Genomic DNA, 144,179 nt, shown 5'->3' on the forward strand with positions numbered 1-144,179 from the left:
AAAAATCGTAAATCTTTTTCGCTGCAGCGAACTTGACATCACACAAGGCGCTCTCGTCAAAAAATGCATTGTTTACATTGGACGTCTTACAAAAATATGTCACTGCGAAGTTACAAACCAAAGGCTTACTTGTCCCTGATCATCGAAACACCAAAGGATATAGCAGCAACGACACTACTCTGTACTTCGATAAGACGGGGGATGGTACGTTTCTTTGCTCAGTGACATCACATGACATAATTTTGGGTGTGATGTCATAAATTTAACCTCACCTATGTGTTGACTTTGATTGGATGATTCCAACATTTCTAGATACGAACTTCATTACGAAAAATACATTAGAGGTTGATTGTGGCGAATTAATCAAATCATTTATGGCGCAAACCCATAGGCAACGCTACAGTCGGGCAAAAAGTGGTATTATGACAGAACAACTGTGTTGCATAATCAGGTAATTTGGTCGTTTTACTCGGCGGTTTTTAACAGACTCAAAATTTAATTACTTCTATCTTTTGCTGTGAGTGGGCAAAACGACAGTGCTCAATTGTCAATTTGTCTCTGTCGTGTTTTGAAAAGTTCATACATTACGTTAGCAATCATAAATGCTTTAACCACAAACTGTTTTATTATTACGCAACTAAACAGGACTTAATAGGTCGAAACAGCGGCCATCTGTCTGCGTGCCCTGTTTAATTGCAAAACTATGTTAAACCAATAAGAGCTACAGACAGGTGTACACATTGTTTCGACCTATCTCAGAAACCAGTTGCCGTATCCAGCTACTTTTTCGCCAAAAATGTTTTTCCGTGTCATATGCACTTTAATTACTTGTTTGGAACCCCTAGGAGTGCTTCCGGAGTAAGGGTTTCAGAACTATGCTCTCACTGCACCACACGGATGTTTTTAAATAAATGCAAAAATTTCACAATTTAGGTTTATCAAACACTACTACCATCTTGCTTGTAAGCCAAATGTGCAGTTTCTAATAACCATGGATTGCTTTTTATACAAGTAACATCAGTACTTCGTTCTTTTTTAAAAAAAAAAAATGATTATCAACCTATATTCGCCGTTATGGGTTTGCATATTCTCAAACACGTATACACAACCCCATGCATTTCAACTGCCTCTTCGTCTCGGTTCAAAAATTGTTCCGGCATCATCCAAATCCTCAAAACAGGGCATGACAACTCTTTATCCCTATATGCTCAGACTTGCAGTCAGCAGCATGCTGGCAGTTGCCAGTTACAGCGTTGCGACTTGATCTACGTCACATTTTTGTCGCTTTTGTTCGATTGCGTTCACAACGGTTCAAACGCAACTTTGCTTACTTGTAGTTTCAGTTACTTTTTTCCGACAAACAAAAATAAATTATAGTTAGTTTGCTATATCAACCAAACTACAGCAACCAGTGTTACGCAATCAAGCGCGCGGTTTAATCTGAACTAAATCACGGCTTTGTTGTAAGTTCGGCCCAAACCATGTCGTGATTTATATTTGCGGGGTAGTGTAACACAGCAAAAAACGTACAGCATTGGCCAGAAGACATGAATATAATACAAATTGCGAAATTAAACGAAGAAACATTTGACTTTTATATATTGACATATTGTTGTTATAATAGACACATGCTGTTACAGACTACTTAACCTGCTTAGAATGTAATTCATCATTTGAAATATCTAAATTAATCACTTGGTGATTCTGGTTTCGATTTAGATAAATATTTATCGCTGTTACAGAAATGCAACTGAACAAAATCAAAGCGGCACCGACAAGACTGAAAACTGCTGGTTTAAAACCACGGAATAAGTAATCTAAAATGAATGCAAATACAACTTGACTGGAGTGAACAATAGTAACCGGACCGGCAGTTTCGTATTTTAATGCAAGCACTGAAAATATGCCAAAGAATACAGAGGCACAAGAAAACATTGCCATGATAAAAATATCATATAAGCAAGGACATACGAATCCGCTTGTGATCACCATGGACACAAAACCAAGCGTCATTCCAGATATAGATGTATAAAAAAGAAATTCTGTAAAATGAACTTCGGCGCTCAATTTTCGCACTCCCACAGCTGTCAAACTCGCGAGCAATGCAGAAATTGCCGCCAAGATGATTCCCGAGGTTCTGTTGCTTCCTTCACTGGAAAGTTCGGTCTCTTGTCCGAATAGAAACGTTGGTCTTGACACGAACACTAACCCGACCAATGACACGACAGAGAAAAAGATCCCGGAAAGTCTGATTTGTTCTGTGAAAAATAAGCGTTGAATTTTTTCTGATGCTTTTACGTAAAGTATCAAGATGAATGAACAGTGTTTAGCAAAATTTTGGCCACATTACTAAATTTGAATGTTACCTTTCAAAAATATACATGCCGCGAATCCAACCAAAACCACGTTAACTGAGAATATGGCTGTAGCGTCACCTAGTGGCAACATGGTAACACTAAAGAAAAAGGTTGTCATACTGAAAGTACTAACTAACACTGTCATAAATAGAATTAGACTTGTTTGTCTTTTCCTTTCGGCAAAAAGTGTTTTTCTTTTGGTGTAAAAAGGTAAGGTTACCAAGTATTGAAATGCAAATCGAAACAATAAAGCTTCACCAGCTCCTGCGTTTTGCAGGTATTTAATTGTGAGACCAGATGTCGCGTACATAGCAGCAGAGAAAAAAGCGTAAGTTAAACCCAGCATAGGTAAACATTTGTTCCGACACTTCATAAGCTTTTCCGCATTTCTGTCATCGTCCATCTCTTCCTTCGGTCAACGAAACGTAACGAATGGATATGGAAGTTGCGACTTGGATGCAGTTAGGTTCACAATTTATCCGTTTCTAAACAACAAGGTTTAAAAACAAAGCCTAACAAACAAAAAAGCAGTCAAATCGAAGTAAAGTCCTTCTAAAAATAATCAAACCTAGGTTTTATTAAACTGACGTCATCCATACGTCGAAGCTTTACCAGAGTGTTGCAGGTGCAAATCACTCCTTGTCATAAGTTTGCACCAGGTAAAGTTAAACTGTAATGAATGAGTCTATTGCCTTAACAATGACTTATTCTAACTTTCTCTCTTTTGAAAAAGTTTTTTTTTTAGCAAGGTAAAATTGTTGCTGTTGCACTTTAAGCTATATACCTCACTCAAAAAATTTTTAACCTGTGGGACCATTCGCACTTGTGCCGATATGAAAATCTATAATGCGAATGGATAACATTGTGCGGTGACAATCGCCCGATAAATATTCTTTCTAGCTTAAGACTTTTTGATATTTGGTTACCTAAACACCCAAAAAATTATCTAGCACAACGGTAGAACATTACATACACCAGAGTTTTTTTTGCAGTGTAAGCCGCATTTCACAATTTTATTTGTGCGTGCCACAATTATTTTGGTACCATATGTCACATACACCTTGAGAACTGTACAAATTTTTTTTTTCAGTCTACTGGAACGTGCAACTCTCATCATGCTTTTCAAAATAAAAAAAAACTGTTACGTTCCGTTACTCAAATGCTATGTTTCCATGACCACTGAACGATTAGGCGCAAAATCGCGCCCGCGTTTCGTGGCCGGGCAGGCGTATGCATGTTGTGGTAAATGCGAAAAGCTTTCTTGCTGTGTATCAGACCTAAGAAGCTTCAAATAGAGAGTCCCGTGGCCGATTAAATACATTTAAAACCAAGTTTAAAATATGTGCACACATTACAGATTCCATCATAATTATACCCAGTGTTTTAAAGCAACAAATCTGATATTGTCAATTCGTTAGTTTTGTGGAATAGCAGCAGTGAACACTAACATATGTTTTATATTTGTACATTGCTAATTGGGAGTTCTGTCGAAGCACTTTATGCACAATAATAAAGTAAAGTTTCAGTGATTGCTATCCACTTTCCTGTGTCTGCATAAGCTTTAGTTATTTACTGGCCTAGCAACCTAATACAATGCCGATGGCACAAAATATTATCAAAATGTATAAATGCTCAGAAGTGAAACATACGGTGCTTCGTGAAGAATAAAATTTTAATAAGCCTTTCTTCAAATACAACTTGGATTCGAAACTTTCTGGCCAGTAGATCCATGGTAATTAATATCCACAACATCGGCAAAAGATTTACATCAAACATAATTAGTTAAACATTTTAAAACTGTGCCCTTTCTAATTTTATCTGCTGCCTGTTGCATTGCATATCTACCACATTCAGTTTTGTTGCACTTTTGCAAATGGCAAATCACATTTTTTCTCTCCTTTCTCCCTTCGCCAACGCCATTCGTAGAAAAACTCACATCGCCTCTAGACCCTCACACTTGCAGCATCAGCAAAACCAAAATCGTTCGAGCCTAACCTAGGCAATCAGACAACGACCGATCGACAGTTCCAGCCCAGAGCAGAACTTCGTTTTGCTACGCGTCACAGTAATGCCTCTGAAAAGTGGCCATGAAAATTTAGTAAAAGACAAAGTTTTTGCAATAATATTAATGAATGGATATTGTGTAATAATTTGAAAAATGGTTATTGTTATGCGCAGTTAATTGTTTTCAATCATGATGTCACTCCTAATGTTTCGGCAATATAATATATGTAACCGAAATTAGTGCAACTCGGTAAACGCCCAGGCTACCCTATTGACGGCCTACCGCAAAGACCTGAACTTTTGTATTGATAAGAACAGAAGATAATACGTATAATAAAGGATAAAATCGATTACAGCGTTTGTTTTACCGCTTATATACAACAGTACAGCACTTCATCTATCGTCCACAGCGCTATCATGCATACAAGCAATGGAGTCAACAATATTTTCAATAATCTGCAACCAGGGCTGCTGTTTCGACCTATTAGGTCTTACAGCAACTTTGGTGAAAATAGCTTGAAAACCAAGCAGGAATTTCGCTTTGTGGTCACTGTACATTCGTCATCAAAAAGCAGCCATATGAAACATATGCACTTGACTGTACTTTTGTTTAGTCGCATTTCTTTTGCATTTAAGATTGCGTTTGCATTGCTTCTTTCTTTTCCACAAATGTTTTCATTTTCAAGTTAAAATTCTTTGATGTTATTTTAATGTTAAAATTCCAGATATTTCAATATTTTAAACAGAGAACATTAGGTTAAAATCACACACACAAAAGAAACAAATTAGTTTCAAAAATCAGCCGAGTTTATTAAATAACATTCTCGAAGTAATTGCAGTGGAACCAAAACCGAGCGTCATTCCAGATATGGATGTATAAAAAAGAAATTCTGTAAAATGAACTTCGGCGCTCAATTTTCGCACTCCAAAGCTGTCAAACTCGCGAGCAAAGCAGAAATTGCCGCCAAGATAATTCCCGAGGTTCTGTTGCTTCCTTCACTGGAAAGTTCGGTCTCTTGTCCGAATAGAAACGTTGATCTTGACACGAACACTAACCCGACCAATGACACGACAGAGAAAAAGATCCCGGAAAGTCTGATTTGTTCTGTGGAAAATATGCGTTGAATTTTTCCGGTTGCTTTTGCGTAAATCAAGTACTAACTGAAACATAAATGTCTGAAATAACATCCGTTTGGTGGAGCTAGAGGACTATTTGAAATAACATCCGTTTGGTGAAGCTAGAGGACTATTTGAAATAACATCCGTGTGATGGTGCCAGAGAACCTTTGCACCCACTTTTTTCGACAATTTTTTTAATTATAGTTAGTTTACTGTGTAACTATTTTTTAATTTAAATTTACCTGATCATATGGACTTTAATGCTATTATAATATATCGACAACACGTTCACTTGTAAGCGAACCTAAATTGCATTTATGTGACGTAAGCTACAACTATGCGACCCTTACAGTATTTCTCTCAACTTAAAGCATTGGTCCACCATAGCGTTTGAAGCCTTTATATAGGGGAGAACGGGGATAGCTCGGACGGTTTTTGGCAAATTGCTCATATTTTTTTAAAATTATGAACCACATTCTTAAATTTTATTTTGTTGTAACAAGTAAAGTATTACTAAAAAAACAAAAGGTTTTTCGTTCATTTTACCTCACTAAAAATGTTTATTCAGCCCAATTTTTAAACAGGTCTTAAATGTCCGAAGTCACCCCGGTACCGGGGTAACACCGTACATGACTGGGGATATTTCAGACAGCAAGTTTTAACAGACGTTTTTTATTTACTTAACAAATAACTGAAATCAAACTTGGCGCAATATCAGCATTGGGGCATAAGCGCATAAAATACCATTCAAGCTTTCAGGAATCAGGGCGTGGCCACTTATCATTGCGACCCTTCCACACGTTCATGCTTTGGGTAACTCGTGTACTTTTAACGGCAGCACGGATATCATAGTTTTTCGGGTGAACAAACGATTTTTTTTATCTTTGGGCTTTTTTTTCCTGCCTAAATTCAACCATGTCATCCAGCCTCTGTTTATTCTCTTCTATGACCTGATATTTTTTCATAAAACTCAAAGAGTGTTGTCTTCTCGCGATTTCTTGCCATGATGTCCGAAGTATCCCCGACCACGTGACGATATAGAAATTAATAAACTATGGCCGTATTTATAAAGTGCGTGCCACAATTATTTTGGTACCAAATGTCACATACACCTTGAGAACTGTACAAATTGTTTTTTTTTCAGTCTACTGGAACGTGCAACTCTCATCATGCTTTTCAAAATAAAAAAAACTGTTACGTTCCGTTACTCAAATGCCATGTTTCCATGACCACTGAACGATTAGGCGCAAAACCGCGCCCGCGTTTCGTGGCCGGGCAGGCGTATGCATGTTGTGGTAAATGCGAAAAGCTTTCTTGCTGTGCATTGGACCTAAGAAGCTTCAAATAGAGAGTCCCGTGGCACATTAAATACATTTAAAACCAAGTTTAAAATATGTGCACACATTACAGATTCCATCATAATTATACCCAGTGTTTTAAAGCAACAAATCTGATATTGTCAATTCGTTAGTTTTATGGAATAGCAGCAGTGAACACTAACATATGTTTTATATTTGTATATTGCTAATTGGGAGTTCTGTCGAAGCACTTTATGCACAATAATAAAGTAAAGTTTCAGTGATTGCTATCCACTTTCCTGTGTCTGCATAAGCTTTAGTTATTTACTGGCCTAGCAACATAACACAATGCCGAATGCACAAAATATTATCAAAATGTATAAATGCTCAGAAGTGAAACATACGGTGCTTCGTGAAGAATAAAATTTTAATAAGCCTTTCTTCAAATACAACTTGGATTCGAAACTTTCTGGCCAGTAGATCCATGGTAATTAATATCCACAACATCGGCAAAAGATTTACATCAAAAATAATTATTTAAACATTTCAAAACTGTGCCCTTTCTAATTTTATCTGCTGCCTGTTGCATTGCATATCTACCACATTCAGTTTTGTTGCATTTTTGCAAATTGCAAATCACATTTTTTCTCCCCTTTCTCCCTTCGCAGACCACAATAGCACCAACGCCATTCGTAGACAAACTCGCATCGCCTCTAGACCTTCACACTTGCAGCATCAGCAAAACCAAAATCGTTCGAGCCTAACCTAAGCAATCAGACAACGACCGATCGACAGTTCCAGCCCAGTGCAGAGCTTCGTTTTGCTACGTCACAGCAATGCGCCTGAAAAGTGGCCATGAAAATTTAGTAAAAGACAAAGTTTTTACAATAATATTAATGAATAATGGTTATTGGGTAATAATTTGAAAAATGGATATTGTTATGCGCATTTAATTGTTTTCAATCATGATGTCACTCCTGATCTTTTGGCAATATAATATATGTAACCGAAATTAATGCAACTCGTGTGGTGGAGCTAAGGACTATTTGAAATAACATCCGTGTGGTGGAGCTAGAGGACTATTTGAAATAACATCCGTGTGGTGGAGCTAGAGGACTATTTGAAATAACATCCGTGTGGTGGAGCTAAAGGACTATTTGAAATAACATCCGTGTGGTGGAGCTAAAGGACTATTTGAAATAACATCCGTGTGGTGGAGCTAAAGGACTATTTGAAATAACATCCGTGTGGTGGAGCTAGAGGACTATTTGAAATAACATCCGTGTGGTGGAGCTAAAGGACTATTTGAAATAACATCCGTGTGGTGGAGCTAAAGGACTATTTGAAATAACATCCGTGTGGTGGAGCTAGAGGACTATTTGAAATAACATCCGTGTGGTGGAGCTAGAGGACTATTTGAAATAACATCCGTGTGGTGGAGCTAAAGGACTATTTGAAATAACATCCGTGTGGTGGAGCTAAAGGACTATTTGAAATAACATCCGTGTGGTGGAGCTAGAGGACTATTTGAAATAACATCCGTGTGGTGGAGCTAGAGGACTATTTGAAATAACATCCGTGTGGTGGAGCTAGAGGACTATTTGAAATAACATCCGTGTGGTGGAGCTAGAGGACTATTTGAAATAACATCCGTGTGGTGGAGCTAGAGGACTATTTGAAATAACATCCGTGTGGTGGAGCTAAAGGACTATTTGAAATAACATCCGTGTGGTGGAGCTAGAGGACTATTTGAAATAACATCCGTGTGGTGGAGCTAGAGGACTATTTGAAATAACATCCGTGTGGTGGAGCTAGAGGACTATTTGAAATAACATCCGTGTGGTGGAGCTAGAGGACTATTTGAAATAACATCCGTGTGGTGGAGCTAGAGGACTATTTGAAATAACATCCGTGTGGTGGAGCTAGAGGACTATTTGAAATAACATCCGTGTGGTGGAGCTAGAGGACTATTTGAAATAACATCCGTGTGGTGGAGCTAGAGGACTATTTGAAATAACATCCGTGTGGTGGAGCTAAAGGACTATTTGAAATAACATCCGTGTGGTGGAGCTAGAGGACTAGTTGAAATAACATCCGTGTGGTGGAGCTAAAGGACTATTTCAAATAACATCCGTGTGGTGGAGCTAAAGGACTATTTGAAACAACATCCGTGTGGTGGAGCTAGAGGACTATTTGAAATAACATCCGTGTGGTGGAGCTAAAGGACTATTTGAAATAACATCCGTGTGGTGGAGCTAAAGGACTATTTAAAATAACATCCGTATGATGGAGTATTTTTTAATTTAAATTTACCTGATCATATGCACTTTAATGCTATTATAATATATCGACAACACTTCGCTTGTAAGCGAACCTAAATTGCATTCATGTGACGTAAGCTACAACTATGCGACCCTTACAGTATTTCTCTCAAATTAAAGCATTGATCCACCATAGCCTTTGAAGCCGTCACATAATATCAGTCCGACTCCAAATAAGGCGCAACAAAAATAGGCACGAAATTTTTCTCTGTTTCTTACCAGGTTAAATATGTGTAGATCTATTGACAAAGTATTTGCCAGCTAACCTATCTCACAGCATACAAAACATCTCACTGATTTACTAAAAATCCGCAATGTTTTATTCGTGCAGTATACAGAATTTTTTAAAGCCTCAGTATTTATGTGGTTATCAGGTTGTTAACAACAATTGCCGTCTACAACCCGTTGACCTTGGCTGTGCCAACTAGTGAATCCCTAACTAAAAAGCGAGATAACTGACGAAGGCGTCAGAAAGATAGGGTGTAAATGTAAGAGTGTAGAAAGCAGTTTCAAATGACCAGGTTTAAACAATAAAGGTTTTGAATTATGACAAGCCGAATTCCCTACACCTTTAACCAAAACCATATCAAACATTTTGAGAAAATGGTCCTTGACAGCTAAGTTTTTGCCACTTATTATCATAACCTGACAGTTAAAAAACATTTCTCAATAAATAGACTGCAAAAAATGTATGTAATGTGTATACAAGAATGACTACGTATTTTAACTATATTTTAACTGTAATAAACTGCAAACACGTCTCTAATGAGAATGTGTGAGATACGTATAACGAGAATACATCCGTGAAATGGTTCATTATATTTTCAAACATACTAAATGTTTTCCAAATGTTAACACGACTGTACGATGTAATACATTATTTACACAACGCTGGTACATTTCTAACCCATCTGTATCTCAATCCAGTCTGGTGTACGATTGACATCATAACGGAAAGAAACCTCTCCAGGCTACAGCAGGTGAAATTGCATTTTGACAGGGATTTATTTTCTGAAAAATCATGAATTTGTACAACCATCAACAAAAAAATGAAGAACCCTAACAAAAAAAATAAACAAAAATCCAGGCTTGCTAAGCTACGGCAAAGTGTCGTGTGTGACGGGTAATTTACAGCAACCAATGTTACGCAATCACGCGCCGCCCATTACCCCTAATTTAAACTGGTTCACACTGAATAATTTTTGCAAAATCTTTGATAAAATCACGGCTTTGTTGGAAGTCCGGCCCAAACCACGTCGTGATTCATATTTGCGGGGTTGGAAAGTTGGAAAGTTGGAAACCTCAACATCAACATATGACTTTCGAACAAGGAAAAACAATTTTATTTCACCAAACAACAACAATTATTATTGAAAAGACAAGTGTTATGACAACAATAAATGTAACACAACAAAAAACGTACAGCATTGGCTAAAAGACATGAAGATAATACAAATTGCGAAATTAAACGAAGAAACATTTGACTTTTATATACTGACATATTGTTGTTATAATAGACACATGCTGTTACAGACTACTCAACCTGCTTTGAATGTAATTCATCATTTGAAATATCTAAATTAATTACTTGGTGATTCTGGTTTCGATTTAGATAAATATTTATCGCTGTTACAGAAATGCAACTGAACAAAATCAAAGCGGCACCGACAAGACTGAAAACTGCTGGTTTAAAACCACGGAATAAGTAATCTAAAATGAATGCAAATAAAACTTGACTGGAGTGAACAATAGTAACCGGACCGGCAGTTTCGTATTTAAATGCAAGCACTGAAAATATGCCAAACAATACAGAGGCACAAGAAAACATTGCTATGACAAAAATATCATATAAGCAGGGACATACGAATCCGCTTGTGATCACCATGGAAACAAAACCGAGCGTCATTCCAGATATGGATGTATAAAAAAGAAATTCTGTAAAATGAACTTCGGCGCTAACTTTTCGCACTCCCACAGCTGCTAAACTCGCGAGCAAAGCAGAAATCGCCGCCAAGACAATTCCCCACGTTCTGTTGCTTTCTTCACTGGAAAGTTCGGTCTCTTGTCCGAATAGAAACGTTGGTCTTGACACGAACACTAACCCGACCAATGACACGACAGAGAAAAAGATCCCTGAAAGTCTGATTTGTTCTGTGGAAAATAGGCATTGAATTTTTTCTGTTGCTCTTACGAAAGTATTAAGATAAATAAACAGTGTTTAGCAAAATTTTGGCCACTTTGGTAATTTTGAATGTTACCTTTCAAAAATATACATGCCGCGAATCCAACCAAAACGACGTTAACCGAGAATATGGCTGTAGCGTCACCTAGTGGCAACATGGTAACACTAAAGAAAAAGGTTGTCATACTGAAAGTACTAACTAACACTGTCATAAATAGAATTAGACTTGTTTGTCTTTTCCTTTCGGCAAAAAGTGTTTTTCTTTTTGTGTAAAAAGGTAAGGTTACCAAGTATTGAAATGCAAATCGAAACAATAATGCTTCACCAGCTCCTGCGTTTTGCAGGTATTTAATTGTGAGACCAGATGTCGCGTACAAAGCAGCAGAGAAAAAAGCGTAAGTTAAACCCAGCATAGGTAAACATTTGTTCCGACACTTCACAAGCTTTTCCGCATTTCTGTCATCGTCCATCTCTTCCTTCGGTCAACGAAACGTAACGAATGGATATGGAAGTTACGACTTGGATGCAGTTAGGTTCACAATTTATCCGTTTCTAAACAACAAGGTTTAAAAACAAAGCCTAACAAACAAAAAAGCAGTCAAATCGAAGTAAAGTCCTTCTAAAAATAATCAAACCTAGGTTTTATTAAACTGACGCCATCCATACGTCGAAGCTTTACCAGAGTATTGCCGGTGCAAATCACTCATTGACATAAGTTTGCACAAGGTAAGGTTAAACTGTAATCTATTGCCTTAGCAATGACTTTTTTTTCAACTTTCTCTCATTGGAAAAAGATTTTTTTGGAGCAAGTTAAAATTGTTGCTGTTGCACCTTAAGATATGTAACTCACTCAAAAAAATTGTGAGTAAATCTTTTGTGCATTTGGTTTGCCAACATAAACTATACAATTTGGCTTCAGTTCAAAACGTAAAATATCTCTTAAGAGGAGAACGTTTCTGTTCTATGAAGAAATAATTGATGTTGTTCCGAAAATTAATCGTATTTTTTTCTCAAACACACTGTTAAAATATGTTAGCACCCATTTACTTATAAACACTGTATTTATTGCTGTAATAGAAGTTTGCTTAACCGTGTACTGTTCGCTTTAGACTGCACGTTGTTGGCTAGCACTGCTTCTAATGCACCAAGAAACACAAGCTCAAAATGCCTACAAATGTTTCCATCACCCTTGCCAGCATGTATGTCCTTCAGTTGTTGTGTAAATTTACAACATCGACGGAATAACTGCTGAGCAAATCTTCAAAGAGAAATGTAAACATTGGCTGGAACAAACTTTAACTGAAATCACTCAGGCGTGTAATCCCTGTCGTAAGTGCACACTAGACGTCCGTTCCAATGTTGCAGGGCAAATCCATAAATTATCATGCATTTATATAGATTAGTGCGAAAACTTGTGGCAATTGTTTTCTCGACCGGAGACACACAAAATACTCCCCTATGTTCGATTGTCTCGATATTCTTACTTTAAACTTTTGTTTCCTTAATATGAACAGAATAGCCAATACAGTGCTGGAAAACTTCATGTAAACGTTTCGATTGTTTCTACAACCATTATCAATAGGAAACTTTTGTTTCCATCTTCAAATACAAAAATTAGTTTTGATATCAACACCTACACAGTTAGCGAAATTATAGAAAAGAAAATGCCAGATTTGAAGATACAAGAACATAAAAAATTTTCATTGCTACATTATTGTCAAGCTATCAAGACTTGACTGAAATAAGAAACAAAGAAAAAGTTATCCATTAAGGAAATGACAACCGTTTAATCCGAACACACCACACTGGATAAGTGCACGTGAAAAATAAAATGTATTTTATTTCAGTACAAGATTCGGGTCCGTTAAGTTTCGCCAAAAGAAACAGTTTAATTGTCTCTGTGTTAAGTGCGTGACGTAACTGATGACACCACATAAAGATTTGGGAAATGATGTCATCTCGTTGGCTTGAATTTGATTATTTCATAATGTAAGCTAACATGTTTGTCAACGGAATACGGAATAAACTAATTTTACATTTTTACGAACTATCACCTCGATGTTCTTTGATCAATGTTTTTGCTGCAATGTAATCTTGACTTGTGTCTGTTGCATTATATTCTCCGTGATGAAATCACCTTCACACGTGCTCCTAATCCGATAACCCCCAATGTTTTATGCCTGCCCGCATGTCATATCACGTCTCGTGTTTATTGTTCAGTATGATTGGCTTTGAATAGGCATGCATTAAATGAGAAACAGTTTAAGGTGATAATGTTCATAGTCGGATTATCAAGTAAACTTTCTAAACTTCGAGGCTTGGGAACTTTTGTGAAATGGTTTTCGAATCCTTAGGGCAATCATTACATTTGTAGGGAAATCATAAGCATTCACGTAAGTACAACTTCATATGACTATTTTAAACATTCGATGCAAAAACTTAGTTTGTATGTGACGTCACAACCAATTTGGTACCGGCTGTACCTTTCATCTACCGCAGTGGTTCCCAACCTTTTGTGGTTGGTGACCCCCTATATTGATTTAAACTAACTTGCGACCCCCACCATTTTTTTTCCCAACAGCAATATCAATTATTGGCAATCACTTTGCTCCATAAGACGGCTGACTTGCAACTTCATAGCCACGTTTGAAATCCGTGGTTGAGTATTTGACAACGCTAAAATCTGAAAACTACCTCCCAAGTCAAATCTCTGACGTTTCAAACCGGCTTCATGACGTTTGAAGAATTCCTAATCGTTTTTTCACGTGTTGGGGGTGCATGGTGTGTAAATGGCGGTTTAATTTAGACGGCTTGATTCAGCACTGCACCACGTTGCACAAGACACACGGAGGCTTTTCAGTGCAAGTGCAGATTATGCGGGTAAATCCAAACTTCAAATATTCTTCAACATATTTACGCTTCTTCTCCATGACCAGAGTTAAAGAAAAACACTGCACCTTGATATCTCACTGCTACTTACAACTGAACGCCCTAAACTGCTTTTTGATACTTTCATTGTTGATGACAATAATTGCTGTGATGTTTCAATGACAATGCCTGTGCACAATGTTAGTGGCACATAGCCTACTGCTTATCGTCCCTGACAAGACAAAGCGATAGGAGGCCCAACTAGTTGTAGCCTACCGGTATGTGTTGTAACAAGTTATGAAAACATCACATATATGTCGCGACCCACAGATAGCCTTCCCGCGACCCCCTTAGGGGTCGCGACCCCCAGGTTGGGAACCACTGATCTACCGTGTCCATATGAATGTTGGACGAATCTTATATTCAACTACACGCAAAAACAAAATAACGGATAGGAAAACTTATTGGATATTTCCAACATATAATTTTGCTCCATACATGACAAAAAACTTTTATTGGATATATGTCTTACCAATAAAAAACACAACCAATAAAGAACAACAATCGTTTGCAGAACAACTCTTCACTTACAATTTTCTAATTTGCCCTTGAACTTTCCAGCGAGCATTCCGCCAATTCACATGGGCTATAGTCATTTGTGCTTAGCTGTTTTAACTGAGCATAGAACTTTGAAATTAATTTCGTTAAACTAACCGTCAGCGCGATAAACGATTGGGTGTCCTTTGTGCATCCGTTTGTCTTTTGTGACTGTTAGGACTGTTTATAACTGATCCATAACCTGAACTGAGCGATTGCCCGAAAGTAACCTTTTTCTCGGCAAACCTTGATCGCTTGTTTTCGACCAGAAGCTCATCGGTGGCGATCGCTTCTTTCCGATAAGTTTCGATCTTTGTGCGAAGCCTTCCCACCTCCCTTTTGTTGTTATATCCCCACACGGCCAGGAAAAAGGATGAGAGCAGACCGACGCATGAAACGCAAGCCAAAACACCGATCAGCACAATTCTAAGCAATGGAGACACCTGTTGGATGCCCTCACAACCGTCCCGTGGTCCGCTTGTGTCAGGGACTGGGGTAATGTTGCTCATATAGCTTGATCCACCTTTGACCAGCAGTGTCACAGTACGAACATGATCACCGTTTCGGTTTACCGCTACACAGTGATATTCACCCGCGTCGTCAATACGAGCAAAACGAATGCGCAAGGTGTTGCTTGGCAACTCATGCCGGACTCTGGTCGTCAGCGGCTTCACAAATGAACCTGACAATGAACACAAGAATTGGTAATGAGACTTATTACTGTTAAGAATGATGCGTTTATAGAAAAATTTTCACACTATTCGAACATACACAAGTAGCTACGCTGAATTTTTCTTTGTCTATAGTTATCTTTTGAGTGTTATCAAACATACTTTTGTTACAGTAATACAGGTCGATCTTATTTCCATACACACACAAGTGATATTCCCAAACATGCATGATCTTCATAGAAATAATTTAGCCTATTGCCGTCGTTAGTTTCTGTTGGTCGAAATTAATATTACTGATTTTAATCGCAGTCTGGCGCTGTTCGTTTGCTTCTGTTTATGAACTGTGTATAAGCTGCAGACAGATGGCCAATGTTTCGACCTAAAAGGTCTCATCAGTGCAGCTGGTGTGACTATCAGACGACTTTGCTGTTTTCTCCGTAAGGTTGCACCTAGTTTGGTGCCCAACGGATGACGGTGATTGTATAGTCACCACAAAGTGAAAGTCTTTGCTTGGCCGTTTGGTCAGCAAAGTCGTCTGATAGTCACACCAGCTGCACTGATGAGACCTTTTAGGTCGAAACATTGGCCATCTGTCTGCAGCTTACACAATTCATATTATTGGCTCCACTTTGCTTCTGTTTATGAGTTTGCTGAAGTTGCTGACACTTAAATGACAGATCCGTCGGTCCACTCCTACCTGCACAAGCTGATTCCTGTAGTCAGTTCATGACATTTTCTCTTGTCACATACAAGTGGTCATCAATAGTTTAAGTAGTTACAACAAAAGCGTAAAACTCTTGCTCGTTTACCAATGGGGGTGTACCACGTAATTGTGGGATTAGGACTCCCGGTGGCGACGCACGGAAGCTCAATCTCATCTCCAACCATCACCTCAGTAACATTGTTTTCAATAAAGGTGTCAATGTTAGGGAGTGAGCAATTGTCAACACGCCAGTTTGCAAACTTTTTCAGTGCGAAACCCTGTTTTCATAAAATGAATCAACAAATTAGTAAAAGGGACGTGAGGAAGGTAAATGACCTTTAAACTAGAATTACGATGTTTTTTTCTTAATTTGTTTAACTTTGTAAAGGTAACGTTTGTAAAATTACGTTAGATTCAATTTTTCTCAGACTTATACTAACTTACTGTTCGCAAAATATATATTTTAGTGTCACACTGAAAAAAAACTTAAGGATTGAGACTCCAGGTATAAACGTACTTGTGCAATAAATGGTGTCGAACAAAATCCGGCCCTTTTCCCTAAGGCTTTGCCGAGTTTGGATACAACCCACTGCAACCTGCAGTCGCACGACCAATTATTTCCCACCAACGAAAGATTCACAAAACTTGAAAGACTTGAGGGAAATGAATTTCTAGACAGAGTTTTCAACCTGCACATCACAACCATTTCATTTTAAAATTGACTCTTAAATCTTTACTAATTAGGATTCATCTGCGTTATTAGCACAACTACTTCAAACATAAGGTTCACAGGCATTGTAGCCACTTTTCCCGACAAGTCGGAGCGAGATATGAAATAAGCTCAGTGGTTTCACGGGGTATATTGTGGCCAAGGTACACAGGTGCGCAAGCGCATAACTTTGTCAGGCGACCTTGACATACGTAGAGGATCTCCACCACCGTAATCAGACAACGCAAAAGTAATTCCATGCTTTCGCCCCACTGCGCAGGCCCTTTATATTTGGTATTACTTCTGCGTTACTTCAAACATATTGTTTTTTAGTTATCGTTTCATCACGTGTTATGATTATTTCGTTCGCAGTATTACAACTTATGTTTTTCCTATTTAATTGACTCTGAGGTTTTCATAAAACCAAGCACGTAAGCCAAGAAATTGTAGGTCAACTAGGATTAAAATGCATTATTGATGAATTAGTCACTATCTACTGCGGAGAAGATGCTTCCGGTGTAATTTAGGTGTCGGTATTAAAAATACAGCAATCAACCTCCACTTGAAAATGATTCCGTTGTTCTATTTCTGCTCATACACTAATGTCAGAATTACGCCAATTGTTCGCCTAACTTATTGTGCTAATTCGGAGTGATTTAAAATGATTTGTTTCAAAAATGCCCAGTGTACCTGTTATTAGAAAGGTCCAGAGACGTAAGATTGGGGTTACCACGCAATGCCAAGTTCATTATCTTCATTAGGGCGTTATTTGATAAATCCATTTCGATTAGCTTTCTCAGATTGGCAAATGAACTTCTGCCCAAAACCTGGAAAAGTAAACGACATAAAAACTAAATGGATGCAAATACTTTTGAAGCTAGCGATGTTTTGAGAAACTAAAACATAAAGCAACCAAGATAGAGATCTTACTTCGATTCGATTGTTGGAAAAGTCGAGACTTCTGAGGTTGTACAAGTTTCTAATTGCCAATTCAGGAATTTCGGTGAGGTTGCATGACGTCATACGCAGTGTTTGAAGTGAGAGGGAAAGTCCCTCAAAAGCGGATGGTGAAACCCCGAATGACGTCATACTACTGAATTGGTCAATGATAAGACTGGTGATCCTCTGATTCAGTCTGTTGGACAAAATGTTTGAACTTTATTATATAACTATACAGCCAAAGAAAAAAAGTATCTTTTTAGTTAGCAACAAGTTTATTAACTTATGTGTAGATTTTTGTGCGTGTAGTGTTGGTTTTAATATTTATACGCCCAGAAACTGATGATGCTCAGATAAGCGGGTTTTTTTTTATATATACACCTGCTCGCATATAGAGACTTGTTGCTTCCGAATACATACCAATTGCAGTAATTAGCTGTCGTATAGAAAAAGCTAATGCCTAACCGAGGGCCTGATTTGCATAGCATTAATGAGCAAGCATATTCAGCATAAGTTTTTATTTAACAAGTTGCCTTACAACAAAATAAATTTGACTATTTGCAACCTTATTAAGGAAAACAACTAGGCTACAAATTACTTGAGATTGATTGCTGCTTACTTGAATGCGCCAGGTTCAATATTCGTAACGAAGCGAAACTGTCGTAATTCCAGGACATCTAACTTCACGAGAGACTTAAGTGCCTCAGTTGGAAGACGGGTCAAGTTGCATCCAGACAATCGAAGTACTTGTAGTTCCCCCAAGCCCACAAATGCACTAAATAAAAGTAAGTATGGTTTATTTGGGAAGAACTGGAAACAAATGAAATAAACACAATGCATTTCATCACTTATTTCGAGCTAGCTAAAAAGGACAAAATTATTTGTTGTAAATTTGCAATATTTCAAACTGTCAGAATAATAAACGTTTTATCAGGGCATATTTACATTTATGTTATTAACAGCTTTTGAAAACGGTGCAAAGTGTTTTGATTTACGTGTAGAGTAAAAAGGGAAATATCGATTCATTGAAAGGCTGGGAACACCGCTTACGTCACTCGACACAACTTTTAGGCCGCGGTTTGTACTATCTGCGACATCCTAATGTGCTGTTATAGATAGCATCTTAAACTTCGTTAAATCGGTGGTTAAATAAGTTGGATGTGACGTATATGCTGGATCATGTCTTGAAAGGGAACGGAAGCGAAGCCATGCAAAGTCCAGCGCAAAAAAAACATAAAAAAACAATTTTTTGGATCATCCATCTGCGTAACTATTTTTTTAAGCAACTTTATAAATGGCTTATATTTACTTTTAACTTAATTGTCCATATAACGTCCCAAACAGTGTTTAAAAGAGCACTGCTTGTATTGTTTACTTACGACGGGGAGACGTATAGAAGGGGGTTTTTCCTAAGATCCAGTTCCCGAAGTAATCTCAAGGACTGGAAGTTGTAATTCATCAACACCACAAGTCTGTTTGAGGCAAGATTTAGCTTTACTATATTGGGTAAGTTTTTCCCAAAAGCATCTGATTCCAGAACACGGAGTCGATTTCTACTGAGATCCACGACACGTAAGTCCGCAAAGTTTCTGAAAAGCAACAATAAAGAAAAATGTTACGTATTCATAGTAGGGTTTTAAATATTAAGATTTTTTAAAAAAAAACATAACCATCACCTCGCATGAAGTAAACACAACATATTTTAATGCTTTGGTCAACTATCTAACCCTTAAATATCGAAATAACAAGGTTTTTTGAAAGTGTGATTCATCGGGCTTATTATATATCAATAACTATTGCTGTTGAACCAGCATGCAAGTCGCACATACAGAGACAATTAACGTCGAGTGGCACAGACAGATAGAAATATAGCTAAAGAATTTTGTTCGTAAATATTACGAAAACTTACTGAAAGGTTCCTGTCTCAATGTTGTTCACTCGGTTTTTCGAAATATCAAAGTTAACAAGTTTGTCCAAACCGTCCAGATGTGATGGTCGTAATGACACGTTTTCAATTACCCAATTTTTCCTGAGGGATAAATTTTTTGTGTCTTTTGGGATGATTAGTGGCAAGACATCATCTATCTCTTGATCCAAACCCGTGCAGATGACATTGTATTGCGCCGAATCGCAAGTGCACTGCGAGCCTTGGTTCATATCACAAGAGTTGGTGCGTTTAGCCGACGCCAGTAATCCAGCCAATAGAAAGACGTGGCGAACGGGCAACACCATTGCAGGTCAAATTGATTAAATTACTTCTTCCCGCAATGCTAAGTTAACACCTGCGAAAAATCTTTTGACATCAGTCCAAACTATTACACTTTGTGGACATATCGCCGAACAGTTGAGCAGCCTCATCAATATTTCACGTTGACAAATCGATAAACTTGAAGCGAGAAGTTCTTTAGATCGCAAAACAACTTTGACAAACTCTATCTCTTACAAATGACGCTTCTTCGTGTACTGCATAAGCAATATTGACATGCCACAATTGGCGCAGCGTTGCAATATTACCTGAAGGAATTCGATTATGGTGGCAATCTTGTTTTGTGCCCACTGGAGAGCTAATTGGTTCCAAATGCACTGCTGCCCACATTGCACACTGCGCTGTTTGGAAAGAATTATTCGAACTAATCGGATTTGTATAATCAGATTGCGTTTTTGTTATTGTTTTATTTTCTGTATGTCTGTATACCTCAGGGTTTTAGGTTATCTGATTAATAAGCGAGCATTTGTGTGATCTCTCTACGCAGTAATTGCTTGAGGGTGATTAAGCGGTTTGTCACTAAAAAGAAGAAAGCGAATCTATTTTTCCGATTCAAGATAATTGCCAAAAAATATTTGTCAATGAAGCAAACGCGCAGTTATAATTGTGACGAAGACCAAACTACAAAATAAGCACATAAACTTGGGCTTACTTTGCGACATCGCGGTTACAGTTTTGTCCCTCCAGACTTGCTCTTGCGGTAACCTTTTTGGCCACATGCGAAGTAACTTATCATAACTGCATTCTTTACCTTTAGATGTAACTGTTTTCTTCTGGCCGAACTGTCAATGGAAATTAAATGCATTGCCTACAAAAATACAAAATCGCTGCAAATATACCCCACGACTGCTGGGTTTTCATTTAAGTTTTGTTTCTGTTGTACATCCGGCACATATACTGATGTAACTTGTCTGATGTTAATAGGCAACTTGATACAGCTTACTTTGTACTCTTTTATTGCACGTAGCACGTTGCCTCTTTTAAGACAGCTTATGTTCCACATCTCCATTCGTATAGTTAAGTATGGACACAAGTGGGATTTTTCATGGAGTGAGTTTAATCCAACTGACTGCAATCACTTGAGGATTGGATTTGCTTCCGGATTAAATAATCTATCCTAAATGATTTTATCGCATGTTGGATACCAGTTAATTTGCAACTGCAACTAATTTTTTTACTATAGTGGTTTTATTAAATTATTGAAACTGCTGCACAAAGGTGTAACGTCTCAGTAAGTTTTCTCTTTCTTCAAATGTTTTATGTCAGTTGTTAACACCCAGCATACTGGAGTAGACACATTTAATCTCCATGTCTTTAAGCAAGTGAACGATCGTGCAGGAAATTGACCGACATTCAATATTTATACTAATCCACTATGAGAGTGTTCCCTACGGCGGGTGGGGTGACAGAGACTTTCACAACGATTATCACCTTGAACCGTTTAAAAACATTTACCAAAGAAGGCATTGTTCTGATTCGAAATGAAAACTTCGATCACAGAATAAGTTGAAAACAAATGGAATATTTAGTGAAACAAATTTCGACAAAATGTTTTAAATTACGTTGCAATAAGCAGAAAAAAAATGGTATGTCTCGGCCTACACGCACAGTTAATTTTCGGAAACGAATCTTACATTAAAATCCAATTACAAAGCAAAAGACGTCACAAATCGAAGAAAATACTATTTTGACGACAAACTATAGAATTTACAAAACGCAATTTTTTTAGTTTGCTTTGACTGACTGCACTGAACAGCAACCAACCCTACCTGAAGCAAAAGGGATCAATCAACGTTAATTGCGGCGCGCTTTAAGATTTCGTCAGTTTTATATCCAGGCAGACGCATGAAAAATTTATGTTCACGCTTATGCTATTAACGCCTGAAACAAAATGCGACGACGCCGCGAACCACAACACTTTTCCTGGATTTGAGTAAATTCAATACGATGGGAAACAGAGACAAACATTTATTACGTCGATAAACTTCTACATTATCATGCATTAGGGCTTCTGCCTTTAAACGTAAAACTTTCTTCGCGTTATTTAGGTTGGCTGATTTAAATGCCAATAAATGTTATAAAGTGACCAATTTAAGCTAAATCTCTTATAGCAGTAGCTTTTTTTCAATTTGGTTATGCACCATGATCGTTAGGCAAACTAATTTTTTTCATTCTCTGACCAAAAAAATTAATACCCATTTATCAATAAATATCCAAACGCCATAACATTCTAACAACTACTTACAACCTTTTTATCCTGTCTATATCTTTTATATAACAACTCAATGTCACTCACAAGTTCTTCAGTTCATTCACAAGGCCTTTTTCTTGTCTAAAACTTTTTTCTATGCGAAAACTCTGATGCGCCTTTCTACCAAACTCTTGCGAGACATAACGGGTTTCTGTACCGCCAAGTGTTATGTAACTGTCTCTTAAATATTAATATTCCTCTAGAGTTGGGAAACATTATAGGATTAGGGAGATGGGTTGAGGGCCAAGCATCCCGACCATATGGAGTTTGTCACGCACATGGGAGCAAAGCAACAAACGCTAGGAAAGGAAGATCCTCCCAACATGAATCGACCCGAACATTCGTCTGCGTCACTGACAGAACACCTCACGCGAAAGCGGATTAAGAGAATTTTCAGACGCGGTGAGACATGTGACGTCAGTGGATCTGTTGGGTAGTTTTTATAATTTCAACAAAGAGTTGCCTCACCACAGTACGAAAAGAAAAACTGATCCAAATCGATCACTAAGCTGCAACGGTGAACATTATTTTTTCCAAACTTAGTTTATAATTTTCTTAATTCTTGAAGTGTTTGCCAAAAACTATTTTCCCAATTCTTTACACTGGCCCTACGACAGGCTGATGAATTATTGCCAACGTCAAAACGGGGTCCATGAACACCATTACCCGCGCTTTGGAAAGGGGGGATTTCTACCGCAAAGACTCCCCCTAAACGAATCATAAATCTTTAAAGAAGTATCACGGGCAGAATTTTCCTCCTTAGGGTCTTTCTTAGCAACTGAATGTCGTACTGTTGTTTAATCTCACCCCACGTTAAATACGAACGATTCCAGGTGGAAGTAGTAAATATGAAATGGCATAGGCAACCTACATATTTCACTGAACACAATATTACTACGAAACATCTAAAAAATGGCACACGTAAAACACGTTAGTTCGTTTCATGCCGTTGAATGCAAATAGTTTTGGAACAAATTTCATAAATAAGTTGCATTACATTGTGTGACAAGAAGTTGTGCATTTCTCTACACTGGAACAGTTGTTCGTTGGGTAGGTCATTATTTTTGACGAAAACGACTCATAAAGCGCTGCAACAAATAAGATTGCCAGTGACCGATTAAGCTTTTGAAATAAATAGCAATTTTGTGGAGCACAATATAATTGCGAAAAAAAACACCAAACATGCAAATCCTACCATTACATTAATTCACCTTCAGAATTTGGTAAAATATCAAAAATTACTGGCTTACAGCCTGTTCTTTTGGGTTGAAATAAACGATTTGTTGTAGATTCTACTGGACATGGTGGTTTCTAATTTAAGGACTGCATCGCTCCAGGAACCGTGGGTAGAGACAAACATCCCGGATGTGATATTGGTCACAGAGCCACGTTAGCAGTCTTTCCAATCCAAGTCCATAACCTCCATGTGGACAAGTGCCAAACTTACGCTAGTAAAAAAAAAACAACTAAGTAAGTCTGGGACTTTTCATCCGTGACATCGTTGTAACTCTGACACGTAATTTTTCGGTCGTATGTCAAAAAAAAAAAATTTGTGATCCAATAAAAAGTTACAAAACTTTGTTCCTGAATTTTGATGTTTTCAGACTATTAAATGCAAATTTTCAAACTAGCTATGGAACGTACCTGGTCTGTGTACCAATAGTACTTCGAAGGATCAACGCCTTCTACTTTGTAAGCTTCCATCAACTCAACATGATCGTCCATCCTCATCGAACCACCAACTATTTCACCAACGTTCGGCATTAACACATCCACCTTTAACATACAACAGCAATAAAATGACGCCACGTACAAGATTAGCATAATTTATAAATTAGTGGATAATCAAGGTGAGCCGGTAAATTGAGTGAATCTACTTTTTCCATCGGGGTAAAAGTTTGTACAAAATAAAATAAATTCTGCCGTACGCTTTCCAGTCTCTGGTTTCTTAAACTTCTGTAGTTTTAACCACTACTCGCATTCTCAGGTGATTTTTGTCGCACCTGATGGAGCGAGCAGCACCTGGCGGAAGCGCGTGTTATAAAAAATTTTTGATAAAAACCGGTCAGTCACAAAAATTGCACTAAAAGAAACTATAGCAGTTAATAAAGATTAACTTTTATCTTGAAGCAAAATAAAAGACAAAAAGAACACAATAAGAGAAATTATTCTGTGTTTTTGACGTTTTACCGATTCTGTCAATCGTCGATCATCCGCACACTTCTGCATGTAAAACGATTTAATTTGGGCTGGAAATCGACATAACAGGATCGGTTCGTTAATTTTGTCGGTCATACGCCGTTCCGGCATCTCAGGAATATCCTCTCCGAATTCATAAAACGTACCTAAAATTACAATGCTGTTGAACCAAATGTCAACACTAAACTAAAATGATGTTTGGCATTCTTACCATCCTCTTTCCTGATGTCGTTTTCACGCAAATAAACAATCGCTTCAGAATAATCCATTCTTCTGAAAGGGCGTTTGGGTGGCACAAAGTTCTGTAAAATTTTTGAAATAATTTCACATTATGTTTCACAGTTTACGTTAAGAGCTTAAGGTTCAAGTGTTTACAAAAAAACACAGATTGGTAAACACCATAATAAGAAAAAAATTATTTGTAATTAAACTTCTATGGCTAAAACATTATCTTGATCTATTCATCATAATTTCACAAGTGCTTGTGAAGGAATATTGCACAAACATACTGGATTGAGATCTTTAATCAGTTCTCCAGCTGGGGACTTAAGGACTTTGTCCACAACATCTGCAATCAAATCTTCAAGTCTGTCCAGCAGGTCTTCAAAGCTGATAAATGGGCATTCAGCCTCAACATGAGTGTATCTAGAATTATCAATAACAAATATTGTTGAAAAATTCCAATTCCTGTGGACTGCCAACCTTTTCCAAGGTATGGATATTCAGAAAAAAAAATGTGCAGTGGCGGATCTATTAAAAAATAGGAGGTGGGTGTAGGGTTTCCGTAACTAATGAATGAAGCTGTTGGATGGGGTTAACAAATTTTTGGACATTTACCATGGAAATTCAGCTTCAAAAAAACAGGTAGCGCATTACAGTAGTTTAGCGAAATATCGAACAACTGCAGCGAAACGCAAAACTTTTTAGTTGCTTCTGTGCATGTGCGCTTGTCCAGTTTAACAAAAATGACGCAAAAACAAACCCTATGTTGCGAAACAATGCGATGGTATCTGTATCCCTGACGAGTGTCAAGTATTGCGGTGGGATCGTTTTAAAACTGTGCCCACTTAAAACAAATCTGTAATGGTCTAGGACGATCTTAAACCACTAAACATGGATATTTCAATAGTAGATAAATATTTGCGAAATATATTAAAAACACGAAATACAAATCTTATAGCGAGCAGCTTCTGTATTTTGTAGCAGAAATGAATAAACTTATAAGGTCGTGCAAAAACGGAATTGTTAACCAACGGCACTACAAACGATTGTGTCACAAGCGGTCATCCCCACGTGAATGCAGCGCGCGCGACCGATAAACAAAGACGAACACTTGGTCGTAGTGTTTGTTCCTGCGCAGCAAGAAATCAACCGCACTTTCACACCCCACAAAACAATGTGCTAAAACGCTGAGGGGGGTGTTCTGACACCATAACACGCTCCCCCGTATATCCGTCATAATGTGCAATAAACTTGCAGTATAATTGTTTTGTATATTGTTTTTTGTTTTATTTCACATACTCAGCCAAATGTCTTCTTGTTCTGCTTTGTTCAGCCCTGTACGACTCAGCCAGACAAAAAACATCACCCATAGAAGGCAAACACGTTTCCAAATAAAGCTGAGATGACTGTGTTAAATATGCTTGCTCCCCAAAGAAGTCAAATTTGAAGAGTGTGGAACCACCTTCACACTGTGTCTGCACCAAACATGGAGGTGTAACCTGCACATAATTTGTTTAACAGTCAGTTGTGTTGAAAGAAAATAAACCTGAAACTCTATACTCAAGAAAGAACATGTACGTTAATGTGGAAGAACTTGCGGAACAAATGGTTTGTAATCTCGTTGTTAAACAAAAACCTGTTTATGGAAATATGCTACAATTTAAATGTTTGGTTCTCAACCGGGGGTCCATATGGCAACCACTAAATACTCATGCTAAGTGATTAGTAAACCGATATTTTCCAAAAGCTTCCAGTGCATTTTTACAAGATAACAAAACATTCACTGCAAACTCAATCTTTGGATATTTTCACTGGGCCAAAAGATGTCCCAACCACAACTTCATTTTAAAACATAAACCAACCTCATAGTAACCACGCTCAAAATAATGATCTCTGAAGGCTTGCATGAGGTATGAACGAACTCTCAGAATCTTTGAAGTTTTTTCCCCACGAATTACCAGATGACGGTTGTCTAACTTGACGTCAACGTCAGCATCCTGTCACAATTATTACCAATGCATAAAAGTTTACAACAAAATATATCCTTTTTGTATATAATTTAAGAAATGTCATGTAATATTCATATAGCAATATTTACCAACAAGAGAAAATGTCATGTAATGACCACAGGAATCAGCCCGAGCGGTCGATGTTGACTAACAGATCTGACTTTGTACATATCAGTACTCTCTAGGAACTTAAAAGCAAGTACCTGGTGATCAGCGTCAGTGTATGTCAATAAGCGAAATTAATATTTTTGTCTTAATGAAAGATCACATACACTGACGCTGACTATCTGTTACTCTTTTTTGAGTTCCCAGAATACAGTTTTTAACTAATATTAAGTTGTAATTTTTAGTTTTGCAAAGCAGGCTTGTTAAAACACAAGTTTACCTGGTTAAGAACATTTTCAATTCCACCAGGTGGTGCCAAACCCACGAGTTCCCAATAATCGCATATTAGCTCATGACCTCCAGGTGCCTGTAAATGACAGTTACTCATTGTATTTTACTAGAAACAATTTCTAGCAAAATTTTGACAGATCAGTATCTAATTATAAACTGTATATGATTATAATCATTTGAGTCAAATGCATTATGGTTAAAAAATATCTAGTGGACTGGAAAATTAATTTTGTATGTATAGGTCATACCGATTTTCCTTCTGGCACTTTGGTAATAGTTCCATATAATGTTACTGTGCTTTCAGGACTGAGTACAAGGGCATTGTATGTCTGACAAAGTTTATCACTAAGCAGAGCTTGTAGGTATCCTGTTCCATCACGTAACACAATAAATAAAAGAGTTTTTCCTGCAACAGATTGACATTTTATTTGAGGAGAACACCACAAACAGTGAAAATTTGCATGTTTTGTAGATTTTTACCTTGTCGTCTAAGGCGATGGACCCAACCAGATACTTTTACTCTTGCACCTCTATGAGCTTCACCCTCAAATATTCTAATCTAAACAGTAATTGAGAAGTATTACAAAAAAAAACAGTAAAACCAACAAATGTATCCAAAGGTAACTTAACATTGATAGTTGGTTTACAGTTTTCCAATCTTATGGAAACAATATAATTTATCATCATGTACATTTTTACAACAAACTGTCTAAAATGAGATTTTTTACATAACAACCTTCGGTGCTTTTGGAAGGGTTTTATCTTCAGATATGGTTATTTGCTTCGCTTCCTCCAAGTTTTTCTCCCGCCTTTCTGCATCTTCCTGTTCTTTTACCTGAAAAAAAAAGTATAGTTTAATTCTAAAGTCAATACATAGGATAATGAAACAACTAACCAACTAAAAATTGTTTACACAAAAAATAGCCCCCTATTTAGAGGTGGACAAGCTAAATCACATCATGCATTACCACACTGCACAATTTCGGAGAACATGTATAAAAGCACCTTCCTTGCTTGGCGTTTTCTCTGTTCAGCACCGAACAATTTCACTTGCTTTTTTAATTGTGCTTTGGCAATAGACTCATACACCTAAAAGCAAAATAACTAACATTAGTTTACGGTTCAAACTTATGAACAAATCATTTCATTGGTATTATGTAATAACAAAACCAACAAATATGAAAAAAATGTGGAAATCAGTAAAATGTGCATTTTTATCGACAAATATTCACATAAAATACCTTGTCCTCGGATTTTGCATCTACATATATTTGTGGAAACGGCTCTTTACCATAGGCCAACATAGCAGCCATGACAGTTTTGTATGGTTTTGCCTCTGTTCCATCTCCAGTCTCATCACACCCCAACTTTTCACTAGTGTATAGATCACCTTGTGGAAAGATTTAAAAAACGTTTTTGTGAACCATTTCACATGATTCTGAAACAACTTAAAAATCGTAATCATAAATATTGTCGTATCCTACAAAACATAAATATAAACCTAGTTACACTACATTTTTCTTTATACGTATTATTTCACAACTGATTTTCTTAAATAGACCCAAATTATATTTTTATTGTGTCATACAGAACATCGGATTGTTGAGAACTACGTCTAATTCCATACCAATCGTCAAATCTTTTAACTCTTGTTGCACATCACCTTCTGCCATTTCTTGTGATCTTGTGATAAGCGAGATATTAAATTCTTTTAGGATCACTTCGCCAATCTTCCTTGTGGTGAAAATAGAAACCAAAATTTTGCCACACACTATAACTACTCAACCGTAGTGACGGCGAATTGCGTCATGCAACAACATGGTAACTATTTTACCAAAACGAATGACTTCAAAAGTTTTGTAAATGCCAAAATCCCAATCGTAATATTTAACAATGCATGCCAAAAATTAATTCTCATGACTTGTTCCTGGAAAAAATAAAAAGTCCAACTGCATTTAAATTTCATGGTTCCGACTTCAACAATGGGCCTGACGTCACAATGCCGCAGGTAATAAAACGCATGTAGCGCAGCGCAAAAACTGAAAAAAAAACGTTTTGGCTGCAGCGAACACAGTGTATATTAATATGAAAAATGCAGAAAAGCAAAAATTTTCGAAGTATATCAGTACCAAGCACCAAAAATGAAAATTTACGTTTCGGCAAAGAAAAACATCTGAAATTAACGGCAACTGGCGCGTCTGGCAGCTACTTAGCTTTGGAAAATAACAGTAGACCGACACAAGTTTATCTGCAATGTTTTTTGTCAGTGCATACAACTAATGTGATCAATGAATAAAAAACTGTATCAATTTAAAACCAAAGGCCCCTGGCAGGACCAAAGAGACGCTAGTCGACAATTCATTTTTTCGTCGACAAACGCACATAACTCTGCCGTTGCTTGTGGGATTTCGATATTTTTTTGGCAAGATGCATAGATTGCCACAAAATTTATGAAAATGCAAATTAACAATTTCGAACGATTTTTCTAACAGATAATAATAAGCATTTTCATAAATCAGCTATAACTTTTTTTCATCGATCGACAGAAAAGTTAATTCAACCACCGTTGGAAAGCCCTTCAAAATTCTTTTACAGCGATACCTAACTTTTGCGCGATTTCGTGGGGGAAATATGTTTACTGACCGATTATTAAATATGACCGTCATAACAAGATTCAGTCTTTTACTTATAACTTTGGCTACAGTTAGACGGAAAAGACAATTTTACCACCATTGCAAAGATTACGCAATTACCTTATTAACGATACCAAACTTGTCTTCCCATTCGCGGGGCTATATGTTTACCAGCCGAATATTTTCATAACCACGGCCCCCCAAAAAACAGTTTTCGATCATAACTTTTTTTCTATGCACAACTTTTTTTCTTTCTATAGGTACCAAACTTGTCTTCTCATTCGAGGCGGAAATACCTATGAAAAAAGTTATTGCTAATTTATGAAAATGCATATTAATATGCGTTTCAAAGTTCGTTCAAATTAAAAAAATTTTTTACTTTTTTTGTGGACGGATCGCTTTGCGTACAACTAAAAAGATTAAATTTCGCAAATAAGTATCATTTGCAGAATTCTAAACAGACCTAGTAAATTAGGAAAACACATTTATTATTTGGTTTAGTGTCTTTTGTTTTGTATGCTTTGATTTTCCCTGAGAACTAAAGCGCACACCAAAGCTACGTAACAGCCAGACCCGCTGGTTGTCGTTAATTCCAGACGTTTTTCTTTGTCTAAATGCAAATTTTCGTTCTTGCTGCTTGGCGCTTATATTCTTAAACAATTTCAGCATTGTCCAAACGTGAAGTTTTCCCAAAAAATGGAAATTACCGTTGCGCTACGGGCGTTTTATTTTATTGAACCCCTATCAATATCAATGCATGTTCAGCCGATTATAGTACCTGCAGCATTGTGACGTCAGGCCCATTTCTGACAGATGTCGGAGCCATGAAATTTAGATGCAAACTCTTTTCCAAAAACCAAGAGTTTACTGTAAGCCATAGCGGTATTAAAAATCTTCAGAGCGGAGTTAAATATTGGAAGATTTTACGCCGGGTAAAAACTGTATTCGACGTGGTAACATGTAAGGCTTCATTGTACAGGTATTTACACTTCTAACGGTGTAAGAGTAATGGTCATGCTATCCTTTTACTTTATGTAAGACTTTTATTGTCGTGGCCGCGAACCTGTGAAAAACATTACCACTATTAAAGTGTAATTTTTGTATGACGGCTTCGTTTGGCAGACATGCAGTCCAGTGGAAATGCTAAACAAGGTATGTTTTCACGGAGATGGACTTGTTACTGGCCATGGTATTGTGACTGATTTATGACAATAGCAATTCATGTTAACATCTAACACTGCATCTGAAGAAATCAATTTTAATTAGGAGTGTGGTGGTAATTTTATAGGTGCCGAATCTCTTGAGGATGTGGAAATTACATACCTTTTCTGTATCTATATGTCGAATGAGTAACTATTTCATGTTAACACTCACTTATTCAAATCAATTATATTTCCGCTCTGAATAGCTCCGACAGCAGTGCATAAAAGTTACCTATAAAATATAATAAATGTATATCGCCAACGCATGTATCTCTCCCACTATGCACGCGCGCTGGGAAACCCTTGTCTCAAAGTCTAGTTCTGCATAAGTTACGTGATTTACCGTTCAAACCGCAGTGTTGACGGTTTTCTATTATGTTTAATGTAATTCTTATCGTTTTGACAATACACTGCTATCTTTTATGAGACCCATTAAAGCTATTTGCCGGCTTGGGACGTTATCCCCACAAGCCCTTAACAAACTGTTTGTCCGAAGCAGACAGTTAAGAGAGACATTTAGGCCTTTGGCCTCCCATAGACTCATTGCACGTGCGCCATCAGGACCATTGCTAGTAGGCAACTAACCAATTACTGCAGATTGCACATTTGTTTGGTGTATGTGTTGTATTTTATCGGCCGTTGAAACCATCCAAAACGTAAACATCAATTTTAACCACAGTAGGGTGCATTGTGTATTTAGTGTCGCAATGAAACCTACGACGTATTTATCTATATTAACATGTTGCACAAACTGCCAAGGCGTATGCGGTGTATGGCAAGGGATGACAAATTGGTGAGATAGTTCTTTTTTGTTAATTTGTCGAAAGAGCACAATTTTCTTCAATGAGGAAAATTATGTTGCAGAAGAAAAGAAAAGCAACTCTTGCTGGTTGCCAGCACAAGGAAGGGGTGCAAGTGGAGAGCAAGAGAGTTGCCATTAAGAGAAAAGGGAGGGGACAGGGAAAGAAGGGTAGGGAAGGTGGGGAAGAGGGGGTGTAGAGCCGAACACGATTGGTAAATAAGAAGAAGGTGTTAGTAAGCAAAGAAGAGTAAATGGAGTTTGAATTATTAGAGCAGCATACATTGCAACAAGCAACGTGTGCAATGAAGAGTGGAAGAGAAATGTGGATAGAGAAGAGAAGCATGCAAAGTCAGGAAAGACGCGCGTGGAGAGAGCAGGGGATAGAGCATGGGGTATAGTGCAAGGGAAGCAGCAGAAGCTTTGCAGAAGGAAAGGAAGATGAGCAAAGGGAAGAACAAAAAAATGCCAAACTGTGATGGCTGTATATGATGAGGGGTTGGTAGGAAGGAGGAAGGGATGAATATAAGGAGGAAGTGAATAAAGAAGAAAGAGAAGAAGATTACTTATGTGCACAAGGCAAGAGACAGAGAGCAAGGAAGCAAGCAAACTTGTGATAGAGCTGAAAAGAGTTAGTTGGCACGGGAGACTGCGAGCAGGGGGAGTTTTGAAAGGGAAAAAGCGAAAAGCAAGAAAGTATGAATACGAGCAAGTAGAAGTCGGGGAAGGGGTCAAGAAAAGAGAGGGAAGGAAAAAGGAAAGAAGAAAGGCCTGAACCGCAATACACCTATGGCAGTTGTGTAAAAAACATAACACTTTTTGCTAATAGGGGTACATACGTAAACCAGATGCGTTCGCACGAGAGTCGCAACTAAAGTTACGAATGCAACATCATCGCACTTAAAACACATCTGGCTTTCCTTATACAGTTACATGTGAACATAAATGAAAATCAAACAACCAGTTTGAAAAAGCACCAGTAAAAGTAAGAGCACCAGTAGATACAGTTATAGTTCAATTGAAATTTTAGTTTGTTTCTGGAGGCCAAATGCGACTTTTCCAATTAATGATTATGGAACACATTGCGTTTCGTGGCAAGCGCACTCGTTAACAAAATCATACACAAGACTGTAAGTTGTTCCATCAGTACAGGTGAGATCGGCGCTTAGTTGGTCGCTGTGTGAAGCTTTGCAACACCGACACACAGAATCGTACACCCCGGTATTCCTACACGAATCAGAAGTTTAGAGTTCATTTAAATTCACTGCAGCATATCATATACACCTATATATCTTTAACCTATGCTTTCTTCAGAAAAAAATGCTGTCATACGCAAATAGTATAATTTATATGTTGACAGCTTCTAAACCACAAATGAATTATTGGTGCTATAACAAGTGGAAAAAATAGTTAGAAACAATATAGTCGAGTAAAACATGTAAGTTGCAATAGTTAATATCAACGTACACATTGTATTCCGATGTAGTAGTACATGCCCCGTCGCAAATGGGAACATTAATTTGCTCCGTTGAGGTGCAATTCACTCCGGGTTTGTCAGGGTTCTCAATTTCCACCCAGTCATGGTGATCAGTTGCAAAACATGCCTTGCCTTAAATGGAGTAAATGGTTTTATTTACAGCAGTGCGAAAAAAAGATGTATCGAAACCATTTTGACAGCGACTTACATTCCTTGCAGCATCCTTCAGTTGATGTAGTTGGGACAAGTTGGCCGCCGGACTAGAAAAACAAGAAATTTTTTACATTGTTTTTAAAACTTCCATAGAAATTGTGAAAAGTAAACACATAATATTTGTTTTCTATATTTGTAGTTAGTTGAAATTTTTAGAACCCACGTAAGCAAAAGGGTGGTGTTGTATGAATCTGGTTTGGGCCGGGACCGAATTTAATGTTTGACCAACAAAATATAAACTGTTTAAAAGGTACAGCCACAAACTCGTTAATCTGTCGACAATTTATTTTGGTAAGAACAGCTGAGCCCATTCTTACTTATTCGCATGCTTTACTGCTATGTCGCGTCAGTAAACTTCAAAATAATATATTTTTTTTGCGCCCTATTCTCAAGGCAAAAATGCATAGCAACTTACCAGTAGACACTCGGTTTCATTCAGGGGTTCGCAATTATATTTGGTTGTTTTATTGACAAAAGGGCATCCTAATCCAACACGCACGCACTCTTCTGCTGTGCAGTGATCATTACTGTCAATCCAACTTGAACCAACCTTGAAGAATAATTAATCAGGTCAAGGCTTACTATCGAATTTATATTAACGATTAAAAAAGTGTATTTACCGGGTAAGGAATTCCGTCCACAGCGCATGTTTCACACTGACAGTAGTAAGTCGGGCAGCATTCATCCCACGAATTGTTTCTGACTCGTTTAAATCCCACAGAGCAGGTGAAGTTCATAAATTCACACTCGGAATGCAGGGTATGCGCATCCTTGCATTGACATTCATATCTGTTCAGAGTATACTCTGTTACAACATGTCAAAATTCCATGCTTTCTTTATGAAGGAATTTAATGCCGTTTCTTGTAATATCTACCAACGTAAAATACTTACATGGGGCAACAAAAGTTTGTGGTCGGATCCATTGCACCAGTCTTGACCGCTTCTTCATTATCGCCACACGAGGGCACTGTACAGCACGATTCACCCCGGCAAACTTTCTTCGACTCTGGGCAACATTCGCTGTTTGGATTTTCTTCTTCCGTTTTCAGTACAATCACTTCGCAAGTATGGAGATCACCAAGTGCTGGCTCCGTGTGTTCGCGGCAAGGTTGGCACTGACACGCGTACAATGGACAGCACAGGTGACTCGTAGGAAGTTTCACTTTTTCGTATCCAAATTCACAGGTTAAGTTGGCCGTCGGGCACTGGTTTAAAACCTCTTCATTGCAAATAATTTTGACTTGGGGACAACAGATTTGATTTGGATTTTCCTCCAAAGTGTAATTTCGAACTGTTTCATACCACTCCAAAACTCGACCGGTTTCCGGACCCAAGTAGTCGGACCCGCAAAAAGCGCATTCGCAAGAGTAGTTTGCACAACACTCGTTGGGATCTAAGTGGGCGACCGGCAAGAAGAATAAGTTGCATACAGGTGGCGCAGGACATGTTACGTAGTCCAACTCAAAATCGTGGGTACAGACGCCAGCACTGTGGAAACGCTCAATACAGCGTAAAGAAATGCATGGGTTGTGTGTTTCAATTGTAGCGCCGATTGGATAGGAATCACTGTTATATATACAATGTGGGAGTACATCATTTACGACGTAACAACTGTCTTCACCACGTTGTTCGGTGCAGCGGTGACGTTGACAAAGATTAGAACTGTTCAGCCATGTTTCATGAAGTTTGAACGTGGATCCGTTCTGGTGGCAGACGTTGCAAATACATTCCTCGCGCTTGCAGCATCCCAAGTTTCCGGTGCAGTTATACAAGGCATCAATGCTGTCATTGTGTATTACTTTTACGAAGTCGTTGCCACAAAAAAGCTCCGGACAGCTGCCGGGAAGACAAAGAAGTTCTTCTATTGCACAACATCCGTTATCATCATGCCGCGTTACTGCAGTCTCGAATTGGCAAGCTGTGAGATTGGTTGTAGGACAAGGTGATCGTACACACGTGTAGGCGTGACACGTCGAGTCGCAGTCGCCAATATTTGGAGGTGCCGGCAATGGGCTCAATTCGAAGCAAGGTCCGCAATCTGGCTCTGGTGGACAAAGTGATTCGTCCTGCGAACAAGATGCACTGAGAACACAACCGCACGAGTCTCTTTCTGTAACAGTAGCTTTGCATCCAGGTTTATTGGTGCAGTTCATTGCGGCGTTAACCGGGCAATCCAGCGTGTCTGGGCAGCGACAGTATTTTGTCGGACATTCTGTGTCCGTGTAACTGACGATTTCCGAACCCACGCAGGTAATGTTGGTATTTTCATGCGGGCATTCACATTCGTACTCGTGGCAGCAATTACCCGTTGCTGAAGATTTCAATACGAGAGATTTCGGCGGATTACACTCTGGTATGTTTCCACAGAGTTCTTTGTAGCATTCGCAGTGATAAGCGCCGCAGCATCCGTGGTCCGTTAAGTTTCTTTGTATTCTGAACGGGCTCGTACACTGAATGTTGTACTGGGCGCAATCGATTGAGTTATCCGCATTTGGACTGCATACTATTCTGTATATCGGACAGCAATCATCAAATGTGTGAAGAACAATTTCTTGACCTGGTTTAAGCAATGCCTCTTGTTGTTCACGGGTTTCGTAACCTGGGTAGCACTCGCCGCTGCAAACGCACTCGTACGTCGGACAGCAGAAGCTGGTATTCGGATTCATTATGTTCGATTCTTGTGCGACTTTGTAATCCCCGCATTCCGGCACAACACAACATGGATTGTTTTCTTTGCACACAACCTCCTTTTCCGTACAGCACAAGTAGTTTGGATTTTTTCCAATCGGAACCTCGATGATTTCCTGGCACTCGGATACCATCGAAGGGTCAATAGGGGGCGCCACGCAGCACTCGCGGCAACGGCACTCATGACTTGGGCAACATGGATGGGTGCTATTACCTTCTATGAGGTATTGACCCACTGGGCAAGTCATGTTGTAGCCGGGACATTGATGAAGAGCACTCTCATCACATATGATTTTCACCAGAGGGCAACAGTATTGGTTTTCGTTTTCCTCTAGAGTCATTTTAACCACGATCTCATACCATTCAAGCTCACGTGACGGTCCTGGCCCAGGGTAGTTTTGTCCACAATCGTTGCAGATGCATTTGTAAGTTGGACAACATTCTCCAGGTGGATATGTTGACTCTGGAATGAAAAACTCGCCGCAGAAGGGTGGTCCAGGACAGTTGACGGTTTGAGGCACAAAAGTTGTAGTACATGTTGCTTCTGTTATCTCCTGCTGACAAAACAACGAAGTACAAGGATTTCCAGTATGCACATACGCGCCCGGAGGGTATAATTTATCTTCATATGTGCATTCTGGAGGTTGAGTATTAACAGTGAAGCAACCATCTAAACCGACTGTAGTGGAACAAACGTGCAAAACGCATGGATCTTCGGCGTCTTGCCAAATTGCGCCAAGAGCTCGTATTTGCCCGTTGTCGTCGAAGCAAGAGCTGCATTCACACTCGAGGATGGGGCAGCAATTAAGTGGAGGCGAGCACGAGTACTCCTCGGTTGTGTCGTAATAATTTCCGTAAAATCGCGTTGTGTACCCAGAGTTGCAGCTGGTGGGAGGGCACGTGCCTGGCTTGCACGTTTTTGTGTAGGTCGGGCAACAATCCACGTACGTTGTGCTCACTTGTTCAAGACTGCAAATCTGTGGCTCTGATGAAGGTGGGCAGGACTTTCGTTGACAAGTGTAGTTTGTACAAGTTGCTTGACAGTCTCCAACCCCTGGCAGTAACCCCGAGTCAATCGGTTCAAGACAGGCTCCGCAGTCGGGTTCAGGAGGACACAGGGAGGGATCATTTACACAAGTTGTGTTGACAACACAATCGCAAGCATCTCTTTCTATAACCTCGACGCGACAGCCGGGGTTTGAAGAGCAGTTTGTAACATCAGGATTCACCGGACATTCTAAAGATTCTGGGCATCTGCAGTACTTTGTTGGACAAACAGAGCTGGTTTCGAACCGACCCTCGGGTGGTTCGCACACTAAGGTTTCGTTAGCATCTGGTGGACAAACACATCCGTAGACTTGACAACATGTCCCAATAGTTCCGGTCAAGTTGTATTCTTTGGGAGGCTCACAAGATGGTTTAGCGGGGCACTGTGATTCATCACACACACAGTGATATGCCGGGCAGCAGCCAATGTCAGATTTGTTGCGTTGTGGTTTATATCCAGTCTCGCACGTGAGGTTATATGGCGCACATGTTAAACTCGACTCCACGTCCTCTTTGCAAACCGGTTCGTATTCCGGACAGCATTCATGACTAGACTCGATGTACGAAACTTCTTCTCCAAGTCGAAGTCTGGCTTCTACTTCCTCGTACGACTCGTAATAACTTCCGCAACAGCTTGTGTCATTCATGCAAACCACCTTGGTCGCCGGACAACATTCCTGGAGGGGATTTTCTTCCAGAGTTTTGTTAAATATTAAATGACACGCGTGATCAGCCACATCATTGATTATCTTCGGACACAGCTTGCACACGCAAATAAATTTAGGACAGCATTCCTCGATACCATTTATGCGCAGTCTCTCTTTCCCTGGACCGCAAGTGAGATTCCACTGTTCGCACACATGCTGCAACACCTCGTTTCCCGCGCATTGAAACTGCGAACGCGGGCAGCAAATCTGATTCGGATTCTGATTAAGTGTCTCGTTCACTTCCACTTCGTACGAGTTCATGTCACGTCCAGGTTCGCCCGCATAATCCGAGCCACACGGTTTACAAATACACGTATGCTGAGCACAACACACACCCTCCAATTGCTCTGTGTGTAAGGTGTGGAATATGTCGCAGTTTGGAGGCGGGGGACAAACTTCCCGACTGTTGACGGAAAATGTGTGACACTCGTTGTCAAAGTAGCTAAGTTTGCATTCTTTTGACATACACGGTTCGTTTTCAAAGGGCAACTTGGTTCCGACTGTTAGCATAATAAGAGTGCCATTTGGAGCGTAAATGTTGCAAAACGGCTTGCGCTCAATGACCTGAAAGCAATTGCCAGTTTTATTCCCAGTGCACATCATCACGTTGCAGCTTACTTCGGGCTCTGTCCATTCTTGGCCCACTTGGAACTGCTGGCCGTTGTAAATGCAAACATCGCAAATGCATTCCTCTTTCGGGCAGCACCTCAGACCTGGGGTACAATCGCCCTCATCATCCCAGTAAACACCATGTAGCTCTGCTTTGTGATAACCGTTTTGACATTCCACGTACGGACATTTAGCAGTGTTGCATATAACATCATACGCGACACAACAAGGGTCAGTTATGTTGGGAACAACTGAATTCCAAAGGCAAAGAGGTGGCAGTTCTGCGTTTGACGGACACTCATCTTTTTCGCACTTGTAAGAGGGACAACTGGTGTTACATTTATCAATAACTAACGTCGTACCAGATTCTTGAGGTGAATAGCAAGGAGGGCAATCTGGTGGACCGTCACATGGCGATGGATCAGCGACGCAAGATGCGCTCACAACACAATCACACTCATCTCGCTCGTCGGCCACAGCGCGGCACCCCGGTTGGCTGGTGCAGTTGATGGTTGGTTCTGTTGAGCAAATATCTGGACACCTGCAGTAATTGGCGGGACAGATTGTTGAAGTGGAAGCTTTCACCTTCGGCAGTGTACAAACAAGGTCCGCCGTTGTGTCAGGGGGGCAAGAACAATCATAAACGCGACAACAATCGTCTTCTCCCTTTTCGCTTGTAAGTTCCTTGGGTGCTGGACAGGGTGGCGCCGAATCGCACAAAGCTTCGTCACAAACACAATGGTACGCAGGACAACAACCTTCATTGGAATCATTTCGTACTCGTTTGAAACCTGTATTGCAAGAAAACTCGGGGCAATTGGGGTTGGCAGTTGTGTTACAAATTGCCTTGTAGCCTTGGCAGCATTCCGAAACAGGTTCGGCCAAACTCACAACTTCTCCAGGTTTCAGTTCCGCTTCTATCTGCTCTCTGCTCACATAACCTGAACCACACGATGGACAGGTGCAGTTCACCTTGGGGCAGCAAACGTAGTCGAGATTATCTGCAGGAGAAACCATTGTGTTGACGACTCTAGGACTTGTGCACACGCTTGAAATTGCCTTGTACTCGGTGCAGTGATCAAGTACATCTTCTCCGGGATAGCAAACACAGTTCTTCAAGCAACCTGTGTCATCTGTTTCAGGTTCGGGTTTTTGACCGGGAAGTGTACACGTACCATCAGCTGAAGGTTTGTTAACAGGCAACTCGTATTCGGGCGGATATTGGGTCGGATCGCAAATACACGTGTATATCGGACAACAGGGATTCGTTGTGTTATCCCTCCTGTCGAGTTTCTGATATTGTGGACAACTTTCCGGTCTTGGTGTACACGACACATTAACACACGTACACTCAAATGTGGCACAACATACATCTTCATGTGATTCACCCGTGGGAATTGGTGGAGGCCAGTTGGTTTCCAAGGTCATCCATATACAAGTAATAGGCTCTGGACACACAACCTGATCGCACTCGCATTTGTATTCGGGACAGCACTCGCTTGCGTCATTCGTGCGATTTTTTATAAAATCTGAATCGTAACATTCGTAATCGTACCACATCGGACACTCGACTTGGAGCTCAGATGGAGGTTTGCACTCGCATTTTTTCATTGGACAGCACTCGTCGTCATCGTTCTCCGCATAATACGTGATCTCTCTGTGGTACTGAGGGCAGGGTAAGGTTGGTTGTGTATATGACGGACAACTGAGAGGTTGGCATTGGTACACACTGCAGTCAGCATCACATTCGTATTCGCCGGGCACAGTAGAAACTGCAACGCGGGTTTGACACTTCGTGCAAGTAGGTGGTATCGGACAGAGATCAGGATTAGGTTCACAAATCCACTCCAGTGGACATACGCATAACCCTGAAGATGTTTTGGTGATGTTCACTTTGCATCCAGGCATAGACGTGCAGTTGGCACCCAGCTCGGGACAATCGCACACACACGAAGCCTTTGGACACTCGCCCGATGTGTTTTCAATTTTCTCATATTCGTTTGTACACACGGGTATGGTGACGTTCGGGCAAACGCAGGTCATTTCGGGACAACATAAAGAAGGGTCGTTTGTGTATTTTGGAATCTTTTCGCCGGTGCACGATTCTGTGTGGCACGGATTCCTGTTGTACGTCACTTCAGCGTCGTGACATAGAGGATTTTGTGAGGGATCGTATTCAGGGCAGTTATACACACCACAACCGTCCTGGGACGGAACGCTGCTGCCCGCAGAGATAGGTTCGTTGTTTATTGGGTTAATGCACTTCGGGGTGCACTCTAAAACAAAACAAGGTATTTTTTTACCTGGGAAAACGAGCTAGGGGCAAATCTTCTAGATGAGAATATTTTATTACTATTGTGAAGAAAATAAGTGTGACTGCCTACAATTAGTTTTTAAACTAAGTTTGTTGCCAACCTTAATTCATCCTTGATTGCAATATTTTTAGTTCATTGTGGAAAAGAACAATCTTTATTTAATATCACAATTTCTTGGTTTAAAATAATGCTTGAGAATATTTCGAAAGCTGTATGCCATCATTCAACTAACGTAAAACGTTTTAGGCTCATTTAAAAGATCAATAGCTGTAAGCAATAACAGAAAACAAACGACAGATATTTACCACAAACATCAGTGTAATTGTCGCATCCACAATCATCTACCCCGTCAGGTACTGGGGAAAAGTTTTCACCCTCCTCGCATGGGGGCGCTGGAGGGCACGAACAACCTAGTAAAAATATTCCTTAAAAACTAAACCAAAGTGGAAGGATTTTGAAGATTTTAATGTGCTTACATTCTTCTTTAACACACTCCTTGCTTGCCGAATTTCGATACACGTAACCCTCTGGACAAGTGCAGCCCATCACATACGACTGGTTGCATGGCGTTAACTGCATGACAAACAAATAACTTTTACAGCAATACAGGAATATTTTTAACCTCTATACCAATTCGTACCTTAATTAGGGTTACCAAACCGTGCTTATTTCCGATATTTGTTCTTTTTTGCAAGAGCAATTAGTGCTGTTTTTCTACGTGCTTATGTTGATAAATGTGGATTCATAGTGACATAGTGCAGTATAATATTCGTCTTGAGACGCGCCAGGATGGCTAAAAAGGCTCGAAAAATGCTCATGATTTTGAGGCAATAGCGTACAATGTAACCGGACGATCACAATTTTTATCAATTCTGGCATCAAAAAGTAGCGTGCCTATTTTTTTTGTCTGGACTGGTGATGACCTTAACCAAACTACGTTTCGTGTACATGTGCATATAGGGGTTGTTCAATTACAAAAATTACCCTACTGAGAGCGAACGCTTATCATACCGAGATTCCATTAATATCGTCGCAGCTCTTCTCAGCTTCGCAGGCCTCAATGCAAGATTCGTAAACTTCGCCTTCTTCACATGAACCTTGGTCTAAAAAGTTAGCAGAATTTCCATCTGACTTCTTATCATAAGTATTAAATATTTACCTTCCCCGCAATTGAGTTCTTGCTGATATTCGCCACAGTGTCCTGACGTCACACATGTCAAAATGTGCTGTTGTAAGTATTGGGATGTGCACACGTTACACTGCGATCTGACTGCATCGATGTTTTCGTTCTCTCCGAAACACTGAGTCTCGTTGCACTGACGTTGAAGTTCCACGAGATCCACGTCATCATGACAGTTTGCTAAACAAAACCGATGCTTTGGACAGAAACTTGACTACACCAGCCATAGAATTTTATACGTCGTTAGAATTAGGTAATCAAGTGCGAATTTTGAATGTTTAAATTACTCACCAAACACAGTGTTTGACAATGCGTCGCAAGGGTTAGTGAGACCAAAATCATCACAGTTCTTGCAAACAACACACGGACTGATCTGTTTACATCTCTCCTCCTGACAGGTATCACCTGTGCCACACGGAGGTAAACACTGATCGTCCTCCAAGAACTCAGATGTTTCGATTGGGGCAACGGTCAAACATTCGTCACCAGTATTGCCGCCGTTCTCACAGTTACCTGGTAAAAAATCAGTAGTTTTCCTTGTTTGTGTTCATGACGAAGTAAGATTAATGTAAATTTTGATGATATTTCCAGTAAATTGTAAACATTTTATTCACCAAAACATATTGTTTACAATTTTAGTAACGCAGTCGCCAGTCTTTACTGCAAACGATTTGTGTTGTTTGCCAATTTCACTTACCACAAACACCCGTGGTTCCATTGCTTTCAGCACCAAGTGATAATCGGACACTGAACGATCCGACAGCCATGGCGGTTAAACCGATCATGGGGTTGTGATATTCTAGTTCAAATCCATTCTTTTCGTTGGGTGGTGTATATTTGAGCTCAATGTGGGAAACATAGGTAACGTTCAAACGTAGAACTTCCATTTTACGAATAGTTACATCAGTGTCTTGGTAAGTAAGGTGAAGATATTCAATGCCGTCAATGGTAATCTACAACGCAAAAGGAAGCGGTTTCAGCATAATTGCGGTTTACGGCTTTCCAAATACATACCTTTCCCGAAGAGGGATATATGACAAAGTTGTGGTCAAGCAGACGAATGGAAACACTTTTATAGCACATCTGGTTTGCAACAAAGACCGAACCGTATATATCAGTACAAAAGCCTTGATCGACAGAAACCTGATAATCATCTCCGTTCACTTCCTAGAAAATACCAAAACGGTTCCAAAGAAGCTCAAGCAAATCGAATCGAATAATGCTAACCTTCACCAAAAGATAAGTACAATTGCCGGTGAAATTGAACTGTTGGGAACAAGAAAATCCCGATGATGTAGATGATCCAAGATCAACACACTTACCTAAAACGATGAAAAGTTTAATAAGTATGCGACACAAGCGGAGTTCCAATCAAAATACATTGACACTTGTAGCTCTGACAACATCCGTCAAAACTTGTGGGAACCTTTTCCTGATCTTCACCACATGTAACATTGCTACACACTCGAGGAACTGCAAGAAAAAAAATTTCAACACGGAACAAAAGGTTCGCAAAAATGCAGACAAAACCATACCACACTTGTTTACGATCCCACAACAAATATCATCATAGTCAAACACTTCTTCTCCACAATCGCCACAATCAATATTAGGACAAGTGTATGTTGGTTCATATTCTATAGATGGACAATTGGACAGATTTCGACTGACAACCACAATCTCTTGACAGTCCGGATCGTTAGGATCAGGAAGGGTATCTCCCACCTTCACAAATTAACAATAAAGAGTTATGACAACACTAAAGATAACCCGAAACTTATCACCACTTGACCCATACCTCATACTGAATACCGTCGATCGTATAATATTTGCATTCTGAAAAACATTAAGTGTAAAACTGGGAAATGTGTTGAGAATGAAATGGATGTCTTACCGCATCTGTAAGTATGACAGCAACTGCTGCCAACTGGATCGTATTCGTGGCGAAAGTCATTGACGCCATTAGGACAATCCGGTGGACCCGCACACTGGCCAATATTTCGTGAAATTGTTGTGAAGCAGTTATCGTCTGGATTCGGTTGACACGTATACTCCATGCACCCATCAGTCCAAGTCTCACCAACCTAAATTTAACGCACTTTCTTGTAAACTGGCGACATAACAAGTGATTTCAAACCTTACCTGATATGTTGTATCTCCAACAACACACCCCGAACATACTATAATACCAAAACAAGAAATAATTGAAAGAAACAATACACTTGAATTTGATAAACGATTTACTCACCGCATCTTCCTGTGAAAATTGTACATCCGCAATCATCGGTCTGATTAGTTTCAGGAATAAAGTTGGTGTTTATATCACTGCATGGAGGTGTATCGTCACAGCAACCTAATTAAACAAAACCATTTGACCTCGACCTTGTCGAAACGGTTTCATCTTTAGTAAAATACATACATTCTTCCTTCACACATTCACTTTCACTTGAAGTTTTTAAAACGTAACCCTGAGGACATTCGCATTTGGAAACAATATTTGTTTCACATCCTTCAGCCTGTCGAAGATATGAGTCTGGTTTAAGGTATCATCTGCAGGAAATGATAACAACTAACTATCTCATACCGATTGTGGCGCCGTAGGAGGATTGTAAATATAGGAGGGATAATGTTCAAAGAAGGAAGCGTGCCATGCAGGAGTGCTGGAAGCAACAACGTGATCACACGTTTTCTCACAACTATCCACACAAACTTGATAAACTTGATCACCAGGACAGGATCCAGTTTCTAACATTAATTTAAACAGTCGTGATTGACAATTCTGTTACGATGCACAATAAAATATTCATGTACCAGTGTCGCAATTAAAAACGGAATCATAATCTTCACAATATCCTTCGTTTTCACAATATGAAACATGTTGTTGAATAAAGTTGGACGTGCAAATGGTACATTGAGCTTCGATGGCCGACAGATCGTCTGCATCGGTGTAACATTGCTCCTCGTAACATTGAATTTCTAATTGACTGACATCGATCCCTTGATGACATTGGGCTGGAATCAATTTAAATGGTTGTATTACGCACACATACAGTTTCGGTGTTGTCGTACTAAAGTCTTGTAACACTTACCAAATGCAGCATTACTCAATTCCAAACATGGGTCATTAAATCCAAAACTCGTGCAGTTTTTGCAAACAACGCAAGGTACGATGTTTTTGCAAGACTCCTGCTGGCAAGAGTCGCCTGTACCGCAAGGTGGCGCACATGTAGAGTCTGTAACAAATTCTTGTTGGTCGACTGGTGGAATATCTGGACATTCACCGTCGCTATTTCCATCCCCGTTGCAGTTTCCTGTGTGAAATTTGTCACAATGCAATAACCCAATCACTATAAGAAAACCTTTTCAAATCACTTAAACCTACCGCATAAACCTGATGTTCCATTTTCGGTGTGACTCGAATACTGATAGATGTCAAAACTTCCTGTTGCATTGGGATTTGTCGCAACTTCCGGGTTTCGATATTCCACCAATAAACCGAACGGTGATATATCCAACGTTATATGTGTGGCATACGCAATGGAACCGTGGTTAATTACACTTCGTTCTAACTTCAAACCGCCTTGATCATATCCGGTAATAACGACGTCATTAAGTTCGACCTACATCATCACAATTTAGTAAGAAGAACAAAAGAGATACTGACGTATCCAAATAATACAGATAAACAAACCTGGCTGGTGGTTGGAAATATTTCAAACATGAAACTGTAATATCTAACAGATACACTTTCCAAACAAAGTTGGTTGGCAGTAAATTGTCTTGCTGGATATAATTCAGTGCAGAAGCCCTGCTTGGCAGTCACTTCGTAATCGTCACTGTCCACTGGCTAAAAATTAAATAACAATTACTTTAAATGAACCGAGGATGGTTTTGTTATATAGTGACAAAAACATAATTCATTTCTAAACACTCCGTATTTTGTAACAATAGAAAAAGAACATATTCTGCAACATGCAAACTATCAATGTAAAAAACTTTAAAACTAACAACATAAACAAAAGAAGCTTTTGCCAAACAAGTAATCCATGCGTTTAAACCACTTGAAATCATTTTGGTAAGTTAAATAATAGATTTGGAAATAACAAAATCATATTTGTAGAAAACTCACCTTTGTTACAAGGTAGGTACAATTTCCTGTAAAGTCCAAGGCTTGTTTGCATTGAAATATTTCGGGATTTCCAGTTCCGAGGCCACTACATTTGCCTTCAATAAAGTTGTCAAACGTAAAAAACATATAAACAAATAATTTCTTCCTCAAGTTCACTTACATCTACATTCGTACTCTTCACAACAAGTCGAATTTGATTTCAAAACCCTTTCCTGATCATCGCCGCATGTTATGTTTGAACACGTCTTGGGGACTGCAACAAAATATACAAACTGTATCAGGCGACAAAATTCATGAAACACAAAGTAAAAAGCACGAAAGTCTGTTAAGGACCTATATAGGTATTAAATGGGGCAAATTCTGTTTTCAAGGCCCTCTGCAATAATGCACCTGGTGACTGTTCCACTTGTTTCCCAACAACCGTTGATGGGTCTTGTGACTTACATAGGGACCTAATATTCTTCAAGGTTAAAAAAAAAATTGCTGCTCCTGGATGAAACTGTACAGAGCAAGGACTTTTTACGCCTCCTGGAAGATCATATCACTAACAGGGGGGGTCATAACCAGCCCTGGAGGGTTGCTTAGGTACTTTTTCAGCAGCTAACTTTGATGCCATTGCATAGAGAAGAGTTGGGACTTACACAAAAACGGAAATGAGTGGGCAGTTAAACGATTCAATTTTCTGCAAAATTAGGTTTCATTTTTTGTTGCTTGTTTTACCAAAATACTGAGTAACCAGGGTGGCAAATGGCCCCAGGGGGGCGGCTAAACCATTTTTTCACACACTAATTTTCATCAAAATTTGTAGATATGGGATCAATCTTTCAAAAAATCAAAAATGATTGGACACTTAAACGATTCATTTTTTCACAAATACAGCCTGAATTTTTTGCTCCATTTTCACCATAATTTTCAGCAGCACCCACCATCAAGTAACTACCTCATTAAAATAGCCCAAAACCCCACTAAAACTGCCCCAAACATCCTAAAATTCGCCATGACAACAGCACGCACATGTGCGCTCATTCAACCGTAAATTTAACTTAATTGCGTCACTGCTTTGCTTGCTGATGCATGACTTTGCATTGTGACACAGGTCTACACGTTGGGCATTTCCCAGCACCAAAACTAATTTTCATAGAAATACCAATATGCGTCCTTCAGAAATATCATAAAACAGCAAAAATGATTCATTTTCTATTTTGACTTACCACACTTGTTTACGATCCCACAACAAATATCATCATAGTCAAACACTTCGTCTCCACAAACGCCACAATCAATATTAGGACAAGTGTATGTTGGTTCATATTCTATAGATGGACAATTGGACAGATTTCGACTGACAACCACAATCTCTTGACAGTCCGGATCGTTAGGATCAGGAAGGGTATCTCCCACCTTCACAAATTAACAATAAAGAGTTATGACAACACTAAAGATAACCCGAAACTTATCACCACTTGACCCATACCTCATACTGAATACCGTCGATCGTATAATATTTGCATTCTGAAAAACATTAAGTGTAAAACTGGGAAATGTGTTGAGAATGAAATGGTTGTCTTACCGCATCTGTAAGTATGACAGCAACTGCTGCCAACTGGATCGTATTCGTGGCGAAAGTCATTGACGCCATTAGGACAATCCGGTGGACCCGCACACTGGCCAATATTTCGTGAAATTGTTGTGAAGCAGTTATCGTCTGGATTCGGTTGACACGTATACTCCATGCACCCATCAGTCCAAGTCTCACCAACCTAAATTTAACGCACTTTCTTGTAAACTGGCGACATAACAAGTGATTTCAAACCTTACCTGATATGTTGTATCTCCAACAACACACCCCGAACATACTATAATACCAAAACAAGAAATAATTGAAAGAAACAATACACTTGAATTTGATAAACGATTTACTCACCGCATCTTCCTGTGAAAATTGTACATCCGCAATCATCGGTCTGATTAGTTTCAGGAATAAAGTTGGTGTTTATATCACTGCATGGAGGTGTATCGTCACAGCAACCTAATTAAACAAAACCATTTGACCTCGACCTTGTCGAAACGGTTTCATCTTTAGTAAAATACATACATTCTTCCTTCACACATTCACTCTCACTTGAAGTTTTCAAAACGTAACCCTGAGGACATTCGCATTTGGAAACAATATTTGTTTCACATCCTTCAGCCTGTCGAAGATATGAGTCTGGTTTAAGGTATCATCTGCAGGAAATGATAACAACTAACTATCTCATACCGATTGTGGCGCCGTAGGAGGATTGTAAGTATAGGAGGGATAATGTTCAAAGAAGGAAGCGTGCCATGCAGGAGTGCTGGAAGCAACAACGTGATCACACGTTTTCTCACAACTATCCACACAAACTTGATAAACTTGATCACCAGGACAGGATCCAGTTTCTAAAATTAATTTAAACAGTCGTGATTGACAATTCTGTTACGATGCACAATAAAATATTCATGTACCAGTGTCGCAATTAAAAACGGAATCATAATCTTCACAATATCCTTCGTTTTCACAATATGAAACATGTTGTTGAATAAAGTTGGACGTGCAAATGGTACATTGAGCTTCGATGGCCGACAGATCGTCTGCATCGGTGTAACATTGCTCCTCGTAACATTGAATTTCTAATTGACTGACATCGATCCCTTGATGACATTGGGCTGGAATCAATTTAATATGGTTGTATTACGCACACATACAGTTTCGGTGTTGTCGTACTAAAGTCTTGTAACACTTACCAAAAGCAGCATTACTCAATTCCAAACATGGGTCATTAAATCCAAAACTCGTGCAGTTTTTGCAAACAACGCAAGGTACGATGTTTTTGCAAGACTCCTGCTGGCAAGAGTCGCCTGTACCGCAAGGTGGCGCACATGTAGAGTCTGTAACAAATTCTTGTTGGTCGACTGGTGGAATATCTGGACATTCACCGTCGCTATTTCCATCCCCGTTGCAGTTTCCTGTGTGAAATTTGTCACAATGCAATAACCCAATCACTATAAGAAAACCTTTTCAAATCACTTAAACCTACCGCATAAACCTGATGTTCCATTTTCGGTGTGACTCGAATACTGATAGATGTCAAAACTTCCTGTTGCATTGGGATTTGTCGCAACTTCCGGGTTTCGATATTCCACCAATAAACCGAACGGTGATATATCCAACGTTATATGTGTGGCATACGCAATGGAACCGTGGTTAATTACACTTCGTTCTAACTTCAAACCGCCTTGATCATATCCGGTAATAACGACGTCATTAAGTTCGACCTACATCATCACAATTTAGTAAGAAGAACAAAAGAGATACTGACGTATCCAAATAATACAGATAAACAAACCTGGCTGGTGATTGGAAATATTTCAAACATGAAACTGTAATATCTAACAGATACACTTTCCAAACAAAGTTGGTTGGCAGTAAATTGTCTTGCTGGATATAATTCAGTGCAGAAGCCCTGCTTGGCAGTCACTTCGTAATCGTCACTGTCCACTGGCTAAAAATTAAATAACAATTACTTTAAATGAACCGAGGATGGTTTTGTTATATAGTGACAAAAACATAATTCATTTCTAAACACTCCGTATTTTGTAACAATAGAAAAAGAACATATTCTGCAACATGCAAACTATCAATGTAAAAAACTTTAAAACTAACAACATAAACAAAAGAAGCTTTTGCCAAACAAGTAATCCATGCGTTTAAACCACTTGAAATCATTTTGGTAAGTTAAATAATAGATTTGGAAATAACAAAACCATATTTGTAGAAAACTCACCTTTGTTACAAGGTAGGTACAATTTCCTGTAAAGTCCAAGGCTTGTTTGCATTGAAATATTTCGGGATTTCCAGTTCCGAGGCCACTACATTTGCCTTCAATAAAGTTGTCAAACGTAAAAAACATATAAACAAATAATTTCTTCCTCAAGTTCACTTACATCTACATTCGTACTCTTCACAACAAGTCGAATTTGATTTCAAAACCCTTTCCTGATCATCGCCGCATGTTATGTTTGAACACGTCTTGGGGACTGCAACAAAATATACAAACTGTATCAGGCGACAAAATTCATGAAACACAAAGTAAAAAGCACGAAAGTCTGTTAAGGACCTATATAGGTATTAAATGGGGCAAATTCTGTTTTCAAGGCCCTCTGCAATAATGCACCTGGTGACTGTTCCACTTGTTTCCCAACAACCGTTGATGGGTCTTGTGACTTACATAGGGACCTAATATTCTTCAAGGTTAAAAAAAAATGCTGCTCCTGGATGAAACTGTACAGAGCAAGGACTTTTTACGATTCCTGGAAGATCATATCACTAACAGGGGGGGGGTCATAACCAGCCCTGGAGGGTTGCTTAGGTACTTTTTCAGCAGCTAACTTTGATGCCATTGCATAGAGAAGAGTTGGGACTTACACAAAAACGGAAATGAGTGGGCAGTTAAACGATTCAATTTTCTGCAAAATTAGGTTTCATTTTTTGTTGCTTGTTTTACCAAAATACTGAGTAACCAGGGTGGCAAATGGCCCCAGGGGGGCGGCTAAACCATTTTTTCACACACTAATTTTCATCAAAATTTGTAGATATGGGATCAATCTTTCAAAAAATCAAAAATGATTGGACACTTAAACGATTCATTTTTTCACAAATACAGCCTGAATTTTTTGCTCCATTTTCACCATAATTTTCAGCAGCACCCACCATCAAGTAACTACCTCATTAAAATAGCCGAAACCCCACTAAAACTGCCCCAAACATCCTAAAATTCGCCATGACAACAGCACGCACATGTGCGCTCATTCAACCGTAAATTTAACTTAATTGCGTCACTGCTTTGCTTGCTGATGCATGACTTTGCATTGTGACACAGGTCTACACGTTGGGCATTTCCCAGCACCAAAACTAATTTTCATAGAAATACCAATATGCGTCCTTCAGAAATATCATAAAACAGCAAATATGATTCATTTTCTATTTTGACTTACCACACTTGTTTACGATCCCACAACAAATATCATCATAGTCAAACACTTCTTCTCCACAAACGCCACAATCAATATTAGGACAAGTGTATGTTGGTTCATATTCTATAGATGGACAATTGGACAGATTTCGACTGACAACCACAATCTCTTGACAGTCCGGATCGTTAGGATCAGGAAGGGTATCTCCCACCTTCACAAATTAACAATAAAGAGTTATGACAACACTAAAGATAACCCGAAACTTATCACCACTTGACCCATACCTCATACTGAACACCGTCGATCGTATAATATTTGCATTCTGAAAAACATTAAGTGTAAAACTGGGAAATGTGTTGAGAATGAAATGGTTGTCTTACCGCATCTGTAAGTATGACAGCAACTGCTGCCAACTGGATCGTATTCGTGGCGAAAGTCATTGACGCCATTAGGACAATCCGGTGGACCCGCACACTGGCCAATATTTCGTGAAATTGTTGTGAAGCAGTTATCGTCTGGATTCGGTTGACACGTATACTCCATGCACCCATCAGTCCAAGTCTCACCAACCTAAATTTAACGCACTTTCTTGTAAACTGGCGACATAACAAGTGATTTCAAACCTTACCTGATATGTTGTATCTCCAACAACACACCCCGAACATACTATAATACCAAAACAAGAAATAATTGAAAGAAACAATACACTTGAGTTTGATAAACGATTTACTCACCGCATCTTCCTGTGAAAATTGTACATCCGCAATCATCGGTCTGATTAGTTTCAGGAATAAAGTTGGTGTTTATATCACTGCATGGAGGTGTATCGTCACAGCAACCTAATTAAACAAAACCATTTGACCTCGACCTTGTCGAAACGGTTTCATCTTTAGTAAAATACATACATTCTTCCTTCACACATTCACTTTCACTTGAAGTTTTCAAAACGTAACCCTGAGGACATTCGCATTTGGAAACAATATTTGTTTCACATCCTTCAGCCTGTCGAAGATATAAGTCTGGTTTAAGGTATCATCTGCAGGAAATGATAACAACTAACTATCTCATACCGATTGTGGCGCCGTAGGAGGATTGTAAGTATAGGAGGGATAATGTTCAAGGAAGGAAGCGTGCCATGCAGGAGTGCTGGAAGCAACAACGTGATCACACGTTTTCTCACAACTATCCACACAAACTTGATAAACTTGATCACCAGGACAGGATCCAGTTTCTAAAATTAATTTAAACAGTCGTGATTGACAATTCTGTTACGATGCACAATAAAATATTCATGTACCAGTGTCGCAATTAAAAACGGAATCATAATCTTCACAATATCCTTCGTTTTCACAATATGAAACATGTTGTTGAATAAAGTTGGACGTGCAAATGGTACATTGAGCTTCGATGGCCGACAGATCGTCTGCATCGGTGTAACATTGCTCCTCGTAACATTGAAGTTCTAATTGACTGACATCGATCCCTTGATGACATTGGGCTGGAATCAATTTAATATGGTTGTATTACGCACACATACAGTTTCGGTGTTGTCGTACTAAAGTCTTGTAACACTTACCAAAAGCAGCATTACTCAATTCCAAACATGGGTCATTAAATCCAAAACTCGTGCAGTTTTTGCAAACAACGCAAGGTACGATGTTTTTGCAAGACTCCTGCTGGCAAGAGTCGCCTGTACCGCAAGGTGGCGCACATGTAGAGTCTGTAACAAATTCTTGTTGGTCGACTGGTGGAATATCTGGACATTCACCGTCGCTATTTCCATCCCCGTTGCAGTTTCCTGTGTGAAATTTGTCACAATGCAATAACCCAATCACTATAAGAAAACCTTTTAAAATCACTTAAACCTACCGCATAAACCTGATGTTCCATTTTCGGTGTGACTCGAATACTGATAGATGTCAAAACTTCCTGTTGCATTGGGATTTGTCGCAACTTCCGGGTTTCGATATTCCACCAATAAACCGAACGGTGATATATCCAACGTTATATGTGTGGCATACGCAATGGAACCGTGGTTAATTACACTTCGTTCTAACTTCAAACCGCCTTGATCGTATCCGGTAATAACGACGTCATTAAGTTCGACCTACATCATCACAATTTAGTAAGAAGAACAAAAGAGATACTGACGTATCCAAATAATACAGATAAACAAACCTGGCTGGTGATTGGAAATATTTCAAACATGAAACTGTAATATCTAACAGATACACTTTCCAAACAAAGTTGGTTGGCAGTAAATTGTCTTGCTGGATATAATTCAGTGCAGAAGCCCTGCTTGGCAGTCACTTCGTAATCGTCACTGTCCACTGGCTAAAAATTAAATAACAATTACTTTAAATGAACCGAGGATGGTTTTGTTATTTAGTGACAAAAACATAATTGATTTCTAAACACTCCGTATTTTGTAACAATAGAAAAAGAACATATTCTGCAACATGCAAACTATCAATGTAAAAAACTTTAAAACTAACAACATAAACAAAAGAAGGTTTTGCCAAACAAGTAATCCATGCGTTTAAACCACTTGAAATCATTTTGGTAAGTTAAATAATAGATTTGGAAATAACAAAATCATATTTGTAGAAAACTCACCTTTGTTACAAGGTAGGTACAATTTCCTGTAAAGTCCAAGGCTTGTTTGCATTGAAATATTTCGGGATTTCCAGTTCCGAGGCCACTACATTTGCCTTCAATAAAGTTGTCAAACGTAAAAAACATATAAACAAATAATTTCTTCCTCAAGTTCACTTACATCTACATTCGTACTCTTCACAACAAGTCGAATTTGATTTCAAAACCCTTTCCTGATCATCGCCGCATGTTATGTTTGAACACGTCTTGGGGACTGCAACAAAATATACAAACTGTATCAGGCGACAAAATTCATGAAACACAAAGTAAAAAGCACGAAAGTCTGTTAAGGACCTATATAGGTATTAAATGGGGCAAATTCTGTTTTCAAGGCCCTCTGCAATAATGCACCTGGTGACTGTTCCACTTGTTTCCCAACAACCGTTGATGGGTCTTGTGACTTACATAGGGACCTAATATTCTTCAAGGTTAAAAAAAAAATGCTGCTCCTGGATGAAACTGTACAGAGCAAGGACTTTTTACGCCTCCTGGAAGATCATATCACTAACAGGGGGGGGGGGGGGGGGGTCATAACCAGCCCTGGAGGGTTGCTTAGGTACTTTTTCAGCAGCTAACTTTGATGCCATTGCATAGAGAAGAGTTGGGACTTACACAAAAACGGAAATGAGTGGGCAGTTAAACGATTCAATTTTCTGCAAAATTAGGTTTCATTTTTTGTTGCTTGTTTTACCAAAATACTGAGTAACCAGGGTGGCAAATGGCCCCAGGGGGGCGGCTAAACCATTTTTTCACACACTAATTTTCATCAAAATTTGTAGATATGGGATCAATCTTTCAAAAAATCAAAAATGATTGGACACTTAAACGATTCATTTTTTCACAAATACAGCCTGAATTTTTTGCTCCATTTTCACCATAATTTTCAGCAGCACCCACCATCAAGTAACTACCTCATTAAAATAGCCGAAACCCCACTAAAACTGCCCCAAACATCCTAAAATTCGCCATGACAACAGCACGCACATGTGCGCTCATTCAACCGTAAATTTAACTTAATTGCGTCACTGCTTTGCTTGCTGATGCATGACTTTGCATTGTGACACAGGTCTACACGTTGGGCATTTCCCAGCACCAAAACTAATTTTCATAGAAATACCAATATGCGTCCTTCAGAAATATCATAAAACAGCAAATATGATTCATTTTCTATTTTGACTTACCACACTTGTTTACGATCCCACAACAAATATCATCATAGTCAAACACTTCTTCTCCACAAACGCCACAATCAATATTAGGACAAGTGTATGTTGGTTCATATTCTATAGATGGACAATTGGACAGATTTCGACTGACAACCACAATCTCTTGACAGTCCGGATCGTTAGGATCAGGAAGGGTATCTCCCACCTTCACAAATTAACAATAAAGAGTTATGACAACACTAAAGATAACCCGAAACTTATCACCACTTGACCCATACCTCATACTGAACACCGTCGATCGTATAATATTTGCATTCTGAAAAACATTAAGTGTAAAACTGGGAAATGTGTTGAGAATGAAATGGTTGTCTTACCGCATCTGTAAGTATGACAGCAACTGCTGCCAACTGGATCGTATTCGTGGCGAAAGTCATTGACGCCATTAGGACAATCCGGTGGACCCGCACACTGGCCAATATTTCGTGAAATTGTTGTGAAGCAGTTATCGTCTGGATTCGGTTGACACGTATACTCCATGCACCCATCAGTCCAAGTCTCACCAACCTAAATTTAACGCACTTTCTTGTAAACTGGCGACATAACAAGTGATTTCAAACCTTACCTGATATGTTGTATCTCCAACAACACACCCCGAACATACTATAATACCAAAACAAGAAATAATTGAAAGAAACAATACACTTGAGTTTGATAAACGATTTACTCACCGCATCTTCCTGTGAAAATTGTACATCCGCAATCATCGGTCTGATTAGTTTCAGGAATAAAGTTGGTGTTTATATCACTGCATGGAGGTGTATCGTCACAGCAACCTAATTAAACAAAACCATTTGACCTCGACCTTGTCGAAACGGTTTCATCTTTAGTAAAATACATACATTCTTCCTTCACACATTCACTTTCACTTGAAGTTTTCAAAACGTAACCCTGAGGACATTCGCATTTGGAAACAATATTTGTTTCACATCCTTCAGCCTGTCGAAGATATAAGTCTGGTTTAAGGTATCATCTGCAGGAAATGATAACAACTAACTATCTCATACCGATTGTGGCGCCGTAGGAGGATTGTAAGTATAGGAGGGATAATGTTCAAGGAAGGAAGCGTGCCATGCAGGAGTGCTGGAAGCAACAACGTGATCACACGTTTTCTCACAACTATCCACACAAACTTGATAAACTTGATCACCAGGACAGGATCCAGTTTCTAAAATTAATTTAAACAGTCGTGATTGACAATTCTGTTACGATGCACAATAAAATATTCATGTACCAGTGTCGCAATTAAAAACGGAATCATAATCTTCACAATATCCTTCGTTTTCACAATATGAAACATGTTGTTGAATAAAGTTGGACGTGCAAATGGTACATTGAGCTTCGATGGCCGACAGATCGTCTGCATCGGTGTAACATTGCTCCTCGTAACATTGAAGTTCTAATTGACTGACATCGATCCCTTGATGACATTGGGCTGGAATCAATTTAATATGGTTGTATTACGCACACATACAGTTTCGGTGTTGTCGTACTAAAGTCTTGTAACACTTACCAAAAGCAGCATTACTCAATTCCAAACATGGGTCATTAAATCCAAAACTCGTGCAGTTTTTGCAAACAACGCAAGGTACGATGTTTTTGCAAGACTCCTGCTGGCAAGAGTCGCCTGTACCGCAAGGTGGCGCACATGTAGAGTCTGTAACAAATTCTTGTTGGTCGACTGGTGGAATATCTGGACATTCACCGTCGCTATTTCCATCCCCGTTGCAGTTTCCTGTGTGAAATTTGTCACAATGCAATAACCCAATCACTATAAGAAAACCTTTTAAAATCACTTAAACCTACCGCATAAACCTGATGTTCCATTTTCGGTGTGACTCGAATACTGATAGATGTCAAAACTTCCTGTTGCATTGGGATTTGTCGCAACTTCCGGGTTTCGATATTCCACCAATAAACCGAACGGTGATATATCCAACGTTATATGTGTGGCATACGCAATGGAACCGTGGTTAATTACACTTCGTTCTAACTTCAAACCGCCTTGATCGTATCCGGTAATAACGACGTCATTAAGTTCGACCTACATCATCACAATTTAGTAAGAAGAACAAAAGAGATACTGACGTATCCAAATAATACAGATAAACAAACCTGGCTGGTGATTGGAAATATTTCAAACATGAAACTGTAATATCTAACAGATACACTTTCCAAACAAAGTTGGTTGGCAGTAAATTGTCTTGCTGGATATAATTCAGTGCAGAAGCCCTGCTTGGCAGTCACTTCGTAATCGTCACTGTCCACTGGCTAAAAATTAAATAACAATTACTTTAAATGAACCGAGGATGGTTTTGTTATTTAGTGACAAAAACATAATTGATTTCTAAACACTCCGTATTTTGTAACAATAGAAAAAGAACATATTCTGCAACATGCAAACTATCAATGTAAAAAACTTTAAAACTAACAACATAAACAAAAGAAGGTTTTGCCAAACAAGTAATCCATGCGTTTAAACCACTTGAAATCATTTTGGTAAGTTAAATAATAGATTTGGAAATAACAAAATCATATTTGTAGAAAACTCACCTTTGTTACAAGGTAGGTACAATTTCCTGTAAAGTCCAAGGCTTGTTTGCATTGAAATATTTCGGGATTTCCAGTTCCGAGGCCACTACATTTGCCTTCAATAAAGTTGTCAAACGTAAAAAACATATAAACAAATAATTTCTTCCTCAAGTTCACTTACATCTACATTCGTACTCTTCACAACAAGTCGAATTTGATTTCAAAACCCTTTCCTGATCATCGCCGCATGTTATGTTTGAACACGTCTTGGGGACTGCAACAAAATATACAAACTGTATCAGGCGACAAAATTCATGAAACACAAAGTAAAAAGCACGAAAGTCTGTTAAGGACCTATATAGGTATTAAATGGGGCAAATTCTGTTTTCAAGGCCCTCTGCAATAATGCACCTGGTGACTGTTCCACTTGTTTCCCAACAACCGTTGATGGGTCTTGTGACTTACATAGGGACCTAATATTCTTCAAGGTTAAAAAAAAAATGCTGCTCCTGGATGAAACTGTACAGAGCAAGGACTTTTTACGCCTCCTGGAAGATCATATCACTAACAGGGGGGGGGGGGGGGGTCATAACCAGCCCTGGAGGGTTGCTTAGGTACTTTTTCAGCAGCTAACTTTGATGCCATTGCATAGAGAAGAGTTGGGACTTACACAAAAACGGAAATGAGTGGGCAGTTAAACGATTCAATTTTCTGCAAAATTAGGTTTCATTTTTTGTTGCTTGTTTTACCAAAATACTGAGTAACCAGGGTGGCAAATGGCCCCAGGGGGGCGGCTAAACCATTTTTTCACACACTAATTTTCATCAAAATTTGTAGATATGGGATCAATCTTTCAAAAAATCAAAAATGATTGGACACTTAAACGATTCATTTTTTCACAAATACAGCCTGAATTTTTTGCTCCATTTTCACCATAATTTTCAGCAGCACCCACCATCAAGTAACTACCTCATTAAAATAGCCGAAACCCCACTAAAACTGCCCCAAACATCCTAAAATTCGCCATGACAACAGCACGCACATGTGCGCTCATTCAACCGTAAATTTAACTTAATTGCGTCACTGCTTTGCTTGCTGATGCATGACTTTGCATTGTGACACAGGTCTACACGTTGGGCATTTCCCAGCACCAAAACTAATTTTCATAGAAATACCAATATGCGTCCTTCAGAAATATCATAAAACAGCAAAAATGATTCATTTTCTATTTTGACTTACCACACTTGTTTACGATCCCACAACAAATATCATCATAGTCAAACACTTCTTCTCCACAAACGCCACAATCAATATTAGGACAAGTGTATGTTGGTTCATATTCTATAGATGGACAATTGGACAGATTTCGACTGACAACCACAATCTCTTGACAGTCCGGATCGTTAGGATCAGGAAGGGTATCTCCCACCTTCACAAATTAACAATAAAGAGTTATGACAACACTAAAGATAACCCGAAACTTATCACCATTTGACCCATACCTCATACTGAATACCGTCGATCGTATAATATTTGCATTCTGAAAAACATTAAGTGTAAAACTGGGAAATGTGTTGAGAATGAAATGGTTGTCTTACCGCATCTGTAAGTATGACAGCAACTGCTGCCAACTGGATCGTATTCGTGGCGAAAGTCATTGACGCCATTAGGACAATCCGGTGGACCCGCACACTGGCCAATATTTCGTGAAATTGTTGTGAAGCAGTTATCGTCTGGATTCGGTTGACACGTATACTCCATGCACCCATCAGTCCAAGTCTCACCAACCTAAATTTAACGCACTTTCTTGTAAACTGGCGACATAACAAGTGATTTCAAACCTTACCTGATATGTTGTATCTCCAACAACACACCCCGAACATACTATAATACCAAAACAAGAAATAATTGAAAGAAACAATACACTTGAGTTTGATAAACGATTTACTCACCGCATCTTCCTGTGAAAATTGTACATCCGCAATCATCGGTCTGATTAGTTTCAGGAATAAAGTTGGTGTTTATATCACTGCATGGAGGTGTATCGTCACAGCAACCTAATTAAACAAAACCATTTGACCTCGACCTTGTCGAAACGGTTTCATCTTTAGTAAAATACATACATTCTTCCTTCACACATTCACTTTCACTTGAAGTTTTCAAAACGTAACCCTGAGGACATTCGCATTTGGAAACAATATTTGTTTCACATCCTTCAGCCTGTCGAAGATATAAGTCTGGTTTAAGGTATCATCTGCAGGAAATGATAACAACTAACTATCTCATACCGATTGTGGCGCCGTAGGAGGATTGTAAGTATAGGAGGGATAATGTTCAAAGAAGGAAGCGTGCCATGCAGGAGTGCTGGAAGCAACAACGTGATCACACGTTTTCTCACAACTATCCACACAAACTTGATACACTTGATCACCAGGACAGGATCCAGTTTCTAAAATTAATTTAAACAGTCGTGATTGACAATTCTGTTACGATGCACAATAAAATATTCATGTACCAGTGTCGCAATTAAAAACGGAATCATAATCTTCACAATATCCTTCGTTTTCACAATATGAAACATGTTGTTGAATAAAGTTGGACGTGCAAATGGTACATTGAGCTTCGATGGCCGACAGATCGTCTGCATCGGTGTAACATTGCTCCTCGTAACATTGAATTTCTAATTGACCGACATCGATCCCTTGATGACATTGGGCTGGAATCAATTTAAATGGTTGTATTACACACACATACAGTTTCGGTGTTGTCGTACTAAAGTCTTGTAACACTTACCAAATGCAGCATTACTCAATTCCAAACATGGGTCATTAAATCCAAAACTCGTGCAGTTTTTGCAAACAACGCAAGGTACGATGTTTTTGCAAGACTCCTGCTGGCAAGAGTCGCCTGTACCGCAAGGTGGCGCACATGTAGAGTCTGTAACAAATTCTTGTTGGTCGACTGGTGGAATATCTGGACATTCACCGTCGCTATTTCCATCCCCGTTGCAGTTTCCTGTGTGAAATTTGTCACAATGCAATAACCCAATCACTATAAGAAAACCTTTTCAAATCACTTAAACCTACCGCATAAACCTGATGTTCCATTTTCGGTGTGACTCGAATACTGATAGATGTCAAAACTTCCTGTTGCATTGGGATTTGTCGCAACTTCCGGGTTTCGATATTCCACCAATAAACCGATCGGTGATATATCCAACGTTATATGTGTGGCATACGCAATGGAACCGTGGTTAATTACACTTCGTTCTAACTTCAAACCGCCTTGATCGTATCCGGTAATAACGACGTCATTAAGTTCGACCTACATCATCACAATTTAGTAAGAAGAACAAAAGAGATACTGACGTATCCAAATAATACAGATAAACAAACCTGGCTGGTGACTGGAAATATTTCAAACATGAAACTGTAATATCTAACAGATACACTTTCCAAACAAAGTTGGTTGGCAGTAAATTGTCTTGCTGGATATAATTCAGTACAGAAGCCCTGCTTGGCAGTCACTTCGTAATCGTCACTGTCCACTGGCTAAAAATAAAATAACAATTACTTTAAATCAACCGAGGATGGTTTTGTTATTTAGTGACAAAAACATAATTGATTTCTAAACACTCCATATTTTGTAACAATAGAAAAAGAACATATTCTGCAACATGCAAACTATCAATGTAAAAAACTTTAAAACTAACAACATAAACAAAAGAAGGTTTTGCCAAACAAGTAATCCATGCGTTTAAACCACTTGAAATCATTTTGGTAAGTTAAATAATAGATTTGGAAATAACAAAATCATATTTGTAGAAAACTCACCTTTGTTACAAGGTAGGTACAATTTCCTGTAAAGTCCAAGGCTTGTTTGCATTGAAATATTTCGGGATTTCCAGTTCCGAGGCCACTACATTTGCCTTCAATAAAGTTGTCAAACGTAAAAAACATATAAACAAATAATTTCTTCCTCAACTTCACTTACATCTACATTCGTACTCTTCACAACAAGTCGAATTGGATTTCAAAACCCTTTCCTGATCATCGCCGCATGTTATGTTTGAACACGTCTTGGGGACTGCAACAAAATAAACAAACTGTATCAGGCGACAAAACTCATGAAACACAAAGTAAAAAGCACGAAAGTCTGTTAAGGACCTATATAGGTATTAAATGGGGCAAATTCTGTTTTCAAGGCCCTCTGCAATAATGCACCTGGTGACTGTTCCACTTGTTTCCCAACAACCGTTGATGGGTCTTGTGACTTACATAGGGACCTAATATTCTTCAAGGTTAAAAAAAAAAATTGCTGCTCCTGGATGAAACTGTACAGAGCAAGGACTTGTTACGCCTCCTGGAAGATCATATCACTAACAGGGGGGGTCATAACCAGCCATGGAGGGTTGCTTAGGTACTTTTTCAGCAGCTAACTTTGATGCCATTGCATAGAGAAGAGTTGGGACTTACACAAAAACGGAAATGAGTGGGCAGTTAAACGATTCAATTTTCTGCAAAATTAGGTTTCATTTTTTGTTGCTTGTTTTACCAAAATACTGAGTAACCAGGGTGGCAAATGGCCCCAGGGGGGCGGCTAAACCATTTTTTCACACACTAATTTTCATCAAAATTTGTAGATATGGGATCAATCTTTCATAAAATCAAAAATGATTGGACACTTAAACGATTCATTTTTTCACAAATACAGCCTGAATTTTTTGCTCCATTTTCACCATAATTTTCAGCAGCACCCACCATCAAGTAACTACCTCATTAAAATAGCCGAAACCCCACTAAAACTGCCCCAAACATCCTAAAATTCGCCATGACAACAGCACGCACATATGCGCTCATTCAACCGTAAATTTAACTTAATTGCGTCACTGCTTTGCTTGCTGATGCATGACTTTGCATTGTGACACAGGTCTACACGTTGGGCATTTCCCAGCACCAAAACTAATTTTCATAGAAATACCAATATGCGTCCTTCACAAATATCATAAAACAGCAAAAATGATTCATTTTCTATTTTGACTTACCACACTTGTTTACGATCCCACAACAAATATCATCATAGTCAAACACTTCTTCTCCACAAACGCCACAATCAATATTAGGACAAGTGTATGTTGGTTCATATTCTATAGATGGACAATTGGACAGATTTCGACTGACAACCACAATCTCTTGACAGTCCGGATCGTTAGGATCAGGAAGGGTATCTCCCACCTTCACAAATTAACAATAAAGAGTTATGACAACACTAAAGATAACCCGAAACTTATCACCATTTGACCCATACCTCATACTGAATACCGTCGATCGTATAATATTTGCATTCTGAAAAACATTAAGTGTAAAACTGGGAAATGTGTTGAGAATGAAATGGTTGTCTTACCGCATCTGTAAGTATGACAGCAACTGCTGCCAACTGGATCGTATTCGTGGCGAAAGTCATTGACGCCATTAGGACAATCCGGTGGACCCGCACACTGGCCAATATTTCGTGAAATTGTTGTGAAGCAATTATCGTCTGGATTCGGTTGACACGTATACTCCATGCACCCATCAGTCCAAGTCTCACCAACCTAAATTTAACGCACTTTCTTGTAAACTGGCGACATAACAAGTGATTTCAAACCTTACCTGATATGTTGTATCTCCAACAACACACCCCGAACATACTATAATACCAAAACAAGAAATAATTGAAAGAAACAATACACTTGAGTTTGATAAACGATTTACTCACCGCATCTTCCTGTGAAAATTGTACATCCGCAATCATCGGTCTGATTAGTTTCAGGAATAAAGTTGGTGTTTATATCACTGCATGGAGGTGTATCGTCACAGCAACCTAATTAAACAAAACCATTTGACCTCGACCTTGTCGAAACGGTTTCATCTTTAGTAAAATACATACATTCTTCCTTCACACATTCACTTTCACTTGAAGTTTTCAAAACGTAACCCTGAGGACATTCGCATTTGGAAACAATATTTGTTTCACATCCTTCAGCCTGTCGAAGATATGAGTCTGGTTTAAGGTATCATCTGCAGGAAATGATAACAACTAACTATCTCATACCGATTGTGGCGCCGTAGGAGGATTGTAAGTATAGGAGGGATAATGTTCAAAGAAGGAAGCGTGCCATGCAGGAGTGCTGGAAGCAACAACGTGATCACACGTTTTCTCACAACTATCCACACAAACTTGATACACTTGATCACCAGGACAGGATCCAGTTTCTAAAATTAATTTAAACAGTCGTGATTGACAATTCTGTTACGATGCACAATAAAATATTCATGTACCAGTGTCGCAATTAAAAACGGAATCATAATCTTCACAATATCCTTCGTTTTCACAATATGAAACATGTTGTTGAATAAAGTTGGACGTGCAAATGGTACATTGAGCTTCGATGGCCGACAGATCGTCTGCATCGGTGTAACATTGCTCCTCGTAACATTGAATTTCTAATTGACCGACATCGATCCCTTGATGACATTGGGCTGGAATCAATTTAAATGGTTGTATTACACACACATACAGTTTCGGTGTTGTCGTACTAAAGTCTTGTAACACTTACCAAATGCAGCATTACTCAATTCCAAACATGGGTCATTAAATCCAAAACTCGTGCAGTTTTTGCAAACAACGCAAGGTACGATGTTTTTGCAAGACTCCTGCTGGCAAGAGTCGCCTGTACCGCAAGGTGGCGCACATGTAGAGTCTGTAACAAATTCTTGTTGGTCGACTGGTGGAATATCTGGACATTCACCGTCGCTATTTCCATCTCCGTTGCAGTTTCCTGTGTGAAATTTGTCACAATGCAATAACCCAATCACTATAAGAAAACCTTTTAAAATCACTTAAACCTACCGCATAAACCTGATGTTCCATTTTCGGTGTGACTCGAATACTGATAGATGTCAAAACTTCCTGTTGCATTGGGATTTGTCGCAACTTCCGGGTTTCGATATTCCACCAATAAACCGATCGGTGATATATCCAACGTTATATGTGTGGCATACGCAATGGAACCGTGGTTAATTACACTTCGTTCTAACTTCAAACCGCCTTGATCGTATCCGGTAATAACGACGTCATTAAGTTCGACCTACATCATCACAATTTAGTAAGAAGAACAAAAGAGATACTGACGTATCCAAATAATACAGATAAACAAACCTGGCTGGTGATTGGAAATATTTCAAACATGAAACTGTAATATCTAACAGATACACTTTCCAAACAAAGTTGGTTGGCAGTAAATTGTCTTGCTGGATATAATTCAGTGCAGAAGCCCTGCTTGGCAGTCACTTCGTAATCGTCACTGTCCACTGGCTAAAAATAAAATAACAATTACTTTAAATCAACCGAGGATGGTTTTGTTATTTAGTGACAAAAACATAATTGATTTCTAAACACTCCGTATTTTCTAACAATAGAAAAAGAACATATTTCGCAACATGCAAACTATCAATGTAAAAAACTTTAAAACTAACAACATAAACAAAAGAAGGTTTTGCCAAACAAGTAATCCATGCGTTTAAACCACTTGAAATCATTTTGGTAAGTTAAATAATAGATTTGGAAATAACAAAATCATATTTGTAGAAAACTCACCTTTGTTACAAGGTAGGTACAATTTCCTGTAAAGTCCAAGGCTTGTTTGCATTGAAATATTTCGGGATTTCCAGTTCCGAGGCCACTACATTTGCCTTCAATAAAGTTGTCAAACGTAAAAAACACATAAACAAATAATTTCTTCCTCAAGTTCACTTACATCTACATTCGTACTCTTCACAACAAGTCGAATTGGATTTCAAAACCCTTTCCTGATCATCGCCGCATGTTATGTTTGAACACGTCTTGGGGACTGCAACAAAATAAACAAACTGTATCAGGCGACAAAATTCATGAAACACAAAGTAAAAAGCACGAAAGTCTGTTAAGGACCTATATAGGTATTAAATGGGGCAAATTCTGTTTTCAAGGCCCTCTGCAATAATGCACCTGGTGACTGTTCCACTTGTTTCCCAACAACCGTTGATGGGTCTTGTGACTTACATAGGGACCTAATATTCTTCAAGGTTAAAAAAAAAAATTGCTGCTCCTGGATGAAACTGTACAGAGCAAGGACTTGTTACGCCTCCTGGAAGATCATATCACTAACAGGGGGGGTCATAACCAGCCCTGGAGGGTTGCTTAGGTACTTTTTCAGCAGCTAACTTTGATGCCATTGCATAGAGAAGAGTTGGGACTTACACAAAAACGGAAATGAGTGGGCAGTTAAACGATTCAATTTTCTGCAAAATTAGGTTTCATTTTTTGTTGCTTGTTTTACCAAAATACTGAGTAACCAGGGTGGCAAATGGCCCCAGGGGGGCGGCTAAACCATTTTTTCACACACTAATTTTCATTAAAATTTGTAGATATGGGATGAATCTTTCATAAAATCAAAAATGATTGGACACTTAAACGATTCATTTTTCCACAAATACAGCCTGAATTTTTTGCTCCATTTTCACCATAATTTTCAGCAGCACCCACCATCAAGTAACTACCTCATTAAAATAGCCCAAAACCCCACTAAAACTGCCCCAAACATCCTAAAATTCGCCATGACAACAGCACGCACATATGCGCTCATTCAACCGTAAATTTAACTTAATTGCGTCACTGCTTTGCTTGCTGATGCATGACTTTGCATTGTGACACAGGTCTACACGTTGGGCATTTCCCAGCACCAAAACTAATTTTCATAGAAATACCAATATGCGTCCTTCACAAATATCATAAAACAGCAAAAATGATTCATTTTCTATTTTGACTTACCACACTTGTTTACGATCCCACAACAAATATCATCATAGTCAAACACTTCTTCTCCACAAACGCCACAATCAATATTAGGACAAGTGTATGTTGGTTCATATTCTATAGATGGACAATTGGACAGATTTCGACTGACAACCACAATCTCTTGACAGTCCGGATCGTTAGGATCAGGAAGGGTATCTCCCACCTTCACAAATTAACAATAAAGAGTTATGACAACACTAAAGATAACCCGAAACTTATCACCACTTGACCCATACCTCATACTGAATACCGTCGATCGTATAATATTTACATTCTGAAAAACATTAAGTGTAAAACTGGGAAATGTGTTGAGAATGAAATGGTTGTCTTACCGCATCTGTAAGTATGACAGCAACTGCTGCCAACTGGATCGTATTCGTGGCGAAAGTCATTGACGCCATTAGGACAATCCGGTGGACCCGCACACTGGCCAATATTTCGTGAAATTGTTGTGAAGCAATTATCGTCTGGATTCGGTTGACACGTATACTCCATGCACCCATCAGTCCAAGTCTCACCAACCTAAATTTAACTCACTTTCTTGTAAACTGGCGACATAACAAGTGATTTCAACCTTACCTGATATGTTGTATCTCCAACAACACACCCCGAACATACTATAATACCAAAACAAGAAATAATTGAAAGAAACAATACACTTGAGTTTGATAAACGATTTACTCACCGCATCTTCCTGTGAAAATTGTACATCCGCAATCATCGGTCTGATTAGTTTCAGGAATAAAGTTGGTGTTTATATCACTGCATGGAGGTGTATCGTCACAGCAACCTAATTAAACAAAACCATTTGACCTCGACCTTGTCGAAACGGTTTCATCTTTAGTAAAATACATACATTCTTCCTTCACACATTCACTTTCACTTGAAGTTTTCAAAACGTAACCCTGAGGACATTCGCATTTGGAAACAATATTTGTTTCACATCCTTCAGCCTGTCGAAGATATAAGTCTGGTTTAAGGTATCATCTGCAGGAAATGATAACAACTAACTATCTCATACCGATTGTGGCGCCGTAGGAGGATTGTAAGTATAGGAGGGATAATGTTCAAAGAAGGAAGCGTGCCATGCAGGAGTGCTGGAAGCAACAACGTGATCACACGTTTTCTCACAACTATCCACACAAACTTGATACACTTGATCACCAGGACAGGATCCAGTTTCTAAAATTAATTTAAACAGTCGTGATTGACAATTCTGTTACGATGCACAATAAAATATTCATGTACCAGTGTCGCAATTAAAAACGGAATCATAATCTTCACAATATCCTTCGTTTTCACAATATGAAACATGTTGTTGAATAAAGTTGGACGTGCAAATGGTACATTGAGCTTCGATGGCCGACAGATCGTCTGCATCGGTGTAACATTGCTCCTCGTAACATTGAATTTCTAATTGACCGACATCGATCCCTTGATGACATTGGGCTGGAATCAATTTAAATGGTTGTATTACACACACATACAGTTTCGGTGTTGTCGCACTAAAGTCTTGTAACACTTACCAAATGCAGCATTACTCAATTCCAAACATGGGTCATTAAATCCAAAACTCGTGCAGTTTTTGCAAACAACGCAAGGTACGATGTTTTTGCAAGACTCCTGCTGGCAAGAGTCGCCTGTACCGCAAGGTGGCGCACATGTAGAGTCTGTAACAAATTCTTGTTGGTCGACTGGTGGAATATCTGGACATTCACCGTCGCTATTTCCATCCCCGTTGCAGTTTCCTGTGTGAAATTTGTCACAATGCAATAACCCAATCACTATAAGAAAACCTTTTAAAATCACTTAAACCTACCGCATAAACCTGATGTTCCATTTTCGGTGTGACTCGAATACTGATAGATGTCAAAACTTCCTGTTGCATTGGGATTTGTCGCAACTTCCGGGTTTCGATATTCCACCAATAAACCGATCGGTGATATATCCAACGTTATATGTGTGGCATACGCAATGGAACCGTGGTTAATTACACTTCGTTCTAACTTCAAACCGCCTTGATCGTATCCGGTAATAACGACGTCATTAAGTTCGACCTACATCATCACAATTTAGTAAGAAGAACAAAAGAGATACTGACGTATCCAAATAATACAGATAAACAAACCTGGCTGGTGATTGGAAATATTTCAAACATGAAACTGTAATATCTAACAGATACACTTTCCAAACAAAGTTGGTTGGCAGTAAATTGTCTTGCTGGATATAATTCAGTGCAGAAGCCCTGCTTGGCAGTCACTTCGTAATCGTCACTGTCCACTGGCTAAAAATTAAATAACAATTACTTTAAATGAACCGAGGATGGTTTTGTTATATAGTGACAAAAACATAATTCATTTCTAAACACTCCGTATTTTGTAACAATAGAAAAAGAACATATTTCGCAACATGCAAACTATCAATGTAAAAAACTTTAAAACTAACAACATAAACAAAAGAAGGTTTTGCCAAACAAGTAATCCATGCGTTTAAACCACTTGAAATCATTTTGGTAAGTTAAATAATAGATTTGGAAATAACAAAATCATATTTGTAGAAAACTCACCTTTGTTACAAGGTAGGTACAATTTCCTGTAAAGTCCAAGGCTTGTTTGCATTGAAATATTTCGGGATTTCCAGTTCCGAGGCCACTACATTTGCCTTCAATAAAGTTGTCAAACGTAAAAAACACATAAACAAATAATTTCTTCCTCAAGTTCACTTACATCTACATTCGTACTCTTCACAACAAGTCGAATTGGATTTCAAAACCCTTTCCTGATCATCGCCGCATGTTATGTTTGAACACGTCTTGGGGACTGCAACAAAATAAACAAACTGTATCAGGCGACAAAATTCATGAAACACAAAGTAAAAAGCACGAAAGTCTGTTAAGGACCTATATAGGTATTAAATGGGGCAAATTCTGTTTTCAAGGCCCTCTGCAATAATGCACCTGGTGACTGTTCCACTTGTTTCCCAACAACCGTTGATGGGTCTTGTGACTTACATAGGGACCTAATATTCTTCAAGGTTAAAAAAAAAATTGCTGCTCCTGGATGAAACTGTACAGAGCAAGGACTTGTTACGCCTCTTGGAAGATCATATCACTAACAGGGGGGGTCATAACCAGCCCTGGAGGGTTGCTTAGGTACTTTTTCAGCAGCTAACTTTGATGCCATTGCATAGAGAAGAGTTGGGACTTACACAAAAACGGAAATGAGTGGGCAGTTAAACGATTCAATTTTCTGCAAAATTAGGTTTCATTTTTTGTTGCTTGTTTTACCAAAATACTGAGTAACCAGGGTGGCAAATGGCCCCAGGGGGGCGGCTAAACCATTTTTTCACACACTAATTTTCATTAAAATTTGTAGATATGGGATGAATCTTTCATAAAATCAAAAATGATTGGACACTTAAACGATTCATTTTTCCACAAATACAGCCTGAATTTTTTGCTCCATTTTCACCATAATTTTCAGCAGCACCCACCATCAAGTAACTACCTCATTAAAAGAGCCCAAAACCCCACTAAAACTGCCCCAAACATCCTAAAATTCGCCATGACAACAGCACGCACATGTGCGCTCATTCAACCGTAAATTTAACTTAATTGCGTCACTGCTTGCATTTCCCAGCACCAAAACTAATTTTCATAGAAATACCAATATGCGTCCTTCACAAATATCATAAAACAGCAAAAATGATTCATTTTCTATTTTGACTTACCACACTTGTTTACGATCCCACAACAAATATCATCATAGTCAAACACTTCTTCTCCACAAACGCCACAATCAATATTAGGACAAGTGTATGTTGGTTCATATTCTATAGATGGACAATTGGACAGATTTCGACTGACAACCACAATCTCTTGACAGTCCGGATCGTTAGGATCAGGAAGGGTATCTCCCACCTTCACAAATTAACAATAAAGAGTTATGACAACACTAAAGATAACCCGAAACTTATCACCACTTGACCCATACCTCATACTGAATACCGTCGATCGTATAATATATGCATTCTGAAAAACATTAAGTGTAAAACTGGGAAATGTGTTGAGAATGAAATGGTTGTCTTACCGCATCTGTAAGTATGACAGCAACTGCTGCCAACTGGATCGTATTCGTGGCGAAAGTCATTGACGCCATTAGGACAATCCGGTGGACCCGCACACTGGCCAATATTTCGTGAAATTGTTGTGAAGCAATTATCGTCTGGATTCGGTTGACACGTATACTCCATGCACCCATCAGTCCAAGTCTCACCAACCTAAATTTAACGCACTTTCTTGTAAACTGGCGACATAACAAGTGATTTCAAACCTTACCTGATATGTTGTATCTCCAACAACACACCCCGAACATACTATAATACCAAAACAAGAAATAATTGAAAGAAACAATACACTTGAGTTTGATAAACGATTTACTCACCGCATCTTCCTGTGAAAATTGTACATCCGCAATCATCGGTCTGATTAGTTTCAGGAATAAAGTTGGTGTTTATATCACTGCATGGAGGTGTATCGTCACAGCAACCTAATTAAACAAAACCATTTGACCTCGACCTTGTCGAAACGGTTTCATCTTTAGTAAAATACATACATTCTTCCTTCACACATTCACTTTCACTTGAAGTTTTTAAAACGTAACCCTGAGGACATTCGCATTTGGAAACAATATTTGTTTCACATCCTTCAGCCTGCCGAAGATATGAGTCTGGTTTAAGGTATCATCTGCAGGAAATGATAACAACTAACTGTCTCATACCGATTGTGGCGCCGTAGGAGGATTGTAAGTATAGGAGGGATAATGTTCAAGGAAGGAAGCGTGCCATGCAGGAGTGCTGGAAGCAACAACGTGATCACACGTTTTCTCACAACTATCCACACAAACTTGATAAACTTGATCACCAGGACAGGATCCAGTTTCTAAAATTAATTTAAACAGTCGTGATTGACATTTCTGTTACGATGCACAATAAAATATTCATGTACCAGTGTCGCAATTAAAAACGGAATCATAATCTTCACAATATCCTTCGTTTTCACAATATGAAACATGTTGTTGAATAAAGTTGGACGTGCAAATGGTACATTGAGCTTCGATGGCCGACAGATCGTCTGCATCGGTGTAACATTGCTCCTCGTAACATTGAATTTCTAATTGACTGACATCGATCCCTTGATGACATTGGGCTGGAATCAATTTAATATGGTTGTATTACGCACACATACAGTTTCGGTGTTGTCGTACTAAAGTCTTGTAACACTTACCAAATGCAGCATTACTCAATTCCAAACATGGGTCATTATATCCAAAACTCGTGCAGTTTTTGCAAACAACGCAAGGTACGATGTTTTTGCAAGACTCCTGCTGGCAGGAGTCGCCTGTACCGCAAGGTGGCGCACATGTAGAGTCTGTAACAAATTCTTGTTGGTCGACTGGTGGAATATCTGGACATTCACCGTCGCTATTTCCATCCCCGTTGCAGTTTCCTGTGTGAAATTTGTCACAATGCAATAACCCAATCACTATAAGAAAACCTTTTAAAATCACTTAAACCTACCGCATAAACCTGATGTTCCATTTTCGGTGTGACTCGAATACTGATAGATGTCAAAACTTCCTGTTGCATTGGGATTTGTCGCAACTTCCGGGTTTCGATATTCCACCAATAAACCGATCGGTGATATATCCAACGTTATATGTGTGGCATACGCAATGGAACCGTGGTTAATTACACTTCGTTCTAACTTCAAACCGCCTTGATCGTATCCGGTAATAACGACGTCATTAAGTTCGACCTACATCATCACAATTTAGTAAGAAGAACAAAAGAGATACTGACGTATCCAAATAATACAGATAAACAAACCTGGCTGGTGATTGGAAATATTTCAAACATGAAACTGTAATATCTAACAGATACACTTTCCAAACAAAGTTGGTTGGCAGTAAATTGTCTTGCTGGATATAATTCAGTGCAGAAGCCCTGCTTGGCAGTCACTTCGTAATCGTCACTGTCCACTGGCTAAAAATTAAATAACAATTACTTTAAATGAACCAAGGACGGTTTTGTTATTTAGTGACAAAAACATAATTGATTTCTAAACACTCCGTATTTTGTAACAATAGAAAAAGAACATATTTCGCAACATGCAAACTATCAATGTAAAAAACTTTAAAACTAACAACATAAACAAAAGAAGGTTTTGCCAAACAAGTAATCCATGCGTTTAAACCACTTGAAATCATTTTGGGAAGTTAAATAATAGATTTGGAAATAACAAAATCATATTTGTAGAAAACTCACCTTTGTTACAAGGTAGGTACAATTTCCTGTAAAGTCCAAGGCTTGTTTGCATTGAAATATTTCGGGATTTCCAGTTCCGAGGCCACTACATTTGCCTTCAATAAAGTTGTCAAACGTAAAAAACATATAAACAAATAATTTCTTCCTCAAGTTCACTTACATCTACATTCGTACTCTTCACAACAAGTCGAATTGGATTTCAAAACCCTTTCCTGATCATCGCCGCATGTTATGTTTGAACACGTCTTGGGGACTGCAACAAAATAAACAAACTGTATCAGGCGACAAAATTCATGAAACACAAAGTAAAAAGCACGAAAGTCTGTTAAGGACCTATATAGGTATTAAATGGGGCAAATTCTGTTTTCAAGGCCCTCTGCAATAATGCACCTGGTGACTGTTCCACTTGTTTCCCAACAACCGTTGATGGGTCTTGTGACTTACATAGGGACCTAATATTCTTCAAGGTTAAAAAAAAAACTGCTGCTCCTGGATAAAACTGTACAGAGCAAGGACTTGTTACGCCTCCTGGAAGATCATATCACTAACAGGGGGGGTCATAACCAGCCCTGGAGGGTTGCTTAGGTACTTTTTCAGCAGCTAACTTTGATGCCATTGCATAGAGAAGAGTTGGGACTTACACAAAAACGGAAATGAGTGGGCAGTTAAACGATTCAATTTTCTGCAAAATTAGGTTTCATTTTTTGTTGCTTGTTTTACCAAAATACTGAGTAACCAGGGTGGCAAATGGCCCCAGGGGGGCGGCTAAACCATTTTTTCACACACTAATTTTCATTAAAATTTGTAGATATGGGATGAATCTTTCATAAAATCAAAAATGATTGGACACTTAAACGATTCATTTTTCCACAAATACAGCCTGAATTTTTTGCTCCATTTTCACCATAATTTTCAGCAGCACCCACCATCAAGTAACTACCTCATTAAAAGAGCCCAAAACCCCACTAAAACTGCCCCAAACATCCTAAAATTCGCCATGACAACAGCACGCACATGTGCGCTCATTCAACCGTAAATTTAACTTAATTGCGTCACTGCTTTGCTTGCTGATGCATGACTTTGCATTGTGACACAGGTCTACACGTTGGGCATTTCCCAGCACCAAAACTAATTTTCATAGAAATACCAATATGAGTCCTTCACAAATATCATAAAACAGCAAAAATGATTCATTTTCTATTTTGACTTACCACACTTGTTTACGATCCCACAACAAATATCATCATAGTCAAACACTTCTTCTCCACAAACGCCACAATCAATATTAGGACAAGTGTATGTTGGTTCATATTCTATAGATGGACAATTGGACAGATTTCGACTGACAACCACAATCTCTTGACAGTCCGGATCGTTAGGATCAGGAAGGGTATCTCCCACCTTCACAAATTAACAATAAAGAGTTATGACAACACTAAAGATAACCCGAAACTTATCACCACTTGACCCATACCTCATACTGAATACCGTCGATCGTATAATATTTGCATTCTGAAAAACATTAAGTGTAAAACTGGGAAATGTGTTGAGAATGAAATGGTTGTCTTACCGCATCTGTAAGTATGACAGCAACTGCTGCCAACTGGATCGTATTCGTGGCGAAAGTCATTGACGCCATTAGGACAATCCGGTGGACCCGCACACTGGCCAATATTTCGTGAAATTGTTGTGAAGCAATTATCGTCTGGATTCGGTTGACACGTATACTCCATGCACCCATCAGTCCAAGTCTCACCAACCTAAATTTAACGCACTTTCTTGTAAACTGGCGACATAACAAGTGATTTCAAACCTTACCTGATATGTTGTATCTCCAACAACACACCCCGAACATACTATAATACCAAAACAAGAAATAATTGAAAGAAACAATACACTTGAGTTTGATAAACGATTTACTCACCGCATCTTCCTGTGAAAATTGTACATCCGCAATCATCGGTCTGATTAGTTTCAGGAATAAAGTTGGTGTTTATATCACTGCATGGAGGTGTATCGTCACAGCAACCTAATTAAACAAAACCATTTGACCTCGACCTTGTCGAAACGGTTTCATCTTTAGTAAAATACATACATTCTTCCTTCACACATTCACTTTCACTTGAAGTTTTTAAAACGTAACCCTGAGGACATTCGCATTTGGAAACAATATTTGTTTCACATCCTTTAGCCTGTCGAAGATATAAGTCTGGATTAAGGTTTCATCTGCAGGAAATGATAACAACTAACTATCTCATACCGATTGTGGCGCCGTAGGAGGATTGTAAGTATAGGAGGGATAATGTTCAAAGAAGGAAGCGTGCCATGCAGGAGTGCTGGAAGCAACAACGTGATCACACGTTTTCTCACAACTATCCACACAAACTTGATACACTTGATCACCAGGACAGGATCCAGTTTCTAAAATTAATTTAAACAGTCGTGATTGACAATTCTGTTACGATGCACAATAAAATATTCATGTACCAGTGTCGCAATCAAAAACGGAATCATAATCTTCACAATATCCTTCGTTTTCACAATATGAAACATGTTGTTGAATAAAGTTGGACGTGCAAATGGTACATTGAGCTTCGATGGCCGACAGATCGTCTGCATCGGTGTAACATTGCTCCTCGTAACATTGAATTTCTAATTGACCGACATCGATCCCTTGATGACATTGGGCTGGAATCAATTTAAATGGTTGTATTACACACACATACAGTTTCGGTGTTGTCGTACTAAAGTCTTGTAACACTTACCAAATGCAGCATTACTCAATTCCAAACATGGGTCATTAAATCCAAAACTCGTGCAGTTTTTGCAAACAACGCAAGGTACGATGTTTTTGCAAGACTCCTGCTGGCAAGAGTCGCCTGTACCGCAAGGTGGCGCACATGTAGAGTCTGTAACAAATTCTTGTTGGTCGACTGGTGGAATATCTGGACATTCACCGTCGCTATTTCCATCCCCGTTGCAGTTTCCTGTGTGAAATTTGTCACAATGCAATAACCCAATCACTATAAGAAAACCTTTTAAAATCACTTAAACCTACCGCATAAACCTGATGTTCCATTTTCGGTGTGACTCGAATACTGATAGATGTCAAAACTTCCTGTTGCATTGGGATTTGTCGCAACTTCCGGGTTTCGATATTCCACCAATAAACCGATCGGTGATATATCCAACGTTATATGTGTGGCATACGCAATGGAACCGTGGTTAATTACACTTCGTTCTAACTTCAAACCGCCTTGATCGTATCCGGTAATAACGACGTCATTAAGTTCGACCTACATCATCACAATTTAGTAAGAAGAACAAAAGAGATACTGACGTATCCAAATAATACAGATAAACAAACCTGGCTGGTGATTGGAAATATTTCAAACATGAAACTGTAATATCTAACAGATACACTTTCCAAACAAAGTTGGTTGGCAGTAAATTGTCTTGCTGGATATAATTCAGTGCAGAAGCCCTGCTTGGCAGTCACTTCGTAATCGTCACTGTCCACTGGCTAAAAATTAAATAACAATTACTTTAAATGAACCAAGGACGGTTTTGTTATTTAGTGACAAAAACATAATTGATTTCTAAACACTCCATATTTTGTAACAATAGAAAAAGAACATATTTCGCAACATGCAAACTATCAATGTAAAAAACTTTAAAACTAACAACATAAACAAAAGAAGGTTTTGCCAAACAAGTAATCCATGCGTTTAAACCACTTGAAATCATTTTGGGAAGTTAAATAATAGATTTGGAAATAACAAAATCATATTTGTAGAAAACTCACCTTTGTTACAAGGTAGGTACAATTTCCTGTAAAGTCCAAGGCTTGTTTGCATTGAAATATTTCGGGATTTCCAGTTCCGAGGCCACTACATTTGCCTTCAATAAAGTTGTCAAACGTAAAAAACATATAAACAAATAATTTCTTCCTCAAGTTCACTTACATCTACATTCGTACTCTTCACAACAAGTCGAATTGGATTTCAAAACCCTTTCCTGATCATCGCCGCATGTTATGTTTGAACACGTCTTGGGGACTGCAACAAAATAAACAAACTGTATCAGGCGACAAAATTCATGAAACACAAAGTAAAAAGCACGAAAGTCTGTTAAGGACCTATATAGGTATTAAATGGGGCAAATTCTGTTTTCAAGGCCCTCTGCAATAATGCACCTGGTGACTGTTCCACTTGTTTCCCAACAACCGTTGATGGGTCTTGTGACTTACATAGGGACCTAATATTCTTCAAGGTTAAAAAAAAAACTGCTGCTCCTGGATAAAACTGTACAGAGCAAGGACTTGTTACGCCTCCTGGAAGATCATATCACTAACAGGGGGGGTCATAACCAGCCCTGGAGGGTTGCTTAGGTACTTTTTCAGCAGCTAACTTTGATGCCATTGCATAGAGAAGAGTTGGGACTTACACAAAAACGGAAATGAGTGGGCAGTTAAACGATTCAATTTTCTGCAAAATTAGGTTTCATTTTTTGTTGCTTGTTTTACCAAAATACTGAGTAACCAGGGTGGCAAATGGCCCCAGGGGGGCGGCTAAACCATTTTTTCACACACTAATTTTCATTAAAATTTGTAGATATGGGATGAATCTTTCATAAAATCAAAAATGATTGGACACTTAAACGATTCATTTTTCCACAAATACAGCCTGAATTTTTTGCTCCATTTTCACCATAATTTTCAGCAGCACCCACCATCAAGTAACTACCTCATTAAAAGAGCCCAAAACCCCACTAAAACTGCCCCAAACATCCTAAAATTCGCCATGACAACAGCACGCACATGTGCGCTCATTCAACCGTAAATTTAACTTAATTGCGTCACTGCTTTGCTTGCTGATGCATGACTTTGCATTGTGACACAGGTCTACACGTTGGGCATTTCCCAGCACCAAAACTAATTTTCATAGAAATACCAATATGAGTCCTTCACAAATATCATAAAACAGCAAAAATGATTCATTTTCTATTTTGACTTACCACACTTGTTTACGATCCCACAACAAATATCATCATAGTCAAACACTTCTTCTCCACAAACGCCACAATCAATATTAGGACAAGTGTATGTTGGTTCATATTCTATAGATGGACAATTGGACAGATTTCGACTGACAACCACAATCTCTTGACAGTCCGGATCGTTAGGATCAGGAAGGGTATCTCCCACCTTCACAAATTAACAATAAAGAGTTATGACAACACTAAAGATAACCCGAAACTTATCACCACTTGACCCATACCTCATACTGAATACCGTCGATCGTATAATATTTGCATTCTGAAAAACATTAAGTGTAAAACTGGGAAATGTGTTGAGAATGAAATGGTTGTCTTACCGCATCTGTAAGTATGACAGCAACTGCTGCCAACTGGATCGTATTCGTGGCGAAAGTCATTGACGCCATTAGGACAATCCGGTGGACCCGCACACTGGCCAATATTTCGTGAAATTGTTGTGAAGCAATTATCGTCTGGATTCGGTTGACACGTATACTCCATGCACCCATCAGTCCAAGTCTCACCAACCTAAATTTAACGCACTTTCTTGTAAACTGGCGACATAACAAGTGATTTCAAACCTTACCTGATATGTTGTATCTCCAACAACACACCCCGAACATACTATAATACCAAAACAAGAAATAATTGAAAGAAACAATACACTTGAGTTTGATAAACGATTTACTCACCGCATCTTCCTGTGAAAATTGTACATCCGCAATCATCGGTCTGATTAGTTTCAGGAATAAAGTTGGTGTTTATATTACTGCATGGAGGTGTATCGTCACAGCAACCTAATTAAACAAAACCATTTGACCTCGACCTTGTCGAAACGGTTTCATCTTTAGTAAAATACATACATTCTTCCTTCACACATTCACTTTCACTTGAAGTTTTCAAAACGTAACCCTGAGGACATTCGCATTTGGAAACAATATTTGTTTCACATCCTTCAGCCTGTCGAAGATATAAGTCTGGTTTAAGGTATCATCTGCAGGAAATGATAACAACTAACTATCTCATACCGATTGTGGCGCCGTAGGAGGATTGTAAGTATAGGAGGGATAATGTTCAAAGAAGGAAGCGTGCCATGCAGGAGTGCTGGAAGCAACAACGTGATCACACGTTTTCTCACAACTATCCACACAAACTTGATACACTTGATCACCAGGACAGGATCCAGTTTCTAAAATTAATTTAAACAGTCGTGATTGACAATTCTGTTACGATGCACAATAAAATATTCATGTACCAGTGTCGCAATTAAAAACGGAATCATAATCTTTACAATATCCTTCGTTTTCACAATATGAAACATGTTGTTGAATAAAGTTGGACGTGCAAATGGTACATTGAGCTTCGATGGCCGACAGATCGTCTGCATCGGTGTAACATTGCTCCTCGTAACATTGAATTTCTAATTGACCGACATCGATCCCTTGATGACATTGGGCTGGAATCAATTTAAATGGTTGTATTACGCACACATACAGTTTCGGTGTTGTCGTACTAAAGTCTTGTAACACTTACCAAATGCAGCATTACTCAATTCCAAACATGGGTCATTAAATCCAAAACTCGTGCAGTTTTTGCAAACAACGCAAGGTACGATGTTTTTGCAAGACTCCTGCTGGCAAGAGTCGCCTGTACCGCAAGGTGGCGCACATGTAGAGTCTGTAACAAATTCTTGTTGGTCGACTGGTGGAATATCTGGACATTCACCGTCGCTATTTCCATCCTCATTGCAGTTTCCTGTGTGAAATTTGTCACAATGCAATAACCCAATCACTATAAGAAAACCTTTTAAAATCACTTAAACCTACCACATAAACCTGATGTTCCATTTTCGGTGTGACTCGAATACTGATAGATGTCAAAACTTCCTGTTGCATTGGGATTTGTCGCAACTTCCGGGTTTCGATATTCCACCAATAAACCGATCGGTGATATATCCAACGTTATATGTGTGGCATACGCAATGGAACCGTGGTTAATTACACTTCGTTCTAACTTCAAACCGCCTTGATCGTATCCGGTAATAACGACGTCATTAAGTTCGACCTACATCATCACAATTTAGTAAGAAGAACAAAAGAGATACTGACGTATCCAAATAATACAGATAAACAAACCTGGCTGGTGATTGGAAATATTTCAAACATGAAACTGTAATATCTAACAGATACACTTTCCAAACAAAGTTGGTTGGCAGTAAATTGTCTTGCTGGATATAATTCAGTGCAGAAGCCCTGCTTGGCAGTCACTTCGTAATCGTCACTGTCCACTGGCTAAAAATTAAATAACAATTACTTTAAATCAACCGAGGATGGTTTTGTTATTTAGTGACAAAAACATAATTGATTTCTAAACACTCCATATTTTGTAACAATAAAAAAGAACATATTTCGCAACATACAAACTATCTATGTAAAAAACTTTAAAACTAACAACATAAACAAAAGAAGCTTTTGCCAAACAAGTAATCCATGCGTTTAAACCACTTGAAATCATTTTGGGAAGTTAAATAATAGATTTGGAAATAACAAAATCATATTTGTAGAAAACTCACCTTTGTTACAAGGTAGGTACAATTCCCTGTGAAGTCCAAGGCTTGTTTGCATTGAAATATTTCGGGATTTCCAGTTCCGAGGCCACTACATTTGCCTTTAATAAAGTTGTCAAACGTAAAAAACATATAAACAAATAATTTCTTCCTCAACTTCACTTACATCTACATTCGTACTCTTCACAACAAGTCGAATTGGATTTCAAAACCCTTTCCTGATCATCGCCGCATGTTATGTTTGAACACGTCTTGGGGACTGCAACAAAATAAACAAACTGTATCAGGCGACAAAATTCATGAAACACAAAGTAAAAAGCACGAAAGTCTGTTAAGAAATATCATAAAACAGCAAAAATGATTCATTTTCTATTTTGACTTACCACACTTGTTTACGATCCCACAACAAATATCATCATAGTCAAACACTTCTTCTCCACAAACGCCACAATCAATATTAGGACAAGTGTATGTTGGTTCATATTCTATAGATGGACAATTGGACAGATTTCGACTGACAACCACAATCTCTTGACAGTCCGGATCGTTAGGATCAGGAAGGGTATCTCCCACCTTCACAAATTAACAATAAAGAGTTATGACAACACTAAAGATAACCCGAAAACTATCACCACTTGACCCATACCTCATACTGAATACCGTCGATCGTATAATATATGCATTCTGAAAAACATTAAGTGTAAAACTGGGAAATGTGTTGAGAATGAAATGGTTGTCTTACCGCATCTGTAAGTATGACAGCAACTGCTGCCAACTGGATCGTATTCGTGGCGAAAGTCATTGACGCCATTAGGACAATCCGGTGGACCCGCACACTGGCCAATATTTCGTGAAATTGTTGTGAAGCAATTATCGTCTGGATTCGGTTGACACGTATACTCCATGCACCCATCAGTCCAAGTCTCACCAACCTAAATTTAACGCACTTTCTTGTAAACTGGCGACATAACAAGTGATTTCAAACCTTACCTGATATGTTGTATCTCCAACAACACACCCCGAACATACTATAATACCAAAACAAGAAATAATTGAAAGAAACAATACACTTGAGTTTGATAAACGATTTACTCACCGCATCTTCCTGTGAAAATTGTACATCCGCAATCATCGGTCTGATTAGTTTCAGGAATAAAGTTGGTGTTTATATCACTGCATGGAGGTGTATCGTCACAGCAACCTAATTAAACAAAACCATTTGACCTCGACCTTGTCGAAACGGTTTCATCTTTAGTAAAATACATACATTCTTCCTTCACACATTCACTTTCACTTGAAGTTTTTAAAACGTAACCCTGAGGACATTCGCATTTGGAAACAATATTTGTTTCACATCCTTCAGCCTGTCGAAGATATAAGTCTGGTTTAAGGTATCATCTGCAGGAAATGATAACAACTAACTATCTCATACCGATTGTGGCGCCGTAGGAGGATTGTAAGTATAGGAGGGATAATGTTCAAAGAAGGAAGCGTGCCATGCAGGAGTGCTGGAAGCAACAACGTGATCACACGTTTTCTCACAACTATCCACACAAACTTGATAAACTTGATCACCAGGACAGGATCCAGTTTCTAAAATTAATTTAAACAGTCGTGATTGACATTTCTGTTACGATGCACAATAAAATATTCATGTACCAGTGTCGCAATTAAAAACGGAATCATAATCTTCACAATATCCTTCGTTTTCACAATATGAAACATGTTGTTGAATAAAGTTGGACGTGCAAATGGTACATTGAGCTTCGATGGCCGACAGATCGTCTGCATCGGTGTAACATTGCTCCTCGTAACATTGAATTTCTAATTGACTGACATCGATCCCTTGATGACATTGGGCTGGAATCAATTTAATATGGTTGTATTACGCACACATACAGTTTCGGTGTTGTCGTACTAAAGTCTTGTAACACTTACCAAATGCAGCATTACTCAATTCCAAACATGGGTCATTAAATCCAAAACTCGTGCAGTTTTTGCAAACAACGCAAGGTACGATGTTTTTGCAAGACTCCTGCTGGCAAGAGTCGCCTGTACCGCAAGGTGGCGCACATGTAGAGTCTGTAACAAATTCTTGTTGGTCGACTGGTGGAATATCTGGACATTCACCGTCGCTATTTCCATCCCCGTTGCAGTTTCCTGTGTGAAATTTGTCACAATGCAATAACCCAATCACTATAAGAAAACCTTTTAAAATCACTTAAACCTACCACATAAACCTGATGTTCCATTTTCGGTGTGACTCGAATACTGATAGATGTCAAAACTTCCTGTTGCATTGGGATTTGTCGCAACTTCCGGGTTTCGATATTCCACCAATAAACCGATCGGTGATATATCCAACGTTATATGTGTGGCATACGCAATGGAACCGTGGTTAATTACACTTCGTTCTAACTTCAAACCGCCTTGATCGTATCCGGTAATAACGACGTCATTAAGTTCGACCTACATCATCACAATTTAGTAAGAAGAACAAAAGAGATACTGACGTATCCAAATAATACAGATAAACAAACCTGGCTGGTGATTGGAAATATTTCAAACATGAAACTGTAATATCTAACAGATACACTTTCCAAACAAAGTTGGTTGGCAGTAAATTGTCTTGCTGGATATAATTCAGTGCAGAAGCCCTGCTTGGCAGTCACTTCGTAATCGTCACTGTCCACTGGCTAAAAATTAAATAACAATTACTTTAAATGAACCGAGGATGGTTTTGTTATTTAGTGACAAAAACATAATTGATTTCTAAACACTCCGTATTTTCTAACAATAGAAAAAGAACATATTTCGCAACATGCAAACTATCAATGTAAAAAACTTTAAAACTAACAACATAAACAAAAGAATCTTTTGCCAAACAAGTAATCCATGCGTTTAAAACACTTGAAATCATTTTGGGAAGTTAAATAATAGATTTGGAAATAACAAAATCATATTTGTAGAAAACTCACCTTTGTTACAAGGTAGGTACAATTTCCTGTAAAGTCCAAGGCTTGTTTGCATTGAAATATTTCGGGATTTCCAGTTCCGAGGCCACTACATTTGCCTTTAATAAAGTTGTCAAACGTAAAAAACATATAAACAAATAATTTCTTCCTCAAGTTCACTTACATCTACATTCGTACTCTTCACAACAAGTCGAATTGGATTTCAAAACCCTTTCCTGATCATCGCCGCATGTTATGTTTGAACACGTCTTGGGGACTGCAACAAAATAAACAAACTGTATCAGGCGACAAAATTCATGAAACACAAAGTAAAAAGCACGAAAGTCTGTTAAGGACCTATATAGGTATTAAATGGGGCAAATTCTGTTTTCAAGGCCCTCTGCAATAATGCACCTGGTGACTGTTCCACTTGTTTCCCAACAACCGTTGATGGGTCTTGTGACTTACATAGGGACCTAATATTCTTCAAGGTTAAAAAAAAAAATTGCTGCTCCTGGATGAAACTGTACAGAGCAAGGACTTGTTACGCCTCCTGGAAGATCATATCACTAACAGGGGGGGTCATAACCATCCCTGGAGGGTTACTTACGTACTTTTTCAGCAGCTAACTTTGATGCCATTGCATAGAGAAAAGTTGGGACTTACACAAAAACGCAAATGAGTGGGCAGTTAAACGATTCAATTTTCTGCAAAATTAGGTTTCATTTTTTGTTGCTTGTTTTACCAAAATACTGAGTAACCAGGGTGGCAAATGGCCCCAGGGGTGCGGCTAAACCATTTTTTCACACACTAATTTTCATTAAAATTTGTAGATATGGGATGAATCTTTCATAAAATCAAAAATGATTGGACACTTAAACGATTCATTTTCCACAAATACAGCCTGATTTTTTTGCTCCATTTTCACCATAATTTTCAGCAGCACTCACCATCAAGTAACTACCTCATTAAAATAGCCCAAAACCCCACTAAAACTGCCCCAAACATCCTAAAATTCGCCATGACAACAGCACGCACATGTGCGCTCATTCAACCGTAAATTTAACTTAATTGCGTCACTGCTTTGCTTGCTGATGCATGACTTTGCATTGTGACACAGGTCTACACGTTGGGCATTTCCCAGCACCAAAACTAATTTTCAAAGAAATACCAATATGCGTCCTTCAGAAATATCATAAAACAGCAAAAATGATTCATTTTCTATTTTGACTTACCACACTTGTTTACGATCCCACAACAAATATCATCATAGTCAAACACTTCTTCTCCACAAACGCCACAATCAATATTAGGACAAGTGTATGTTGGTTCATATTCTATAGATGGACAATTGGACAGATTTCGACTGACAACCACAATCTCTTGACAGTCCGGATCGTTAGGATCAGGAAGGGTATCTCCCACCTTCACAAATTAACAATAAAGAGTTATGACAACACTAAAGATAACCCGAAAACTATCACCACTTGACCCATACCTCATACTGAATACCGTCGATCGTATAATATATGCATTCTGAAAAACATAAAGTGTAAAACTGGGAAATGTGTTGAGAATGAAATGGTTGTCTTACCGCATCTGTAAGTATGACAGCAACTGCTGCCAACTGGATCGTATTCGTGGCGAAAGTCATTGACGCCATTAGGACAATCCGGTGGACCCGCACACTGGCCAATATTTCGTGAAATTGTTGTGAAGCAATTATCGTCTGGATTCGGTTGACACGTATACTCCATGCACCCATCAGTCCAAGTCTCACCAACCTAAATTTAACGCACTTTCTTGTAAACTGGCGACATAACAAGTGATTTCAAACCTTACCTGATATGTTGTATCTCCAACAACACACCCCGAACATACTATAATACCAAAACAAGAAATAATTGAAAGAAACAATACACTTGAGTTTGATAAACGATTTACTCACCGCATCTTCCTGTGAAAATTGTACATCCGCAATCATCGGTCTGATTAGTTTCAGGAATAAAGTTGGTGTTTATATCACTGCATGGAGGTGTATCGTCACAGCAACCTAATTAAACAAAACCATTTGACCTCGACCTTGTCGAAACGGTTTCATCTTTAGTAAAATACATACATTCTTCCTTCACACATTCACTTTCACTTGAAGTTTTCAAAACGTAACCCTGAGGACATTCGCATTTGGAAACAATATTTGTTTCACATCCTTCAGCCTGTCGAAGATATAAGTCTGGTTTAAGGTATCATCTGCAGGAAATGATAACAACTAACTATCTCATACCGATTGTGGCGCCGTAGGAGGATTGTAAGTATAGGAGGGATAATGTTCAAAGAAGGAAGCGTGCCATGCAGGAGTGCTGGAAGCAACAACGTGATCACACGTTTTCTCACAACTATCCACACAAACTTGATAAACTTGATCACCAGGACAGGATCCAGTTTCTAAAATTAATTTAAACAGTCGTGATTGACATTTCTGTTACGATGCACAATAAAATATTCATGTACCAGTGTCGCAATTAAAAACGGAATCATAATCTTCACAATATCCTTCGTTTTCACAATATGAAACATGTTGTTGAATAAAGTTGGACGTGCAAATGGTACATTGAGCTTCGATGGCCGACAGATCGTCTGCATCGGTGTAACATTGCTCCTCGTAACATTGAATTTCTAATTGACTGACATCGATCCCTTGATGACATTGGGCTGGAATCAATTTAATATGGTTGTATTACGCACACATACAGTTTCGGTGTTGTCGTACTAAAGTCTTGTAACACTTACCAAATGCAGCATTACTCAATTCCAAACATGGGTCATTAAATCCAAAACTCGTGCAGTTTTTGCAAACAACGCAAGGTACGATGTTTTTGCAAGACTCCTGCTGGCAAGAGTCGCCTGTACCGCAAGGTGGCGCACATGTAGAGTCTGTAACAAATTCTTGTTGGTCGACTGGTGGAATATCTGGACATTCACCGTCGCTATTTCCATCCCCGTTGCAGTTTCCTGTGTGAAATTTGTCACAATGCAATAACCCAATCACTATAAGAAAACCTTTTAAAATCACTTAAACCTACCGCATAAACCTGATGTTCCATTTTCGGTGTGACTCGAATACTGATAGATGTCAAAACTTCCTGTTGCATTGGGATTTGTCGCAACTTCCGGGTTTCGATATTCCACCAATAAACCGATCGGTGATATATCCAACGTTATATGTGTGGCATACGCAATGGAACCGTGGTTAATTACACTTCGTTCTAACTTCAAACCGCCTTGATCGTATCCGGTAATAACGACGTCATTAAGTTCGACCTACATCATCACAATTTAGTAAGAAGAACAAAAGAGATACTGACGTATCCAAATAATACAGATAAACAAACCTGGCTGGTGATTGGAAATATTTCAAACATGAAACTGTAATATCTAACAGATACACTTTCCAAACAAAGTTGGTTGGCAGTAAATTGTCTTGCTGGATATAATTCAGTGCAGAAGCCCTGCTTGGCAGTCACTTCGTAATCGTCACTGTCCACTGGCTAAAAATTAAATAACAATTACTTTAAATGAACCGAGGATGGTTTTGTTATTTAGTGACAAAAACATAATTGATTTCTAAACACTCCGTATTTTCTAACAATAGAAAAAGAACATATTTCGCAACATGCAAACTATCAATGTAAAAAACTTTAAAACTAACAACATAAACAAAAGAATCTTTTGCCAAACAAGTAATCCATGCGTTTAAAACACTTGAAATCATTTTGGGAAGTTAAATAATAGATTTGGAAATAACAAAATCATATTTGTAGAAAACTCACCTTTGTTACAAGGTAGGTACAATTTCCTGTAAAGTCCAAGGCTTGTTTGCATTGAAATATTTCGGGATTTCCAGTTCCGAGGCCACTACATTTGCCTTTAATAAAGTTGTCAAACGTAAAAAACATATAAACAAATAATTTCTTCCTCAAGTTCACTTACATCTACATTCGTACTCTTCACAACAAGTCGAATTGGATTTCAAAACCCTTTCCTGATCATCGCCGCATGTTATGTTTGAACACGTCTTGGGGACTGCAACAAAATAAACAAACTGTATCAGGCGACAAAATTCATGAAACACAAAGTAAAAAGCACGAAAGTCTGTTAAGGACCTATATAGGTATTAAATGGGGCAAATTCTGTTTTCAAGGCCCTCTGCAATAATGCACCTGGTGACTGTTCCACTTGTTTCCCAACAACCGTTGATGGGTCTTGTGACTTACATAGGGACCTAATATTCTTCAAGGTTAAAAAAAAAAATTGCTGCTCCTGGATGAAACTGTACAGAGCAAGGACTTGTTACGCCTCCTGGAAGATCATATCACTAACAGGGGGGGTCATAACCATCCCTGGAGGGTTACTTACGTACTTTTTCAGCAGCTAACTTTGATGCCATTGCATAGAGAAAAGTTGGGACTTACACAAAAACGCAAATGAGTGGGCAGTTAAACGATTCAATTTTCTGCAAAATTAGGTTTCATTTTTTGTTGCTTGTTTTACCAAAATACTGAGTAACCAGGGTGGCAAATGGCCCCAGGGGTGCGGCTAAACCATTTTTTCACACACTAATTTTCATTAAAATTTGTAGATATGGGATGAATCTTTCATAAAATCAAAAATGATTGGACACTTAAACGATTCATTTTCCACAAATACAGCCTGATTTTTTTGCTCCATTTTCACCATAATTTTCAGCAGCACTCACCATCAAGTAACTACCTCATTAAAATAGCCCAAAACCCCACTAAAACTGCCCCAAACATCCTAAAATTCGCCATGACAACAGCACGCACATGTGCGCTCATTCAACCGTAAATTTAACTTAATTGCGTCACTGCTTTGCTTGCTGATGCATGACTTTGCATTGTGACACAGGTCTACACGTTGGGCATTTCCCAGCACCAAAACTAATTTTCAAAGAAATACCAATATGCGTCCTTCAGAAATATCATAAAACAGCAAAAATGATTCATTTTCTATTTTGACTTACCACACTTGTTTACGATCCCACAACAAATATCATCATAGTCAAACACTTCTTCTCCACAAACGCCACAATCAATATTAGGACAAGTGTATGTTGGTTCATATTCTATAGATGGACAATTGGACAGATTTCGACTGACAACCACAATCTCTTGACAGTCCGGATCGTTAGGATCAGGAAGGGTATCTCCCACCTTCACAAATTAACAATAAAGAGTTATGACAACACTAAAGATAACCCGAAAACTATCACCACTTGACCCATACCTCATACTGAATACCGTCGATCGTATAATATATGCATTCTGAAAAACATAAAGTGTAAAACTGGGAAATGTGTTGAGAATGAAATGGTTGTCTTACCGCATCTGTAAGTATGACAGCAACTGCTGCCAACTGGATCGTATTCGTGGCGAAAGTCATTGACGCCATTAGGACAATCCGGTGGACCCGCACACTGGCCAATATTTCGTGAAATTGTTGTGAAGCAATTATCGTCTGGATTCGGTTGACACGTATACTCCATGCACCCATCAGTCCAAGTCTCACCAACCTAAATTTAACGCACTTTCTTGTAAACTGGCGACATAACAAGTGATTTCAAACCTTACCTGATATGTTGTATCTCCAACAACACACCCCGAACATACTATAATACCAAAACAAGAAATAATTGAAAGAAACAATACACTTGAGTTTGATAAACGATTTACTCACCGCATCTTCCTGTGAAAATTGTACATCCGCAATCATCGGTCTGATTAGTTTCAGGAATAAAGTTGGTGTTTATATCACTGCATGGAGGTGTATCGTCACAGCAACCTAATTAAACAAAACCATTTGACCTCGACCTTGTCGAAACGGTTTCATCTTTAGTAAAATACATACATTCTTCCTTCACACATTCACTTTCACTTGAAGTTTTCAAAACGTAACCCTGAGGACATTCGCATTTGGAAACAATATTTGTTTCACATCCTTCAGCCTGTCGAAGATATAAGTCTGGTTTAAGGTATCATCTGCAGGAAATGATAACAACTAACTATCTCATACCGATTGTGGCGCCGTAGGAGGATTGTAAGTATAGGAGGGATAATGTTCAAAGAAGGAAGCGTGCCATGCAGGAGTGCTGGAAGCAACAACGTGATCACACGTTTTCTCACAACTATCCACACAAACTTGATAAACTTGATCACCAGGACAGGATCCAGTTTCTAAAATTAATTTAAACAGTCGTGATTGACATTTCTGTTACGATGCACAATAAAATATTCATGTACCAGTGTCGCAATTAAAAACGGAATCATAATCTTCACAATATCCTTCGTTTTCACAATATGAAACATGTTGTTGAATAAAGTTGGACGTGCAAATGGTACATTGAGCTTCGATGGCCGACAGATCGTCTGCATCGGTGTAACATTGCTCCTCGTAACATTGAATTTCTAATTGACTGACATCGATCCCTTGATGACATTGGGCTGGAATCAATTTAATATGGTTGTATTACGCACACATACAGTTTCGGTGTTGTCGTACTAAAGTCTTGTAACACTTACCAAATGCAGCATTACTCAATTCCAAACATGGGTCATTAAATCCAAAACTCGTGCAGTTTTTGCAAACAACGCAAGGTACGATGTTTTTGCAAGACTCCTGCTGGCAAGAGTCGCCTGTACCGCAAGGTGGCGCACATGTAGAGTCTGTAACAAATTCTTGTTGGTCGACTGGTGGAATATCTGGACATTCACCGTCGCTATTTCCATCCCCGTTGCAGTTTCCTGTGTGAAATTTGTCACAATGCAATAACCCAATCACTATAAGAAAACCTTTTAAAATCACTTAAACCTACCGCATAAACCTGATGTTCCATTTTCGGTGTGACTCGAATACTGATAGATGTCAAAACTTCCTGTTGCATTGGGATTTGTCGCAACTTCCGGGTTTCGATATTCCACCAATAAACCGATCGGTGATATATCCAACGTTATATGTGTGGCATACGCAATGGAACCGTGGTTAATTACACTTCGTTCTAACTTCAAACCGCCTTGATCGTATCCGGTAATAACGACGTCATTAAGTTCGACCTACATCATCACAATTTAGTAAGAAGAACAAAAGAGATACTGACGTATCCAAATAATACAGATAAACAAACCTGGCTGGTGATTGGAAATATTTCAAACATGAAACTGTAATATCTAACAGATACACTTTCCAAACAAAGTTGGTTGGCAGTAAATTGTCTTGCTGGATATAATTCAGTGCAGAAGCCCTGCTTGGCAGTCACTTCGTAATCGTCACTGTCCACTGGCTAAAAATTAAATAACAATTACTTTAAATGAACCAAGGATGGTTTTGTTATTTAGTGACAAAAACATAATTGATTTCTAAACACTCCGTATTTTCTAACAATAGAAAAAGAACATATTTCGCAACATGCAAACTATCAATGTAAAAAACTTTAAAACTAACAACATAAACAAAAGAATCTTTTGCCAAACAAGTAATCCATGCGTTTAAAACACTTGAAATCATTTTGGGAAGTTAAATAATAGATTTGGAAATAACAAAATCATATTTGTAGAAAACTCACCTTTGTTACAAGGTAGGTACAATTTCCTGTAAAGTCCAAGGCTTGTTTGCATTGAAATATTTCGGGATTTCCAGTTCCGAGGCCACTACATTTGCCTTTAATAAAGTTGTCAAACGTAAAAAACATATAAACAAATAATTTCTTCCTCAAGTTCACTTACATCTACATTCGTACTCTTCACAACAAGTCGAATTGGATTTCAAAACCCTTTCCTGATCATCGCCGCATGTTATGTTTGAACACGTCTTGGGGACTGCAACAAAATAAACAAACTGTATCAGGCGACAAAATTCATTAAACACAAAGTAAAAAGCACGAAAGTCTGTTAAGGACCTATATAGGTATTAAATGGGGCAAATTCTGTTTTCAAGGCCCTCTGCAATAATGCACCTGGTGACTGTTCCACTTGTTTCCCAACAACCGTTGATGGGTCTTGTGACTTACATAGGGACCTAATATTCTTCAAGGTTAAAAAAAAAAATTGCTGCTCCTGGATGAAACTGTACAGAGCAAGGACTTGTTACGCCTCCTGGAAGATCATATCACTAACAGGGGGGGTCATAACCATCCCTGGAGGGTTACTTACGTACTTTTTCAGCAGCTAACTTTGATGCCATTGCATAGAGAAGAGTTGGGACTTACACAAAAACGCAAATGAGTGGGCAGTTAAACGATTCAATTTTCTGCAAAATTAGGTTTCATTTTTTGTTGCTTGTTTTACCAAAATACTGAGTAACCAGGGTGGCAAATGGCCCCAGGGGTGCGGCTAAACCATTTTTTCACACACTAATTTTCATTAAAATTTGTAGATATGGGATGAATCTTTCATAAAATCAAAAATGATTGGACACTTAAACGATTCATTTTCCACAAATACAGCCTGATTTTTTTGCTCCATTTTCACCATAATTTTCAGCAGCACTCACCATCAAGTAACTACCTCATTAAAATAGCCCAAAACCCCACTAAAACTGCCCCAAACATCCTAAAATTCGCCATGACAACAACACGCACATGTGCGCTCATTCAACCGTAAATTTAACTTAATTGCGTCACTGCTTTGCTTGCTGATGCATGACTTTGCATTGTGACACAGGTCTACACGTTGGGCATTTCCCAGCACCAAAACTTATTTTCATAGAAATACCAATATGCGTCCTTCACAAATATCATAAAACAGCAAAAATGATTCATTTTCTATTTTGACTTACCACACTTGTTTACGATCCCACAACAAATATCATCATAGTCAAACACTTCTTCTCCACAATCGCCACAATCAATATTAGGACAAGTGTATGTTGGTTCATATTCTATAGATGGACAATTGGACAGATTTCGACTGACAACCACAATCTCTTGACAGTCCGGATCGTTAGGATCAGGAAGGGTATCTCCCACCTTCACAAATTAACAATAAAGAGTTATGACAACACTAAAGATAACCCGAAACTTATCACCACTTGACCCATACCTCATACTGAATACCGTCGATCGTATAATATTTGCATTCTGAAAAACATTAAGTGTAAAACTGGGAAATGTGTTGAGAATGAAATGGTTGTCTTACCGCATCTGTAAGTATGACAGCAACTGCTGCCAACTGGATCGTATTCGTGGCGAAAGTCATTGACGCCATTAGGACAATCCGGTGGACCCGCACACTGGCCAATATTTCGTGAAATTGTTGTGAAGCAATTATCGTCTGGATTCGGTTGACACGTATACTCCATGCACCCATCAGTCCAAGTCTCACCAACCTAAATTTAACGCACTTTCTTGTAAACTGGCGACATAACAAGTGATTTCAAACCTTACCTGATATGTTGTATCTCCAACAACACACCCCGAACATACTATAATACCAAAACAAGAAATAATTGAAAGAAACAATACACTTGAGTTTGATAAACGATTTACTCACCGCATCTTCCTGTGAAAATTGTACATCCGCAATCATCGGTCTGATTAGTTTCAGGAATAAAGTTGGTGTTTATATCACTGCATGGAGGTGTATCGTCACAGCAACCTAATTAAATAAAACCATTTGACCTCGACCTTGTCGAAAAGGTTTCATCTTTAGTAAAATACATACATTCTTCCTCCACACATTCACTTTCACTTGAAGTTTTTAAAACGTAACCCTGAGGACATTCGCATTTGGAAACAATAATCGTTTCGCATTCGTACTGTAGAAAAAATTACAGTGTTTGTTTTTGTTATAGGCTCTATGACAAAAGTATTTACGGCTTGCGGTGCATTGGGAGGATTGTAAATATAGGAGGGATAATGTTCAAAGAAGGAAGCGTGCCATGCAGGAGTGCTGGAAGCAACAACGTGATCGCACGTTTTCTCACAACTATCCACACAAACAGCAAAAACCTGATTTCCCGGGCAAGTTCCAGTTTCTGGCGAGAAACAAGAACTTATATTTCAATCTAGCAAAAACTTGATTTACAAACTACATTAAAAATATGTTACTCAGATTAAGACCTCGAATTGATTGTTTTTTTGCTCTTTGTTTTTTTTAATTGATATAAATCTGTTTATTTCGACAAAGCCATACCCTTGATATTTTGATTTTGGTCGAAGTGTTTTAACATTATTTAGGAATAAACTAGGAATATATTCATATGTTAGTACCCGACGAGTCAACAACCTCTTGTACCGAAATGCATTGATTTTTTTTTAAATTAAACTTTCCGAAATTGTTGTCATAAAATTTAATTTGGTAGTCAACAGAATGTACCAGTGTCGCAGTTAAATTCAGAGTTGTAATCTTCACAATATCCTTCGTTTTCACAATGAGAAATATGTTGTTGAATAAAGTTGGACGTGCAAATGGTACATTGAGCTTCGATGGCGGACAGATCGTCATCGTCAGAAAAACATTGGTCTTGGTAGCAGAGTTCCATCAGCCGAGTAAAGTCAACATCTTGGTGACACTCAGCTGAAAAATAATGATTTAAATTAAATTGCTTTATGTTTGTACTGCACTGTGTTAAAATTACACATATATTCACAACACTTACCTAGAATGGAATTACTTAGTGCTATACATGGGTCACCAAATCCGTAGTCACTACAGTTTTTGCAGGTTACGCAAGGTACCACGTTCTTGCATTCCTCAGTTTGGCAGCTGTCGCCAGTTCCGCATGGTGGCGGGCAAGTGTCGTCTTCGATAAAATCTTCTAGATTTATATCCGGGAACTCCGGGCAATTTTCTTCTTCCTCTTCGTTCGTGTTACAGTTTCCTAAAAAAAAATTAATCATTTTACGCTGTAAAAAGATTGTATTCCGCGTCGCCATTCCAAAGTTTACAGCAAAAATCATGCGTGAGTTGATGTCCGATGTCAATGTTAAAAAAGTATCCTACAATAAACCGGAAGTACAATAGGTCGAAGGATTTCGTTTCAAACTGCAGCATACGCTTCGTTTTTAAGATTTTATAAAACTCTCACCACATATTCCAGTAGTTGTAGTGCTGGCATGGCTTGTGGTTTGGTACACAGTGAAACTGCCTTTAGCATTGGGATCCGTATATACGCCGGGGTTCCGATAGAGCAATGTCAAGCCAAGGGTTTCAAAGCTTAAGCTTACATAGGTCGTGAAGCGCTGATCCCCGTGAAAAACACTTCCACGCAACAACACCACGCCAGCTTGGTTGTAGATATGCGCCGATATACCGTTTATTTCCACCTGTGTTGAAGGTTTGGTTCAAACGCTTTCACAGTGAAGTAAAGAAATCAATACCTCTCCGCTTTGTGGGAAAATTTCGAACTCGGTATTGTAATATCGCAAAGTAACTTTGGCAATGCAGATTTGGTTGTTGGTGAAAACCAATGTGGGATACAACTCCTTGCAGTAACCTTGTTTTGCTAAAATGTCGTAGTGTTCGCTCGACAGTTCCTGCACATGTAATAAACCAAACTACTGTTTGTCTTGTAAACATTAGGAATTTTGTGAGCGAAGCCAAAAACCACAGCCCAATATTGACAATGGTGACACTATGTGGTTTGGAATCACATATTATCAGACAACTTCTATGATTATCAAAAGAATAAGTATTTTAAAAAAAAATTAATTTATGGTTTCTAGATACACCGTACGCCTCTACATAACATGTAACAACAAATATTTATAGCCAAGTATTTTTTACATTACAAGCACTAAATTTTATATCCCCAACACATAAATAAACATACCGTAGAGATAAGGTATGTACAGTTTCCTGTAAAATTCGCATGTTTTTCGCATTCATAAGTTTGTGTTTCCGAAGTCCCAATTCCGTCACATTTGCCTGCGTGGATCAGACCATGTATTTCATTAACTCAATGGTAGTCACACATATACCAAACACAACTTACATCTGCATTCGTATTCTTCACAACAGCTCGTGTTCGTTTTCAAAATCCGTTCCTGGTCAGACCGACATGTTGTATTTGCCGCACAAGGATGATCGACTAAAGCAAAATTATGCAATCAGTTTTTTGAGATAATCTTTGTTCCATTATCTTTTACACAATTATTGTTAGCATAGATTGTAAATTTATGCATAAAGATCGAAAATTAGTGTAGAAATAAGTGATTAAAGTACACACTTATTATTGACAATATTTAACTCAAAAAGAAAACCCACGGTGACTCACCACAAACAAAAACATCTCCACAACACGGGTCGGTGTAACTAAGTGTTCGGGTTTGACAAGAATTACATTCCACATCGTCACATGTTTGCTTCGGTAAACGCTCGATTTCGGGACATTCGTTTGCCGAGAGTTGAATCACTTTTTTCTTGTAACACTCGGGGTCATCTGGGTCGTCAAATTCGAAACCCACCTTTGCACAAGACGACATTCAGGTAATTTACTGATAAAAAGTTTACTGAAACGTATTCTTCCATCAGACTTTAAACGGGTTATTCAGGATCAACTTCTAATTGGAAAACTATGACCTCCCGTTGATATTTATAACAAAGTATTAACTTTATATAAAGATTTCCTGCCGATCAGTGCACAATAAATTAAAACCGTAGTGAGTTGACACCAATTGTTGCAAGGTTTAGAAACAGTTTTTTAGTTGATATTGCCAATAAAACAAATAAAATGAATACAACCATCCCCACTCACAGGTTGAGCAACTCCATTTACGTCTGCATATTTGCATTCTGTAAAAAAAACATGTATTTAATTTGACTGACATTCATTACTTGACTTGGTAATGTTTTGCTAAATTTCTACATTAAAAATGGTTTATAAACGCTTGCATTTTGCGTCAAAAAAATTCACAAATGTGTGTGTTTTATTCTGAGATATTTGAACATACCACAGTAATGATCAGGACAGCATTCATCGCTGCTAGTTGTATTTTCAAATTTTTCGTAAAGATTCGGATCCGGACAAGTTATTTCGGGCGGGCAATATACAGGTCCTGTTTCGATGGTTTCGTAAATTCGCGACGTTTCGTTGAAAATACATGTGTAGTTGACACAGTTTTCCGTCCACACTGTTCCTGGCTGCGTAAATGAGAAAGGTTGTTAATATCATGCGTTTTTGTGGAAGCACCAATATACAGACAAATCAGACAGGGCCACTATCTCAATCTACTGGGACCCATCAATACAGCTTGGTGACTGAATTCAGGTGACGATTGGTCGAAACAGTGGTCCCATCTACAGTTAACTTTATCGTATTTGGTTGTATTGCTTTTATACAAATATTTGGCTAAACGTAATTCGCAATAAATTACAAACACTTGTTAATTGATTCCAAACATCAAAAGGAAGCTACTGCAAGCGGTTTCTATACCTCAATACACGTGAAATAACGTGAATAAAAGAAAATGACATTCCAGGAAACCTTACCTCAAATGTGACTCCGCGAAATATACACCTCACGCTCTCTGTAGAAATTAAAAACAGGAAATATCTTGAAGGAACACTTTGATCAATTTGCGATTAGAATATATTCCGATTATTATTTTTTTACTTTACTACGAAACGTTATTTCTTACCACAAGTTTCTTCATTACAGCATCTTTCAACACCGTCCGCTTCACGCACAGTTACCTTTGTTTCAGTGCTGGGATCACATGTGATTACAGTACAGGTCCGATTGTCACAAACTGAAAGTTAATATAAAGCTAGAAATGATTTTTGTTCACAAATTGACAATAATTTATGAATTTTCAATGATTAAAAAGAATCTTTGTCTTTGGCAAAAGACGAAAAAATATTTTCTTAAAACATTTAGTCAGTTTTGACGATGTTGAATTATTCAATTATCAAACAACCTGATACCAAAGTATATTACGTGTAAAATTAAAAAGCGGTAGAATAACAAGAAACATACCACACTCAAATTCATAACAACATGGACTTTCTGATTGGAAAGAGGACGAAATAATAGGATAGTAATTGCTTTCTTCACACTCGTAAGTACAGTTTGGTGCAACGCACGATTCTTCTGTTGTCGGCGGATCTGTTTCTAAACAAACTCTCGAACAACATTTCTCTTCGTATAGGAAATGAATTGTGCCCTGAGGAAGAAGGTAGTGATCGTACCGAATCATTTATACAAAACAACGTGCGAAACAATTATTTTACCGTAAATGGAGCTCCTTCCGGGTCAGGACATGGCGGCTTGACTGAAAACAAAAGAACCTCGTGTTTATATCTCTTTGCTGATATTTAATGTCGAGTTTTAAACTCACCGCACTCAAAAACAGGACAACAATTGCTGCTTGCTGATGAAGTTCCCAGAAAGTTTCTGGTCTCATGTTCACCACACTGGTAGTCATACCACTGTGAGCAAATATCTCTAACCTCCGGTTTGCATTCTACAGAACAACGAACAGAATTTTTTTTAAAACAACTCAGCAATTTTGGCATTTGCGCCTGTATCAACCTATAATGTCCATTAGTAGCTAAAGCATCAGGATTAAGAATCCAAATACAGTTTAATGAAGTTAAATTAATAAAACAGGAAAATTTTATATTTTAAATCACTTTACAAGCACATCTCATGACTTTGTGTTGACAGATCATTTCCAACAAAAAATAACAAGTGGTAAATTAAACGTTACTAACCACAAGAAAACACTGGGCAGCACTGAGAGGAATCATAATAATAACTTTCCATCTTCGGTTGTTCATACTCGGTACAATTTGTTCTATCATGCCACTGAGGGCAGGACAAACTGAGGGCAGTCTCGTTGCAACGACACTCATATTCAGGGCAACACACGTCTGGGTCTTTACTGGCGTTATTATACGTCACCTGCAAATACGTCATCACGAGTGTTTTGAATGCAAGTGGTTATATTTTGTCATCGTACCTCGTAAAGCTCTTCATATTGAGTGCAGATATTTTTGGATGGTGTAGTACAAGTACTCGAACGGTCGTAGAGAACTTGCAGCTCAGGGCAGTCGTTAATCTCCCGGCACACTTTGGTTACGCAGCTGTCCACCACCACTGTTTGGCCAACCTTTGAAAAATGTACTTTTAATGTCGATTTGCTGATTGCACCATTGTTTTTTATGTGTATTGTTATGTACGGTGATCCATCACTATTATAATAAACCCGCCTCATTTTAACTGAGACGAAACAGGCAGATTTCAAAGGTTTCGACAACACGGATGTAAATGTCTCACTTCTAGTTGCAGGGTACTGTTGTAAACACATCGCTTGCACCGACATTCATATACCGGGCAGCAGGAGTCGTCCGGCAGAGGGAACCGATCGTAGCCAGCAGGACATTGTTTATCCCAATCAGGACACAATGTGGCAAGTTCTGAATTGTTTCGGCATTCTGTGGAAAAGTTTCCAATTATTAGTTTGTTATTATCGCGAAGCCATGTGGATTGTAGAAAAATCATAAATGTCAGAGAAAATACGAATGTAGTGAGAATGTTGTTACACCAAATTTTGCAACACTCGGTGCAGACATAGACGTTGTAAGGCGCACCAGTATTCAAAGGACAAACCCTTCAACTCCAAAGCAATTACATAACCATGCGCACTACATGGACATTGTAAAAAAGCAGCCTAATTTTTTTTAAATAAACTTTCGTGCAACTCACCACACTCATAATCAGGACAACAGCCGTTAGTATCCGGATACAATCCAACGTAGTTCCGTATCTCGGTGTGATGACAAGTGAATGTTGTTTCCCACTCCTCACATTCCGATGCCAGTGCGGAGGAAGGTTTACAAACTGAAATTTTAATCACGTGTTCATAGACTGACTTTTCATGTAAATTTATTACATGAATCAGAAGACATGCATTTCTCCTCAACATAACCTTCAAAACTTCCACGTTTTCGGTTTACATTTAAAAAATGTTTAGTATAAGCCAGTCCCCGTATCACTCAACTCAACTTTTTTACACATGTACCAAAAACTACCTGCAACCACATACAATAGACACAGAGGAAAGCGCAGTAAGAAAACATCAAATCAAATAATTACTTTTCCAAATTTGTGCACAGTCCACAAAGTATGTATTAAAGTGGAACTTGATCTGTTGCCGCTTACTGGTAAATGTCATGGTTTTTATTTATACAACCTATTTTTAAACAAAGCACGGATCAAACTTATTTGAAAAAAAATTATTACAGACATAAAAGTAAATAAAATACTCTTGGGAAACTTCCATTTCCTGAACCGGGATAAAAAGAAATAAAATTGAGTTACTGTGTTATGAATATAATTTGTTAAATTCAGCAGAATTACAATGTAAAGTGTTTAACCGATCTCACCGCATTCAAGTTCATCACAACAAGGGTCGGGATCATTAGCGGAATCGTTGTATGTTACAACCTGGGATGTTTTGTATTGAGGACAGGAGATGGACAACAAGCATGAATTGCTGTCCTCGTTGTTCTTAACGCTTGGACACGAGTTAGCGTAGAAACTACATTCCAACTTGGTACATGCGTCGTCGAACCAAACCTGACCAAGCTGTAGCAATGCGAAAGTTGTATATGTCATTTATGTGTTGAACATATTCCCATAGCTTACAGTTACATGGACTTAAAAACGCGTAAATCCAGTGATTAAACTATCATCTACCAAAATTTTACATTGAAACAAATTTGGTTTCAAAAACAGGAAAAAATTAAAGGGTAATCAATATTCATATGGTTTGACCTCAGGAGGGTATTTTGTATGTAAACTTGCAAAATACTCACAGCTCTCTGAATCCCGTTGTGGTCAATGCAGTAGTTGGGACAACCTGGAGGCAAGACAACTGCCTGTGTGGTAGTGGTTGCTGGGGTGGTGGTTGCTGTAGTTGCTGTGGTTGTTGTTGAAACAGCAGTGGTCACTTTTGTGGTGGTTACGGCGGTTGGTGTTGCTGAAAAACGGCAAAAATACACTAATAAACCATGTACATAGTTGCAAAAAGCGATTAATGCTAAAAAGATAAACCAACAATTTCAATTTGTACACATGGATGACTCGCGGTTAATGAAGACTAATTCGCACCGATATTGGTCCTTATATTTACTAAAATGTAAAAAGTTACCAAATTATTTGTTTTCATATATTCTGCCTCTTTGTCCTATTGATCTCGTTTTTCAAAAACTATCCGTGTACTTACTAGTTGTGGTCACTACTGTGGTGTAAATGGTTGTTGGTGTGGTGGTGACAATAGTAGTGGTCGCTGGACAGGTAGGACAGCTCACCTCCGGTATGCAAGTTTGAGAATCCTCACTAAATAAATTACAGGCTGTCGATTAATTACCGTACCGCAAGTAGTATTTTCATATAAGTTTGAAAACACAGTCATGGGGACTGATTCTATTGGAATAAGTTGCAAAAACTGCTGAAACCTTGTCAGGCGAAATATATTTTTCTAGCTGTGATCGATAAGTGAGGACCTGCGCAGTTGGACGATCCTGCTAATCATGCGATTGCATAAAACTTGGCATATAGAAATAAATACAAAAAATTATACAAATACAGTTTTTACAACGGTTTCAAGAAATATATATGCAACATATAACACAAACACACGATTTTTGTACAGACTGGTGATTGCTGAACTAACCTAGATCAATAATTAATAATTCTTATTCGCTTTTGCACACGTTACTATGATAGCCTTAGTTTGCCAGAATTGATGTTAAAACCAACCTTCTAACCAACCCAAGTAAGTGCAATTGCTTCTTGTGAAACTTCTAATTATCGCCGGTTATGTTAATATGCAAATAACGTGCAAACAGTTAATAATTTACTTTAAATTTCGCTTACTCGAAAACGAATCCCAATGAGCACTTCGGTTGGCAACCTTCGAGACATGGCAGACCGCAGTGTTGTTGGCTGTTTCTGTTGCAGCAAGTATCAGGACATGATGTTCCACACACTTCGTAATGCCACTCGCACGTGTCGTTCTTGTTGTACAACTCACACATTGTGGCTAAAATGGATTGAAAGTTATTGCATTGTTTAACACACATTGTGGAAATAATTTCTTACGGCAAAGAGTTGGAGATCTCCAGTCTATATAGATTCCTATCTGGCTGCAAGCATGGGAATAAGCGGCCACGGCGTTGCAGAAGCACTCGCAGTCTCCACCGGCTTCACACCCGCAAGTATCAGACAAGCAATGTTCGTGGTACTTTGTGTGATCGATCTACGAGATATTAGTAATGAAATGTTATATATGGTGTTTGTGGTGACGTATACACTTAAAGGAAGGAAAATCTCAACGGATAGAAAACAGACATGGGCCCCTGGCACAACATAATTCGAAATTTATGGCAAAACAATTTTGGCCCGGAATCGTTAAATGTGTTATTTACTGGAAATTCTAGAAGTAAACTTTTCCGAATTAACGAGTTTTGACTCTGAATACAATTGTCAGAAGATACGACAGACCACGTGAGAGAATTGCATATGTTATAATATTTATCCATCAACCTGCTTTCAAACCCCAACGTACAGTGGATGTGAGGAACACGTACCTCGTCTCTACATTCCTTAAACACGTCACCCTCAATAATCTTGCATTGTCTGATCGCCCACGCCCGTCTATTGGGATATACGTCACACATGTCTTCCGTCTTATTGTAGTTGGTTTGAGGACACGACTCCTTGAGGCGCCAATTGTTGCCGAACACGTTGCTACTGGCAACAATCTCCTGACTCCGCATGAGAAAGTCGTTGTTTTCGTCGCCGTCAAAATTTCCGCAAAGACCACAAACTTTGTTCTACACCGAAACAACAGGCAAGTATGAGTGCAAAAAAAACAATATTGTGGAACAACGTTTTCTCCTGATGCAATGCGTCAACATACGAAGTGATGAAAGCCACAGAAACTGATGATGCTTATGTGCGAGAAATCGATTTTAGAATTAACTATAGCTGACTTAATTTTGAAACCTTATTTTTTAAACACCTTAATTTGTTATAAAAATCACTATTTTTAGCCAAATTTCGAACTCGTTTAGGCAAAAAGAAAGAAATACCTGTCGGAAGCTGGCAAGTTCAAGGTAAATCCTGGTTCCCTCGTCCCAATACACAGTTAAACCAATCGCTGTTTCCACAACAACGAAGAAACCGTGTTTTGAGATTTGGTAGTGGACGTCAATACCGTTCGACTCGGCAAGTGAAGTTTCATCAGGAACATGACCATGTTGAAGAACGATCTGGTTTATCTGGTAATGTGGAAAAAGGATAAAAATTCACAATGCACGTACCAAAATAACGAGACGTAACATAGATACAATGTGTATACATGTAAGCACTAAATCTTACCCCGATCTGGATGGTGACAATACGCGAGCAGAGATAACCAAGTGTTTCGCATGGTACCGATTTAAAGTAAATTTTAAAAGAGCCCGGAGTGGATCCGCATTCGTCCTATATGGTGGAAAATAAAAGGTGGTTGCATTGATAATATCACGTAAAAAAATAAATGATTTTCGCAACAGATAAATTGTTGTATTACAAAATGAACATCAATACAGCCGTCAAGTGATTAAAACAAATCAATCATGTACAATATAATTAAAAAAAATATTTTTTCACTTTCTTAAACAGAAAACAAGACATCTCACCGTGCTTAGAATATATTCGCAATCTCCAGCGAAATCAAACCACTTATGATCGTAGGTCCGGAAATGTGATTCTCCTGATACAACACACTGAGCTCCACACAACTTCTCCGTGCACTTCCACTTCCCCGTACGACATGTGCTGGTTGAAAATACATATCATATTAAATTTGGTGTAAAACAAGCTAGTTGTGGACTGCATGGTTACGTTTTAATTTTTGTAACCCAGATTATCCAAATAATTAAAATAGGAAAAGGTAAAGCGCTTCCCTTCACAATAAAGCGTAATATTATGCAATTCCTTGACTGTTTATGTCAGATATTTTGAGCAAAACCAAAATACAACATGTAGAATCTAACTTACCACGTATTACAATCCGCGTCGATCGTCTGACCTTCGTCGTACTCTTTGCTGTTATGGTAACATGGACATGTAACAGGTTCGATACAAGCCTCGTTGTGATAAACCAATCCGTGTGGACAACTGCAACCTGCAGAAGAATATAAACAATATACTACAGTGCAGTCAATAAATTAAAACAGCAGTAAACATCTGTCGAACCAAATCTGCATTAAATTTTCGCGAATCACGTGGTCATAACTCTGTGGTTATTTGTTAAAGGCAAAAGACAACAATTTATTTTTACAAAAGGCTATGTATGTGTAAGTACTGACGATTGATGGTCGTTTCAACTGTTAAATACATGATCATTTCTACCAAAATGGTTTCCTTGTACAGGGAATTTAAAAGCAATATTTATTAATTCCAGGGTTAAAAAAGCAGGACAAGATAACAACAGTGCCTAAAATATAGTGATTTACAAAATAAAATCGAGATTTTTCTGACAGTACGCCGGAAACATTTTTTTTCTTTTGGGGAATCAAGGTCGCCGGGCCGGATGAAAGGTAATATTATGACGTCATGATACCTGAAATACACAATGTGTGGGGACAAGGCAGGTCTTTGTTGGTGCAAGTTTTTGAACATTCAGCGCCAGACACTGATGAGATGTCGAATGTTCCTTTTTGTGTGCAGTTGTGATAGATTTGTCCGACGGGACACAATGTGGGAGCAGTTCCATGTCCTTCACACTCGATGTGACCACGAATACATTGGCTTACCAGAAAAACAGAAATCTCAATTTTCAGGTGTGGAAAAACAAATACACGTATGTTATTCAACAAAAGTAATAATAGGTCTGATGAAGAAATTTTACAAATAGCGGAATCCCCGGAGTGCCTTATTGCTATCACATTACATGGACCAGGATTACAGAATGTGATTACTGTTAAGAACCATGATAAACTGCAAGTAGTTACTTTAACTCACCACATAACCCCTGGTGTGTGAATGGTTTGTCCTGGTTGATACCATGTTCCAAGATGATAACATGGGCATGCACTATCTTCAACACATTCACCTGAAACATTAACAGTATTTACAAGAAAACTACAATAACGAAAGTGAACAGTTTAGGTATAATGCGAAGATTGAAATACTTTTTACAAATGGTGCTGGACTTACGTACAGTCACGGTTGAGTGCAGAGAGGTCAACAGTAAAACAAAATAGAATTTGACAACGAACCTTGCTGGTTAAAATACATTCCATCTGGGCAGTTGCAACCTTCCACACATTGCAGTGTGCATTCCTCTGGGACAGATAGAGATCTGCAACTACATCCACAACCGGTTCCACACGATTTATAGATCTGACCTCCCTTGCACGTCACACCTTTCAAACAAAAATGTCAGTTTTCAAAATTGTTTACATTTTCAAATATATCAGATTGGAAACTAAACAAACTTGGAGTCCGCATTTAATCTAAAGAAAAACTCTATAATATTATCAATTACAAAACAAAACCTACCGCAAAAACCTTCAGTCCTCCAGTTCAATACTACTCCGGAAAAGGAGCATTTTTGTGCGTAAACCGCAAGGGCGTCACACATGCAGTCGGTGTTCATTTCCTTGGTGCATTCACAGAACTCGTACATACAGTTACGATAATAGGGATCAGGACTGACAGTGCTGTGGCATGCAGTGAACTTTTCGTGGTATATGTGACTGCAAGCTTCCCGCGCAGAACTTTCTGCAATTACAGAATAAAAACACTCATGTTTTACAAAGCTAAAACAAACCATATTTTAATTTAAAATATACTGCTGTACGTTAATTTTATGCCAGAAGAGAGTTTTATATTTTTAATAACTAACACATCATTAAATAATATTATGTAATGCAGTATTTGCAAATTTGCCGATAAACAATTGTAATTTTAAAAGCAATGTGGGCATGGTTAGCTTATTGGAATACCCCGTTATGTATACGCTTAATTTTTGGACAATAAAAAGGGTCCAATTTCAGTGACGTTAACCCACCTTTGTCGCTGTTAAGTTCGCACGGGTTAATGATATCGGTGTTGACGTTGTCACAATCATCGTTAAGTTTCCACGAGTTGCCAAAAGATGCCGAAGTACTTTCAAGTATGTTTTGTGAAGATATAAAATCATCAGCAGCATTTCCGTTGTAGTTCCCAGCCAAGCCACAGAGTTTACCTTCGAAAGTTTGCGGTTAGATCTCTTTCTTAACGTGAACAAATCTTTAAAAGGTTTTATCGATAATAACAAAACAGTCAGAGTGTTTTGTAACTTTGTTGTTAGCGTTTATTGGTGATGTGTTAACAACTACAGGTAACGACATTTTTTGGCACGCCAACATACAAACTTCAGCAATTTAACATAAATTCCCGAACATACATTCCTAGATCATTGCAAAATTCGGAAATTTTTAGATTGCTATCGTACCTTGATAATCCTGGGAAACCGTCACATACATCGAATCGTGGCCATTCCACAAAACATCCAAGCCCGTATGACCATGATGAAGATGAATGTATAAAGAAGACTCTTGATATATGTATACGTCCCCTGTTATAACATCGAGTATATTTAACACAGCTTGATGTCTCAGTAGATTGCAGAATGTAAAGTTGATCTAACAATACCTGATTGATATGGAAGTTGGACGTCGTACCGATTGATACTCACAGTGTTTCCTTCACGCAAAGAAATTTCCTTCAAATAAATATGTAAATTTTTTTCACCACATTTCTTGAAGTCTGTCTCGTGCATAATGTAATAAAATGATTTAACTAAACACACAACCCCTTTACATGAGAATAAAACCACACCATGACAACTTACGAACCACAACCTGATTAAAAAATGTCTACAACCATTATTCGCTTCAATGTTTTTTCACAGAACTCACTTGAGTTTGTCCGTTGATCGTCAATTCTATAGTAATCACTTTCACGCAGCTTATTCCAGGATCAGCACCACATTCGTTACCCTCAATGAATATTGTAAATGTTCCACCCACACAATCCTTTGCAAACACGTACTTGCATTTCCCGTCAAATGTATAGAAGTTGTCGTCAAAGGTTTTGAAGTGAGCGAACCCGAATATGATCGCCATTCCAGGACACATGGAAGAGGAACAAATCCATTGCCCGGCATTGCATGTGCTGTAAAATTCGTGTAAAGGGGAACATTACCTTTTGTTTGCGATTGCTTGCAAGTCCTGAGTGGAACAGCAAGAGCGGGGAACTAACTCCAATTAAATTCATACAATTTATATATAGGCATAACGTTTATCGGATTCGGTAAAGTTGTTCCATTACGGCTAACTATGCCCAATTCATGTTCGTCATTGAACAAAAATCGTTGAGTTGCTGTTGACAAAGAACATTTACAAACCAGTTATTGCAGTTGTAGATACTGGTCTTTTCTCCAGGTCGATACTCAGAGCCCTTAAATATGCACGGGCAATTTGATAGAACGGTGCAATCTCCCCCATGCTCGTACGTGTCTGTGAGATATCTTTGTCATACTTTTTTGCAATTATCATGGCGAAGGCGTTATTTCCATATTTGGTAAAAAGTCAAAAAACTTGGCTATGCTTGCAAGCACAAAACGCGTGGCTACTACTTTTTTCATTTAAAGCTTACCATATGGACACTGGCATCTGTCGAAACAAAGTTGGTTGGGTAGAAGGTGTGGAACAATGCAAGATTGCGGGGATTCCTTTCCGCATTCAATCCATTCTTGCTGGGCTGGACAATCTCGTACTGAGCAAAACAACGAAGATAATAATGGTTTGATCTTTCGGGTTGTTGACAGTAATATATCAGAGTCAGACCAGGACTTCGTATTATATTAAGACAGAATGGAAAGTGTTTTGACTTAGATCGATACTGATTTGTACCTGGCAATGGCATATGGTTTATGAACTGTAATAAGATTTGCAACAGTATTTGTTTTATATTTGTCGGGATAAACTTGATGGTTTCTCGGCGACCCTTCCTGTTTTGGAAACGATTTGATTTTATCTGTGTGTGCATAACTTCACATTACATCTCATACAATTTATTTCCATGGGTTACAATTTCCCTCAATGTCAGAAAACCTGCGCACACTAATTTACATGAAAATCATGTGCAAAACATATTTTTTTACATAATAAGACAGCACAACCCTAGTAAAACTATGCTGCCGTCAGTAGGGTTTTATAACTATACACTGCACTTACAGCATTGATTTACCATTCTCCAATCAGGGGGTTCTCCACCTGCCAGGGCACAACTTCTTGAATACAAAGTAACGACTTCACATTGGCAGTCTGCCCTGTTCATAAAGTCGCATCTGCATAGCTCAGTTTTGCAAAGGTCAAAAAAACGGCTAGGGTTCAGAACAGAGTGACATGAAGCAAAATATGCCCAAAGAATGTTGCACACTTTGGCCACACCCTTAAAAAAGATAAATGTTTCAATTTTACTTGTAAAAAACTTGTTCCCTTTTTGTTTATTATATATTAAAGCTGCAAAAGTCTATGACACTTTTACAGTGACAAAAGCCAGAAAATATTGTACAACTTTGCTGATGGTAAAAGTCGTTTGACCTAATAATGTATTATTTATTTTACTGAGTAGGTCTGATAAATGCATGTGACGTATCGGTTGATCAACCATTACAAGAAAATATTTTGGCATACCACGCTAGCCCGGCACTGATCAAAATCCTCCGATACAGTTTCGATATCATTGCACAACTCATTTACATCTCTCTCTATCCATGTTTTAGCGACGATGTGGCCGGTGGAACCTTCAACCAATCCACCTGTGAAAAAATAAAGTAGAGTGTGCATATGTTGAAAAAAAGTTTAAGTAAATAATTTAATTGACTTGTTATGGGCTCATTTGACTGATTTTACCCAACCTTTAGGCGGGCTCGGTGCTTTGAAAGGGGACCCTGCAGTTTAACACGAAAGCAAAAACGTCGAATCTGTAAATTTTACTTTCTCCAATTGTAATAGCCTTTTTCGTGAAATACAGACCCCATATTCGTTTTTAAATTTGGGAACCGCATTTTCTAGAAAGCGCAGGTTTTTACTGTTTCATAAAAGTATAAATTTGTGTGGTTTGCATCTGAAACCCAAACTCAGGTACCTTGTTTAGAAAGAAGATCATCCGATTCCATGCCATTGAAGTTGCCACACAAACCAACCGTTTTATTGCGATAGCGATCTGAGTCAAGAATCACGTGGACAGAACTTGTATCACGATCAAATTTCACTGTAATTTCTCCCAAAGAAAGGACAGTAAATGGATGAAGTCGACTGACAAGAATTCCATATCCATCAAAGGGCAATGATAGTCTGGAAATAATAGGTTGGCAAGTCACTGGAGGCTATGAAGAATCACCATCAATGCATGTGAAAATTTTACCAAGTACTCATGTAAAGCCAAATGTTTCTGTTATAAAATTTACTAACTGTTTTACACACACAAAGCAATTGATTAAATACAGGATCTGCTGGTATATTATGTATATTTTTTATGTAGCTACTTGTGTAGTTTATTGCGTCAATATGCATTGCATATTTTAAAATTTGATAAATTCTGTTGATAAACGTTATAACAATGTTCTTACATTTTATCATCCAGTTTAACATGGGTGTCGGTAATGGATATTTTTTTGTTGGAAGCAGCAATATAGATGGTGATTTTTTCAATACACTTTCCAGATGTAAGTACATATTTACCTCCACTTGTGCAATTTGGGTTTTTTCGAACAAGAACCTGTCAGTGACAAATATTTTACAAAAAGTTTACAAATTCAGTGTTTCAACATTTTATTAATTATCCACTTTTGCACAAACTATTTAAATTTGGTTAAGTAACCTTATTAAGCAATTTATATAAAAAAGGAATTATTAGAATGAAACTACCTTCTGTTAGTAAGAAGATACATATAGTTTTGATATTGATTTAGCATATGGGATAATATAATTTGACATAAAAGAAAGGTTAGTTATATCTGACATAATGTTATGAATTCATAATACTACATGGAGTAATACAGTGGTGGAGTTTAGACTAGTTTATACATTGTAAAAATGGGCTGCGAGGCCTGTAAAGCTAATAATAGTAAAAAATATTGCAGGAATATTAAGTAGCATATTATCAGAGATTTGATTTATCCTAATGTGATAACTCAATCGAAACCTGGGTAAAATCACCACAAAACACTGTCAATGGCCAGAACACATTATTTAAAACCTAGTGCAATCTTGTCATTACATAAAAATAAGCTTCAAGTTTAATATATTATGGCACATATATTAAATGAAATTTTAAACCTTTTAAGATGCATATAAAGCAATAAAATCATTTAAAATTAAACACAAAAAAATGTTTTTTTGCAACAAACTTGCTTACTCACTTTAAAGTCAGGCAAACCAGCTGATGAAACCATCTCGTACTGACAAGAACCAGGAAAATCATAAATATGGCCATCAAATGTCATAACATTCCCAGCTCCGAACATGGAACACATTCTTCCACCTATATTGCTGTTTAGATTTATGACTGAATCCATACTTCGACTGTAGCCGGCTGTAAAACAATGCAAAGTGTATCATCCCAAATCTTTTTAAACTTTAAAGAAATGTAATATTAGTAAGCTTTTTTTAAATTTCAGAGATGAAATACTCACATTTGTAGCAACTTAAGTACAAAAACTAGATTTATTTTATTAATTAGTGGTTTTGAGTATAAAGAGACTGGCCCATATTGTTATTAACACTGTCATGTTAAAATAAGACGTTTCGACAAAAACTTATGTCATCATTAGATTGAATGACACGATTGGTGTAGCTCCATTATAAGGAGAATTATGAGAAAACCCGTGAGTTGTGTTCCTAAATTAGTGGTTGATATGAAACTTAACCATACCAACTAATTCAGTAATGTTAAACAAAGTAAAATTGTAATAAAACAAAAATTTTGTGTTCTTATTTTACTTACTATACTGGCATCGGTAACCATGGTAATCACCAGAGCATTCACACAGATTTGTCCCAACACAAGATCCACCATTCAAACATGTTTCTTGACACAAATCTGACAAATTCAAAATTATAAATCGAACCCAAGTGAAAAGTGGCGCTAACTTGTTGGCAATTACCCACCTAAATTTGCGACGTACTCGCAACCGCTGACCAGTTCCGCATCAACGCAAACTCCTGACCCAGAATCGAATGCAAGTTTTGCCGAACATTTCGTGGTGAACAGTTGTCCCATGTAGCACATATGAAACTCAACGCAAATGTCGGGGTCATGAAATGTGAAAAACTCCTTGTTCGTTCCGTCCTCATTTTTGCAGTAGTCAGATGTCACTGTCGTGGACGCAGCGGAAAGAAAAAAGCAACGTGAGAGAAAAGACTCAAAGCAGACTTTGTTATGCAACGACTGCAAACAATGTTTAGCAGCTTACACAAAAATATTGTTTGACTTACGAGAGTCTGAAAACTCCACGTCCTCCGATGCTGCATTGCTAACCTGTCGCTTAACTGAAACAATATATTTGTTGTTTATAATTTGCTAGTTTATTTGTTTGTTTAGACCTAAGCTACTTGTAAAAATATTTATCAAAGTTGCAATGACAATTACGTTAAGTAACCTACCTATCTCGGAGACATGTCGCAGCACTTCTCAATCCCTGTGAATTGAAACGCAAATCAGTTAATTTTCACAGGAAACTATAGCGTGAGAAAATGCTTCCAACAACATTTTACTGTCCGCGCTGAACCTTTTTGGTCCATTTTACGGTTATGCGATGTAATTGGCCGTAACCAATCACTTCCACTGTGACTGGCCGCGACCCTGTTGCGACCGCGCACTTTTGTTTTGCATTAACATATGAGCGCCTCTCAAGACTAAGGTTGCGACCCCATTTGAGGACGCCAAATGGTATTTTGAGTCGAGAAATAAATTAATTTGCAGGGGAAATTTGTTATTTACGTTTTTTCGTATTGGAAATTGAGGTAGAAATTTACCTCAAAAAAATAAATTTCTCAGCTACCCCATTTATAAAAAATGCGCGACCTTCTGTTAAACAACCAAATGCGTGTAGAACTGGATTGTCCTGACAAACGCCAATAGTCTTATGTTCTGCGACCCCAAAATTACATTCCGTAGTTTGAGTATGGGTTAGAAAAGTATAGTTTAAGAAGCTCTGCTTTAGAACACAACATTTAACATAAAAATGTTACAAAATTGCAGCGGGTAAAGCAAAACACAATAACCTTTCGACGTATTCGGCACCACTGCATAAAACGACGCACAACCCTGCGAAAATAACGCAGAATATCAATTATTTTATGATATAAAAAACCAATCGTCGATAGATTTATTTACCTTGTAACACGATGAGAAACGCTGTCTTTAAGTCTAAGATATCCATCCGCCACCTGAAAGAAAAGCAATTATTCACAATTACTTTGAAAACTGAACCAAAATCGTTTTGTCATTTTCCTACACAAATATTTGCCTACCTTTTCCATTAACGGTGACAAAAAAACCTGTTTTCAAAACAGGACTCACTTGGTATTGGTCAAGTGCATCGCTTTTATGCTAACGGCAATGATTTATGATATCACTTTATGACATGAAGTTCCGAAACTCTTGCTCAATCGATGACTTTATTCACATCCTGGAAGGAAAAATGTTATTCATCCTGGAAGGAAAAATGACTTTATATTTACAATTTTGAGTCAGTTTTGTACAATTGCTTTAAACCGTGAATGCCCAAATCAGATTTGTTATCCAACCGCTTGAAATTTTTTTTTTCATATTTACACAAAATATTTGCCCGAATGAAACGCCCAAATGAAATGTAGCTGGGATTCAATGCTTCGATGACATTTTTTCCTCTTGCTCGGAGGTCAAACTTGAGCGTACAAAAAGTTAGTTGGATCTTTATTGTTTACTAAACAAAAACATGCCGTAACTAAGAGATTATATGGATGCCAAACCCATCACCGGCAGATGAATTTGACGTAAACTTATTTAGTATACCAAATTATACAGTGAAACGTATTCAGCATATTACTTAACTTTTTTAGTGCCTTGGTACTTATTGAGACAGATTGATTTTCCTCTACAATTGTTTAATCGTTTACCTTTTTTTTATTGCTACTTGGGCATCGATTACTTCGCCGTGTATTTGATTCATGATTTAAGTACCGACATCTAAGCCACTTTAAGTAGAAAAAGGAACTATATTCTATTAAAAACAATTTATCTTCCAAAAGAGTAAGACCACCTTCCTGTGCTGAAAAAAGCTAAACACACAGGAATGTTCGTTGATATAGGTTGTATTCATTCAATATCACCATTCAATTGTCAATTTTAAACCACCAATACACAAATCCACCAAGATAACATTCCATGAAAATCATAAATCACTTGTGTGAACACATTGCGTTTAATGGGAACATGGAAATTCGTCAATCAATAAAAGCAGCTTCTACACGGTCAATTTTTCAATTCTAATTTCAAAGAACAAGCTCACATAATCGCTTGTACAGCGGATGAGATTGGTTGATTAAATGCGACAAATAGTAAAGATTGGCACAAAAGTCAGGTCAGTTCAGTATCTTGGTCATTTGGCGAGAAGCAGAAAATATACGAGCTTGGCAACAATGGTTTGGATACGCGGTTATACGAGAAAGTAAAACAAAATTTCCAATACTCGGTTCGTTTCAGTTCCGGTCCGTCGTCCGTTTATGTTAGTTTTTACTTTTGACAAGTTGTCTCGTGGCAACCACACTCAACTACATAGTCGTACTGGTAGTTATAGTTAAAGCCGTCGTTGCAACTGAGGGAGACCTGTTTCTTTTGGCTGTGTGATGGCATACAACATCGACACTTTGATTCGAACGCGTTGGTCTTGCTGTAACATAAATATCAACACGTCTCGATTACAATACGACTGAAGCAAACTGAATATTTGGAGTTGTGCAAATAATGGTTTATCTACCTATCTCTAAACTCACATTGTTTGTCAAAATAACCACTACAAACGTCTTTAAATTAAACGTCTTTAAATAGTTAGTCAAATACCATACTTGTGCGTTTTATTAAATGAAACAAGAGTGAAGTCTTGGCGACCCCTAAAATTAGGTTTGGAAAGGCCTGCTTTACAGCACATTTTATTTAAAAGAATTCGACTAGGTGTTTTGAAAATATTTTGGGATTTTGACTTGCGAGGTGGAAAGCAAAGACAAATACATTGCAAACTTACACATTGTATATTGAAGTTGTCTTGCACGCTCCAGTACAAGTTGGAACGTTGACTTTTTCCTCTGACACACAAACCACATCCTCTCCATCACCATTTACCCCGGAAACTATCTTGATTTCTTCAAAGTTATCTTCTGGTGTGCACATCTTGCAAGCCTGGCAACATCCTTCCGTCTTGGTGGTGGGGAACAGTTGACCGCCGGCCTAATTATCGGGTTGTTAGATTTGTTTATTAAAGCTAGTAGTTTCGCTGTCACTGGCAATGTTGTTTGTATGTAACTGTATAATAAACACGAAAAATTACCAACCCAAATTTTGAAATATACCGATCAGACAGACAGTTCTAATGATGTTTTATAACAGAAAATATATTTCGCCTAAAAAAGAATCTTCAGTTTCTGTGACTTATTCAAATAGACTTGAATTTTATTTGAATGAATATTACCTCAGAACATTCTGTTTCGTTGACTGGTTCACAAGTATATCTTTGGCTGCTTCTGGTCGCAGGGCAGTTTGGTTCTTCTTGGTAACACTCCATCATGGTACAATGGTCTTCGCTATCTTTCCAACTAACGCCCACCTATTACAAATTACAACGATGAGATGCGGTTGCCTTGCTTTATTTGTGCCAAATACACATATCTCTATTTTGCACTTTTGTATAAACCAAAAAGTGTTTAAAAAATGCATTTTATTTTACTGGTGCTGATTTATAAGTTATGTTGTGGTGAGTTAACCTAACACTGGCTTAAATCATAAAAAACAGATGGACATCATCGTGTTGAATAAGTATGAGATACTGTACCGGGTAGGCGACGCCGTTCACCACGCACGCGACACATTTGCAACCGTATTCCGCACAACATTCATCTATCGAGTTGTTTCGGTAAGGTTTGAATCCAATTGGACAAGTGAAGTTCGCAAACGGACATTCCGAGGACAAATACTCAGTAGGTTTGCAAACACATTCATATCTATGAAAAGCAACAATAGAAGCCGTTTGGATTTCATGTAAAGTAGCAATAAAAATCTTTCGTATATTTTTGAGTTCCTTTTATGAAATGTATTTTAAGACCATATAATGTGAACTTAATTACATTAAAACATAAAACCAAAAACACATACGTGGGACAGCAACCGTCCATGACCCCGGTGGGTTTGGCGACTTCGTATTCACCACACTTCAATACAGGACAGCATGTCTCAGCATCCTGGCAAATCACTTTCTTCTCTGGGCAACACTTGCTGTTCGGGTTTTCTTCGTTATTCTTTTCAACGATCGCCTCGCACAGTTTTAAGTCTTCTGCCCTGGGATCTTCGTGTTCGCGACATTCCTTACACACGCACTCATACGCAGGACAACATGGATGCTCCGACTCCACCTGGTTTTTCATCTCGCCGTAGTCGCATTGCATCTGTTCTGACTGGCACTTGTGTAGCTGTGTGTCATCACATACGATCTTCACCATGGGACAACATCCCTGGTTGGGATTTTCGTCCAGAGTGCGGTTTAGTTTTACTTCGTACCATTCAGGCTCGCGAACATCTGCTGGGTTTTCATAATCTTCACCGCATTCTTCGCAGACGCATTCATATGTCGGGCAACATTCGCTCGCGTGGAAAATCGACTTTGGTACGTGATATGGTGGACAATCTGGCATTCCAGGGCAGGTCTTGCGTTTTTCATCAAACCTGTACGTACACGTTCCATCGGCAACCACCTTAACACATAGGAGATCTATACACGGGTTGTTGGTTTTCACAATTGCACCGGGAGGATAGCTGCTGCCTTCATGCTCACATTTGGGTGGAATTCGTTTTGGAACGTAACACAAATCGACGTTGCGGTCATTGCTGCACTCGTATTGTGCGCAAGGTTCATCTGGATCCGTCCAAGTTTCCCCAAGATCGTACAAACTGTTCTTGAAGTTGCAAACTTTGCAAACGCATCGTTCCCTCCGACAACAGTTCAGTTCATTCGTGCATCCATAATCCACATCCACGTATTCATTGTCGATCACCAACTCGTAACCGTCAGCGCAATCTTTTTTCGGGCAAGCGCTGGTTTTGCATTTCACTGTATAACTTTCACAGCAACCATCATAATTAGTGTAAACTTGCTCCAATTCGCAGACTTCTGGCTTGGGTGTATAGGGACAGGGCGTTCGCTTGCATGTGTAACTCTCGCAGGTTGGTTGGCATTCACCAACGCCTGGCAGAGGGCCGTCGGAAACTGCCTGGTAACACGTATCGCACTCTTTCTTCGGAGGGCACAAACTTGGATCGTAAACGCATGTGGAATTGGTCACGCAATCGCATGCGTCACGTCCGGTTACCTCCGGTCTGCATCCGGTCTTCGTCCTGCAGTTTTCAACGTCGGCGTTCACCGGGCATTCCAAAGATTCCGGACACCTGCAGTATGATGTTGGACACACAGATTTAGTTTTGTAAACTTGTTCGGGAGGAACACAACCAGCAGTAGCGTTGACATCTGGTGGACAAACACAATCATAAGTGTTGCAACATGGATCTGATGCTCCGGTTAGTTTTAGTTCTTTGGGCGATTCACAAACAGGTTTCACTGGACATTTAGTCTCGTCGCACACACAAGAGAAGGCTGGGCAACAACCAACGTCATCGGGCATTCTCTGCTCCTTGTAACCTTCTTCACATTCCGGCCGGTAGGGGGCGCACACTGGATCACTTTCAATGTCGTTTTTACAGACGGGTTCATAAAGAGGACAACATTCGTGACTGTCTTCGTTGTGAGCGATTTCTTCTCCCAGTTTAAGATTTTCCTTCACTTGGTTGTAGGTTTCGTAGTTTGAACCACAGCAGTTCTTGTCCTCCATGCACAGCACGTATGAAGCAGGACAACATTCCTGGATCGGATTTTCGTCTACAGTCTTATTCATTCGTTCGTGACAAGGGTGTTCCAACGGGGGATTGAGCATCTTATAGTTGCAGTCCTGCTTGCACACGCAGATGTACTCGGGGCAGCATTTGGTTGGTTCGTTGGTGCGAAGTCGTTCCTTGCCAAGCGGACAAGTCTTATTCCATTGCGGGCAAGCGTGAGACAAAACCTCAGGACCAGCGCAGTCGTATTTCGAGCGAGGACAACAAACCTGGTTCGGATTTTCATCCAAAGTCTGGTTGACGAGCACTGTGTGTTCCGAACTCTCGCCTTCGGGAGAGGTGTCATGGTCGGGTTCACATTCTTTGCAAATGCAACTGGTTTTTGGACAGCAAACACCTGCAATATGTTCAATGCGATCAAACTGGAAGGCGTTACATTGGGTCGGAGGAGGGCAGATTTCCGTGTAATCTTCGATCGTCTCTACGCAGTCAGCTGAAATGCGACAAACTTTTGACTTGCATGGTTGCCCGGTTACTGGCATCTTTCCTCCAGCGCTCAGAACAATTTCTGTTCCGTTATCGGTCGTGTACAAGCAGTGAGGTTCCCTCTCTGTGATGGTATAACAATCGCCCGTTCTCGTTCCTGTGCAAGTAAGCACGTTACAGGAATCTCCCGGATGCCAGCGTTCGCCAACTTTGAAAGGTTTTTCTTTGTAGAAACAAACATCGCACACGCACTTCTCCTTGGGACAGCATTTCAGACCAGGAGCACAGTTGTAATCGTCACTCCAATATTCGTCAGTGAGTTCAGCGTGATAACCTTCCTTACACTTCTCCCGAGGGCAAGTTGAAACACAATTAATCTCTGTCACTGGACAGCAAGGGTCGGAATAGTTGGCGGCAAGGGAGTTGAAAGTGCAGATTGGCGGCAGCTTCTTCTTTGACGGACACGTGTTTCTCGTGCACTTGTACAGATTGCATGTGGAGTTACAATCTCCAACCACAAGTTTAGTGTCAACCACAATTGGTGAATAACAGTCAGGGCAAGTGGGCGGTTCGTCACATGGCGCCGGGTCTCCTTTACATGTTGAGTTCAACGCACATCCACATACATCACGGTTCGTCACTACTGGTCGGCAACCTGGCTTGTCTGTGCAATCAATGGTCGCTTCCCTATTACAGTCATCTGGACATTCGCAATACTTTTTCGGGCATACGCTTTTGCTGTACGCGGCAACCTTTGGGAGTTCGCAAGTGACGTTGTCGAAGTTGTTCGGTGGACAAACACATTTGTAAGTCGAACAACAAGCGTCAGGACGACAGACCTTCACATAGCGCTGGCAACATTCCATCTCACCATCGGGAACAACAATCTCTGCAGGACCAAGATCGGCTTCCAATTCCTCCTTGGTGACGTAATCTTCGCCGCAATCCGGACACACGCATTTGTATAAGGGACAGCAAACGTAATCCAGATTGTCGCTCGGGCCTTCGGTTGCAACAATGTATTTTGGAGAGGAACAATCTGCTTTGAGTTGACCGTATTGTGGACAATTGCTTGGCAGTTCTCCAGGTGGGTAACACACGCATTTCGCCAAACAACCGGAATCGTCATATTCTGGGTCAGGCATTTGACCTGGACGTGCACAGCTACCGTCAGTGGAAGGTTTAATTTCGGGATCGTCATGTCCTGCTGGATATTGATCTGGGTCGCAAACGCACGTCTGGATTGGACAGCAATCATTTTCCTCGTCCTTCTCCGAAACTAACTTCTTGTACTGGGAACAATCCTCAATGCCCTCGCATTCAACACCTTCACACGTGCAATCGTATGAGTTGCAACATTGCTGGTTGTGGGTACCATAGTTCAAGGGCGGGTAATTAACCAATTTCTTGTAATCACAGTTTGGTGCGGAACCACATGAATTGTAATCGCACACGCACTCAAAACGTGGACAACAATCGCTCACGTCATTGATGACGCGTCTTTTCCAGCCAAGGTCGCAGGAGTAGTCCGTCCAGTAAGGACACTCTTGTTGAAGCTCGAAGTTAGGTTTGCAAACGCATTTACCGATAGGACAGCATTCGTCAGTGTCACCTTCAGCGTACTCCGTCATGTAAGTGTGATATTTCGGACATGGTCGCACCGGGGAATCGTAACTTGGGCAGTTTCTTGGCACGCACTGATATTGGTCGCACTGTGCATCACACTTACTCTCGCCTGGAACAGACTTGATGACTTTCACATCGTGACATTTACCACATTCCGGCTCTGCTGGACAAAGCTCAGGAGCGGGCACACACTCCCAAGAATCAACACACTTGCAACCCTCGCTGGACGCATTATTCATCTTCACCTTACATCCGGGACTGTCTGTACAGTTTGGCGCCAATACCGGACACTCACACACACATATCGGTTTCGGACATTCGCCTTCAGTTTGTTTCTTCACTTGATATTCGTGCAGACATTCTGGCTCATCAACTTCTGGACAAACACATTCGACTTTTGGACAACAATATCCAGGAACGTTTATGTATCTTGGTGTATAGGGAGCTTCACATTGTTCACTGGAACAAGTCTTTGCGACGGTCGTCACCTGTTGGTTTTCGCAACTCGGGTTATCTACAGAGTTGTATTCTGGGCAGATGTAAAAGCTGCATCCGTCCTCAGAATCAACTTGAGTTCCAGGTTCCATCGGTTCGTTGGTGACCGGATTTCGACAACGAGGACAACACACTGAAATGACCAGGTGTTTTGTAAATAAATGGTTAATTAATAATGATAAATTCCGGTTTAATTAATTAAAATAAATAAGTTACCGCATGTTTCAGTGTAGTTTTTGCATCCACACGAGTCGGTCCCATCTTGGACAGGTGAATAATTCGCACCTTCTTCACAAACTGGTGGATCGGGACAACTGCAACCTGCAAAAATTCAACATGGTTAGACCATGCTACTTAAAAACTACGTTTTGTTGCGGAAAATTGCAATCAGGAAATTAAAATAAAGTTTGACAAATAAACAGGTTTCTCCATTTAAAGTCTTTAAAGTGCTGCAGATCTGTTTCAATTGTACATTTGTGTTGTTTACTTAAATAAACTAAAAGCTCACATTCTTCTTTGACGCATTCTTTCTTCTCGTCACTTCGGTATACGTAACCGTCGGGACAAGTGCAGGTCGACACAGGCATATTACACACCGTCTCATCCTATAAAAAACATCAAAACCATTAAGTCGCAGTCAGAGATTGGAAACTTATAACATGTTAGGTTGTCATGACAAACGTTTACACAGCACTGAAACCTACTTAACAGTTTTATATACTTTTGACAACAGCGCACAGGCAAAATTCATTGCCAACAGACATTTCGGTTTACCAAACCGCCAATGAAATAAAACCGAAATAAGTTGATGCTAACAGCGGCAGTTGATACGGTTGTCATTTATGTTAAAAGATGATATTTATTCGCATATTTTTGAAGTTTTAAACAGGTTTACGCACATAATTGCTGTATCGAATAGCGTGGTAAGGAACTTACTCGTTTAATGGTCAAATCCGTGCAAGTCTTGGAAGCATCGCAGGCATCAATGCATTCTTTGTAAATTTCATTTCCGCTGCAAGTAACCTCGCCTGAGGAGAATAACGTCGCTCATTTCTTTCACACAAAATTCACCAACACAAGAAATGACTTACCGTCCTCGCATTTCAAAGCCTTTTGATAGTTTTTGCAACTTCCTTCTTTCTGACAATGGGTGACGTATTGTTGGATGAACATTGACTTGCAGACGTCACACTGAGCGGCGATCACGGACTCAGTTTCGTTCTCTGAGTAACATTGTTCCTGTTGGCACAAGTCGCGCATTTGAGCTCGTTCGGAGTCATTGCTGCAGGAACCTGAGCACAAACATATCCAGTTGTTAACACCGCGTGTAATTAAAATTAAAAAAAATTCTATGCACACAATCCGATGGGTAAGTGTTACAACACAAAGGTTAGAAAATTGTCCATTTTTATAAGTACGCAGTTCATTGTATAATAACAATGTACGCCAATTCCCTTGATGATTGTTCAATGTTTTGTTGAGCTTTTGCATTTGTATCAATTAGAATAGCTTTGATTTTGTTTATAGTCCATCAAAGTCATTATAAAGGTTCAAGAAAGCAGCTTACTGAACACGGGGTCGCCCAGCACATCGCACGGGTCTTTGTATCCGAAATAAGAGCAGTTGCGACATACGATACATGGTGGGGAATTCTTGCATCTTTCCTCATCGCAATGTTCAGCGTCACATGGTGGAAGGCAGGTCGAGTCTTGTTGAAACTCGTTCGTCACCAAAGAACTGAATGTTGGACATTCGTGACCCGGTCCGTCTCCACAGCTACCTGGAAACGTAAAATTACGGTTTTGTGAAAGTTTAAATATTTATTCGTTGATGTCATGTTGGAATTAAAAGTTGATATGAATTGATTACAGCCAAAAGATTGATTGATACATTGTATAAATATTCTCGTCAAAACTGTAGTTAAAAATGCCCCCTGCAGTGCACAAAAGAAAGTAATTTCACATTTTCTGTTAGCTTCAATGACTCACCGCACACTCCAGTGGTACCAGTCTGTCTCGCCGCTAAATATAAATCAACAATCCCGATCGCGTTGAAGTTCTTCCCGATATCGGGATTTCGATACACGATAGCTGTGCCTTCCTCTGTGAGCCAAATCACCAAATACACGATGTATTTAACCGACCCTCGCTTCACATAACCACGTGACACCTTTACACAGTAGTGAGATCGATCCGTGATCTCGTTTCCGTTCAGAAGAACCTGAAAATCAATATCATTTCATTGGAACTTGCTTTTGTTTCATTCGCGACGATTAATTTTGTGAACAATAATACAGAACGAATAATTCCATGCAGGCAACACAGCACCACGGCCCATGAACATCATTGTTTGCCTCGAAACTGAAATTTTTTTTGCAGCAAAGGCTTGGTTCTCCCTATAATTTCAGATTATCTTAAAAAAAGTCAGCGCACCAGCAGTTTATTTTTCTCTCAAGGGCCTGAATTTACAAACTTGTTCTCTCTCTACTTGTTCACCTTCTCATCAGCCGGGAACAACTCGTATCGATTGTTTTTGTAAAGAATTGTGACAATCTCGTAGCACAGTTGGTAGTCTGTGTATATTCCAGTGGGATATAACCTCGAACAGTGAGATTGCTTCACACTGATTTCGAATCGTCCATTCTCCGATTCCTTGATGTACATGGAAGTGATTAAAGGGTTTGCATTCGATGAGTCTGGTTAATCTCAGTCGTGTGTAAATGATTTACAAAACTTCTGTCCAAAGGCGAAAGCTAGAGTTTTCAGCTTAATCGACTTTGTTGATTAAAATCGAGAAAAAATTATTTTGTTTGACTCGATGTAGGACCGCCGGGGTCGGTGGCAAATTATGTTAAAACAGTTGATGACTTCTATGTATTATGTATGTAATAATTGTTAAATAATCTGATAATCCAATCATAATAAACAGTATAAAAACGTGGGCAGATAAATCACTTGAATGATCACGTCACCGGTGACACGAGGGGCATGGATGCCGACCACAGCACAAAAAATAAACTTTTCAGAAAACACACAAAGAGTGAGAAAATGAACTAACCCTGGCCATCATGTAGGTACAATTTCCGTTGAGTTTGAATTGTTGCCGACATCGGAATCTCAGGGAATACGAAGTTCCAAGATCCTTGCACTTACCTAAGATTTACAGTTTGAACTATCTTGAGTTAAGGATATATTTTGTGGTTAAGTTGGTAACTTATTTATTTAGACTACTTAACTCCAGATACTCCAGATACCCATTGATAACTTTAATCCACAAATTACTACAACCATACAGAATCAGGTTTAACAGAATTAATGAAACATATGATTATACCCTCAATGAAATGTATGAGTTACTTACATCTGCACTCATATTTGTCGCAACAAGTATCGTTTGACACAAACACTTTTTCTTGATCTTCCTCATCACACGTCACTTCCGGACACGTTATGTCAACTGTGGAAACAAAAAGTCAAAATCAAATGAGCGAAAAGTGACAAATCATGTTGTTTGGTTTCACCTAAAACTGCACATTCATAACCAAATTACTCAAAAAAAAACATATAATAAAGAATCGATTTTCGATAAACCAAAATGGAATAATGGAATTACACACGAAAAACCATAACCACATGTTACTTACCACATTGATATACTGCACCGCAACACTCATCATCTCGTACTTTCACCTTCTCCTCACAATCCCCACACTCAACCTCATCTTCACAAACAAACTTCTCCTCTCTTTCCGTCTCAGGACATTTGTCCTTTTCACGTTTCACCACCTTCATTCTGTAGCAGTTGGGATTTTCCGGGTCGTCATATTCGTAACCGATCTAACAAAGTTAATCCGATGGTTGTTATGTTTGATCCGACAATTTTGAAAAGTTTGTATGTAGAAAATTTTGTTAGTTTAAATGCGGATTATTAGTTATATAGTGATTACTGATAGACGTTGTTTTCGACACGTCATGTGGTTGTATTATGTCTTCAAAATCGGAAAAAAAGGGACTAAAACAATTACAATTTTCATTTCGGCGTCAAAAAGAAACGTGCTAATTTGTTTGGGTTAAGTCTGTTAGTGAACCTGGATATACTTTACAATACATCAACTTACAGTTTGTAACGACCCGTTGATGTTCGCATATTTGCACTCTGAAAATAAACGAGTTGTGTATAAAAATGTTGATGTTTTTTATTACCACACCAATTTATATTTATGCAACCAAACGGACAAACGCCCGGACCAGCTTACCGCAGTTATATTTTTCGCAGCATATATCCTCGTTGGTTGTATCCTCAACTTGCACGTAACGATCATCTGGACAGGGTTCGGTGACAGGACATTCCTTTTCACCGTCGTAGGATGTTTCGTATAGACTGGTGGAAATGTTGTATTGACAAGAGAAGTACGAACAGTCGTCAACCCATGTTGCGTTCGGCTGCAAAAAATTTAACAGTGCTTTTCTGATTTTAGGTGTAAAAGTGTGTATACATATGTATTTAGATGCAAGGAACTGGACTACTTTAAATAAGAAAGCCAAATCTAATGTACTGGCCACATAATAAACACAGTTTGAAACGTCTGTTTAATGTGTCCAGTATTTAAGCTTTGGCTTTCTTATTTTAATGAACATATGTTCACCATCACTTTTACTCATGTAGTTTAACAATAACAAGCGCTACGGATACCCAAAACCAACTCTAAAGGCAGTAAATTACATTAAATATATTCAAACAGTAAACAGCAACGTACCTCATAATGTTTTCCATCATACAGACAACGCGCGCTCTCTGCGGGAGAAAACACAAGAAATTACAAATAGTGAAGCACCTGCGGCTAATGATGGAATAAGAAACTTACCACATTTTTCTGCATTACAGCAAACTTGATCTCCGTCTGCTTTCACCGAAACGATTAAATCTTCAGTGGATTTACATATTGTTGTTGGGCATCGGGTTGAATCACACACTGTAAATAGAAATCAATCGTAAAAGTTTGTAAGGAATAGGTGAATATTGGTGATACCGATTGTAATTTATTCAAAAACAAGAAATATGTAAATATTAAACTATCTTATTTTAGTGAGGTGTAGACAGGGCTACTGTTTCGACCTACTATACATCTCACGCACGATCTTGCCAGCAAAATAGATGGTAGGTTAAAACAAAGGGTCTGTCTGCACATTTCCTTTCTAATATTTCACCATAATCGGCCACTGAACAAGAAAAACATTACCCATGTACTTAACAACTCACCGCATTCGTACGCAGGACAACAATCATTGGTTCCCTCTTGCCATCCCAAGTCATTCCGAACTCTGTAATCTCCACACGTTAAATCAAACCACTGCTCGCAAATTCCTTTCAAATCCGCGTTTGGTTTGCACTCGCATTGCTCGCGTGGACAACACTTATTCTCGTCACCATCAAGATAGTAGGTGGTAAAGAGTTGGTAGTTGGAGCAACCCGGGATTGCGTATGGTTGGCATTTCCGCGGCACGCACTGATACTGATCACACTGCGCGTCACACTTGCTTTCACCAGGAACGGAAACAACAACCTTGAGGTCGTGACATTTACCACATTCCGGCTTAACTGGACAAAGCTCAGGAGCGGGCACACAATCCCAAGAATCAACACACTTGCATCCCTCGCTCGACGCATTATTCATCTTCACCTTACATCCGGGACTGTCTGTACAGTTTGGCGCCAATACCGGACACTCACACACACATATCGGTTTCGGACATTCGCCTGAAAAGATTTTATGGGTGAGAACAGTATTTTATACATGGCTACGATGTCACTGTAACCTAATTAACGGTATATTGACCAGGATCGCCAAGGCATTCGCGGTCCTGTCTTTGTGTGCTAAAGTGCAACACTCCATGTTTTTAACACTCCATGTTTTTAGTTTTACCTTCCGTATATTCCAACTTCTGGTATTTGAGTTCGCAAGTCGGTTTTTCCACCTCCGGACAAATACATTCTTCGTCGGGACAACAGTGGCCGGGAGAAGTCGTGTATCTGGATGTACGAGGTGCCTTGCACTTGCTGGCTGGGCACGGGTTGTCTTTGGTGATGACGTTAAGTGTGAGGCAGTCAGGGTTCGTCTCGGGGTCATGTTCGGGGCAAATATAAACCCCACATCCATCAGGTGTTGGTACAGACTTCCCCGGGTTGATCAGTTCACCAGTATCAGGGTTTTTACAATATGGGCAACAGTCTGTGGAAAAATATGACCAGTCCAAAAATACGGTTATTCAATTTACAGCTGGGTATAATAAGCACAGAATGGCATTTTCATGTTAATGTTAAAAAAGTATTGTCCTTGATTAGATTAGGTATGCTTACATCACGCTTCTACAGCATTCATTAAATGTTACATGGATGTAATGTATCAAGCAAAAGTAACTGACTTATCCAAACCAAGTTAATTACCACGTAATACATCGTTCAAACTTTTCCGAAAGTTAGCTTATACCAACTCTAAATGTTCAAATTTTCGCTTTGATCCGAAATTCCGAATTGCTTCTTTACCAAAGAGAAAGAGACTTACAGCATTCGCCAGTGTAGTTGGGACACAAGCAGTTATCCGCTCCATCAGCTACCGGTGCGAAGTTTGGACCTTCTTCACATTGGGGAGGTGGTGGACAATCGCAACCTAAAAAATAGAATTCCCCTTATAATCACCAGACTTTCTAACCAGCAGATTGCTTTGACCGAGAAACCACAATAAGAATGCAGAAATTAAAATTTTCAATTTACTTACATTTTTCTTCAACGCAAGTTTCTTGATTCTCATCTTTGTAGTAATAACCATCAGGACAAGTGCAAGCCGAAACCAAACTTGAATTCGTCGCACAAACTCGTTTCTGTTTTCACATTCAAAAGTTTTCCTTTTTTACAATTGAGTAATAACAACGAAAACTAAATTAGAAAACAAAGTACGCACTTCATTTATGTCATCACATGTTTTCGCTGCTTCGCAGGAGTTAATACAGGTTTGGAATTCCTCGTGTGATTTACATTCTCCTTTACCTGCGCAATTTAAGATGAAAGTTGAAGGACACAAAGAACCCAATTTTTTACAACACTGCAAATAATGATAAGTGATTTTTAGTGAGCTTCAGACAGGACCATTAAAACATTATTGACTCTCTTCCTTGCAAATAATAAGAATATTTTCTAAATTAAACCGAATAAAACAATTAGATTTTATTACAAAATCTGTTTGCAACCTGTCGTATTGGTTGTTATTGAAGTCTTAAACAAATTGTCTGATTGTCGGGCTTTAGGATTTTACCTTCGTCGCAATCCAGTTCGACCTGATAATCCTTGCAGTGTCCGTTGTTGTTACAGTGAGTGACACGTCTCTGGATGAAGAGGGAGGAACACACATTACATTGGGCCTCGATCGCTGACGCAGTGTCGTTTTCACTGAAACATTGTTCCTCGCGACATCTTGCCAAGAGATCGGCTCGATCCTCACCGCTGTTACAAGATTCTGCCACAAAACAACCATGGAGTTTTATTCCGCGTTCTTCTTTGAAAGCGAAACTATTCTGGGTTCAGCAAATTGTGAGACTTTATGTCTTGAAGTGGATAAGACATACATACATAATTTCCATTGGACGACTCTAGTTCATCTAAACAACTACCTACTGTATGTGACGTTGTCAAACTCAAAACATCAAGACAAGGCGCTGCGATAAGTGTGGTATAAAGCCACGAAACGATGGAATTAATAACATAATCATAGTGAGTAGCAGAATATGAATATTATTTTAATGTAACAGGTCTCATCATTACAGCTGTCACCACAAAGTGGAATAGAAGAAAGTACCTGTGACACCCACAAATATGCTCAAGAAGTTCATGTTATACCCACAAAACATATCAAGCCCTTACCGAATACTACATTGTCCAAAGCATCACAAGGATCGTTGTATCCATAGTAGGAACAATTTCTGCAAACGATGCAAGGTTTGGAGTATTTACATCTTTCCTCGTCACATAGGTCAGCATCACACGGGGGAGGACATTCAGAGTCTTGTGTATACTCCAATTCACTGAATGATGGACATTCGTACTCCGGTTTGCCATCACAACTCCCTGCATATAAATCACTCGACTTATTACCTATTTTGGTGAAAAACGTTAAAAAACTTAGATTAGACTCATGATATTAATTTGCCACAAAATACGTGAAGAAGCGGAAAATTCACAAAACATGATTAGGATTGTCCATAGAATAACATTTGTTTACAGATTTAAAATGCTTCGCGAGGAATATCACCGAATCATCCTATGAAATAAGTACGTTCCAAACCACATGAATTATCTGGAAAAACGATGTTACCAACAATCACTAAGTAATGTTCACAACTTTACGATGTTCCATGCTTGTTTAAAAGTTTACCGCAAGCTCCAGTGGTTCCTTTTGGTCGAGAAGTCAGGTAAAGATCGACTATCCCAATGGCATTTGGATTTTTTCCGATGTCGGGATTTCGATAAAGAATGATCAAACCTTCGTTCTTTAACACCAGGTAGAGGAAGGAAACATATTGAACTCCGTCTCTCTTGACGAGGAACCGAAAAACTCCCACAGAGTATTGGTTGTAATTCGATACTTCGTTACCGTTGTGAAACACCTAAATTGTTACAAACCAAGTTTTTTCAACCGTTATACATATGTAACTTTCTTCTGAAAAGATTTACCTTAGACGTAAGAAAGAGTAATGCTAAAAAGTCAATTGTGCAACGCATTTCTAAAAGTATTATACATCAAACAGTTGCTAAAGTAGCAGACAGCTCCAAACATTTGAAAAATCTATTTCGGTGTAAAGGCATCATCATTTTCTACCTTATTCAAATGGGAAAAAATAAGAGGTACTTAAACATATTAATAAGCTGTTACCCAGGCGCACATGCTCGCCTAACTTTTTACTCTTCTCACAAAGCCGATAATCTTAACTTCACACGATAAAAAACCACTTATACCTTGCCATTGACCAAGAAAAACTCGAAGTAACTTGTCTTGTAACGAATAGTAAGCTTCTCGTAACACATTTGATATCCTGTGTAGATTCCGTCGGGGTAAATATCTTTGCAGAAACTCTGCTTCACGTATATTTCAAAGCGATCGTTTTCAATGTCCTATAAAATTTTTTAGCATTAAAACAAAACAAATTGCAGTAAATATTTTTGACATATTTAAATTTAGATGAAATGATGTCTTATTGCCCGTGGATTGTTTTGATGGCCAATCTGATTATCACTTAAAATTTTGTTGTCATTAAAGTCCACAAAATCAAGAAAATGGTAATTTTAGGAGTTTTTTTTATAAAGTTTCCTCTATCTTAGCCATTTCGCAAAGTGCAAACAACCGATGTTTTTCCCAAGGCTAAAATTACTCTTCTCACTCAAAGGACTTTTTTTAAAGATTGCACAAAAATTAGTCGCAACTAATCTTTAGTCAAACGTGAACCTTATTCTTAAAATGACTTTATAATGTCTGCTTTACATTATGACGTGTTTGTTGCTTACCTTTGTCAGAAGATAAGAGCAGTCACCGTCAAGATGGAATCTTTGACGACAGCGGTAGCGGAACGCGTATGTGGTGCTCAAATCTTTGCACTCACCTGAAAAAATATTTGACGTCAGGCGAGAAATAAAAATCATTTTATGTCAATAAATTTCACTTTGTGGTAAATTAAACTTGCTTTTACACGACAAGATGTGCTAAGGGAACTACAAAGCAAAACCGATAAAATAAGCTGCAGACAAAGATATTACACTATTCTGTTTCACATTCTGAAATACAGAGATCAACTACTTACAAACGCATTTGTATTCATCACAACATCCAGTGTTAGACATAAACACCTTCTTCTGTTCTTCAGTGCAGTTCACTACCGGACAGGTCTGATTGACTGAAAAAGGAAGTTAAATCCTCAATATGTTTGTACTTTTCTTCATCTCAACTTATTTGACATAACCTGAAGTTCATCTACGTCATCATGTACTTTTTATTTAGGATTTGTAATAAAATTACTGTTTACGTTTTCATCATTGTGTAAAGCGACGAATTTGTTGCTATATCGATATAGAATGTACATTGTAAACTATCCAAAGGTAATTTCACATACAACGCCCCCAACTTTGTCAACATCACATAAGTGTGTTACGCATAATTTTTTCTCATATATTTAATACTTGAAAGACAATACAACTTACCACATTGATATACTGCACCACAACACTCATCATCTCGCACTTTCACCTTATCCTCACAATCCCCACACTCAACCTCATCTTCACAAACAAACTTCTCCTCTCTTTCCGTCTCAGGACATTTGTCCTTTTCACGTTTCACCACCTTCATTCTGTAGCAGTTGGGATTTTCCGGGTCGTCATATTCGTAACCGATCTAAATATTCAAAAACAAACATTTTTCGGAAAGGGCAACGGTAAATTAGTTAAATGTGTTTCATCAACCAAACTAATAACAATGGTGTGTGACCGGTCAGGAAATCGGGAAATAACCTGTTGACTTTTGAAACGTTACAAACTGTTTGCGCATAATCACAAATTTACATTAAAAACCAAGTAAAAACAAGTGTAATCAGATGGATTTAATCAAGCATAGTTTCAAAATACATTTCTACTAGTATAGTTAACTACATGCTTACTTCTTGTTGGGTTCCGTTGACCAAGTAGTATTTGCATTCTGAAAAACACAACAGTTTATAATATTGTCAAAATCAAATTACTGAACATTCCATAAACCCCGATTAGTTACAGAACGATTTTGAAACAGCAGATAACGCTTCCGTAGAATGTTTTTTTGAGTTATTACTGGTGGTCAGAAACACTGCATTCATTTGTTCCATTTAATGTACTTTCCAAATTACGTTGCTTGGTTTGTATTGGGCGTTATGTAAAGAACGAAAGTAGGTAGCCCGATATTCAAAATAAATTTAGACTACACACCACAGTGGTAAGACTTGCAGCAAGGATCGTTTTGCTCAACATCTTCAACCAGTTCATATCGTTCGTCCATACAGGGTTCTTGCACAGGACAAGGTGTGTATCCTTGGTTTTCCGCTTCGTATTTACTCGACGTATCGTTATAGAGACAGGTATATAGCGAGCATTCGTCGGTCCACGTGGCATCAGGCTAATTTGGGAAATACAAATAAACTAGCTTTTATTTGCGTTTTTTTTCAAATAAAGATCGTTTTTTTGTAGATCAATCACATACTGTAGGAATTCATTTACATTATCAAGAAACCAGGATATTTTCGCAGCAAATTTTAACAATACTTAGATGAAAGGTGTGAGAATACAAGCCCAAAAAATCACCTCGTAATATTCTCCACGATAAATGCACTTCACGCTCTCTGCAAAATTAAACGAATTGTTGATCGGAGAAACGGGTGCATATGATATTTTACTTACTGCATTCGTATTCATCACAACAGACTTCAATTCCATCAGCTTTCTTCACCAAGGTAAGGTTGGTGGCAGGTGTGCACATCATTACCGGACACATTATTATGTCACAAACTAAACAAAGAAAATTAATCTAACAATAAATCAGACTCTGACATCAATCCGAGGCTTGTTGCTTCATTGAAATACCCAACACTTGTCTAACAGACGGCTAGATTCTACCAACATGTATAAGTCAACCTCACAACCCAAAATATGACAGTTCGTTTTCAACGCTCACAAATTGTAGCTTTAGACAATGTGCATTATCCAACACACCCCAGTCGTAACTATGCTTCTTCAGGTTACAAATTTTTAGAGACTATTTACCATCAATTTTTGTATCCATCTTAGTACTTATCCTAAACTTATATTTACCAACTATGTAAGTGTGAGATGGACACTACATAGGACAACGCTCCACTTGTAGCGTTGTTTTTAAACTAACTTACTGCAGTCGTAATCTCTGCAACACGGAGCGTCCTTTTGCCAGGATTGTTTTAACCGAGGTTGACGATATTCGTCGTCACACGTGTAGTAACAAGTTTGCACAAAACAATTCACTTTCATCTCCGCTTTTCCGTCCTTCTCTACACAAGTGCGCGTACAACACTGATCCTCGTACTCATAACTGATATCCCCCTGGAAAAGACACAAAAGCAGTTTTGTCAGGAAATCGAAGCTTGGTCGGAAATGGGTTTATTTGAAAGGCAAAAATTAGAATCCATGAAAATTAAATGGATAAACTTACTGTGAAAGGAACCCCCTCAGGAGTAACGCACGGTGGTTTTACTGCAAAAAAACAAGTTTTGAAATCAAGTCATTCGAAACGTCTGAACTATCAGGTATACACAATGTTTTAGATACAATATCGTAGTTTATAAAAAAATTGCACACACAAGTAACATATGCTCACCGCAGTTGATGGCGGGACAACAATTGTTTGTTCCATTCTGCATTCCCACATTTGTTTTCGTCTCGTGTTCTTTGCACTCCATGTCATACCACTGATCACATAACTCCTTTAATTCTTCTGATTGTTTACATTCGCACATCTGCTTGGGACAGCACTTGTTGACGTCACGATCGTCGTAATAACTCACCTAAAAATTGACAAAAAACAATTCACTTTCAGTTCTTGAACGGTATTTTTATCAGTATCTTATTATATATATTCCATTTTTAATTTTTATTTGAACAATTTTCGAGAAAGTTATTGATTTAGTGACAATAATTTGGCAACATAGAACGTAAAGCGTATAAATAAATTAACCAACATTTTATGCAAAAACAACAACATTTCATTAAGATCGATAATGAGTACCGAAAAGTTGGTCAAGTTTATTTGAACCATTGTAAGGATTTTTATCTCACAAAATATTCACCTTGCGTTTTATTCTGTAATGTTTGAAATGTAAATACAACTTCTATTTTTTAAACTTAAATAAAAGAGCGATTTATTTTGGTGAAAGCCAATACCTCTTGCTGATACTTCGGGCATGGCAATTCTGGGGCGTCATACGCTGGACAAGATCGCTTCGTGCATTCGTACTTGGGGCAAGTTGAGTTGCATTCTCCAACCACCAATACTGTGTCGACTTGCTTGGCGTAAGCACAAGGTGAACACGTGGGTGGATTTTCACACGGTTCTGGATTTCCGATGCAAGTGTAGTTAAGTGGACATTGGCATTCGTCTTTCGCGTCAGGGACGGCGCGACATCCCGGTTTATTCGTGCAATCCATCGTTGGACCTTTCGGACAATGCTCCGGACAAACACAACGCTTCTGAGGGCACTCTGATTCGGTGAACACTTCAACTTTGGGCGAAGTACACGTGGTGTCGACGTTCGGGTCGGGCGGACAAGTGCATTTATACACAGCGCAGCAACTTTGGTCGGCAGTGCTGTTGACAGTGCGTACCTTGGGAGCAGGACAATCCGGTGGGGAATCACACAGACTTTCATCACACACGCATTTGTACGTGGGGCAGCAATCGGCGTCTTTGGGCTGGCGTTGAGCTTTGTAACCATAATCACATGTGGGGAAGAACTGGAAGCAATATTCGCTTTCATCCGCATCCGGATCACAAACCAACTGATAAGGTTGACAGCAAGGTGTTGGGGGGTCGACTGGGACCACAATCTGCCCTGGTTTCCGCTTTGACTCCCATTCCTCTTTTGTGACGTAATCTTCAGCACAATTCGGACACACGCATTGCGTTTTAGGGCAACAAATATAATCGAGATCATCTTCCGGTGACTCCATAGTTTTGACATATTTCGGTGCTTTGCAGACGCTAATCATGGCCTTGTATTCTGTGCAAGCGGTTGCCCAGCGATCTTCTGGGAGACAAACACACCTCGAGAAACACTCAGAAGAATCTAAAGCCGACTCAGGGTCTTGACCAGGAAGAGAACATTTTCCATCATCGTCTGGTTTGTATTTGGGCAAAGTGAGGTCGGTCGGGTATTTGCTCGGGTCGCAAACGCACGAATATTCAGTGCAGCACTCATTGGATTCGCTTGTGGACGATATGAGTTTCTCGTAAGGAGAACAAGATGGTTTTCCACTGGCGGTTGGGCAAACGACTCCTTCACATGTACAATTGTAGGTTGGACAGCAAACTTCCTGGTGAGAACCTGTGGCTCCCGGAAGGGGGTTTGTGGTCACTAATACTTTGTAGTCACAATCAATGGCGGGGGGACAGGCTGCCGTGTTGCACACACACTCATACTCCGGACAACACTCGTCCTCCGAGTTCGTCCTCGTCGCTACGTAATCTTCCGGACAGGAGAAATCCCACTGCGGACATTCCTTCTGCAAGTCGGGTACAGGTTTGCATTCGCATTTTGACATAGGGCAACATCTGTCCCCGTCATCCGACGCATATTCGGTTATCTCTTTGTAGTATCGTGGACAAGGGAGAGTTGGAGCAAAATACTGTGGACACGGTTTAGGTTGACACTGGTATTGGTTGCATCCAGCATCACATTTTCCTTCACCGGGAACTGACTTGATTGAAACCGCGGTGTGACAAATTCCACATTCGGGCTCCGCTGGACAGATCTCTGGGTTCGGAACACAATCCCAAGAATCAACACACTTGCAACCCTCGCTCGACGCATTATTCATCTTCACCTTACATCCGGGACTGTCTGTACAGTTTGGCGCCAATACCGGACACTCACACACACATATCGGTTTCGGACATTCTCCTTCAGTTTGTTTCTTCACTTGATATTCGTGCAGACATTCTGGCTCATCAACTTCTGGACAAACACATTCGACTTTTGGACAACAATATCCAGGAACGTTTATGTATCTTGGTGTATAGGGAGCTTCACATTGTTCACTGGAACAAGTCTTTGCGACGGTCGTAACCTGTTGGTTTTCGCAACTCGGGTTATCTACAGAGTTGTATTCTGGGCAGATGTAAAAGCTGCATCCGTCCTCAGAATCCACCTGACTTCCAGGTTCCATCGGTTCATTTGTGACCGGATTTCGACAACGAGGACAACACACTGAAATGGTTATATTTATATACTGTAAGTTCAACAGATAAAACAGTAGTTCAAGTTTACATTTGTCAATAAACGACAAGTTTGATTTATTTTCTGACAAAAAAACAGCGAAATTGATATAGTTGTTCGAGTTTTAAGCACAAAAGCATTTTAATATTTTATCCCAGTGTTGTTGCTCGTTACGTCACACATACAAACTCACCGCATGTATCTCGGTATGTCGGACATCCACATTCATCTTCCCCGTCTTTAACAGGTGAATAATTAACACCATCACACACAGGGGGTTCAGGGCAGTTACAACCTTTAAACGTATGAACATCGTCAAACTTCACACATAACATAAGCGGTAAAACTATGTATATGGAAAAAGATTTGGTATCACATCTATCAGCCAATAATTCCAAGCACAGTATTTGTTTCGGGGTCACACACAAAAAATAGAAATTATTGAAACATTTCTTTGCATAAGTAGAGTTGGTCGAACTAGACACAAGTTTGTGATTTTCAAATATTCGGCATTATCATAAGTTCTATTACCATTGCCACATGTTTACAGTTAATATCCCTTGAAAGTCGACTGGTGAAAATAAATGAATTTAATAAAACAAACTTCAGTACAGGAAAGTTGGAAACCACTGTAATGACCCATATTATGTTGGTGGTGAAAACATCATGGAAACCAAGACCCTTATCTAATCAAGACGTGGAAGTTCAAAATGATCAAACACTCACATTCTTTCTTTATACATTCCTGAACTTCAGAACTTCGGTAAACATAACCATCAGGACAAGTACAGAGTGACACCATTCCTTGTGAGCAAACCATCGACTAACAAACAGGGTGTAATGGTTACAATTAGAGAAGTTTTAACAAAACTGGATTATGGCGACAATATGTTACAAGTTTTCAATATTGACTTTCTTCAACAACATTTGTGGACAACTAAAATAATGTTATTCTGGAACAGTTCAATATTCGCATTTTTCTTGATTATTTAGTTTCAGATCATGCTGCAATGCACAATAAAAGAACATTAAAACCCAAACACAGTGCGGACTAATCTGACGTCAGCGCAACCCGTAACATTGTAAAATGTTTTAACTTACCGGTGATGAGTTTAGGTCGTCGCATGTTTTGCTTGCCTCACAGGGAGTAACACACTGTTTGTAAACTTGATTTCCCGTGCAATCACCAGGTGCTTAAAACAATTTGGGTCGTTTGAAATTAAACTTTGTGCCATTCGAGCTGTTTATTGATAAATGCCTTAAAGGAACAACACAAACTTGTTGTTGCTTTGAAATAAAAACGGTTTTAGTTTACTGGACTTTAGGAAACATAAGATATACATAATTGTAAACAAATGACTTCTGCCAATAGTACTGACAAAAATTCTCAACTGCTGGTTGGAATTATTGTCAATAAAGCCAGAATATTGAAGTTAATATATAGGCGACACACTACAGTACCAATAAGATCGAGTAACATTTTTTGACAATATTTTATATTTTATAATATACCTTCTAGGGAAGGCAAAGGTTTAACTAGGATAAATTATTACTTGTGTCGCATCCAAAGACCTTCTGATACTCCCCGCAAAATCCTTTTTTCCCACACTCAGTAATGTGAGCCTGGATAAATTGCGACGTGCAAACGTTACAAGCTGCCGCAACCGAGGTTTCCGTGTCATTGGTTGTGTAACACTGAGTCTCATAACATTGGTCGTAGAGATCAGACATATTCATGCCTTCGTGACACTCATCTGTAACACAAAAATCAAACACGGTTCGATTCTAAGAATCAATCACTAGTTTTAACTGTAGGTAAACGACGTAAAACTGCCAATAAGACTCAAAAGATGTGGTTTAATCTCGTTTTACTGTATTTATCGGTGACGTATTTTTTCTTTTTAAGAACAATATGGTATTATTAGGTTGATTGAATTAGTGTTTCGCATACATCAGTGCGATTTAGGGATTCAGTTTTGTTATCCTCACCAGCTGCACTAATGAGCAGGCTTAATTTTTAAGCCTTGTGGGATTGATAAATAGCTATAATAGTAATAAGAACGTCATACCAAACACAGGATTGTTGAGGGCGACGCATGGGTCACTGTTGTCCATCGCCGAGCAGTTGTTGCAGGACGTACAAGGTTCAATGTATTTGCATCTGTCCTCTTCACACGAACTACCTACGCCGCATGGTGGCAGGCAAGTGGCGTCGGCAGTATATTCGTTCGTCACCAAATCGCCAGTGGAAGGGCACTCGTACTCTTGGTTGCCGTCGCACGACCCTGAACGGTAACAAATACCAGATATTAGACAGAAGCAAATTGCCGACAGTGTTTCCCACAATTTAAAAATAGACTAAACGTATCATTATTAACCAAAACGGATCAGTTTTTCCAAGTTGAAACATTTTAGTTTCAAAAAAACAGAATCCAATCTATAAATACAATATTTGGAAACGTAACAAAGAGTTTCGGTGTTAATACAAAACAAGGGTGAATTACAAAACAGTTTACATCAGTCTGTGTGACCGGGAAATGTTTTTAATTAATTTACCCCCTAATGTTTTTGCTCAACCTTCATTCATTGATACAACAATGATTTACCTCAGTATTTTTGTTACTTACCGCACATTCCTGAAGTTCCCTTGGGCCTTTGTGTAAGATACAAGTCGACAGTAGCGACAGCGTTGGGGTTTTGACCTATAGTCGGGTTTCGATAAAATATAATCACTCCTTCCTCTTTGAGCCAAATCACCAGGTAGGAAACGTATCTAATTGATCCGCGGTTGACAAGGGAACGGAACATGTACACACCATACTGGTTGTATCGAACGATTTCGTTTCCATTCAAAAATACCTGAAACACAACAAGATTTTATTACGCTTTGTCATGGTCATATTGAATTTGACATAAGCATCCATTCGACAGCGTTTGCTTTAAATATGTTTGAAACATTCTGAATGAATTTGAATGAAATAACAAAATACACAAAATATTTTTTAGTGCAGACGAACTAGGACGAAATTTCCGTAATTAACCATAACGACTTTGTATATTTGGATAAAAAACAGTTTAAAATAATTAGTAACATGCAAAACGTAAATAAAATGTTATCCATAAATGTGTTTCTAATTCACGAACCCTTCCTGTTCTCATGTGGCATTCGAAGTTATTTGTTTTGTACGAGATCTTAAGCATGTGATAACATTTTTGGTTCGCTGGGTAATCTTCATCTGGATAAAGATTGGCGCAGTAACCTTGCTTCACGTAGATTTGGAACATGTCGTTTTCCACATCCTACAAATTAACTTGTGTTGTCGGAAATAATTCAATAAAACTAGACAATGATTAATATAGTGTTCTCTTATGTTCAGAAGTCAAAATGTCAAGCTTTTTAAAATATTTCTATGCTGTTTAAAATATGACAACACATAGTGAATACCTTTGATAGAAGGTAGGTGCAATTTCCAATGAGAGAAAATCGTTTGCGACATCGATATCGAAAGGCGAAGTTCGTTCCCACGTTTTTGCATTCGCCTGCGTAAAATGTCATAGAGAAAATGTCATAAAAAAGCTGTAGGAATCAGCCTGTGTTGATTTGCTTGATGGTGACAGGTTGTTCTGTTCTTACTTGTCAGGTATCCAAAAAAAAATTAAAAAATATAAGGAGTAACAGGGAATCAAACTATATTTAAAAAAGATCAGAAACCGACGGTGCCTTCAGGAGAAATTAATTGCCACTCGTTTTGAGTATATTTGAATACTTCTTAATAGCATTATTACATTGTGGAAAGTCTTACAAATAGTGGTAACTAGGACCGACGTAGATTATTGCACAATCATCCATGACACTACATTGGAGAATATATTTCGCCTATACGCCATCATCAGTATTTTTAAAAAACAAACATAAAACAAGAGCGAACACAAGGATTGAAATCAAACACACACATCCGGACTTCTAAGTCCTAATCCTAATGTTTTTATGTTTTAGGAATACTGATAATGCCGTATAGTCGAAATATATAAATATTCTCTGATGTATTGTCTCTGATAATTGTGCAATAATCTTTGTCAGTCCCAGCAATCACTTTTAGCAAGACTTTTAGTGCCACGATGCCAAAACCAATCGAAGTTGTCATTTATGCTGTACACAAACATTTCTATACTTACAAATACAAGCGTATTCGTCGCAGCAAGAAGATGAGTTGGACATCAGAACCTTTTTCTGGTCTTCCGTGCATTCAACCACAGGACAAGTTTTGTTCACTGAAAAATAAAGTTAGTTTGAAAAACAGGTACATTATTAAAAGGAGCTTAATCGAGTTATTTATGACATACGCGTACTAGACATCAAAACAACTTTTCACTACGCAAATTTCTGATTTCATCCTAATTATGTTTTCGAGGTCCTAAGTTAGCTTCTATAAATGAAGACAATACAACTTACCACATTGATATATTGCACCGCAACACTCATCATCTCGCACTTTCACCTTCTCCTCACAATCCCCACACTCAACCTCATCTTCACAAACAAACTTCTCCTCTCTTTCCGTCTCAGGACATTTGTCCTTTTCACGTTTCACCACCTTCATTCTGTAGCAGTTGGGATTTTCCGGGTCGTCATATTCGTAACCGATCTAAATATTCAAAAAACATGCGTGAAAAGCAGCGGAAACAAATTAAACTAGCAATCATATATTTTTCAAATCAGAAGCTTGCGTTTGATCACAATAAGCGATTATTTTATTTTTTATTGAAGTTAACAAGTTCACAAGCCTACAAATAAAATATGACAGTCTGGATAAAAATATCAGTATTTTTTTCACCAAAACCAATTATAATTATACGAAGACTTGTATTTTTGTCAAAGTGCGTTACACATAAATGTAAAGTTATCCTCGTTCATACTCACTGTTTGTAAACCTCCATCCACATTTGCATACTTGCACTCTGCAATATAAATAAAAAAAGCAAATTAATAAATAAACCACTACTTACACTTTTATACGTAAAACTTTTTGTGCACTTTAGCTGATTGGATTTAAAAGTTTGCTGCACAAAAAGAATTTACCACCTGTAAAGGGGTTACTTTGTACAAATGCTTGTGCGAATGAAAAATATGGAAGGTTTATTCAGAGCAGCACTCATGGTACTTCTCAATAAATATAGTACAAACACAACACAACAACGTATGAAATACAAAAATTACCGCAATAATAATCTTTGCAACATTCGTGTTCGTATGACGTGTTTTCAACGTGAACGTAGCGCTCATCCGGACAAGGTAGCTTCTCCGGACATGCCACTGGAGAAGTGTTAACTGACTCCCATATGCTCGTTGTTTCATTCAATATACAGCGGTAGTACATGCAGTCTGCCTCCCAGGTGACGTTGGCCTGTTATGTGAAACAATTCATGTCTTTCATGCACGTTCGTACATGTAAAGTTTTGCTTTTCAACAATCCGCACAAAGTTATTGTTAATTTTTTTCAAAACGGTTAAAAGGTTGTTAAGCTTTATAAACAACACATACCTCATATATTTTTCCATTGTATTCGCAACGTGCGCTTTCTACAAATAAAATCGACTTAATCAATAAAATGAAATGTAAAATTATCGAAATATTAAATAAGGAAGTAGTTAGTGGGATTGCGTTTCGTTTGTCACGTTTTCGTTGCAGATAATTTTGAACTGTTTTTTAGTTATTCAGATTGTTATTTGAGTTATACAGCCTGGTACTACTTGTGGTTTATTTTATGGTTATACGGTATGTTTTTACTCACTGCAGTCAAACTCATCACAACATAAAGTTTCTCCATCGGCTTCATTCACAACAACTGTATCAGAGGTGGGAGGGCACATCGCACCAGGACAAGTTTTCGTCTCATCACAAACTGAAAAATTCACACAGTCAACATCACACTAACACACTAGGAAGGGAATTTAACTCTTTAAAAAAACTCACTGCATGCGTATTGTCGACAGCATGGTGAAGCAGGGTCCCATCCCGTTCCAATGCTAGGGACGAAATAGTCGTTTTCGCAAGTGTAAGAACAACTAGGCATGAAACAGTTGGTTTCCATCCTCACGTCGTCGCCTTCTTCAATACAAACACTAGTGCAACATTCATCTTCCGTGAGATAATTAATCTCTCCCTGGAAAAAATTAAACAAGTGATGTAGGTGGGGTGGGGAAGACATTGTACCATAGAATGGGTCAGAAGTGAATTATGATTGTTTACGACTAAATTTCTGAAAGAAGGAATATTTGATAAAATTGCAGTTCTTGAACGGAAAGCCCCAAGTACAAATGTAGTTGCTAATTGCGTCAAACATTTGTCATTACATGCCACAACGATGATAAAAAATAAACAACACAAATTTTCCATACCTTGAAGGGTTTTCCTTTCGGGTCATGACATGGTGGCTTCACTGCATGAAGAAAAAAAAAAAAAGTTTAAAAAACGTTGAATGTTCAATTCCCGACCGACTCTGCAATCAACTTACCGCACTCGTACATGGGACAACACAGGTTGGTTTTATTCGACATTCCAAGGTAGGTTTTCGTTTCGTACTCTCCACATTCCATGTCGTGCCATTCAGGACAAATTCCTTTCAAGTCTTTCTTGCAAACTGTTTGTAAAACAACGTGTAAATGTTAACGTGCGAGCAAAACAAATTGTCGCATTTGAAAATCATTTTTGTTTAAATTCTTTGATATGAAACAATTACACAAAAATTAGATTTACAAACAACTACAGCATTTCTTTCATAATCTTTTTAAGCAAAAATAATAACACAGCGATAATCCTGTAATCATTTATTGAAAATTTATGTTATTGGTTTGGAGGAGGGCTGAAGCACTACATATAAGAGATACAAGGGTGAGATGGGATGCAGCCAAAATCTTTCTTACCACAGGAAAGCACAGGACAACATGATGACGCATCGTGATATTGATCTTCTTTCAACTCAATCTCCTGATACTTGGAACATTTCATGCGATCTTCCCACTGTGGACAACTTGTCGGCAACACTGACTCGTCACATTTACAACCATATTCCGTACAACAAACGTTGGGATCATCCAACGGAGAAGCGTATTGAACCTAACGTAAGGTCTAATATTTGAATCACATTCTTCAGGGGTTGTTTACTGATAAGAACAATATTACTTTGAATTTTATAATTTTGCCACAAAGATTACCTCGTATGCTATCTGGTATCGCCCGCAAACGCTGTAAACTGGACAAAATTTCCTTTTGTCAGAGTAAGTGTCCAGGTAGGGGCAAGCACCTTCCTCCTCGGCTGCCACGCAAACTTGTGTAACGCAATCGTCCAACTCGTATTCCTGGTTGATCTACAGAAAAAAGTTAAAGATAACACAGATATTTCGCAAATTAAAAAGTTTTTTGTGATTTTAAACAGAACATAAATGTCAATACAGTTCATTTGGACATTCATTCGGACAATTGGTCGCTGGAACATTGATTTTCATCGTGTGTTAAACTTACGTTGATTTCTTCTTCTCCAACGACACACTTTGTACATCGACATTCGAACGCAGGACAACATGACTCGCTTTCTACTTCATGTATTGTGTAACCAGGTTTACACGGGTCTATGGTCGGGCACAACTTATTCAGTTCATCATCGTCTTTGCAAACTAAAAATTACAAAAAAATATATATTTAAGAAATGCAAATTAATTTAAATTAATTTAAATTTAAATTCCATATAAAAACGTGAATCGAATGAAAAATAAACGATTATTTTTGTTGTTTTTTTTAGAATACTGAGGATGCCGCGTAGGCGAAATATATATATTCAAAAAAACATCTTGGTTGGATGATTAAGTAGAAATCTAGGCCAGTCCTAGTTATCACTTAATTTAAAGTCGATACTGATTTACTGAAAGTACGACTATTTTATCATTACATACAATTATTACACACTTGGCTATGGAATCCAAGCCAGAGTAAACTTTTACCAGTCGCATTGTTATAAGGATACGGCAAAAATAATCACTATTTTATTACAAACATGTTGAAAACACTGAATGAAAAACAATAAAGCAATCCCGGTGCGTCTACATAATGAACTGACCGCATTCGTGTTTTCGACAACACTTATTCGTATCTGGATGAGTTCCGGCAGGAGTCAAGTTTTCGTATTCGTTACAAGTTGGGGAAGGCGGACATTTTTCGATGAGAACGTTGTTTGGTTCACAAACTAAAAAAGTATGGGACAATTAGTATGACAGATCAACAAAAATCTTTGTATATTTGGATAATTCCAATCATTAAAATTTATATTCAAAATAATAATAATATTTATTTCATTGCAAAAACAATTGAAATTCACATATTATGGAGAAAGTAGAATTAGAAACTTACCACACTCCAGTTCTTCACAGCATGGATCAGGGTCGTCGGCTGGGTTGGTGTAAGTGATTGTATGTTTAGTTTGGTAAGGTGGACAAACTATCGAAACAACACAACTCTTGGTTGAACTGCTGATCCTCGGACATTCGTCACCGAAGTAAGTACATTCGAGTTGTGAGCATGTAGAATCATACCATTTCTCACCAGGCTATGATAAAACAGGTTCGCTTATACAAGAGATTTGTTTACAGTTAACTAACAGTACTGAGTCAGATATGTCTTCCAATCAACATTCAATGTATATATTCCGAAATCTACCTTTTTTCCCCAACGTCAGTTGTGCGTGACACAGGTGAAAACTTCACGTTTGCAAATTTACAATATCAAATAGCCTGATGTCAACGCATTTATTTTCAAGAATACATGTTTCGAAACATGTATTGTTGAAAATAAATGCGTTGACATCAGGCTATTTGATATTGTAATGTCTTCCAATCAGCCTACTTACTACAGTAGAGTTATGTATAAAACCACCATTAGTTTTTTCAACACTTACCTGTCGTGTGACGTTGTTTGTTTGATCGAAACAGAATTTAGGGCATGGAGTTGTTACCGTGGTAACCGTAGTGGTTGGTGCTGAACAAAATTGGTATTTAGGAACGCAGACAGGTAGGAATAATTTGTTGGTTAAGTTTGGCAAAACCTTTTTTAATTTCCACATCTTCGGGTGCTCAAAACTACGCGTGTTTTTTTTTGGTATATACATAAAACTTTAATACTAAAAATCCTTACTAAAACAATAAGACAGACTGTGTTTGAGCTGTGGGTATTATAAACATTCAGTGTTTCGGGTGTTTGCGTGTTCGGATTTTATAAATGCGACATAATTACAATTTGTGCAAAAAACTGCACGTAGTGTTGAAATTATCGATTCTTACTTGTGGTGACAACTGTGGTGGTTGGTGCAGTGGTTGTGGTAGTTGTGGTCGGACAAACTCCACAACTATTCTCATCAATACATGTTCCATTCTCAGGGCTAAAATTGTTTAATTGAGATTAATGTGAGTTTTATAGAACAACCCGACCATAAAATTAAGTACTTAACGTTTAAGTTTTTTTAAAAAAAAAGCTCATAGGTTGAAAACAACATGTTTTTTTGACTGATTCTCAACAATCTGCTTGCTGTATAAATAAAACTGAAGCGGACTTTTTTACCTGTACACAGTTCCTAGGTGGCATCTTGGATGACAACCTTCGAGACATGGCAAACCGCAGTGTTGTTGGTTGTTTCTGTTGCAGCAAGTATCAGGACATGATGTTCCACACACTTCGTAATGCCACTCGCATAAATCATTCTTGTTGTACAACTCACACATTGTCGCTAAAATACAACAACATGTTTATCAAATTATCAACGTATTGGTCATACCGCATTTTAGTGTTCAAAAAAGTAGTACGTAAACTTTTCCTCGGGTTTTGGGGGTAATATAGAAATGAAAAATACAATGTGAATGTAAAGGCCTGGTTGCATCACCATTTAACGCATTTACTTTTTAATGAGAGGAGTGAAAATGAACGGAATTACGGAAATTTGTCTTACGACATAGGTTTGGTGTTCTCCAGTCCACTAGTATGCCGTGTTGGCCGCATTCGTGAGCGTAGGCAGCTACAGAAGT

The 144,179-nt window shown here is 38.6% G+C and overlaps 6 protein-coding genes across 6 annotated transcripts; all 6 read right to left on the reverse strand.

The window, feature by feature from the left end:
* Nucleotides 1–14,865: 14,865 nt before the first annotated feature.
* On the reverse strand, nt 14,866–20,000 carry LOC145895594 (uncharacterized). Its single transcript, XM_082984396.1, has 8 exons — nt 19,678–20,000; nt 19,148–19,357; nt 18,388–18,543; nt 17,760–17,964; nt 17,520–17,656; nt 16,638–16,809; nt 16,227–16,398; nt 14,866–15,428 (listed from the first exon to the last, which is right to left on the reverse strand). Exons 1-8 carry the CDS (start codon nt 19,998–20,000, stop codon nt 14,866–14,868), a joined length of 1,938 nt encoding a protein of 645 aa, XP_082840522.1.
* A 3,068-nt stretch (nt 20,001–23,068) lies between these two features.
* Nucleotides 23,069–28,881, reverse strand: LOC145896138 (asparagine--tRNA ligase, cytoplasmic-like). The gene is made up of 14 exons (XM_082984998.1): nt 28,739–28,881; nt 28,353–28,501; nt 28,117–28,200; nt 27,848–27,946; nt 27,592–27,670; nt 27,360–27,517; nt 27,101–27,187; nt 26,569–26,703; nt 26,006–26,205; nt 24,994–25,129; nt 24,696–24,786; nt 24,476–24,630; nt 23,930–24,061; nt 23,069–23,733 (listed from the first exon to the last, which is right to left on the reverse strand). The coding sequence occupies exons 1-14, from the start codon at nt 28,782–28,784 to the stop codon at nt 23,602–23,604; spliced, it is 1,683 nt and encodes a 560-aa protein (XP_082841124.1). The 5' UTR covers nt 28,785–28,881; the 3' UTR covers nt 23,069–23,601.
* Nucleotides 28,882–32,815: 3,934 nt separating this feature from the next.
* Nucleotides 32,816–59,504, reverse strand: LOC145895595 (uncharacterized). The gene is made up of 72 exons (XM_082984397.1): nt 59,469–59,504; nt 59,363–59,400; nt 59,115–59,304; nt 58,756–58,945; nt 57,698–57,790; nt 57,538–57,632; nt 57,100–57,255; nt 56,791–57,028; nt 56,498–56,719; nt 56,219–56,419; nt 55,992–56,152; nt 55,827–55,923; nt 55,656–55,760; nt 55,550–55,587; nt 55,302–55,491; nt 55,206–55,243; nt 54,943–55,132; nt 53,883–53,975; nt 53,723–53,817; nt 53,285–53,440; nt 52,976–53,213; nt 52,683–52,904; nt 52,404–52,604; nt 52,177–52,337; nt 52,012–52,108; nt 51,841–51,945; nt 51,735–51,772; nt 51,487–51,676; nt 51,391–51,428; nt 51,128–51,317; nt 50,078–50,170; nt 49,918–50,012; nt 49,480–49,635; nt 49,171–49,408; nt 48,878–49,099; nt 48,599–48,799; nt 48,372–48,532; nt 48,207–48,303; nt 48,036–48,140; nt 47,930–47,967; nt 47,682–47,871; nt 47,586–47,623; nt 47,323–47,512; nt 46,272–46,364; nt 46,112–46,206; nt 45,674–45,829; nt 45,365–45,602; nt 45,072–45,293; nt 44,794–44,994; nt 44,567–44,727; nt 44,402–44,498; nt 44,231–44,335; nt 44,125–44,162; nt 43,877–44,066; nt 43,781–43,818; nt 43,518–43,707; nt 43,363–43,455; nt 43,210–43,304; nt 42,997–43,149; nt 42,680–42,935; nt 42,597–42,642; nt 42,274–42,518; nt 41,962–42,162; nt 41,814–41,905; nt 41,279–41,375; nt 41,108–41,212; nt 34,328–40,763; nt 34,056–34,224; nt 33,851–33,985; nt 33,431–33,482; nt 33,213–33,354; nt 32,816–32,972 (listed from the first exon to the last, which is right to left on the reverse strand). Exons 1-72 carry the CDS (start codon nt 59,502–59,504, stop codon nt 32,816–32,818), a joined length of 16,224 nt encoding a protein of 5,407 aa, XP_082840523.1.
* Nucleotides 59,505–59,577: 73 nt separating this feature from the next.
* Nucleotides 59,578–78,482, reverse strand: LOC145895596 (uncharacterized). The gene is made up of 64 exons (XM_082984398.1): nt 78,447–78,482; nt 78,341–78,378; nt 78,093–78,282; nt 77,734–77,923; nt 76,683–76,775; nt 76,523–76,617; nt 76,085–76,240; nt 75,776–76,013; nt 75,483–75,704; nt 75,205–75,405; nt 74,978–75,138; nt 74,813–74,909; nt 74,642–74,746; nt 74,536–74,573; nt 74,288–74,477; nt 74,192–74,229; nt 73,929–74,118; nt 72,878–72,970; nt 72,718–72,812; nt 72,280–72,435; nt 71,971–72,208; nt 71,678–71,899; nt 71,399–71,599; nt 71,172–71,332; nt 71,007–71,103; nt 70,836–70,940; nt 70,730–70,767; nt 70,482–70,671; nt 70,386–70,423; nt 70,123–70,312; nt 69,120–69,212; nt 68,960–69,054; nt 68,522–68,677; nt 68,213–68,450; nt 67,920–68,141; nt 67,642–67,842; nt 67,415–67,575; nt 67,250–67,346; nt 67,079–67,183; nt 66,973–67,010; nt 66,726–66,915; nt 66,630–66,667; nt 66,367–66,556; nt 65,315–65,407; nt 65,155–65,249; nt 64,717–64,872; nt 64,408–64,645; nt 64,115–64,336; nt 63,837–64,037; nt 63,610–63,770; nt 63,445–63,541; nt 63,274–63,378; nt 63,168–63,205; nt 62,920–63,109; nt 62,824–62,861; nt 62,561–62,750; nt 61,510–61,602; nt 61,350–61,444; nt 60,912–61,067; nt 60,603–60,840; nt 60,310–60,531; nt 60,032–60,232; nt 59,892–59,965; nt 59,578–59,736 (listed from the first exon to the last, which is right to left on the reverse strand). Exons 1-64 carry the CDS (start codon nt 78,480–78,482, stop codon nt 59,578–59,580), a joined length of 8,988 nt encoding a protein of 2,995 aa, XP_082840524.1.
* Nucleotides 78,483–78,555: 73 nt separating this feature from the next.
* LOC145895597 (uncharacterized) lies at nt 78,556–99,460 on the reverse strand. Its single transcript, XM_082984399.1, has 73 exons — nt 99,448–99,460; nt 98,992–99,126; nt 98,563–98,720; nt 98,246–98,395; nt 97,998–98,187; nt 97,622–97,747; nt 97,515–97,555; nt 97,261–97,447; nt 96,923–97,033; nt 96,774–96,811; nt 96,236–96,425; nt 96,040–96,077; nt 95,626–95,749; nt 95,278–95,373; nt 95,116–95,210; nt 94,664–94,819; nt 94,372–94,609; nt 93,943–94,164; nt 93,660–93,860; nt 93,158–93,318; nt 93,006–93,099; nt 92,835–92,939; nt 92,729–92,766; nt 92,481–92,670; nt 92,385–92,422; nt 92,122–92,311; nt 91,071–91,163; nt 90,911–91,005; nt 90,473–90,628; nt 90,164–90,401; nt 89,871–90,092; nt 89,592–89,792; nt 89,365–89,525; nt 89,200–89,296; nt 89,029–89,133; nt 88,923–88,960; nt 88,675–88,864; nt 88,579–88,616; nt 88,316–88,505; nt 87,265–87,357; nt 87,105–87,199; nt 86,667–86,822; nt 86,358–86,595; nt 86,065–86,286; nt 85,786–85,986; nt 85,559–85,719; nt 85,394–85,490; nt 85,223–85,327; nt 85,117–85,154; nt 84,869–85,058; nt 84,773–84,810; nt 84,510–84,699; nt 83,459–83,551; nt 83,299–83,393; nt 82,861–83,016; nt 82,552–82,789; nt 82,259–82,480; nt 81,980–82,180; nt 81,753–81,913; nt 81,588–81,684; nt 81,417–81,521; nt 81,311–81,348; nt 81,063–81,252; nt 80,967–81,004; nt 80,704–80,893; nt 80,487–80,579; nt 80,327–80,421; nt 79,890–80,045; nt 79,581–79,818; nt 79,288–79,509; nt 79,010–79,210; nt 78,870–78,943; nt 78,556–78,714 (listed from the first exon to the last, which is right to left on the reverse strand). The coding sequence occupies exons 1-73, from the start codon at nt 99,458–99,460 to the stop codon at nt 78,556–78,558; spliced, it is 10,035 nt and encodes a 3,344-aa protein (XP_082840525.1).
* A 197-nt stretch (nt 99,461–99,657) lies between these two features.
* Nucleotides 99,658–111,878, reverse strand: LOC145895598 (von Willebrand factor-like). The gene is made up of 31 exons (XM_082984400.1): nt 111,870–111,878; nt 111,733–111,785; nt 111,621–111,663; nt 110,832–110,885; nt 110,505–110,784; nt 110,337–110,436; nt 109,757–109,919; nt 108,965–109,113; nt 108,481–108,689; nt 108,027–108,151; nt 107,565–107,781; nt 106,984–107,103; nt 106,733–106,844; nt 106,245–106,500; nt 105,979–106,048; nt 105,779–105,901; nt 105,353–105,529; nt 104,842–105,063; nt 104,559–104,705; nt 104,302–104,392; nt 103,901–104,088; nt 103,336–103,462; nt 102,975–103,113; nt 102,673–102,777; nt 102,384–102,572; nt 101,880–102,125; nt 101,392–101,548; nt 101,167–101,332; nt 100,514–100,626; nt 100,104–100,267; nt 99,658–99,873 (listed from the first exon to the last, which is right to left on the reverse strand). Exons 1-31 carry the CDS (start codon nt 111,876–111,878, stop codon nt 99,658–99,660), a joined length of 4,530 nt encoding a protein of 1,509 aa, XP_082840526.1.
* Nucleotides 111,879–144,179: the final 32,301 nt, after the last annotated feature.

The sequence above is a fragment of the Ascidia mentula genome, chromosome 3, assembly GCF_947561715.1.
Source record: "Ascidia mentula chromosome 3, kaAscMent1.1, whole genome shotgun sequence".
NCBI lineage: Eukaryota > Metazoa > Chordata > Ascidiacea > Phlebobranchia > Ascidiidae > Ascidia > Ascidia mentula.

What these genes read in the sequence shown, in the direction of transcription:
- LOC145895594 (XM_082984396.1), bottom strand. Translation starts at nt 20,000, where the DNA reads ATGGTGTTGCCCGTTCGCCACGTCTTTCTATTGGCTGGATTACTGGCG. An exon ending in TTTCCAACAATCGAATCGAA is followed by an intron (nt 17,657 to 17,759) that starts GTAAGATCTCTA and finishes TTACTTTTCCAG; the next exon opens with GTTTTGGGCAGAAGTTCATT. An exon ending in CTGGACCTTTCTAATAACAG is followed by an intron (nt 16,810 to 17,519) that starts GTACACTGGGCA and finishes TGTGATGTGCAG; the next exon opens with GTTGAAAACTCTGTCTAGAA.
- LOC145896138 (XM_082984998.1), bottom strand. Translation starts at nt 28,784, where the DNA reads ATGGCAGAAGGTGATGTGCAACAAGAGTTAAAAGATTTGACGATTG. An exon ending in CCATCGCCTTAGACGACAAG is followed by an intron (nt 27,518 to 27,591) that starts GTAAAAATCTAC and finishes AATCTGTTGCAG; the next exon opens with GAAAAACTCTTTTATTTATT. An exon ending in TTGAGCGTGGTTACTATGAG is followed by an intron (nt 26,206 to 26,568) that starts GTTGGTTTATGT and finishes AATTATGTGCAG; the next exon opens with GTTACACCTCCATGTTTGGT.
- LOC145895595 (XM_082984397.1), bottom strand. Translation starts at nt 59,504, where the DNA reads ATGATTGCGGATGTACAATTTTCACAGGAAGATGCG. An exon ending in TGAATGTGTGAAGGAAGAAT is followed by an intron (nt 48,141 to 48,206) that starts GTATGTATTTTA and finishes TTGTTTAATTAG; the next exon opens with GTTGCTGTGACGATACACCT. An exon ending in TCGACGGTATTCAGTATGAG is followed by an intron (nt 47,513 to 47,585) that starts GTATGGGTCAAG and finishes TAATTTGTGAAG; the next exon opens with GTGGGAGATACCCTTCCTGA.
- LOC145895596 (XM_082984398.1), bottom strand. Translation starts at nt 78,482, where the DNA reads ATGATTGCGGATGTACAATTTTCACAGGAAGATGCG. An exon ending in TATTTCCAATCACCAGCCAG is followed by an intron (nt 76,014 to 76,084) that starts GTTTGTTTATCT and finishes GTGATGATGTAG; the next exon opens with GTCGAACTTAATGACGTCGT. An exon ending in TATTTCCAGTCACCAGCCAG is followed by an intron (nt 60,841 to 60,911) that starts GTTTGTTTATCT and finishes GTGATGATGTAG; the next exon opens with GTCGAACTTAATGACGTCGT.
- LOC145895597 (XM_082984399.1), bottom strand. An exon ending in TCGACGGTATTCAGTATGAG is followed by an intron (nt 80,894 to 80,966) that starts GTATGGGTCAAG and finishes TAATTTGTGAAG; the next exon opens with GTGGGAGATACCCTTCCTGA. An exon ending in CGTTTTTAATTGCGACACTG is followed by an intron (nt 78,944 to 79,009) that starts GTACATGAATAT and finishes AATTAATTTTAG; the next exon opens with AAACTGGATCCTGTCCTGGT.
- LOC145895598 (XM_082984400.1), bottom strand. An exon ending in GTTAAACTGGATGATAAAAT is followed by an intron (nt 108,690 to 108,964) that starts GTAAGAACATTG and finishes TATTATTTCCAG; the next exon opens with ACTATCATTGCCCTTTGATG. An exon ending in CGAACTTAACAGCGACAAAG is followed by an intron (nt 105,064 to 105,352) that starts GTGGGTTAACGT and finishes CTGTAATTGCAG; the next exon opens with AAAGTTCTGCGCGGGAAGCT.